Here is a 106,013-nt window from a genome sequence, read left to right as displayed (position 1 = left end):
TCGCACCTCTCCAGATGCTCCCAGCGCCGCTGGTGACCGAGTCCCCGTGGGCACCCTGCCCGCATGCCCTGCAGTGCCCGTGATGCATGCAGTGCAGCCGGGGCCAGCGCGTTGCAGCCAGCTGGCATCAGACAAGCCTGGGACTATCCCTAGTGGCTAGGGGTGCTTGCGAGGGGCCAGCAGGTTTGGAGGCAGGGGAGCAGTGGGTGTAATTGGGAGCCTCTCTCCCGGCTTCCCTATTAATGCCCCTGTCTGCAGCCCTGCTGCGCTGTGTGTCCCTCTCATGAAGGCCGGGTACAGGGATCTCTGCTGCTGGGTGAGCTGGGTCCCTGCCCGTAGCTTGGATGAGAGGGACACACAGCCCTGTGACTTGGGAGCAGGTTTCCCTGCAGGGCCTGGAGGCTGTTCTCTATGTGCCCCACCACAAGTTTTCCGGGTGATACCTCACACTGAACATCTCCACCAGCTGCATGGCCCAGGGCACACAGAGCTCCTCTCTGCGTGAGTGGGGGGTGCAGCCACAGGCATCCCTCTGATCTAGCGCAGGACACCTCCACCTGCCTTCTGCTGGCCCACTAGGCTGGCAGATGGTAAGGGAAATTCAGGATGCCCCACCAGCTCCATGGGTTACCTATGGAGACACAGCTGGCAATATTCCCTGGCTGTGCTCTGAAGTTCAGCATGGTAACAGGTGTTCACCCCTTAGACAGTAACACAGGGGCTTGCAGACATGACAGCTCTATGTGCACCTTATGAGCTACACCCTTGAAAATAAATTTGGTTTGATCAGCCCTAAGTGAGACACACCACCATCTGGCAGGAGTGGCTGAATGGGACCTCAGCTCCCATGGCCAGGAGGAACCCAGGGTTGTGCTGGGTGCAGTGAGGGGTGCCTGGTGGTATGTGCAGAGCTTTGTACAAGATCTTTCACCTACTGGGAGCCTGGGAGGGAGATTCCCACAGCACTTCATGCATGAACCCCAAGTATGTTCCACACGGGGGTTGTTGGTTTGGGAAGGACCAGCTCGGACAAAGATCCAGAACCAGTTCCCCCACCCAAACACATCCCCATTAGCAAGCACCATTCCCTTGAACTCCTTTGCTCCTGCTTCTCACCAGTGCTACTGCCCTGCCCTGTGTAACCTTCAACCTTGCCTCTGCTCCAGCCAACTCACACCCAAACTTCTCCCTATCTGCTCCGTTGTGGTGTCCTTCATGTGCCCTGACTCTGCCTGGCCATGGTGCTCCTGCCACTGTCTTTGATCTCCCTGTGAGCACCGTGGAGCACACAAGGGCCTGGGAGATTTGGTGTGTGCTAGAGAGTGTTCACGTTGCAGCATGGCTGGTGACTCCTGTTACAACATGCTCTTAGCACAATTTTTTACTGTCTCAGGACAGCAACTGCGCCCTCCTTCAGGAGCCACAGCCTGCCGGCCACTGTGAGAGAAATTTGATTAGGTTTCACACACAATGAATTATTACTTGTGAAAGCAGTAACTGAAATACAAGGCAGGCGTTAGCAATTCACCTTCAGGGCTTCCCTGAGCGAACTTGTCTCAGGGCAGAACGGAGGTGCAGGGAGTAAAGCTCTGTATCTTCTTGCACCGCCTCTGTCCTCAGCTCCGAACCAGCCCGACCCCACTCTTCCAGTCACTCTGCAACACAAACCAGCCTGGTGCCTCCCGAGCGAGCTGGTGTTTGCTGCAGCTAATACCTCCCACCTGACAAGCCCCGTTTTCCTCTCTTCCCTCTTGTAACATGCAGTTCTAGGGTCATCTCGTGGGCTGTGGTCGGGGCACAGGGCACAGGGCACAGGCGGGCCGGAGCCGCGAAAGACGCAGCCCGCCAGACTCCAGCTGTCTTGTGGCTGGGACTTGCAAAACAGGCAAATTAGCAGTGTGGGCTCAGCCAGAAAAACGGCTTTCAGGGGAAGCTTTAATGTCCCTGTGCCTGCCCTCCGGGGCTCAGAAAGGTGCTGTCCCCACATTTTCTCTGCGGCGAGCAGAGCCCAGGCCGGACGTGACTGCGACAGTCCTGCTGGATGTCTGCTGCCCCCGAACGGCCCGGCCCAGGAGAGGCTTCCTCGCCGGCGGCTCCCGTTGTGGCAGGCGGGCCAGTGCTGGGTGCTCTCTCCGCACCCTGCCCCAGCCTCTGGCCTGAGCCAACGCTCTCCTGTGGTGGGGTCCACACAAGGGTGCCGTCTTCACCCTCTTGGCTCTGTGCCCCCAGGGCATGGCCTCCTTACCCAGCTCCCTGCGGAGGTTTCCCCTCCCCGCTTTGCCTCTGCGCTCTCCAAAGCCAGAGGGCTCCTAGCGCACAGCAGCAGCGGGCTGGAACCATGTGCTCTTGCGTTGAGCCTACAGCTGCCGTGAGCCTCTTGGCAGTTCAAAAAACTGGGAGCAGTGGAAAGGAGATGGCAACTGTGTCTATCTCACTCTGTCAAACGGAGTGAGAGACAGCCCCCAGGTGGAGGGGAAATACACGGCCAGAGAAGAGGGGCAGCGACCAGCTAGTCGCTCTCAACCCAACTGCTGGACCGATCCCAGGGGCAGGAGCTGGGCGGTTTCAAATCACAGCTCTTCTCATCACGTGCACTTGAACAAGAGGCACCACAGCCCCCTGCCTCAGTTTCCTCGTCCTTGCCGTGCAGGGGGTCGTGAGGAGCAGTTGGTTAATGTCCGTGAAGTACTTTGAAAACGAAAAGCCTCTCCAAGTGTTCCATGTTGTTGCTATTGTTATTAAGATGATTATTATTATTAATGCTTCAGAAGCACTGGATCCCCCTGGCTTTATCACTGAAACTGCTGCTGGAGATGGAAGTTTCTTACAGCCCCAAACAGCTGAGCTTGATTTAGAGAGCTGTTCTTTATACGGCTGAAATCATTATAAATACAATTGCTTCATTTACTGCTGCACTAAAGTAGACAGAAGCAATTACCAGAGCAATATTACCATCCCCACTTCATTCCTCAGCTCATTCCATGCCAACAGCAAAGCTCATAGAGCTGTGGCTGCTGCTGAAAACAATCTCCTCCACGCTGCCACCAGCTTCTGCCCTGACCACCCCACAGACTAACAAAACAGGGTTCTGAGCAAGGTGCCACACAAGCACCTCTCCTGTCTCCGTTCCTGCCCTCTGTGTGATGAGCGGGGCAGTCTCAGCACTCCAGAGTGGTGGTGCTACTGGCAGGGAGGGGATGTGATCTACCTGATGTGAGATATGAGGACGGGACATTCCTAAAGAGGGCTTCAAGGAGGACCAGCACAGACAGAAGTAGAGCTGACCCATTGCATGGTGAAGGCAAATAAGATCCTCACTGTCCCCTACTCAGCTGTTGTGGAGGTGTCTTGTGGCTGGCTGGCCTGTTTGGGACAGCTCAGACCTCCAATATTCCAGCAATTTGTGCCTAACAAGCAAGTAGAAAACCAGAGCACTACAGATGACACCAAGAAAGATGTTTGTGTTGAAATAACATATCAATGAAGAGGAAAAAAACAATAAAAGAAAGAAACAAAGCACTGAACTAGGAAAACCCCAATAGTTTTCATTGGAATAAATGTCCCTGGTAAATGCCTTCATTCTTGAAAGCTGCCAGAGGGATTTGTTCTGGGACAGAAATACTAGGGATGGAGTAAATCAGAAGCAGCCCAGGAAAGGCCTAGCAAGAGTAGGCAGTGTGCAGCAGTGGGGCTGGCGTCTCTTTGCCCCTTTGCCTCATCCTGCAGTTCATGGTCACACCACTGCCACCACTGCTCAAACTCGCCACGAGAGCGCGGGCAAATAGGGCTCAGCACCACCAGCTGCCTCTTTGGAGCTGTGCAGCTCAGCATCATTGCAGCTTGTCTGCTCCCAGGCCTGTGAGCAAACCTGAAAGAAACTGCAAAACCAAGGAGGAGGCAGAGGTAAAGCTGTTCTCGATGCTTTGCTTGTTTTCCTTGAAGAAGGGCTTGGGTTTTGGGTGGCCTGAAAAGCCATCATTCCACACTTCAGGAGGAGAAACGGGCTCCTTGGCAACACCGAGTCTGCAGGGAAAGCCAGCAGCTTGCAGGGCCTGGGACTGCACTTTGGGGTTGCACACATGTCCCCATGGAGGTCCCTGCCACTGCTCCTTTCCAGGTGTGCCCCCTGCACTGGGGAGGGCAATAAACACCAGGGAGCCCATGGTGGAATCCTCTTTTTCTGCAAACATACGCAGAACATTTTCCAAACCCACAAGTAAATACATAGACCAGCTGGGTGAAGGACAAGGGGGGACAGCCCTTTCCCCTCCCCCCCCCCCCGAATTTCTGTAGCAGCCCAAAGGCAGGTTTGCAACCCCTATGCAGCTCCAAAGCATGGGGCCGTGGGAGGCTGGTGCCCCCACTGGGCTTGGTTGTCGTTGAGGTCTTTTTGGCCATTTTGTGGGGATCAGGACTGGACCCTCACCAGCCTGGGGGGGAAATGGAGGAAGTAGCCCCTGGCATAGGGCAGTCATGGCCCTGCTGTCACCCATCCCTGGGGACACAGCACTACAGCATCTCGGTCAGCAGCTATCTGAGAGTCTTGCCCCTCCTGCAGCTGAAGCATGCTTCTCGGGACAATGTTTTGGGGAAAATCCTCTCCCTTGGCATGGTACAGTAGCAGTGAGACACTAAGTGCTTAGGGCTCACATGACTTTAGCTCCTGGAAAATGCCAAGGGTTGATACAGACTCAGGATGCCCTCCCTGCAAAAGGAAAGACCTCCACCCCAGTCTCCCAAAGGGCATTTTGGGGTCGAAAGGAAAAAGAAACAGCAAAAAAAAATATATCTCTGAGACTCCAATTCACTCTCAGGGGTGCAGAGGGTGCCTCTGTCATGTCCAGCATTGAGAATCATACAGAGCTGCAATATAGAGATCTTTCTATGTATATATTTATAGGTATGTATATATTTATAGTGCACTGCATTTAAAACAGCCGGGCCTGCTTCTTCAGCTCATTCCTCTTCCACAGGGCCAGGCGGTCGAACTCGGCCATGGTCATGCCGAAGATCTGGTAGAACTCCTCCTGGGAGAGGTGGCGCTGGGGAGAGAGGAGCTGGTTGGCTGAAGATAGGTGCTTATGAGGCTAGAGTTTTTTTTTTTTTGGGGGGGGGGGGTCAGGGACTTCAGGGGCGAGGGCTGGGTGCTGGGGCCTCAGGAGGCGTGGGCCAGGAGCTGAGCCATGCAGCTACAGCGAGGTGGGAGGGTGTACGAGGGAGCTGGTGGCGTGCCATCCTGGCTGGGTGCTGGCAGGGCTGCATGGGGGTACTGCAGCCCTAAGCAGTGCTAACGACAGAGAACAGGAGCTTCCTGGCTCTCTCTTACTCCAGGTGAATGCACTCGCACTGCAGGCACTGGTAGCAGTGGCTCTGCCCCACACGCAGAGCCACAGGGCCACAGCACCAGTGCACTGGCACAAGTGTGCTCCTAGGGAGCTGCTGAGGATGCTCCTCCCACGAGGACAAGCAGCATGAGTAAGTGCCTCGCAGATCCATGGGGCTTGCTGGGGTGAGCCACAGGTGGGCAATATTCTCCCTAGTGGAAAAGGCTCCCCTCACCTCTAACCGAGTTCTGTCCACATCTTTGGGCAGCTGGTTCCTCCCCCTTGTCTTCACCAGGAGCAGCTCGTAGGGGTATATCTACATGGAGAAACAAAGACCACAGGCTAGCTCTGGAGCTAGAAAAGCACATCAGCAAGGTGCTCCAGGAAGTTCTGAGGCTACGGGGCCACCAGGGCAAAGGCTACTCCCAGAGCATTTTGTAGCGCTTGGCTGGCACAGCTGCCTACCAGGGCTTGAACAGTGCATGGCTCAGATGGGGATTAGCTTGTAGGGTGGCTATAATCCACCGCCTCTTTTGAACCACCTTGGTGGTTCTTGAATGGCAGCCTGAAGGTCTTCTGCTTACTCTGTAAAGTCAGGAATGATCCAGAGATATGCATGAGTTAGAGCTGAGCAGGGAACAGCCAGCTCAGCCACCCCTCTCTGCTTCTTCACCAGGGTGACAGTTCTGCTCTGCAAAGAGTTTGGGACCCTGGCAGGAGGGGAAGGACTCTGGTCCAAGTCTCATGGTCCCAGGATGGGGCTGTCTGGTGGGGGGCTTGGAAAAATGGAGGAGAATGAAGCTTCCCTCACAACAGAATCTGGAGACACGGGGGAGCTTCTCTGGGCCATCTTCTGGGTGGCACTTGGGTATCTTCAGATGGTAACTGCTCCTTGGAGCAGGGACTCTACCAGCAGTGGCCTCTTACCTTGTACTCTGTAGGGAGAGAGAAAAGACAAGAGAGAGAGAGAGACATGAGCCACTCTGGTGCTTCCTTTGCCAGGATCCCTTCCCTAGAGCTTCAGAGACACTGGCTTGTTCCTCTAGCCTGATCCCATTTTCTGGAGCTGCATGCTGCAGGGTAGGTGACCTCAGGGTATCTGGCTTCATGCCCTGCTGAGGCGCCATCCCCTTCGATCACGGAGCAAGATGGCCTGAGAGAGCAACAGGGTAGTGGACCTTGCCACCCTCCTTGGTACTGGCTCCGGGGAGGCCCGTGCAGTGCAGAGCGTTGGGAGGGCTTGCTTGAACAGGACCAAAATAGGCCTGGCTTAACCCATCACTGGAACAGAGCCTGAGTAGAAAACTTCACGCAACTCACTCACACCCAGGAACTGTGCCTGGCTCCACTGGCAGTGGCTGGGCAGACAGGTGGGGAATGAGGGGGGAAATGAAGCCCCCAGAGACACTGCGGGACTCAGCCAGGGTTGGCTGGGGCCTGGATCTGCTGGGGTGAGTCTTGGGAGGACCCACCACCACTGTGCCCTTTCTGTAGAAATGGATCAGACCTCAGAAATGGTTTCAACTACACTCCTAGGAAACTAGGCTGCTACAGGGCAGCAAGGCCATCTCCCTTCTGCCTTTTGAGGAGGCTGGCAGCGATTTTCCTGCTGTGGGAGACTCCCCCAAAGCCCATACTCCCAAGTCCTGGGAGCTCCCCAGCCCTCTGCTAGCTTACCTCGCATTCCCCAGTTGACGGCATTCGTGCTGTCGTAGTGGAAAAGCTCAGCGCTGGGAGGCTGCAAGGCAGATACGTGGAGGAAGGGAGTGAGTAAGAGAAGGTCCCCTCCAGACACTCAGTACATCTGCGGTGCCTGCACCTGGGCACTCCTCAGTGTCCCTGAAGAGGAAAGGCATCCACCACCCCAAAGCAAGACCTTCTCCCCAAACTTAGCAATAAGAAAAAAGGCATGAGGAGGGGAAGTGATAAGCCCAGGTCACACAGAGGCAAGACAAGGTCTCCTGACCTCCCCAGCAGTCACTGCCCCAGGGTATAAAGCAAAGCCCCCCTGTTGGAAAACAACATCAGTGCCCCTCTGAAATGTGACCTGCAGGGCAGGGGAAGAGATCTGCCATTCAAGGCAGGCACCCGTCTCTCCTGTATTGCCTGGTTCCCAGTAGGGATTATTTTGGGTTGGCACAAAACAGGAGTGAAAGTAGGGGTGCAGAGAAGATGAGGAGCAGGATACCCTGATCCTGAAAGGTGCTGGGGGGAACACAGGGAGCTTTGAGGAGCCCTAGGGAGAAGGACAACTGGAGGGATGATGTGTGCAGGAATGTCTGGTGGAAGCAGACCAAAGCACCGCTTCACGGCAGCAGCAGGGCACAGGCAGGAGGAGCTTACCCTGTGCAGCCCGTTCCTCCTGTAGGCAGGGAGGGAGGCTGACTTAGAAATGAGGGGATCTGAAAAGAAATCATCAAGGTGCATAAATGAAAACGCAGGGCCTGCCCCCCCCCCACAGGACAGCACCCACCCAGCTGACCCTCCCCCTGTGCTCACACATCCCCTCTCTTAACAGCTCTCCTCACATCCTTGCTCAGGTCCTTCCCCACATGGCAAATACATGGTCTTTTGCCCCTAAATGACCTACTCACAATCTGTTTGCCTTTCCAGCTATTGCCCTATCCCTACCCATTTCTGAACTCACCTGCTCTGTCTCATCTCCATCTTATTTCTAGCCTAGATTTCCACTCTCTTCCCCTCCTCCCCAAGCTGAAATTTCTTTCTCCAAAATCCCTCTTCCATGGCAGCCCTCCCTTCTTACCCTTCACCTAACAGGTAACCAGGCCTTTCTCAATCTCCTCCTCTCTTGGTTTCTCAGACTCTGTCCTCTCCTGGCTCTGCTCCCAGTGCTATACTGATCCCTCCCTTTCAAGGAGGTCTTTCTCTCTCCACTTCTTCCCTGCTAGTTCCAGAATCTTCTCCAACATCTGTGATGTCAAACTCTGGTCCCTGCTGCCACATGGGACCAGATGCAGAAGGGCCATGAGGGATCACGGACTCACCGCTGTCAGCCAGGTAGTGTGTCCGGGGAGCTGCAAGAAGAGCAGAGCAATGGATCAGAGGGGGAGAAGTGCCCTGCACTGCGCAGAGCTCCCCATCAGCCCAAGACCCCTGCAGATGCTTCTTAGGAGATTTGGGAGCTCAGCCCTGGTGACACAGCAGAGCATCTGCCCAGGCATCCTTGAATAGCCCCAGCTCAGTGAAGGCACATGCACCATGAGGAAGGAGAGCACAGAGGGGGCACGGACAGCTGTGCTTGCTGCCATGCTCTCAGCTTCTCCAGGCACCCCCCGCAGTCCCAATGAGAGAGGAGCTGCACGCCTGCGGTGCTGCGTGGTGACAGCATTGCAAATGAGGAAAGGGGCTGGGGCCAGCCAGTAGGTCCGGGGTGCCGGGCTCCCTGGGGTAAGGACAGAGCCCTCCAGGGAGGAAAAGAGCTGCTTGAGGCCAAGCCTGGAGTCCAACCCACCTCTCCCACCCACCCCTTCCAGTCCTGTATCTTTCCCCTCCAATTCCCACAGAGGCTCGGTCCCTGCTAAGGCGAGATGGATGGGTGCTACAGCACAGAAGTCAGGGGCTGCTGTCATCCTTACAGCCGTTCAGGGAGCCATCGTAGCCAGCCGTGTGAAGGGCTTCCCTGCTGCTGGCTGAGCTGCGAGGAGGCGTCCAGGGGTCCGTGTAAGAGTTGGACCGAGCCTTCATCTCCTCTCTCAGGATCAGCCTGCCGATGCCACTCTGGATCTGAGCACCAAGAAAAAGCTGCTTTGACCATCTCCTTTAATGGCACTGTCCCCTCCCTGCCAGCCCATGTGTCACAGGAGGGCACAGCACTTCCCAGCACAGGCTCATCAAATCCCATCTGCTTCCCCTTGCCCAGAGCCAGGATAGTGGTGGTGGCTCAGCACGGGGCCTTCGAGGTGTCCATGAGGAGAGTGTCACTCACCTTGTGCATCCCCCGCTCATATCCGTCCTCCTCGCCTCCTGATGAGAACCTCCGGGCCCGGGGCGCTGCAAAGAGACACACAGCATGCTCAGATGGAGGCAAAGGTGGTGGCAAGCGGGGAGCAGACAGTCCCCAGTTGGACAAGGACAGCAAGTTCCCAAGGGTTGCTAGGATTTTAGGGTGACTCTGGCAGGATCTCTGCAGCTCCTCCTTCTTAAGCCCACTCTTGGGTCCAGGAACAGCATGAAGGTCTCAGGGGAAGTTTCTCCCCAGATGTGGCTGCTGTGGGGGCAGGAATTGGTTTCCCAAGTTCACCACTGCTGCGGCTGGGCCATTACCTTTGGGGGACCCTTGGAAGGACCAGTACTCTGACTCCGAGTGGTAGTACGGGTCCGGGGAGTAGGCAGGGCTGTACTTGGATGACTGTGTGATGTCTTCGCTGGTTTTGCTTTTTGTGGCTGCAGGGAGGTTGTCTGCAAAAGGAGTGCGGAGAGCTGTAACAAGGACACCTTATCCCTCTGGCAGGACTAGCAAAGATCCACCGTGGGATAAAGGTTAATCCTCTTCCCTCCCCTCTCCCCACCACCTGGCAGAAATTTGTTTGGGGCAGCATGGAGCAGAGCTGGAAATAATCTATTTTCAAACTGCTGGGCAGCTCTTGGAGATAAGGAGGCAGAAGTAGCTGGTGGGGACAGTCACAAACATAGGTCTCTTGCCGGTGTGGCTGGGAAGAGACCCAAATGGCTCATAGCCCAAGGCCCACAGCACCAAGTCAAGCTCTGTGTCCTACATAGCTCTTGCCCCTACCCCAGGCACCAGTGCCCTTAGTGTCCCTATGCCTGTGACCTGTGCCCCTAGGGATGGCCTGTCACCAAGAGATGGCAATAACTGCACAGGCATCCGAGTGGGACTCCAGAGGGAAGGGAAGGAGGAAGGCACATTCCCTGTGGAGAAGGGGATCTCAACAGGTTGTTGCCAGGCGAAGGCTGAGGCGGGCTATGTAGCAGGAGGGAACGAAGGTGCCATCCCCAGCAGCTCCATCTCAGACAGGGGCTTGGCTCCCCCAGGGCAAATCCAGAGCTGTGCATGGCCGCAGGCCAGGATCCTCCGCATCCTCTGCCAAACCTCCGTGGCATGCACAGGAAACCCAGCAGTGATTCCTGCTCCTCGGGACGGTGCAGTACCCTGCCCTGTCCCTGCGGCAGCTGCCCTCGGTGGCTGCCCTGCACCCCGCTGCCAGGCAGGGGCATCCCAGGGGTGGCAGGAGTTGGGCATTTGGCAGGGGCAGGGAGGTGCAGGCAGAGAGCCACTCCGACACCTCAGGCCCTCGCTCCCAGCGCAAGGTCAGCACAGGGGAATTGGCAGCTACTTACAGCAGTGGGTGCAGCCAGCCAGCGGGACATTAGGGGAGGTGGGCAGGTGGGAAAGGAGGGCCCACAGAGAGAGAGAGAAAGGAGACAGAGTTATTGCTTCGTGCGGGGAGCTCCTCTCCCCCCCTGCACGAACACAAGCCAGGGAGAGTACAAGCCAGCCCGCTGAGAAAGGCCCAGGCCAACACCAAACAGCCCTGTGCCTGCGCCCTCCCCACCCCTCAACCTCCCCCCTTCAGGGCCTATTTCAGTCTGAAACATCTGTCCAGGAGTGGAGGTGATTTTTTCCTATGGTTCCATGTGAAACTGCAATTTACTTTCTTCATCCCATTCCTGAGGCTGCTCTGACTCCTGGCCTCATCCCTACTCCCATCGACCTCAGTGGCCTCGTGCCCTCCCGCGGCTCTCCTAGCCCTGTCCCCCATGCTTCACCTCTCTGCTCCCTGGCTGCAGCCCTCCACATCCCTCTTCTGATAACCCTGGGCAAGAGCATCCCTTGCTGTCACCTCTTTCAGCCGTTCCTCACACCAGGGATGAATTTTAAAAGTTGCCATTTTTTTGGGGGGGGGAGAGGGCTTAAGCTTGTGCTTCACTGCCTAGAGGAGAGGTAGGAGCACCCCCCCCCCACAACACGCCCCCAAACCCAGGCTCTCAGCCTTCTCCCTGCTCACATCCGCCACCACGTCCTGCTGACTCCTGCCTCCCCAAGCAATGCCACCCCCGCCCCCCTGCACGGTCTGATCTCACACCCTCACACCCCTGCTGGCCCCACTTCGGCTCGGCCAGATCAAAACCCACGCTGTTTCTCTAGCCTCACGACCAGTGCTCTGCCCAGCTTTCCCAACAAACTAGAGATCTGTGAGAAGAAGGCAGACTATACCGTGTCGTTTATAGATGGGGGGTTTCCGGTAGATGTTACTCTCCCCGGCAGCTGGTGGAAGAAAGAAAGAAAGAAAGAAAAGGAAGAAAGAAGGAAAGAAGGAAGGAAGGTGAGGTCAGTATGAGTTTGCTGAGCGCAGACAGGACAGAGGTCCTGCAGGAGATGCTCTGCCCACATCACGTTTCCACCATACTCGACTGCCTCCAGGTCCAGGTGTCCTACACCGAGCGCAGCGCTGGGCCAGGGCCAGGCTGGCTCAGAAGGTGGTGGTGAGGAACGTGGCCCCTCGGGGCTCAGAGCCTCAGCGCTGGGGGGGGAGGCAAGGAAACCCTGCGGGGCAGCGGCGTGCGCACAGAGGACATGCAGCGAGCGCCCGAGTGTCAGCATGCACCTCAGGGTGGCAGACACTTCTCCTCCTGGCCCTGCTCATGGCTCTCCTCTCGGACCAAGGGGCCAGGGAGGAGAGGGAGAGGGTGCAGCTATAAACCACTGGCTCTGCCCTGGGCAGGCACCACAGCTCTTTCTGGCATAGTTTCTTGGAGGGTGTCAGAGCCTAGAAGAACCATCCATGATCTACCTGAGGGCAAAATAAAATTAGCCAAAGCCTCTTTCTGCAGTAGAGAGAGAAAAGAGCGAGCTGGGAGGAGAAAGCAACCTGGAGCCTTGCAGTGAGGCTACTGCCCCCACGCAGATGCCAAGCAGCTGAGCTGACGGAGCAGCGAGGGGGCCATCCATAAACGATCGACTGTCAGCAGGAGGGCAGGCCAGGCTGGGCAGTGGGGCCAAGCCCTGACGGGGACGGGTGGGAGCGGGGGACTGAAATGGGGAACCTCAGGTTGTCCTCCTGGCTGGTAGTCATGATGCTATCCCAGGGTATCGGTAATATGGGGGGGTCCCACCCAACTTTGGTGCAGCAGAGTGCCTTGGAGGAGGGAAGGGGCAGTGGAAAGTGCCTATAGCAGAGCGGGGACCAGCGTGTGTGGCTTGGGGCTAGCACGTGCCTTGGGCTGCCACAGGACATGGAGGGTCCCTCCTCTGCCCCCCACCGTGCACACTGAGGGGTGGCTGCACCTGCTTCCCTCCCGCCTCTCCGCCCTTTACCCACTCCATCCCCTGTCCCCGTGGACTCTGTGTGGCCGGGAGAGGGTGGTGGCCCTTACCTGGTGGCCCCCTGCAATCCCTGCAGAAGGGGAGCAGCCATCTGGCAAGCCCAGAAGACTCTGGGGGGAGGGAGCGGCGGGCCCTAGGGGGAGTATAAAATAATCATCTGTAAAGGATGGGTGTGGAAAGGCTGCTGGCAGACAAGCTTCACCTCGTGATCCTGGGGGAGAGGCGGAGAGGGGGCAGGCTCTCCGCAGGGGACTTGTCTGTGTGGGAGTGGAGGAAGGTCAGGGAGGGGAGGAAGAGGGACATTGCAAGGATCAAGCAGACTCTGGAAGGCTCTGGGACCTCTGGGTGGTGATGGGGAGGGAGGAGAGTTCAAGCTGCAGGTCCTGTTTATGGATGGCCTCTACCAGGGGGTAGATCCTGCTGCCAGCTGGCTCTAGGCAGGCGGTGGAGCTACGCATGCGACACACGGGGAACAGCACATGCAGGCATGCGACAAACACGGTGCTTCCCCACAGGGCCGTGGTGCTCCAGAGCCTACCTGGAATGTGGAAATGCTTGGGCGCTTGGTATGAGGTTGGAGTAGATGACCTCACATCTAACTGGCTATAGTAGGGGGAGCTGCGCCCACTTTCTGTGCCTACGTGGTGCCGAGCAGAAGCAGCCATAAGTGACCGAGAGAGAGAACAAGAGGCAGAAGAAAACAGATGTTAAATGCAGCAGTGTTAGAAGAGCAGGGAACTACCCAAGTGGTGGGTGAGATGGAGATATGTGTCAGGCCATGGTCCAGGACACGGTGTGATGGAATTAGGGGAGATTTGCTGCATTCTCTAAACGAAGATGGGATGCAGAGGAAGCCCTGCGGGTGGATGCTGTTATAAGGCAGCGGGTTCCCCCACCATTCATGAGGGGAAGGCCAAACACACTGCAATTGGAGGCAAAGCGAAGGGCCCTTCGCTGAGCAACACAGGAATGTCTCCAGGGAAGCAGGACCTCCAGACTTACTGACCTCAGATATTCTTGTCTGTTCCTCCCCAGCTCTGGATGTCAGGACACGTGGAACAGACACACTCTGCTTCCTCCCCGCATGTGCTCCGGGGATATGCTCACGTGCATGTGCATAAAGACCCCTTGCAGCACTGGCTGGGCACAAGCACTCCCGTGCATCCATCCTCTCAGAGTTACCAACCCAGTTGAGGGGCCTTCTGTCCTCCAGACTTTGGTGGATCTTTAGAGTCACCTCCCTCCCTGTCCCATTGTCCACAAGCCCAAGCTCAGGTCTGGGACAGGAGAAGGCCTCCTTCGCCTCTCCTCACTGCTTGCAAGGTTAGATCAGCAGAACTGGAGGATGTACCCTGCTGTCAGCCACTGCCCACAGCTCCTGATTCTGCTGGTCTCGAGGAACCCAGTAGGCAGCCTGCGTCCTTGGCTCAGCTGGCTTAACCAGGGCACAGACTACGGTACTCCCCTGGGAGAAGTGGGGGATGGCTGGCTGAGCCCACCACCACTGGGCATCTGAGCTTGGCTCAGCCTGAGGGTGCAGCCAATATCCTTACCTGAGCGGTAGAAATGGTGTGGGGATCTTGGGATGGTGGGTGACATGCCCTGGCGACTGTAGGTGGGAGAGTCGATGTAGCCAGGGCTGGAGGCTCGCCTCTGCCGGATGTCAATGCTTTCGTAGATGTCCTAGGGGCAGGACAAGGTGTGGAATAGAAGGTTGAGGTTAGAGCAAGTGCCAGGCTGACAGGAGAGAGGGGGTGTTGGATGGAGGCTGGGAGGTGCCAGCAATGGCAAGACTAGCGCCTTGCAGGCCCTCTCCTTCAAAGGAGTGTCCCACGGCTGAGGAGCCCAGCGTTCCTAGCAGCCCAGAGGGTGCAAGGTCTCAGGTGTGACATGCTGGGCAGCATGCACATATCTATCCTTGATGGACTGCAGGAGAAATCCATGCTGCTCCTTCCACCCGCCACCTCTTCCTCCTGGGCAGCGCTCCCCCACTAGTACACTCAGCAAGCCCAGAGCCTGTGGCCAGGCGATGCATGTCTGGCTAGACTATTTCCCTCCTTTATTGCCTGGAGAGCACCCTTTCCCCACTGAGCTTGTTCCCAATTACAAGCATCCCCCTCTATGGCACAGAAACCACCCACAGGGCTGCTCTGCCACAGAGCAGTGCTGCTCTTCCCCACAGATGGGAGCAGCCCTCTTGGACGAGGGCTCCCCTGTCTCTACCACCCAACCAGTGATCAGCAGAGCCCCTGCCTCTGCATGACACACTGGTCCTGGGGCATGAGACGCCCTGCTTACAGCAAGAGGGATGCAGCAGTGCGGCTGAATTACCCTCCTTGCTGTCAGCTGCAGCCAACCCCACCGGGAGCACTGAGGGCTGTTACCTGAGAGTAAGGGGACAGGGCTCCCAGGGACTGCAGGCAGCAGGAGGCAGAGGGGAGAGAGAGAGAGAGAGAGAGAGAGACGGCATGTGATTAACAGGAGCGGTGACAGGCCAGGGTCACGGAGCAGCTCATTTTCCCCACATTACAGCCTCATTACTTAGTGAAAAATACAGCCTCATTACAGCTGTCAGGCACCGAGGGTGGCTGGTAGGACAGCAGGCTCCAGCAGTGGGTGATAAATAATAGCTTGTCCCCACCTCCACTGCTCAGGGTTTGGGCTGGGGCTCAGCCAGGCTCCGCTGCTCAGCAGGCTCTGCTCTAAGAGAAATGCCCAGCAAAGGCAACCACAGCCCCCCGCCAGCCATCGGCACTTCCAGCTCTGGATCCCACCTGCCTGCATATGCCCTTAACCTCCATCGAGGCCCAGGAAGCTGGAGGGAGCTCTCTTCTCTCCCCACCACGCAGGGCATCACCAACCATTAAACACATCAACCCTTTTAGCAGCGGCACAGTAGAGTCCAACGCCAGAAGAGGCAGCAGTGGGCCCTCCCTAGCCTGTGCCTCCTTGCAGGTGCTCCTCCACAAGCTGTGCCCATGCCCTCCAGCCTCGGTGGCACTGTCATTAGGTATGTTACAGGAAGCAGGGCTTCTGACAAGCCTTGGTACTGCAGCTGTAAGGGATGTTGCTGCTGGCCATTACAAAAGCCTTCTCCAGGACCACCTCAATGGGCCAAAATCCTGCCCTTAGGGCCCCTGATCTCTGAGAGCTGTGCAGACCCCCTGTTCTCATTGCCTTGGTGAAATCACCCAACAGCCCCCACCTGCCCTGGGAAGTGGAGCAGAGAAGCCTCATGCTTGGTGTTGCTTTGGCATCATCTCATAAAGTGCTTTGCAATAAGGCACTGACTGAGTCCATTTCCCTAGCTCCAGGGCCAGCACCCGGTATGGGCATCCATGATGGGGCCAGGCAGCCTGGGCTAGCCCTTCTTCTCCCTCCAGCTATGGAGCAGTAGGCACCTTGCATGCAGGTCACAGGATGCTGGACTTCTTGGAGCCAGGTTTTGAGCTGAGCCTTTGGGCTCGCACAAAGGCACCCTGCTGGCGATACGGCTCCTCCATCCTGGAGGGGTGTGTGCTTCTGCCGTGGTCTAGGCTGCAATGGGAAAGCCTCTCTTGCCGCACGAGTCCTGAGGGTGACTTCTTGTCCCTGAGCAGAGCCGCCTGTCTCTGGCTGTTGTGTTCATGGCACAAATTGGGCAGAGCCATGGACCAACAGATGAGGTTGCTGGTTTGTCACTTACTCTACAGCAGCAGCACCAGGGTTTCCTTCTTAACCTAGGCCTTATTCCAGCTGATGCAGAGTGCCCCAAGAGAGGTCTCACCCTCCATCCTGCCTTGCTGCAGTGTTTCCACTCAAGTGGAAGCACAGCTTCATACAGCTTGCCCTACCACCCCGAATCGGGGCCCTGTTCCCCACCCTGTCCCTGGGGCTTCTGCAGCTCTGCATTGAGCATATTGAGACTCAGTACCTCCCCATAGCTATATCTCTCCAGCGTTTCGTCCGATGTGTATCTGTGATAGGGCTCATACGAAATGAGGTCAGGACGCTGCACTTCATAGATGGCTTTAATCTTGGGAAGAGCTGCCAGGTCTTTGTAATTAAGGATCTCATTATCCACTTTAGCCTAGGGAGAGGGAGAGACAGAGACAGAGAGACGGAAAGGAAGAGAAGGCGAGAAGAAAGGAGCGCACAGTACGGAGCTGAAAGCAGAGCAAACAGAGCCCGACCGTCACCACAGCAGAGGGAAGAGGTATGGAGAGATCCTCTGAGAGGCAGCAGTGGGAAGGGGCAGAGGAGCTGGGATTTTGGGACAGTGGGACAACATCCCTTCAAGGACTCCTGGTCCATTCTAATGACAGTGCTGGCAGGATGCATCACTGGGGCAAGGGCAGCACGGCTTGTCCACTCTGCCCCCAAAAGCTGGGCTTGTCCTCTTGGAACACCTCACACTGCAGAATGGTATTGTTGCTCCCTTCTCTGAGCCTATCCCAAACCTGTATTTCATCCCGCCCCACATTAAGAGGAGCAGAGCTGTACTTACGCAGATGACTCGGTTCGGGGAGCCGATGCTGGAACCAGGGGGTGAGATAGAAGTTTCTGATGTTCTTCTGTGCTGTGGGAACAGGAAAGTGGGGAGCAGCTGAGAGCCCAGGTGGCCCCAGCCATTGCTTGAGACAGTCTGGCTGAGGCATGGTGGGGAGGGACCTGCAAGCAGGTGCAACTCTGTACACAGTGAGGAAATAGTTTATATTGCAGCTCTTGCAGGCTGCCTTGCCGTCTAGCTTTGCACAACCAGCAAGGTCCTGGCCTCTTTTGGGGCCAGATCCAGATCCAGTGGGACAACCCTGTTCTTGGCACGTAAGTGGCCTTGCAAGACTCCACAGGCAACTGTCTCTGATGCCAGCCAAAAGGCAAGAAGTAGCAGTGACATGTGGCATGCAAGGGCTCAGCAAGAAGGTTGCTGTGCCCTGTGCCACCTCCCCAGACATCATGAGGGATGCTGCCTGCGGGGATGCTGTCTAGCCAGCAGCTGCAGCCAGGACCACCCTGCTGGAATGCAGGGCTGGGGAACAGGTTCATCTGGTCGTCCTCTGCAAGCCTGACTTTGCCCCAGGCAGAGCAAGGGAGCAAGAATCCAGTCTGGCTTATCTGGGATGATGGGGAAAGGAGCAAGGACAACCAGCCTGGAGTCCCAGTCTTGGTGCACAAATCACCCACGGCTTAGACAATGCTACAGCAATTCATCTCCAGCTGGGCTGAGAGCGTTGGGGCCAGTGTCACCAGGGACGTGCCACCTTCTTGAGCAAGGCACCTCTTCTTGCCACCCTACCTTCAGCTTCTTCTCTGCTCTTGCTGCCTGCTTGCAGATTGGATGCCACACTTCAGAGCCTGAAATGCAGGGAACGGAGAGTGTTTAAGAGCCATATACAGCCCAGGACGGCTACTAGGGGACATCCAACTGTCTTTGCCATGAGCGAGCCCTGTCCTGTCCCTATCTCCCTCTGGCACTGCCCTGGAGCCCTGCTGTTCCTTCTGGGGAGAGATGGGCCTATGCTCTCCCAAGCAGCAGCTACACTGAGACACCCGGGCAGCTTTCACTCCACCTAACCAGCATCTTGCTTAGGTGTTTAGATTAGAGCTTCTGTGACAGCACGGGGAGCTCTCAGGATCAGAGAGATGGGCAAGCCCCCTGGCTCGGGCTGCACCACCCAGCCCGCATCCAAGCCTCCAGAGCTGCTGTAGCCCCATGCTCTCGCTTCTGGGAAGCGCCAGGATCCTGGGAGCTGCTGTAGCCCCATGAACTCGGTTCTGGGAAGTGCCGGGGCCCTGGGTGCTGGAGGTGCCAGGATCCTAGAGGGGTGCCAGGGCCATCCCACGACCATCTGGCCTCAAGAGGCAGATGGCACTCTGCTCACGCACCACTGAGGACCTTGCTCTGAAGAGATAGATGTTTCAAAGCCTGCCCAGACACTTCTGCTCTTACCCTGTCTGCAGGAAGGGTGTGAGGGAGGTGACAGGCGCCGAGGCCCCGCGAGGGGTGTTGATCTGCTGGGTCTCACAGCATTTCCTGGGCTCCTCCTCCATCACCGCGCTGCCACAGGAATGCCCTCGGAGGGCAGGCAGGACAGTGCCGGCACCAGTGCCGGGACTGCAGTGCTTCTCCACTGGTCGCTTGAGCCCTGACAAATCACTCACTGCAATCTTTCCGCCCCCACCCCACAGCTACCCTGGTCTGGTCACCTTCCCCAAGCCCCTGCAGCTACGTCTCCTCTGTGTGCCTGGGCCAGGGGGCCATCATTCACCTCCCCGGGAAAGAAAGGCCTGGGGAGTACCGAGTCCCCTTGCGGGCACAGAGGCGGTGGGAAAAGCAGAATCAGTGCAAAGGGCCCTTTTACCAGCTGGTCTGAGCTCAGGAACATGTCCTCTAGGAAATCAAAGTTCCTGAGCACTGGAACTTGGTGGCCAGTGCTGGTAAACGGTGATGACAGACCTCAGTGTGGTTTTGGCCGAGCCAGCCAGCTAGTTTTCAGCCAAACAGTTCCCAGTTACAGCTCAGGAGACAACATGGGCCAGGGACCCCAGGGACAGGCCGGAGCCTTTGGGAGGGCTGTACAAGTTTTACTGCATGGATAAGCGCCAGGCTGTGCCAAACTGGTTTCAGACGCTGCACCAGGGAGCAATTTGGTGCATGACTCATTTAGGGGCAGAGAGGAGATGTCCCGGGAGCCGGCCGGCAGCAGCGGCCCACGGCAGCAGCGCAGCGCAGCCGCTTCATCGCGGAGTCACACGACGCTTGGGGCACACCCTCTCGCTCGGATGTTCCCCAGACTTACACCAGCGGAGCTGAGCAGCTCCACCGGCACCGCGGGCTGCACCCCGGGGAAGAGCCGGCCGGCTGGACAGAGCCGCCGGAGCACGCCGGCCCTGCTGCCCGCCGAGGGGGCCTGGCTGGGACCCCCCGCCCCAGCCTCTCACCCAGCTCTCCAGGCGTGTCAGCCAGCCGGCCGGCCCTGCGATCGCCCCTTTCCCACCCGCACAGTAATCAGTGACTCAGGGTGCCAGGCAAGTAGAGGCTTCTGAGAGGAAACAAGCTGAAACACAAGTCTGCATTTTTCCTGCGAAACCAAACTGCCCCGCTGCACCAGCAAAGGCTTAATCCTTCCAGTGCCGCTCTCAGCGTAGCCCGGCAAGGGGAGGAGAATGAAGTGGGAAAGGGGTCCTGGACTACATCCCCTGGGGCTGGAGGAGAGGGCCTTCTGCACTGGGCATGGGCCAGGGTCACATCCAGGCATGTCCCAGCAGCACTCGAGTTATTTGGGGAGACTCTGAGTAAACTTTACAAGAAGCAAAATCTCCTCTACGGAAATGCCTGCAGGCTCCTGAAGTTGCATAGAGCTGAAAGGAGTGGCTCCAATTCTGTCTAAGCAGTAAGGACGCTGGGAGAATAGGCCTAATCCAAGGATGAACTTGGGGTAAGAAAGATGTAGAGAGGTGTCTCTGGTACCCCCAGGTCAGCCAGACCTGCAAGAACTGGCTCAGGTGCTGCCGCATGAAAAGGCCCTTCTGACGCCGACACCATGAAGACCCGAACGGCAAACATGCTGCTTCCCACCCATGGCAGAAGGCCAACCCCACCTCCCGCTGCCAGCATGTCTCCACAGAGCCATGCTGGTGGTCATCTGCCCCAACAGGGCAGCACAACCACCGTACCTGACCTGCTGGTCACCCCAGGATGGCAAGGGAGTCCCCACCCCAGTGGGATCCCTCTGTGATAGGGGTGTCCCTACCTGTAAGGTACATCTCCTCTCCTTCCGTGAACATCTGGTGGCAGCGGACACAGCGGGCACAGGTGGGGTGGTAATGCTTCCCTCCTGCCTGCAATGGTGAGCAGAGAAAAGGGGCCCCTGAGCAAGGCAGGAGATTCTGAGCTGCTCGTGTGCCCCTGGGGCGAGTGGCCCTGGTGTCCCTCTCTGCTGCAAGCAATATCCAGGTGAATGTGGCAAAACTCCTGGAGCAGCCTTTGAGACCACTACAACTTGCAGAGCAAACCAGAGCCTGCTTCATCCAACTAATGCTTCTGACCTGCTAGACTATGAAGCACACTGGCAGCCTTTCAGAGCCAGGAGGTTCCAAACCCTAAAACAAAGTACTTTGACAAATCTCACCCTTAGTAAATTGTCCTTGGACTATAGAAATAACTTTGATCCTCTGAAGTAATGCTTAGCCAAGCAACTACAGTTTGCACAAGCTCCTTCCCTCGATAACTCTAAGGTTTTGAAGAAAACCAGGAGGATTAAGGGCCCCATGTCTACAGACCATTTCCGAGAAGGGAGGAAGATAAACCTCACAACGCAAAGGAAACCACAGGCTTCATCCTAAAGCTCAGCCAAGCCAAAGGGAAGCCTGGCCCTGAGACTGGCTGTCAGAGCCTTCCTAGGTATCATTTCTAGCTCCTCTCCCACGAGCTAAAGAAACTTTTCTGGTGCCTCCCTTCTTCCATGAAGCCATGCCCAAACTCCAGTGCTAACAACATGCTATTTTCCCAGGCGAGATGGAGCTGAGCTGCTCCCTTTGCTCTTTGACAGGGATAATAGCTTTAATTGGTAGCTTGTTTCCACTCAAAGTGTCTGTTAGCATTTCAATTATAGGTTCATTTTCTGGGCTCTGGAGCTCAGAGGTAGGAGACAGCTCAGGGCTAAGAGGAACCTCAGCTGTGCTGTAAGAGCAGAACCCAAAGGGACATTTTACCCTGATGATAATCTGAGAGAGGGGGAAGGATGATTTAAGGTGGCAGAGAGAAGACAAGGCTCACACTGACAAAGTGAATAGTTATGATATATAGATCATAGAAACAGTTTGAAACTAGGAGGATCAATAAGGAAATTTGCTGCAAAGATTGCTAGGAGTCTGCCACAAGGCAAGCGTTGATTGCCCAGTAATCAAGTGGGATTCATCACACAGAGATTCTTTTTCAGGGATGCAGATGGCAGCTAGTTACTAGCCAGGGGCTTTTCCCCTGCAGTTTATGTAGGATATGAGTGCACCAGTCTTTGACCAGGCAGAGGAGAGGAGCAGGAAATTTTGCTTTTTTCAGAGATTAGCAAGGACCCTCTTTCTTACATTACAGTGAACCTTAGCACAGGGAGGTGTAAGCCTCAGCTTGCCCCCCAGGCATGACCAAGTACGCTAAGGCGGCAGAGAGGGCGTCAGCTCCCTGAAGTACTCCACAGCTGGCCCAAGGCAGCCCACAGACCAGATACCACTAATCCAGGTCCAAAAGCGGCAGGGACAAGCGGCCAGGAATAAGCAGCAACAAATGGCCTAGTCCTTCCCCAGACTGTCCGCTTGCTCCAGTGGGAAGAGGTCCCTAAAGCAACACGGGCAAGGAGCTTTCCTGAGCACAGGGCCCCGTCCACAATTTCTAAAGTCAAGATCTTTCATTTAACCCTTTGCCAGTATGAGCAAATCAGGTCAACTGATTCTGGGCCATATGGATCCTAAACCAATATTACTGCTAAAAACCACCACGACCTTGTCTGGAACCTGTTGCGTCTTTGACATCCTTCCAACAAGCTCGTGTCCTTATATACCCAGTGCTTTGGAGAGGCAACTCATCCGTACTGCCAAGGAAAGAGGTTCATTAAGAAAAGGCCAGTTCATCCCAATCTAAACTCTGTGCACATAACCCGGCTGGGGTGTCTGCTCGCTGTGACAATTGCGATGCACACTCCTCCTCGCAGCAGGCTCCAGCTAGAGAGTGCTGGAAATCAATGGCAGTCATGCTAAACTCTGTCAATCTGAAGAGACAGCTGTAAACACAAGGGAAAAAAAAAAGATTAAAAACAACCTGGCTAAATCCTAACTCCTAAACGCTATAGGCCAGTCTGCCTGCCATTCCAGTTGCTTATATTTCAAGATAGCCAGAGACACCTAAAGTTGGAAACATAAGCCTGTGATAAACTGATTTATTGCCTTCTCAAATCCTTCTCTTTGAATCCGAGATACGTTGCAGCAAGATAATTTCATGCTCTCGGACCCTCCTATAGCACCTCCCACAACTTGGTGCGCTGGTAGTATGAAAATAATATATATATATATATATATATATATATGTGTGTGTGTGTGTGTGTGTGTGTGTGTGTGTGTTTTCCTATCTAGGTCATATAGAGTATATGAGCTGCTGCCACACCATGCTGAAAGGGAAGCCTGAGATGTTCAGCAGATTGGGGAGATACAGATGTGTAACAAGGCTGGCTGCTCCCCAGGCAGTATATACCAGCTCTTCACATGACAAACCAGTTCCATTTTCTTTTAAATGCAGACCTTCTCCAAAAACACCCATTTCAAGCACCCACCCATCCTCTTCAAGGAGTAATCACTCTTCAAACTGTACAAACCTTGTTTATTTTATATTGGTTATTATTATAGCTCTTAAAAGGCTGATAGATGCTGTGAGTGAAGAAATCTGTTCATTATCACTTGGGGTCCCTTAAAGACTCATTAATCATTCAAGCCTGGCTGCACAGCTCCAAGTCATTTGGAAAGCCCAGAGGCTCACGGGATAGCACAAGAAGGCTCATTAAAGCCTAAAATTATTTAAAGGCACCCTTTCCATTTTTGTGCTCTGTCAGAGAAGACTATTAAAGCCTCCAGTTTTACAGGAAATTATTCAATATTAGCTAGCAGACATGCACCTGAAGTGGGTAAAGAGTCTCTGCTTGGCCCTGGCCACCACAGGAGGCAAGCACTGCGGCTTACAGTTGCCAGGACGGAGAAGGGCCATGGCCAAGCAGTGCTTGCAGGCTCCATAGAGCTCTTCCTGTGCAGCCCACGAGGACCCAAGCCCTATGTTCATCTCAGCTCTGTGACAGTATCTGAAGGAAGGTCACACCTAGGCTCTGTCTAGAGAGAATCTAGAGCCAAACTGAATTATTTCCAGCCCATCCAAGTCCTCTCATGCAAGGAGGGTTTACTTGCCTGGGCACTGGTGCAGCAGAAGTGCTAATGTGAGATGACTGATGTTCAGAGCATCTCGTGGGATTCAATCAGCATCTTCCCATATCCTGGCACAGGATGGGCAGAACTCACAGTCCTCTGGCAGATAGGAGAGTCAAGGCTCAGAGGAGAGCCAGGGATGGAAAACAAGAGCCCAGTGCTGTCTCCAGTTCTCAGGCAGGCTGTAACTATCCACTGGTCTTGACCCACATGCTTGTCATGCCCTGTGGAGCTGCTCTCCATCTCTCCTCTCAGATAAGCTCAGGTAGGAAAATCTCATACTCATCTGGACTCATTGCAGCTCAAGCAGGTGAGCAAAGGCCCCTAAAATCGGTGCAGTGATCATTTTTGGAGAAGCAGCGCCCACCAGTGTCTGCCAGACACAGTGTCCAAGCCCAGCCTTCTGCCCTGGCCCCAATGGAGGTCCCGCATGCCTGCGCTGGGCAGGAGTCCCAGCTCTGACTCCTCTGATCTTCCTCACATGCACTGCTCTGGAGGGGCAGAGCATCCCCCCCACACACATATCCACAGCCCTCTCTTTGCCTTGCTCTCCCTGACTATCTTTCTTGGCTGGAGGATGGGATGTGGGAGGTGGCTGAAGATGCTCCTGTCCTGGTAGGGGGTGACTGGGGACCAGACTGCCCAGGGGAAGCAGGGGCAAGGATTTGACCTCAGGGGAGTCTCTGGCTGCACTCTGCTCAGGTGCTTGCTAAGCCTTGCAGTGGGCAGCTGGTCCATGCAGCTGCTACAGTGCTGAGCTCACAGTCACCGCAGCCTGTGCTGAGATTGCTGCCGAAGCCCTAAGTCAGCAGAAAGCCTTTCTAGGCAGAGGGAGCTCCCTGAATAGGAGGATGAGGAGGAAGTGGCTGGAGGACTTTTGGGGCCAGCTCCAGCTTCAAGAGAGGTTTTCCAGGTCAGGTTTGGTGCCTTCAAGCCAGTCCAGCCAGCAGGGACCAGAAGGGGTGACTACTACTTGGCAGGCTGTAGGTGAAAGGGGCTAGAGATGTCTCAGTGGAGCTCCCAGCAGGCTAAATATCTCTGCTTCCAGGGTTTCACAAGTTTGTGACAAATTAGCTCCCAAAAGATAGCCCAGCACAGACATCATGCTGGTGCCTTTGAAGCTCAAAATGTGTTGCATCTTCCCTGACACAGTCAGCCACTCCCAAGAGCTCTCTGCTCTCCATGATGCTTCTCACACATCCCCTTGACAGCTGCTGAGACTCCCCTCCATGGCATCCACTCCCATCCAGGCAAGGCACAATGGTGGAGGATGTGCTGCTTTGCAGGGCTGGTACTAGGACTGTCCCCTGAGAGCTGGCAGCAGGCTCTATCCTAGCACGGAAACATGCACAGGTGAGCCCTGAGCGCACTGCTCTTCCACAGTGCTGAGCCCCACGTGAGCCTGCACCATTTCAGGAACAGCAAAGCTTTCTCCAGCACCTCTAGGAAGGTCAAGCTATGAGCCCAGGCAGCCATGGCAAGATCCACCAAAAAAGGAACAGGTTCCACTTTGCTTCCTGATGTATACACATTCCCTGACCATCCTCGCTGCAGCTGCTCCAACCCACTGCCCTTGCTGGTTGGCTCTCTGTAGAGCCAGTGTACCTCTGATTTTGGGATACTGCTTCTTAATCGCAGCTGTCTGGGCATGGCAGAGTGAAACAGGCGCCAGTACTGCTGGGAACACTTCCCCTCCTGCCCAGCCATGTCATTTGGGAAGATCTCAGGAGGGACTCTGCAAGCTTTCAGCATGGCTGCCTCTCTGCCTGCCACAGCCCAGCCCCACAGCATTGCCAGAGGGGCTGAAAAATCACAGCCTGCTTCACTCTGACATCTTTCTCTCCGCCCCCCTGAGCCATTAAGTTGCATTCAGACCATGTTTTCCAGATTTTTTCCCTCAAAATGTTAGGGTAGAAACAGAAAGAATGAGCTGGGAGAGTAACAGAGCATCTCCCATGTCCTAGCACCGGGAGCTCAGGAATTACCTGACCATCCAGCCGATGGGAAGGACAGCCCTTGCCCTGAAGAACCTCTCTGGCCTTCCTGGAGAGCCATCCCACTCCCCCTGGCTCTGCTCTGGCAGCACAACTCTACCATTCCCCAAAACTCTCCATAGTCACCTGTGCCAGCCCCACCCTGCCTGGTGCAGGTGTCTCCGCAGCCCCCTCCACCAGCCCTGCAAAGGGTGGCCGGCAAGTTGTAGGAATGGCCCTTTGCAGGCACTGCTGCAGCTCCTTGGCCTGGACACCTCCGCCGCCAAGTTGGATATGTTGCCAAGGCAACAGACAGGCGGCGCATGCGACGGATGCACACAGGGATGTGGTTCGGGCAAGTGTTTCTGCAAGTGAGCTGGTAGCACTGGAAGGTGTGGCAATGGCTGGCTTTTGTGGGTGCCACCACTTCTTGAGCCCCAGGCACATCGCACCCACCAAGGCCACCGTGTGCTCTGGCTCCTGCCTCTACAGAAGCCTGCAAGGAGAGGGTGGGTCCTTTCCCCACTTTCATCCTCCAGATGAGGTGACCACACTGTATCTACACCAGGCTGTAGGAACAGCCCCAGCCCCGCACGAGTAGGGATGGCACAAGGGTGCAGGAGCATGCAGCTCCCCATGGCATGCACCTCTGAGGGAGACATGCCATGTCCCTGCTGCCAACCAGGATGGGGGGCACTGGCTGCAAGACTCACCTCCAGGACCCTGCCGCTGATGTACCGGTCACAGGTCTCGCACTTGATGCCAAACTGGGCATGGTAGTCGGACTCACAGTAAGGGACGCCATCCCTGTGGGAGAGGGGTGAGATAGCTGGTGAGAGGGGACCGGGTGGCCAAGGTGCCTCTTCAGGATCCCCCCAGCGCCCAGCGCAGGGCCCTCACAAGCCGTGTGCCCGTGGCTGCTCCCCGGCTGCCTGGGGCAAGCACCAGGACCGACAACAGATCTCAGGGCAGCCCAGGTTGCGAGGTGGCAGCACTTGGCAGCACTCACTTGCTGATGTACTCTCCGGTGAGGATGATCCCACATGTTTGGCACTTGAAGCAGCTGACATGCCACTGCTTCTCCAGGGCCAGGAGAGATTGGCCTTGCTTGATCTCCTCCTTGCAGCCTGCACAGTCTGGGGAGATAGCAGGAAGGGGAGCACGTGAGACCTCCCTGAGCTCCCCACCAGGAGGGCTTGGCAATGCTGAGAGACAACCCATGAGCCTCCTGCATTTGCTGGGTAACTCAGGGTACCCTAGCCACTTAACACGTCCCCTGTGCAAGGTGGGACAGAAAGCAGAGCTGTGGATTTGAGCATGAACAGCAGAAGCTGAATTTGCACATCCACACGAAGGGGTTCACATGCTTACCCACGAGCTAATGCACTCCTCGTGGGCTCAGAGGAAAGCCCTGCACCCCCGCCCTAGTGAATCTTCTTTTCTAGGTGATGATCCTGCTGTAAAAAGGCTGGCTGTGACACTACTCCACAGGCATCCCTGGTGATGACTCCTTTCTCTCGCCATTTCCCTGGATGGGAATATACCACCTCAGCATGTTCCCTTGTCCAGAGATCTGGCAGATGAGGCATCAGGCCATGGAGTAAAGCCGTTGCTGGGAGACTGTGGAGCAACACCTGGCCACGCCAGCTGAGCACCTGCCATGGCAGCCCTGGCATGGAGCAGCATTTCCCTGCCGGGTGCAGCTTAGACTAGGGGTACTGCATGTGCTGCTGGCACTGTGCTGTCCATGACAGGTCTCCAAGTGACTCTCCTCTGGGGGTGGGAGTGGTGGGAAGCATCTGGCAGCGAGTGAAGCAAAGGAAGGGCTGTGCTCTCCAGCAGCCGCATCCGGCCCTGCTGCAGTATTTACGAGACTCCCTTCCTTTCCCTGTTTCCCCTGGCTCCTGTCAAGGCCAGGAGCAGGAAGCACATGGGCCTCAGACTCCTGACCTTGACTCCTCCTTGTCCTTTTCTCTCTCTGGCCTCTAGTGCCGAAGGGCTTCAGGCCCGCAGGGCTGGATGGAGTTTCTCCTTAACTCCCTCACTGCCATATCGCTCTGTTCCGCAATGCCTGTGGAGCAACATCACCTTGCAGGCCACCTGAACAGGCATGCTCTTCTACTCACTTCATCCTCAGGAAATGTACATCAAGTCCCTGCACAGTGGGGCAGTATTTTTGACCCCATGCTACTGGCCATTCCCTGTCTCATGCAACTGCCTCAGCCCTGGTTTTTGAGTTGCTCACAGCTCTGGGGCTGCAGGGAGAGGCACAACATCCTTTTTCTAGGGACAGCCTCCTCTTAGAGGTCACTAATGTGGGCTGCGTGCCAGCCTCCTCCAATATCCACCCCGATGGAGGTGTGCTGGCTCTGTCACCCCTTCAAGGGTGGCACTGCCAATGCCACTGATGAGAAACATGCCCATCTGGCAAGAGGGGAGATGCCAGCAGGCTCAGGTACATCTGGCTGCTGCCTGCAGCTGCCCATGAATAAACCATGGTGCCCTCAGGCAACCTTGCTCTGCTGGCTGGAGAGCAGTGTCTGAGCACATTTCCAGAGGAGGGATGACAGGCAGGGGAATGAGAAGGGAGAGAAGAGGAGGTAAGAAACATTGCATGTTGGCTGCCCATTCCCTTCCCACGGACAGGGCCCTGCAGCTCAGGCCCTGTGACAGGGCTGGGTTTCGGTCACTGTGCAGTGGCATGGCTCCTGGTTCTCCTTTCCTCCCATGCATTAGGCAATTTCCCAGTGACTTGGAGGGCAGTAAAGGTGGGCATATGGTCAGCAAAGCATGGGCCACATGCTAACCCTCTGCAGTTCTCTCACCCTGGAGATGGTCTCACGCTACTGCAAACAACAGCTCAACACCCAAGGGATGCTCTGGAGGTCACTATGTTTAATTTGGCTGTGGCCCGAGTCAGAGAGCCAGCAGCAAGGAAAGACTGTGGTACAAATGCTGTGAGATGGGTATGATATGAAGAGAAAGTATCATAAGAAACAACTTGGGGTAAAAAACAACTTGGGGTAAAAAACAAGGCCATATCCCTCCAAAAGAGCTTTTCTATTGCTCTTGCTGAGTTTTAGGTTAGGATCATCAGCATAAAGAGCTTTTCAAAGCTAGCCTGCTTGTAGAGACATTGCATAACTCAAGCCCTTGGGAAAGCCTGGTGTGTGTTCCCAGGCTGCTAGTCACATACGGAGAGATCTTGGAGCGCAGCACAGAAGGAAAGTCAGGATTCCCCCTATGGGCAGCCTGTCTTTAGCAGCTGGAAGTACAAGATCCAGCAGTTTCCTGCTGCCAGGATCTGCTCTCTGATGTGACAGCAGGAACTGGTTCATACCAAAGCACACAGCTACAGTGGGCAGGCCAAGGGATCTCCTGCCTTCTCCTGACCACACCATCTCCTGGGAATCCCAGCAATGCTGGGATGTGCAACGCCCACCAGGAAAGTGAACTCCTCCTCTGCCACTTGCTGCAAACCCACATCTGGGCACTGCTGCAAAGCAATCCCTGTCTCCAGAATTTTGTTGCTGTCTCAGACAGCAAAAGGCTTGGCGGCAGCACCTGCCCAGGTCACAAACAGGCCAAGAGAGTTTCCGAAACCAGAGGTGAATGTGCGTAGCATAAAAAAAACTTGGGTGGAGCTGAGAGGTTACCTGTTCCCCTTTCAAAGTCTCCACAAACTTTCATCTGCCTGTGCTGCACTGCATGCTGGTCCTGAAGCACTTGCAGGCACTTCCCAAAGACCTAGTCTGGCCTAGAGAGGGGAGCCGAGCCCAGGAGTACCCCAGTCTTGATCAGTACTCAGGCTGAGCAGGAATAGACTAAGCTGTCCCCTTTTAGGAAACTCAGGGGACAAGCTTTCCAATTGCTTAAAAAAAAAAAAAAAAAAAGAAAAATAAGGGATAGCAAATATAAAGCAGGCTGTACATCATAGCCAGGGTGTCTGGGTGTCTGGCTTCTCACACTGGCTGGTTTTCCTGAAGGCCCAGTCAGCCCCAGTACCACCAAGTGGGAGGGAACAGCCACCAGTAACCCTGATAACTCCAAGGATCAGGATCTGAAGAAGGCTCATGTGATAACTCTCCTTGCCAACGTATATGAGCGGTCAACTTACGGCTGGGCCCATGGATCTTGATGGGTTTGGTGCTGATCAGCGAATGGGAGCAGTTTTGGCAGACACAGTCCTTCCCGCTGAATGTGACTTTGTCTCCGATGGGGAACGGCTTCCTGCAGCCAAAGAGAAGGTGGCGACGTGAGACGCACACTCCTCTCCACACCGTGCTCTGGTTGCCCCTGCTCACTCAGCCTTTCTGCCATCACCCGTGAGGCTCTGTTCCCCCTGCCCCCCAACAGTGGGACCTGCTGCCCTGGGCCAGCCTGTGCAGGAGCAAAGCAGGCCCAGCACCCTCCTTGAGCTCAGCTGAGGGTGCAAGGTGAGGCAGCAAGCATGCACATGGGCAGGGCTGGGAGGATTATGTCAGATATTAAGGCAGGCCGCCAGGCATCAAAGAGAGGGTTTGGAGCCATTTCATTATCTGTGAAGGTTTTCCACTAAGCAAATGCCTCAGAGATGTTCACTGAGGGGCCAAGTTCTGGAGAAGAGATTTAAGAGCTGAGGGTAAGTGAACAGCCCTCTCTCCCCGTGCCTGAACAAAGGTTGCATGGGGCAGAGCAGACCTCTCTTGCTCCACTGCTATGTCCCCACGGAAAGGGGCTGGGTGCCCTGCAGCCACAGCTTCAGCTCACCTGCACGTGCTACACACAAAGCACTTGGGGTGGTAGGTCCTTCCCAGGGCAGAGATGACCTCCCCGGTGATAAAGTCCCCACAGCTGTCGCAGCGGGTCCCATATAGCTGCTGGTAGTCGTGGGTGCAGATGTACTCCTGGTTCTTAAAGAAGAAGCCTGACTGGGCCAAGTCGCAGCCACACACTGGAGAGAAGAACATGCACCCATTGGGGGATAATGTCATCCCAGTGCCCCTCCACCACCAAGCCCCTTCCTGCCTATGTCACTGATGGTGCCTACAATTGCATAGGGCAAGCGAGGCTGCAGCAACACAAGCACCCTTGGCAGGCACATCTCAAGTGCATGCTGGAGCAACCAGGGCCAGTGCCCCTCTGTGCATTCCCCATTTTGGCAGCTGGGCCACATGTTGCCCAAACAGGCAGCAGCCTTGCAGAGCCTTGGCTCCTTGCAGCCAGTGAGAATGTATCCTCTAGAGCTTGTAGAGCACCTTGCCTTTTGCAGGCATCTTGGAGGGTTTTCCCTTCCCAGCAGGCCAGCTAGGGACCTCCCCCAGCACCACAAGATGTCAGTGTTGGGCTGCAGCGGGGTGCAGGATGGGGCTGACGGGACAACAAGGGCTGGGTGCTCCCAGAGGTGCCCCAGGGCTGGGAGGGGAACTGGCTGGAGCCTGCACAACCTGGTGCAGACAGCTTAGGAGGGCCCATAGCATCCCCTCCTGGCCCTGAGAGGGCCTGCAGCATCCCCCGGACCCCATGGCACCCGGGCAAGTTTTGTCCCTCCTCAGGAGGTCAGGAAGCCAAGAACGGGACTGCACAGTGTTGGGCATGTGCTGGGGCAACTGTGGCCCAGCACGTCTCCAGGCCAAGATGCTTGCCGCATGGCTGGAGGCCTCTCTGGGGGCTTCAGCACCATGGCCGTGGAGCCAGACACGAGGCAGGGACCTCCAGGGGGCTAAGCACAAGCTGCACTGCCCACCTCCCTCCTCGGGCCTACAGGCATGTGCAGGTCCCAGGACACAGAAGTGGCTCCTGTCCCTTCCCTCCCTGCAGAGTACTCCATAGCACCACTCTGTTCCTCCCCAGAGCTGCTAGCAGTAGCCCCAGTGGGTACAGGGAACAGGACCTGCTGCCCTTGGCAAACAGGGACTCAGTGCTTCCCTTTGAGCATGGATGAACAGACAGACTGGCCACCAGCTCTGGGACAGCCTCAAGAAGCAGAAGCAAGACCACTGGAGGCAGGTTGAGGCCCTGTTTGCTCTGGGACTCAGGTCACATCTCTGCAGGCTGCACCAGCTGTGGGTCAGGCCCTCAGGGCAGCAGGACAAGGGGTGGCTGCAGCATGCAGGCAAGCCCTGGGCTGGCATGGAGCCAGGAAAGTGAGTCTGAGGTGGCAGGGGGTACGAGCTGTGAGGGAAGGTGAAACAAGAGGATTTCCGCTCATTATTTATTCCCTTTCACTTGGAAATCAGGCAGCAAGCACTGCCAAACTCTCCCTGCCGGCTCTTCGTCCCCTTTGAAGCTAAGGGCTGTCTGAGCTCTTTGTCTGGATGAGCAGTTTTCTGCTCCTTGCAGACACTTGAGCAGGGGAAGAGGGCAAAGGGCGTCTGAGCACCAGGCGGTGCACATGTCAGCCAGCCCTGAGGGCACCTGCATGCCCACGTGGAGGTCTGGGGCTGGCCATGCCACAAGAAGGGCACAGGGTGTGGAGGCACCCATGGGCCCCAGCAGGAATGCTGCTGACCCCAGAGGCAGACTCCCCTGCAGCCAAACTCTGCTGCTGCAAGGGGAACAGTGAAGTGGTGGCCAAGGGGACAGAGATTTATGCCCTACTTAGCACAAGGTGATGGGAGCTCAGGAGACCAGAGACCTTTAAAAATCCTGGTAATTTGATGCTTTGCAATCTACGAAATGGGCCACTGGCCTTCATAATACCAGTTGTTTTAACGAACATACTAAGGAGCCCTTAAGGATCAGTTCTGGGCTGTTAGCTTTACAGCTCCTCAGCTTTCCTCCTCCTGCATCCAGCTGCAGGGAGGTCTCAAGCAACCTCCATCCTCTGGGGAGGGCATCAGGAGCCTGGAGCTCACTGGGTGAGCAGCAGCATGGCTCAGTCCCCCTGCCAGGAGGGGACAACTCCCACCACCCTCCTAAGCTCAGCAACCCCCACATTCCTCTGGGCCCTGTGCACCCCTAGAACTGCCTGGGCAGGGGGGGCTCCTTCCCATGCCCAGCTCACCCTTCAAGTGCAGAGGGCCCCAGCCAAACCCTGCTGTTTGTCTCCATCTCATCCCCGCTTGCCAGCATAATGGTGGCAGTGATCAGTCATCTACCTCCAGCCCCATCACAAGCAGCTTGGCCTGTCCTCCACCAGGCTTGCAACAGCTCCTCCTCCCTTGTCAGGGGCAGGTGGCTGACGGATGTTGCTGTCCCTTGAATCACACACATGGGCCGAAGGTATATCTGGGGCTGGCATGGCACAGGTTGGTGGCATTCAGGCAGCCCATGGTAACTGTGCCCAGGTCTTGGCCATCCCAGTACATAGACTGGTCTGCTGGTTTTCATGTGGCCACAGGGGCATCACTGGCCCCAGGTCACTGCCAGCTCCTTTACCTCCCCACTTGCACAGCATCAAATTCCCTGTGGGAAACAGCCACTGCTGAGGGTGCAATTACATCTCCGCAGGCTGGGCTGGGCTCTCCCTGGCCTTTACCCTTCCAAATTGCACGCAGAGCCCATGGGGCAGCTTGAGCACTGGCTCTTTGGGCTGTGCTCTCCTACCTTGGCAGGTGAAGCATCTGATGTGGAAGTGATTGCTCTGGACGCGTACCACTTCCCCCTTGCATGTGTCTCCGCAGCGGTAGCACTGGATAACGGTGGAACTGCTTCCAGGGGTATATGGGTTTTGCTGATAGGGAACTGCTGGCAGAAAGGAGAGAGACAAAAGCAAGAGAGAGGAAAGGTCCATTAGCATTCAGGGAACACTGGCTGGGAGTCACAGCACTGACCTCAGCCCGGCTGGAAGAGACCCCTTCTGCGACCATGACAGTGCAGCCAGATGTTAGGTATTGCTAGGGAGAGGCTATGTGGCAAAGGACAGACAAAAACATGCCAATACTCCTTGACCCTGATCTGTGGGCTTTTATCTTCTCCATCTAGCACACTGGGCTCTCCTTGTCCCCATAGAAGGGGGGCCACCAGTGCTTGACTCATGGGTAACTGTCTGCAGGTTCCAGTGCTGTTTCTCACATATTCCTTTTTGGTATCCCCTAAAGGCAGGCAGAGCTCCCAAGGCACTCTATTTCCAAAGCAGGCACCACAGGGACCAGCCACCTGCATGATGCCTGGGTCTGCTCAGCCCTTGGTTGGTCCTGGGTTGCTCCTGGTACAGTCAAAAAAGCACCAGAAAGCACTAATCTGGCAGCAGCATGGGAAGAGACTGTTACTTTTTGGAGTCTCCCCTTGTTTGGTTAGGAAGTGGCTGAAGAAGTAATTTCTCAAAGAGTTCTCAAGGATTTGAGAAGTTTGGCCCAGGCTAGACTTGAAGCTTCTCAGTGATCCAGAGCATCCCAGTACCGCTGCTCTTTGAGGAACAGTGCTGGACAGCAGGCAGCCACAGCACATGAGCCTGGGGGCCACAGCAGAGGGGAGGGCAGTCCAACCCCACTGTCAGCAGGATCTGTACCCCAAGCAAATCAGCGCTAAGGGCACGAGCCAAGTTCTCCTGCTGCAGACAGAGAGGGAGAACAGCCTGGGACTCACCCCGACTCCGCAGCCCTCCTCCCACAGCTCTGCAGACCACCTTGAAGGGCTGATACACTGCAATCTCAGCCCACGCTCCAGGGGAGGAACTGCACAGAGCAGACTGCCGTTCTGCTGTCTCAGCACCATCTCCAAATACAAGCACGTACAGAAAACACTTTGAAGAGCAGCTCCTGCCTTCCCTGCTTTTAGAGTTGCTGTTGCACGTGTTGGTTGTGGGAGCTTGGGCTGCCTGTCACTGCACTCATGGGCCAAGCCATAAAGGACTTGTTTGCTGTGAGATCCCAGAGAGAGCTGCGATCCGGGCAAGACGACCTGTAAAGGGCAGGGATTTCAATAGACTTGAGACTTGACCCGGTGCTGAACTGCCCTCCCAGGAACAAGAGAAACAGCTCTGAAACCTGGTACACAAACAACCTTCCAGGGCAGGGAGGAACAGAAGAGATCACTTGTCAGAAAGGCTCTTCATTCACCATGGGGCAGATCGTATGACGGGGGAGAGAATCAGCCCATTATTGGCTTCAAAAACAAAGAAAAGTCAAAGAGACATTAGAGACTATCTCACAGTAAAATCCAATTTCACATGCCAACTGCCCAGAAGAGCCAGTTTACCAGTAGCTGAGACAAACTATGAACATAGAGCACTGCCTGCTGCGATGCTTGCTGGGTCAGAGCAATGCCAAAATAAGCCAACCCTTCCTGAGCACCACTCCATGCCTTGGATTTATGGATCTGTGGGACACAGATTAGAGGCTACCACCTCTCAGCTGCCTTGTGAACCCTGACCTGAAGGCCACAAAAGAAGTTGAGAGGCTTTTCTGTGGGCCCCTCCCTTAAGCCTTGCTGTGAAACTCAGACTCTGGACTTGGAGTAAACTTGCAAGAGCTGCTGGGATTTCTCTCCAGTGCATGCTCTTGTAGACTAAGAGCTTTCATGGGTCAGCAAAGGCACTTTAGGTACTAAAGCATACAGTATCAGAGGTACTATAAGATGAGAGTCAATCCTGGAGTTCAGGCCAGCAGAGACTTTTTATTCTGTGCCTGTCTCTAGATCTAAATTACCTTGAGGTCCCAAATATGATGAAAAACCCTCTGTAAAGGGGGAACAGGGTGCCCTTGCCCATGTGTTTGCAGGTATGTTTTGCAGGGAGGAGCAAAGCTCTAGGAACACAGGGCTCCACGACCACCTCCTGAAGCTGTGAGGAGCCTGTGAACTTTACAACATCCTTGCAGCATACTGGGGGAAGATCTGGGGCTGATCGCACCAGGATCTTTCCAAGACTGGGCCTCCTGGTTGTGCAATAGATGAGGAAATCTCTCTTGTAGGGGTCTTCAGCAGAGCAAGAGTGACAGCATTGAAACTTCCTCCCATACACCCCATGCTTGCACCCTCTCAGAGAACAAAGCAGAAGCCAAGCCTTGAGACACAGCCGCATTAATCCACAAACTTTGGCCTGTAAAGCACAAGGGAGGTGAGGAGAAAGTCCAGGAATTAATCAACATTTAAATAAACATTAATAATAATATAAATGGCAAAAAATGCAGGTATCACTTGTTCTAGGCTTCTGGTCTCTAAGGGAAACTTCTTGGTGTCCATAGCAACATGCCACAAAGCCCCCAGGCTGACAGGATTGATGGGAGAAAGGGAAGCAGGAAAAAGTTTAGGATAGAAGAGGTGCTTACAACTCTATTACACAGCTGGCAGAGATTAAATAAATACAGTTGCTCCTGATTTGCATCCATCGAGGAGGGTCAGGACCTTGCTTAGGGCACCATCACCCTTCTGCCTCCTAGCTTTGTTCAGCATTAAGCAGAAAGCGCCTTGATTTGCGATTAACCTCAGGCCCATGCTGGATTTTTTCCCTGGGAACATTAATGCATTGTTTTGCTGGGGCTCTGCTTGTTTTCGAGCAACCAGCTGCCCACCTCGTGCAGGAAGTATTACACATCACAACACCCCTGAGCAGAGGGGCAGCTGATCAGGGCAAAGCTCATTACCCCCAAAATAATCCAGTAATAATGTAAGTAGCATTAGTGGCCTTGCAAGCTGAGATACAGCAGTCAGAGTGAAGGGGTGGGAGCTGCCCAAGGAATGCCTTAATCTCACCCCACTTTGCCCCTGCTCTTGCTTATCTAGCAAGAAATTAATCTGGCTTTGCATAGTGATTAATGCATTTTTGCTCTCAAATGTAAGCACACAAAAGGCTACCCTAGGCTGGACTCTTCTGGGGCCACCTCCACGTGCCGGTTGGTGTTGTGGTGGGTTTGATCCACAGAGCGCATCACAGCAGCTCCATCCCAAGAAGCTGCTGCAGCCCAGGCCAGGCAGCAAGCTGCTGCGTGGGCACACGACAGATTTCCCACTGATCTGGATTAAGATGGCAGCTCCGGTCACAGATTGGTGCCCGGTGTGATCCTCAAGACAGGCAGCAATAGCCATATGCAAGCAAGAGAGCTCACAGCCTGAGCAGTTTGGATGGGGGCAAGATGAAGCCTCCAAAGAGCAGCCAAAGCTGTAGAGAGGAGCTCAGTCCACAGCAAGGGCAGAGGGAGAGCGTGCAAGTACTAGGCCATCACCAGCCCAGGAAGGAGGTGCGAGGTGCTTTGAGACACCCAGCTGCTGGCTACCTCTGGGTTCCTGCGCTGCATTACTGGGAGACCTCCTCCTTCCTTCCCAAAGCATCACCTTCCATCTCAAGAGGGTCAGTTTTGTTCGTCTTCCCGTCCTGCCTTCCCATCCTGGATGGCAGCATGCTGCATACACTGCAGCACGGTGCCTGGCCCTCTGCCAAAGGGCAGCAGGATGGGGAGATGAACACCTACCTTGTGAAACAGCAGCTCAAAGATGATGCAAATCCAGCCTGGAGGCCGAACGCAGGAGGGAATGGGCTGGCCCCAAGCTGCTGTCCATGGGCAGGGTGCAGCCAATCACACAGTGCTGCCACCAGCACCGTGACCTCAGCTCAGAGGGGACTCCAAGCATTGGGGACAGACCTGCCAGCCCTGCCAACCACCCCAAAGCCCAGGCACTGCTCATTTTTAAACTGCACCAGGCAGAGGAGAAGAGCTGCAGTAGGAGCTGTTGCCCATGGGGGAAGGAGAAGGGACAGCACCTGCAGCAGCTCACGTGGGGCTGAATAGCTGGCCTGCAGCAAGCACAGCAGAGCACAGGCTGCTGGGGAGCTGCTCAGCCCTACTCCGCTCCCTACCCACACCCCCGAGCCACCTACCCTACTCAGGGCAAGCCAGGATCAATTTTACAGGAGCTGCAAACAACAGGAAACCAAGGAGCATTTCTAACATCCACTTGTTATCCCAGGACCAGGATAAGGCCCTATCCTCCTGGTTTTCTTCTACTCACCCCCACTCCCTCTTTTAACCCATTAGCCCTCCAGGAAGGCCCATTAGGTAGAAACTGCTGCAGGTGAGTTTTGCATCATTAGGTATAGGTAATTTGCATCACTAGCAATAGGTAATTGCAAGCTCCCACCCAGCTTGGAGATCCTGCCTTGACGTGATGTTTGCTATCAGCGTGTTTATGAAACAGCACCTCCACAGGGGATGGGGAGGCCTGATTTAATTAATTACCAGTAATTAATATTTGCACAATACTTGGAGAACCACAGGTGAAGGGCGCTGTGGAAAAGCCGAGCATTCACCCTTCGCTCAACAGCACGAGGCGGTGCCGCCGTGGGAAGCTGAGGCGGACGCGTGCCAGCGCCGTGGGAGGGGGGCGGCAGCGGCCCCGAGCAGGGAGCCTTTCCCGGAGAGGCGGTCAGGGGCACGGCGCAGCGAGGAAGGGGCTGGGAGCAGCAGGACGAGCCGGGAGCCCCGGGGGGCCGGGGCGGCTCAGGAAGAGGAAGCACGACCCAGCGCTGGCGGAGGCGTCGAGGCCGAGGGACGGCGATGACTGGCCAGAAAGGAATTTCGCTGGAAGCGCATTATGTTGAGGGAGAGGCTGAGGTGAAGCGCCGGGGTCGGGACGTGCTGTGCCGGAGCGGGGGCAAACAGCGCGGGAGAAATCCCTGCTCGGAGAGGCAGCGGCGGCCCTCCGGGACCCCGGGAGCCTGCATCCCAAATCCCCCCGCATCGCATCGCCTCTCCGCAACTCCCGGAGAGCAGAGCCTGGGGTGGCAGCGGATGGGCTCGCGGGGCAGCTCCGAGCCCCTCCGGAGGATTTCCCCTCCGGGCCGGGCGCCTGGCTGCGCCCCGAGGGCGGCAGGGCAGGAAGGGTGGGAGCTCCCACGCGGATCCAGCCCGGCACCGCGACCTGGGCGTCTCAGCAGCAGTTGGCCTGGGGAGTCCTTCCCGCCATCCCGCAGCGCGAAGCGGCGAGGGCAGGAGGAGCTGGGCTGCGGCCATAAAAACGCTTGGGAGAGGAAGGGAAAGGACGGGCTCGGAGCCAAACAGAGATGCCCTTTCCCAAAGGCGCTTCGCATCTAGTCCAGCCGTCCCAGGCTGAGAAAGTGGACGACAAAACCACGCCAAAGGATGCTCCTGGCCCGATGCACCGGCCCCGCGTTGCTGGTATCACACGCAGACTGGCCTCGGGAAGAGGAGCGCTTCCTCCGGCCTCCCGGCTGGTCGCGGCGCGCAGCCGGGACGGGGCGATCCCGCTGCGCCCCAGCATCACCTTCAAGCAGACGGGAGGGCTCGCAGCAGCGGGTTAGCACCAGTCCCGGCCACGCAGGACCCCCGCGAGCGCAGCTCAGGCCGGAGGTGCGCGCGTGACGCTGTGCACCAGCACAGCCCCAGCCCACGCCGCTCGGCCTCGGCACGGCTCCCGGGCCGCGCAGGGCCCTGCGCTGAGCTATGCTGGGCGCCCAAAGCCGGTGCTGGGCAGGGGAGGAAGCAGGACAGCAGTCAGGGTCCTTGGCCTAGGCTGCTGGCCATGAATTTGTGGTGGCATTTTTGTGGCCATCCTGGTTTTCAGGTAGCTGGCCAGTGTTTTCCACTTAGTTCAAAGAGGCATTTGGACCAAAAGAATATTATATATTTACCTTTTTTTTACCTCTTAATTTTTTCTTTGGATCTTTCTTCTAAGTAAAATCCAGAAATGTTTCATGGTTCAGTACCAATATTCAGGTTTTTAAACAAACTCCTACACATAGAAGTTTTCATTCTAGTTTTTCATCTGAAAAGCCCATTTGCAAAAATCAGTAAGTCTCTTTTTCGAAACTGGAACCAATTACAAATTTTTCAAAATCTTGCAGCTAAGATCAAGGGACTCTTAACTGCCCTGATCAGCAGCGTACATTGCTAAGGGGTTGGAAGGTGGCTCGCCAGCCCCCCTTGCAGATAGCCTCGTGATGGGGTCACGCCAGGCTCCCCTCTCTTTGCACCCCGCAGGAGGAAGGAGTCTGGGGCAAGACTCCCTCCCGGAGCCTCATGGCACAGAGCATCATGCAGGCAGGATTACGAACTCCCAGCAAGTCCACGCTGGCTTCTTCTCTCCCTGCTTCCAGGCAGAACCATCTGTGGCTTACAGCTAAAAATCCTCTACTGTGTCACCACTCCTAATCTAGCCCTGGGCATCCCTAATTAGATCATGACCAATTATTGCTTCCACCTGCCTCCCGCTGTCCCCTTGTCCCCCACTGCTGTCACTCCTGCACCATGTCACCTCCCTCGGCGTGACGAAGGACATAAACAAGGCGTGGGTGCCAGTGAGGAAGGCAGCCAGCGGAGCTGAAGTGGCAGATGCCTGCTCAGGCGAGGGCACCTCGCTGCCAGCAGCAGGACAGGGCTGGAACAGGCAGCCGCAGCTCCGCACAGCGCCGGGCCGGCGCCGGCGTTTGCAAAGCGGGAGGGAGTCCTCTCTAGCGGGGTATCACAGGGAGGACCTGAACGAGCATGGCTGGATATCAAGGAGGATAACGCCAGCGAGATCCTTCCCGCTAAGCTCTGTGCGTGTCCTCTCCTTGCAGGGGTAGGTCGAGGATGCGCAGCCTTGCTAACGCCAGCCCCTGCGCCCCACGCAGCGCTGCACCATGAGACGCTCCCGTCTCTCAGCACCCTCCGCCAGCACCGTGGCCTCCCCTCTCCTTCCCCAAGGCTCTGCCGAGTGTCACCACCCAGCCCGTCAGCGCCTCCTCCCATCCGCTCCCTCGGGAGCACTGGCAGCTGGGCTGAGGCACTGCAACAGGCACCTAATGAGCTCAAACGCTCGCTCCGGCCTTGCTCCAGCCCCGACCCTGGGGCTCGCTGCAGACTCGAACCCAGGGACGCAGAGCCCAAAGGCGCCTATGCTGCCTGGGCAGGTGGGAGAAGAGAAGGAAGGAGGTCGGATGTTTTTGCACAGCCCGGAGAGCCAGCAGCACCTTGCTTCTCACTGGGTGAGCAACGACACCCGCACGGAGGGGCCCAAAGGGCAGGACCGGGCTCTGCTCCCAGCAGAGCAGAGGCTGCGCTAGCAAGAGAGGCAGCCAGCACAGGGGCAATTTCTTCACTGAGCTTATGTCAAGTTGTAGCAGGGAGGTGGGTAGGAGGCAGCAAACTGTCAAGTGGACTCAAATTGCGGGAGCAGCAGTGGCTGGACAGCGATGTGGGAAGGTTCCTGCGCGGTGCCAAAGCCTCATGCTAACAAGCAGAACATGCCAGGATCACGTGCTGGGGTGGGAGCTGGCCCGCGGAAAGGAAACATTGCTCCTAGGCTAAAAGGAGAGGGGGGAAGGTCAAAAAACACAGCGAGGGAAAGAAAAAGAGGGAAAGAGAGAAGCAAAAAGAGGAGAAAAAAGAAGGAAGATGGAAGGAAAAGGGTGCAATGAACAGCGAGGGCTCGCGCCTGTGCAGCAGAGTTCGCTTCTGGCTGGGTTCATGGAAATTATTCTCTAAATGCACGGGCTGAGGCAGCCGGCGATTGTCTCCCTGCACGGAGTAACCCGGCTACCTGGCAGCCGCCGTGCGGAGACGGGCCCGCGGCTGCCTGCAGGGTGTTTACGTCCTAAGGCAGGCTGGGCAGAGCCCTAAAACGCAGGGGGAAACCTGGAGACCCCACCAGCGCCCTCAACTGAGGCTGCAACAGGTTTTGCCTCCTGCCCTGCGCAGTGAAAGCCCACAACCCCCCGGAGAAGCCCCCACCACAACCCCGCAGCCTCAGCTCGCTCCAGACCGGCCCCACTACAGGAGACGTGGGGTTTCCTGGGCTAAGGCCCCCAATATATCACTGATCTGCTTAAAGCACCAGCTGCTGGAATCATGTGATTCTAACAGATTCTCAAGAAAAAGAGGAAAAAGTTGCTCTTCTAGTTTCGCAGCTGCAGAGAAATGTGAAGAGCACAGTGCTGAGCAGCAGAACAGTAGGGAGCCTTGTTCAACGCTCACGAGCTTTGTGAGCCTGACAGCTATTCCTTGGCCTTCTCGGAGCTGACGAGCCAGGGAACACCCTGTCCAAAACCCCCAGTGACTCAGCCGTGCCGTGGGGGCTCGCAAGCTCTCAGCAGCGTCCAGGGATCATGGCTGGGCCCCAGGACCGCAGGAGCAGCCTTCATCACATGGATGCAGTAGCACCCAGATGCAACAGGTAGCACCCACCACTGATACAAGACTAATTGCTCAGGGAAGGAGGTCCTTTGGCCACCCGCAAGGCAATAGCAAGAGCACGGGCAAGGCACCCTGCAGTGGCTAAACATTTCCAGGACCCTTGGCCCACGTTTGTTTGTGTGAGCTGGCCTTGCATCTGCGGAGCTGGGCTCAGCTCCCTCCCCACCCCTCCTGGCAGCATGTGCTCCTGATAGCTAGCAAACTAAACATGCTCTCAAACCAGAAGCAGCGACCGCTCAGAGGCGCTGGGGTTTTTAACAGCATTTGCTTTCCAGTGCAGAACCACCCTTTAAAGTTTAATTGCCACTCACTAATCCCAGCTACTAAATAAATGAAGAAGCAGAAGGCTTGGTGAGCATGAGGCTGAGATGAGCCTCCCACCACCTGGCAAATGCTATGGCTCTGGGACGGTGCCTCTGGAGAGATTCTGCTAATACCTTCCCTTTCGAGGAATAAGCCCTGCCGGGAACCCTGTGCTCTGGTCTGGAGGAGAACAAGCCCTGGGGAGTGCGTGGGCACGCACACGGGCATGAGCACCGTGGGCATGGAGTAAGGGAGGAGGCTGGAGCAAGGCAGGACACCTGCGGCACAGGGCTTGGACGTGTGACGGTGAAAGACGACGCATGTTAGAAGCGACAGGAGTTTAACGTGCTAACAGTGACATGAGTGCATGGCTTCTACTGTGTGTACATGCCCTCTGTGCCAGCACTGAGTTTCTCTCATCTCCAGCAAGCACTGCCAGGATCTTTTTTCCTGGGTAATACTTATACAGCTTGTCATGGCAACATGAACTGAAATTGCTGCTGGGACGCCTGGCATTAGCACATTTATCCGCAGCCATCACAGTGCCTGTTGCAGAAGAGCTTGGGGCTCTGCAAGCCACCCCTCAGCATGCCAGCCCTGAGCTGGGTGCAAGCAGGACTCGTGCAGGAGGCCAGTGGCCTGCCACCAGCACCCCCATCCCTCCAGTGCCCGTGGTGGCCATCTGATGCCCAGACAGAGACGTTATCGGGGAGCACTGGGTTTTATGCAATGACTAATGAACGACTCCAGGCTGTTTCTCCCATTTCAAGCCTGTCCGAGAAGGGTCTGTGGGACGTTCAGCCAGGTTGCCTCAGGTTGAGTGCCCACTAGTCCCCACCTCACATGCAGTCTCTGAGCCCTACAGCAGAGATTTTCAGCAGGAAAAAGGAGAAGGGGGCAGCGTGAGAGAACGAAGGTTGACCCTCTTGCAGGAGAAGCACAGGGGCTGGCATGTGCTTCGCCTCACTGTAACACTCCTGGGCAGAGCCTGGCTGTGCACAGCACTTGGAGCTGGAGGCAAACTCCTCCAGCCGCTGCCCACCTCTGCTCCCAGCGTGGCCACTTGTGCTCGGGAGATGGGCAGAGCCGATGTCTTCCCACCACGCGCTCGCCCTCGCAGGAGGAGGGAACCGAGCAGCCTGGCTGGGAGCTGCCGTCACAGCCCACGCTCTCCTAAGAGCAGCCAGACACAGAGACGCCCCTGGGATTTCGATACCACCGTGAAAACTGTTCTCCTCAAACCATACTGTTCTCATCCTCACACGCAGTATCACACCCAGAGTGCCAGGCCCATAGGGACCCCAGGCTACATCCCAGAATAGCTGTAATACTGACTGAGTGCTGCGTGCTACAGATAGGCACACAAGTCAGAGAGGAGAAATGCAGCCCCTCTAACGGCTCATGGGAAAGAGATCCCCCAGCACCTGGTGCGCAGTATCTGCATGCAGGCTGAAAGCACTGCAGCTGCCCACGTATCTTACACGGCGTGCCCAGTCCCTCGTGCAGGCACGCTCTTTTCACCGACTGTGGGTCTGGATGTGTAGTACTCAATGGGGAAATCACAGGCTCCAGGAGCTGCAATAAAACTCGAAAGGGCACAGCTCAAATTTCACAGTAACTATTTAATTCCCCTCCATATTATCTCTGAGAATATTGTAGCAGTTCTCGGCATCTAGGGGAGAGGAAGAGAGCGGATAGACTGCGTTTTAATTAATAATGGCTGAAATGCATGACCACCCAGGGCAGGAGCCGCAGTGAGCCCCAAGCAGTGAGCTACACCGAATGGGACCCAGTAGGCACAACGGGGCACAGCGGTACCTTGGCAGTGGTGGAGTCACGTTCAGTTCTGCCCCTGCCTGGATAGTCCCCTCTGCCCCTTCTCCAAGGGGAAGCAAGGATGCTCTATACCTCCACAAGCCCATCAGCCACTTTCCATGCTCCCTTCTTCATCTCAAAATCTTTGTGGAGGACGTTAGTTAGTCACAGCCCTGAAGCTCACACCCCGCTCTGACACAAGGCTGATGAAGGAGGCCCAAAATAGCCCAGTTAAGAGGGAGACGCCCTGACCATGAAGCTGGAGAGCGGCGGCTGTCCACCAGGTCAGTCACTGCGGCAGCATCCAGAGATGGCTCTGGATGGAGGTTTGTGGAGCTGCAGGAGCACGGGCTTAGCTGGGCTCAGACCAGGACTGGCAACCAGCAGGACAGACAGCGGGCATCATGGCAGTCCCAAGCTTGCTTTCGGAGGCAAGCAGGACTGCCTCCTCCTGGTATGGGTGCCTGCGGGCCAGGCTCCCATAAGCAGCTGGGGAAGAGATGTTCCCCTGCGTTTGACTGATCCAACCAGATCCACTGCAGCAGTGTAAAGCCCCCACCAACAATTTGGCACTAGTAGTGCTGAGTGCACCTGGGAAGTGAGGTGCTTCCCCAGCACATGGACTATATGTCTCTCCAGCTCCTCACAGCTGCGGTGCAACTCATCCTGCCAGCTCTGGCTGGTTTCCCAAACCTCCTGCAAGGAGCAGCCCAGCAGGAAAGGGTCCTGGCTTGTGCCTGCCTCAGGTGCAGCAGTGAATCCCTCCTTCCTGGCAGGGAGGCGGAGGACTGGATCATGGCTGCTCTGGCCTCTCAAGCAAACCTCCAAGGCCTGGGGAGATGGCTTGGGGGGGCTGCAGCAGAGCTGGACCAGATCCCCGTTTCATTTCACCTTGTCCTCTGCCTGCCTCCAGGCAGTTTTGCCTGAGCGTGGGTGCCTGATGGCTTCGGGTGCTGGAGGCTGATTGCTTTCACTCTCAGGCAGCCATCTGATCTGCTCAGCTCTAGGCTGAGCCAGCAAATGAGCTGGGGAGCAAAACTCTTCAGGGTGGACCAGAAGAAAACAGGGAACATTAGGCCAAGCCCTGGACATGATAGTTATGTTCAGCACACCACAAGACAATTATGGAGGCAAAGGAAAACTGCAGGAGCAAGTGGGAGGAGAAACAGAACAGGCCAAGAAGGGAGAAATGCACTGGGGGCCTTATCCTAGTCCAGCAGCAGTCCAAGCAAATCATCTCTTCCCAGCTTTACTCCTGGCAGCAAAGTCCTCTAGGGAAGGGTTATTTACATGCAAGGCCATGATGGAGCAAAAGGGCTAGATTCTTACACCACGAGACACCCGATGCCAGGGCCAGAAGTCCAAGGGCCACCGCAGTACAGGAGCAGACCTAGCTGTGCAGGGGCTGCCCCACGTTGGTCCTGTCATCTAGGACGAGCAGTGGCCTCACCTGCACCTCTCAGCCCTGAGCATGGAGAGGGTTCATCAGCAAGGTTGACCTGGCACATGTCCACCCGCAGAGTCGCTGGACTTGGGCTGCCATGCAGGCGAGGCTCAGCTGCAGGGCGAGACTCCCCAGGAGGCAGAACAGCTCGTACGCGCCCTCCTCTGCCTCCCACACCTCCGCCAGTCGCTCTCGGGGCAGGACGCGAGCACCAGGAACGGGTTCAGCCAGCTCCCGCTCCTCCCCGGGGCGTTCACGCTGCTGTGGTAGCGCAGAGCTGGCAGCGGAGCTCCGGCGTGCCGGGCGGCACGGGGCTGCCGGCCGAGGTCTCCCGGCCCCTCCTCGCTCTGAGCTGCAGGGCTGCCGGGGCAGTGCAGCACGCAGCCGGCGCGGTGCAGCGCCGGGGAGCCCTGCGCCGCACGAGCAACGCGCCCATGCCCAGAGCAGGCAGCGCAGACAACTTATTGATTTGCTTTGCTCTCGAGAAAAATGGAGCACAGCGCCGTGGGGGAGAGGGAGTGTGAGGTGCATGCGTGCCAGTGAGTGAGGAGAGACCAACGCGGCTGGCACAGAGGCATTCCCAAGGGTCAGATCCAAAGCACGGGCACATCCTGGGAGCTGAGCTTGTCTCGCTCCCCTTCACCCAAGTGGGAGATGACAGAGGTGCCTGTTCCCCGCGGGGGATGCAGGCTGTCAAACGCCCCCAGGCAGATGCACGCACACACGCACACTGGCGCTGCAACTCAGGAGGCTGCTAAGATGCTGGATCCCAGCCCAGAAAGCCAGAACAGGTTTCTCTTGAGGGATTAGATCGCAATGCTGAAGGGTCAGCCGCGATTTAGGAGGTGGGATGAGGCAATAATCACCCCGCAAAGGAGGAAGGCTCTGCTTGCAGGCCTGATGAAGCCTGACCCTCCCCGGTGAAGCAAGCTACAGCCCTGGCCACCCTCATCACCGGCCACCGTGGGTCAGTTCTGCTAATCTCCCAGGGCTGCCTCACCCCAGCTGAGCACTGCTGCTTGCCAGTAAAGGCTGCAGCATCAGTAGGAATTGCTGGTTTTGGTCGGGCAGACCCTCTGTGGCAAGCCTAGGGCACGGGGCTGCACGTCCAGCACAGCCACGAAGCCCAGGGTAACATGAAGACGCAGAAGCCAGCTCAGAGCTGCTGGAGACCCCTGGTCTCACCCTCCACAGCTCAGGAGGGGCTGCCATGCTCCAGGTCTAGAGACCTCTCAGCATCTGCCAAGAAAGGACTGACCTCCTACGGTGCTGTACAAACCTCCAGCTTTACAACTATGATTTGATCAGGAATAAAGTGCAAGTTGACAAATGTGCTCCTGTCCTCTCACCACTGTGTGCCTTCATCCATTGCTTTCCAGACCCGACCTACTTCAGGAGGAATTCACTGACCACTGTGCATGGCCTCAGGACCGTACCAGGGCTGTTGCGGCTGCTCCTTCCATTGGCTTTTGATGCTGTTCCCACCAGTCTCCCCCGCCTCCCTGGCAGATGTGCAGCACTTTCCGAGATCAGCATTTTGAGCTGTGTGTTTATTTGAGGCGGGCGAGAAGGGATCCCTGCTGAGAGGCTGAAGATGGAATTTCATCTTTACATCTGTTTCAAGTTAAAAATCTTGCCCAAACCACAATAGATACAAATAAATTGTATATGATGAAGGGGTGTGGGGCAGATCATTGTGTCCTGCACAGATATACAGCAACCTCTACAGCTTGCTGGGCTTGTGGTTCCCAAGCCTTAGGCCCAGGCAGACGACTATCCCAGGAGAGGGATCAGGATGAGCACAAACCCACACATGTGGTCAGGAGACAGGTGGCTCACCTTGCTGGCTCTCTGTGGAGCCCCAGGTTCAGGAGGAACACGTGAGGCCATGTCCTCTGGAGGACCTCCAGAGACCTTCCCTCTGGGAGCTAGGTGAATGTGGACCCAATAGAGTGAAAGGAGCCCTGCTGTTGAACTGGTGGCAGGAGGGGTCCCGGGGAAGGTGAAGGGATCCTCCACAGAGACTGTCACCTCCCCAGGAGGCCCAGACTCTCCTTGTGCCTCGTGACATTTGCTTAGGAGTGGGATGAGGATGTGTGGGGTGGCCTGTGAGTGGGCCAGCCAGCTCGGCAGCACGACGCTGGCCAGAGCACATCTCTCCTCCCCCGGATTTTATTCATGAGGCATGACAAGTGGGTTTGCTACAGCCAGAGAAACAACTCACTGAGCAGCTTCAGACAACTACAAAATAGGAGTGGGGAGCCTTGGCTCAGGATTTAACTCAGCCCCAAACCCATAAGGTGCTATTTTCTGTTCTGTTCTGCTGGGCTGGACAGGTTTGGGTTGCCTTTTTGAGCTCCTAGAGTCAAGGAGTGCCAAATCTGCAGAGTGGAAGACTCTGAACTTAAGGCCCTCATCAATCAGTGAAACTGTTAACTTGTAATTTTGCTTTGGCCAAATTTCTTACTAAATAGAGTCTGTATTCAGTCCTGGGAGGGAGTCTGTGCTGCATGGGAACATAGCAGGCCTCTGGTTGAGGACTTCCTCCCCTCTGCTGTAGGTGGTCTGAGCAGATCTGTGACCACCAGCGAGACAGCTTTAGCTGGAGGGATCAGTCCCAGCCAAAAAAGAAAATGGTGAGGAAGAGACTGGGCAAAGGAATGGTCAGACTGGTGGATGGTCTCTGACATGGTGGCATCTCATGCTGGGCCTTGGAGGGGACGGTGGAGTCAGTGCCAGGGTGTCAGGGACAGGAGTTGACACAACGGAAACATTCAAGCCGGTTCTTTGCACGCACACAAATGTGCTGGAGACAGCCAGGACAGAAAGGAGCTTATTCCTGGCTGATGCATTGAGGGATTTTCTGTTTGCTGCTGTGTTCCGTATTTGTGGCTTCCCGTATGGAAATGCTTTTTCCCTTTAACCTCCACCCACAAGCCCAATGGATTTTGTTACAGTTTTCAAAACATATGGTACATACATCAAAAACATAAAGGATGCTATATTTAAAATATTACAAAGCAAGTCAGGAGCCAGCATTTTCAAACTAGGGCAGTGTCTGAGAGTGAAAAATGTGGGGATTTAGGATTTTCTATAGCAGATCAGAGAAACAGCCCTGTTAGACTAGAGAGATAGATGCAGGTTGGCAATCTGCCACCTTGCAACACACTGTTGCTCACGTAGGCTGGTACCTGCCTCTCCAAGAGGATTCACCAGTTAGCTGGCGAGTCTGCACCCTCCTATTTCAGATGAACTGTAGGGCCTCTCAGTTCGACACGTCTCCTGCCCCAGTAATTCAGTTTAGCATCTTGCCAGTACTTGGCAACGTGGTCTATATACAATGCTCTAGAAAGGCAGTCTGAAACCGTAATGCACGAAGCTCATTTCTTCGTGATTTCTTCTTTGATCTGTTGATTCCCTGATGGGCTGAATACCTCCTGTATTATTCCACTAATCGCACTATGTGTAACATCACTCATCTGGCCAACACAAGCACTATGAGAAAGATAAATTTGTGCTTTCTACAGGCACAGGTTAGAAGAGCAGAGTTTCCTTTGTGTCACTTCTCCAGACTGGAGCTTGTTCTCTCATTCTGCAGAGTAAGTGCAATGCACTGATTTGTTTTATTTTAAGCCATATTCATGCTGGCATTGTAATTCCAACTTGGGAAACTACATCATAGCCAGGGAATGAGGGGACTTGGACTTGTTATTTTTAACTTCTTTTACTCCAGGGAGGGAACTGAAATCAAATCTCTATCCAGAGACACTGTATAGATATTAATGCAATGAAAGGGGAATTTAGACTGGGGGTGACAGCTGGCAAAGTGAGCCCTAGACTCACAGAGGGGACAATCACCCCATAAATAGGATTCACCAAAGGGGTATATGTTACAAGGGCAATCTCAATACCACCGGTGAATGCTGAGAGGCAGGACATTCAAGACCAGCCACCCTGCAGCCAGTCCCATTCCAGGAGATGAATTATGGCTCAGGGCTGGCAGCTAAACAGCATCGGGAGCTACCTCAGCAGGCTCTAGATTCCAGTATCCACACTTATATCCAGGATGCTGCTTTCTAAAACAACTGGGATTTCATCAGCTGTGCTCCTGGATGGGGTGTAACACAGCCCTGGTGCTGCAGTTTTGAAGTGCGCTTGTCATGTCCCTGTGGAGCCCTGCTGAAACCATCAAACCACCTACAAGCCATTGGGCCAGAACAGACAAAACAAACACCTGCAGTCAATTAATATGGACCATCCCATGCAAAACTACACAAGCCTTCTTTCAAATAAGACACAGCAGAGCCCCAGGCCTCCAAGCCCCAACACGGTCCTTCCAGCTGGGAGCACATTACACACATGATGCTTACTGCTGTCTTAAACTACTGTAATCTCTACTTTAATTCGGTGAAAGGTAGAAAATGGAGCCTTTAACTGGTCATAAAAGTATCATATCCCCCTACACAGCTTATGTGAGACCCCTCCACATGCATATGGCAGGTAGAGAGGGAACAGAATCAGGCTCCAGGGCTGGCCAGATGGCAAGCTGCCATGCGGTATGTGTGCCAGCGAGAGCCTTATGGCCACCAAGGGTCTTTGGGCACCACAAACACTGCAGGATGGTGCAAGGCATTAGATAGTTACCCATCCCTCTGGACAATGCTAGGAAACACCATGTCAGCAGTCTCTCACTGCCTGTTTGTCCATCCCATCCATGCAGTCACTACTGTCTGGGGTTGGGGTAAAAACCTCATGAGGCACAGCATCTTTTAAAAGCTTTGAACCTGGAAGAACAGAGCCTCTTGACACTGTGAGGATGAACAAGAGACACTTCAGAGGAGACATTTCCCTGCCAGCAGCACTGCAGTCATGGTGACCAGCAGACAGATATCAGTGGTGACCAGCAATTGATGGCAACATATGAGGCTTTTTTGTAAGCCAGCACCCTCACAGGGAGGTGGGTCCACAGAGTTAATAAACTCCCTCTCTGCAATACAGGGACTAAGAAAGGAGCTCCTGCCTCCATGGGACAGAGCATGCTGGAGGGTACATGAGCCATCTCCGTCATGGAGTCAGCTTGGGTCTGTTGGACATTGGCAGCAGCAAGCCCAGCTCTCAGCTGTGCATTAGCATGCCTAGGTGCATGCTCATGCACGTGTGTACAGCCAGTCATGGCCCTAGCCTGATCTCCTAGCTCAGCCGCGGGCCGCTGATCTGGGCTCGCATCCATCTTGCTGCCCAGAGAGAGGCAAATCCCTCTCTGGGTTTTGCAAGCACTCACAGAGCTCCTGAGCAGGCTGGCGGCACACTCCAGTCTCACCCAAAGCTGTTAGCGTTTATCTTCCGCCATGTGTTGGTGTCAGTTGGCCAGAAGCAGAGCTTTTAATATTAAAGACAGCAGTTTTTGTTCTTCGTGCCATCTGTATGTTTGTGTATTTCCCTTACCACCATAATTAGCAGGCTGGGCTCCAGCCAGGCTCAGGAGGAGATTTTAGAAGATATCTTCCCAGCAATTCAAATAGCTTCATCATTTTTTTTTACAGCCCCTCTAATGCGGTCCCCATCACCAAGATCATCACAGCTCAAGCTGCCACCCAGAGCGCTTCAGTGGAGACTGTGCTCCAAACAGGCGGCAGCTCACAAACCTCTGGGCCCACACCTGGAGGAGCAGCACGGAGGGCTGAAACCTCCACATCATGAAAGGCAGCAGGAGGTTTGCCATGCTGTCCACGTACCCCCTTGTCAAGTCCTTGCTACAGGGACCCATGGTACCAGTGGATCTGGGGAGGCAGCCCTGGACTTTGCCTGCCAATCCTCCAGCCCAAATGCACCCAGTTCTCTCTTCCCTTTGTGGTATCTACCACTGCAGTTAGCTGCGGATTTTTTGCAAAGCAGAAGATGAAGTAAATCAGCATGGCCCTGACAACAAACTGAGCCCAATTCATGTCTGGAATCTCCCTGCAGCTCTGAAGGAAGCCATCAGGAATGCATCCCGCTAACCCGGGGCCAGCTGCCTTCTCTCTGCATCACGCCCCTGTGCTTCCTTCCACTCTGACCAATCAACCTGCATTAAGACTTAAAAAGTCACCCAAGCTGGCCCAAGGGTGGTAAGGACTAAACGAAGCCCAAGACGACATCAGTTTCCATCAAAACCTCATTGAATGCCTGTAGAAAGGCACAACAGACCAAGAGGAGCCGGGAGCCAGAAGTTACGTTCCCAGTCATGCCACTGTGACTGTGTCACTTGGCCTGGCACCATCAAAAGTGTCCACATGGGCTTGGCACCTGCTTCTCTCTGTTCATAAGATGAGTTTATCAGTGCTCTGTGCGCCCTGGAAAACAGGCTGCTCCAGGTGCAACTTCTCATATGGTTACTCCAGCTTCCCTAACTGCAAAATGCCAGCACAAAGACAACGACGGGGAAGGGCTGTGCATGTTCATGTTTACAAAGCACTTTTCTTTGAGCAGCTCTGCCAGAAGGAAGCAGAGATTTTCTGAGTTCTCCATATAGGACCACAGGAGAGAAGCATTGCTGTTGTTCAAACCACTCCGCCTTGGCAAACCATATTCTGGTTTAGGGCTGTCTGATAAACAGACTTGAGCTAGCACATACACAGACATCTGCCTAAAGCAAACAGCAGGACAGAAATGTACAAGCAAATCTGGCAACTTTATGTGAATTAAATCTGCATTTAATTGAGATTTATGGGTGTGGGGGGGTTGCAATTGCAATTGATTATCAAAACCAGATTATTTATGGGGGTTTACCAACTACACAGGAGATTAATGTTGTTTCCAGAATAAATCCTCAGTAAATATATTTTCCCCCAGTAATCAGCTAATAACACGTCATCCTAATTATCTCATGAAAGGGGCACAGCAGTGCTGACGAATACTGAAAGGATATATTGTCTGCAAAGCAGCACCAGAGTCACAAACCACGCTCTGCCTGCTGAACCATGGCTCAGCTGCTATCCTCCAACACCAGAATACGGCTCACAGGCGATGCTCTCCCAGGCCAGGGGACACTGCCGAGTCTCTGCTGCCAGTCTCTGTCCTCCATGTATGTCCTGCCCAGAGACTGGATGTGAGCTCCAGACCTCACTTTGCCCAGAGATTTTGGGAGGGTTGTACCCAGGGACCGGAGGCTGGCCAAGGCAGGGTCAAGTCACTGCAGTCACTTGCCTGATGAGAGATGATGATATTGAGAGGAGCAGTGGCCTGGCTCCTGGGATGGGAAAAGGAAGCTTATTCCCAAGAGCAAGAGGAAAGGCACGTGCATCCCGTGAAAGCTAATGGGGTACAGCCAGGATATTTATTTATATTCCTCCCTGCTGGCAGGTGGTGGTGGGCCAATAAATCTAAAGGGACAGCCTGTACTGCAGCAGCTCCTCTATTTTCCTCAAGTAGCACTTGCTCATTAAAAACATTTATTGAAGATTAACAGCTCCAGCGATGAGAGGCTAGAAAAGTCGTGCTATGAAATCAGCCCTACCAGTGCCTTGCCATCACACAGGAGCCCATGCCAGACGGGCAAGGATTGCCGGCAGCCCCAAGCAGTAGCTGGCCAGTGGGAGAGCAACCTCTCCCCGGCACCAGGACGTGTCCCAGGCAAGCAGAGCATGGTGTCCCCAGGGATCTCCATCTCTGCCTGGCAGGAGGGGAGTCTCGGCGGTGGGTGCTGAGGGCAGCTGGTGGAGACTGCTCGTCCCTCTGAGGGGACGGAGAGGTGCCCTGCCTTTCCCCACACCCACGGCAGGCGCAGGACCAACCATCCCAGGGATTTTCATCTTTCGGCAGAGTCGCCATGGCAACCCCAGTATACAGCTAGGGTGAACAAAGCTGAAAGGAGAGAAAAGGGGAGGGAAAAAAAAGAAAAGAAGGAAGACAAAACAGCCCAAACTCATGGAGAGAAGGCTGGAGCAAGAGGGTATGATGGGGTGGGAAACCAGGCTTCTGGAGAGGGGGAGGATGAGGAGGAAGAAGAGAACCATTTCCTCTTCTGCTGCTCACCTTGGGATGACCTTGGTAAGACGACCTGGCAGCCGCTGCCTCCAGGGGTGCCAGGGCTGTGCCAGAGGGATATCCATCTGTTGGACTCGGTCTGACCTCTCCCAGCCCAGAGTGCTCCCCTGGGATTGGGTGCTTCTCCAGCATCCTGCCATTCCCTCCACATCAGGCAAGAGGGCACTGCCCTCCAGCAGGGCTGATTCCCAGGCCAGACCAGCACCATGCCAGCACCACAGGGACGACCCTTAGCTGTGGCAGGTAGCAAAAAAGAGAGACCATGGAGGCTGCAGAGGAGTCCTTGCCATGTCCTGATGCAGCTCTCCAGAGACCCTGAATGAAAGTGATCCCATAGGTGAGGGATTGAGAGGTGTCTGGGGACAAGGAAAAGTTATTCAGCACCTTTCTTCTTACTAGTGCAGATAGGCCGGGCCAACCTTTGGATGATCATATGTCATGTTAGATGCACTAGCTCAGGGCAGGTCTCAGCCCACAACAGTTGCAACAAACCATCCACACTCCATTCCCAGTGCACCCTAATTTTGGAGTCCAGGCTCCTTTCTCAGTCCATCTAGGCTTGCTGTTTGACCTGCTGGTTCCCAATGGGGCAGGGCTGCCTGCATCCCATGAACCCCCAGAGAGAAAGTGGTTCTGGGTGGGGCACAGGGCCAGGCAGCCAAGATATCCAAACGGAACAAGCACTGCCTCAGAGCAGCACCCATGCTGCTCAAAGGGTCCAAACACCACAACCACAGGCCATCTCCACAGCTGGTTGTGGAAGCAGTTTGGATGCAGAAGAGTCAGTACATTTTGTTGCATGGTTTAGGGCTTATTTGAACCCCTAATCCAAGGCCAGTGCAGGAGGTAGAGATGTAACCACAAATATATTGACATAATCCCTTGCACTGCAAAAACACAAGCTTTTGCCATTACCAAAACACAATCAGCTCTTGCCTCTCTGTCCCACTTCATTAAAGGCAAAGAATTAAAACACACACATCAGGGTTGGGTCAAAAAAGAGCAGCTACCACCTCTCTCAGCTGGAATGGAAAATAACATCCCACTTGGCTGTTTATTCTAATGAAATGACAAATCCCAAAGGGGAAGTTCCCCCTTCTGCTGAGCTGCCCTCGTGACAGCTGATCAGCAAACAGACACAGTGAGTGGACACTTCTGGAGGAGGAAGAATGTCAGAGCAGTGGGTGTCTGTAAGAGCATCCAAGAGAGCCCTGGAAGCCCAGAGCATTGGCTCTGACAAAATTCCCAGGGAAAGCATTGATGCCTGCCAGCCGCCACCGAGTAAAACAGCTCAGCCATTTTAGCAAAGAGGGAATGAGAAGCAGCAAAAGTAATCAGTGTGGATGCTACAGAAGCAGCCAGAGATGGGCAGCAGGCACTGGAGCACCAGGAGAGCTTGTACTGGCAATGGCACATCTGCACCAGTGCTCATGTGACCCCCACCAGCCTGGCGGTGGCGCAGGCCCTTTCTCACCAAGCACGATAGCCTTAGAGGGGGCTTTAGTACCCCCCAGCCTGTCCTTGCAGGTGGGAGAGCCACAACCCCCTGGCCCCCACTCACAGGGTGACCCAGCCGCTGGGCTGCGATGCACTGAGCGGGGCAGGAATGGGGCTCAGTGCCAGGGGATGGCCGGCCTGGAGCAGCAGGGTGGACATGGCAGAGTGAGGGACAGAGGGCAAGAGGCACGTCTGAAACAATAAACTCCCTCGGATGCAATGCAGGGGTTTCAGCACAGACGTAATCCTCTTCCCTCCTCCTTCCCACACTTTGCTCTCCTTGGCTTCTGCATACGCCCAGAAACCCAACTTCAAAAGGAGCATGGAGGAGGGGGGCTGTCAGCACGAGAAGCGGCAGGCAGGCAGACAGACGTGGCTGTCTCCTGCTAAAAGCCCTCAGTGCCTTTCATCAGAGCCTGGAGCGGGGGAAGAAAACATGAACAGGCTGGGCCCAGAGGTGGGCAGCCAAGCACGGGCTTCAGGTCCTGCTGCCAGGCAGCACCATGCTCCCTGCGGCACGGGCAGCTGCAGGGCTTAACCCTCCCTCCCAGACAGGGCAAGGTGAGCCCTCCCCATCCCCACCTCCCGGGAATGTACACGTAAATAAATCCATCTGTGTACAATAAGCACCGGAGATCCTCTTAATGCTCCATGCCCTGCACATGAGCTGCAGCAAAGCACTGCCTCCCCGCGCTGCGCGGACGGCACGAGAAGAGCGGCATCCTCCCGTAACAAACCGGGCTCCCATCCCCTCCCTGCGCCAGCCACCACCCGCTGCGACGGCCTTCCCGAGCTGAGGCAGCAGTTTGTCCCCAGAGGGCCCTGCTCCTCATTAGTGACAATTAACGGGTGGTCAATGGACCCATCAGAGCCAGTGTTCTCCAGGGAACAAGTCCTCTTTCAGGGGTCGAAATCAACAGGTGCTTTGTTGTGCTTGTTTTTGGCTTAAATGAGCCAAAAACTGCCTGCCAGAGAACAGAATTATTTTCTCAATCATATGCTTTATGGCATCTAACCAACCAAGCGGGGAGAATTTTGGGACAGCCATAAATGACCCACACTGGCACAGCCAGCACATTGCCTTCTGTGGAGTAGTGAGAGATCATCAAGGAGGTCTGGGCTGCTGCCTCAAAAAGCACCCATGCTCCTGCAAAAGTTGTTTCTTCGTAGCTGATGCTGAGTTCTTGCAGTGCTGCAGGACCAGACTTTGCAGCTGGTCACATCCAACATGAGGAGCTCTAGAACCCCCAGCCAGGACAGCTGGTCACCATCCCCAAGCACAGGGCATGGGAGAACCCATGCAGCTGCACATCCTCTACCAAGGGTCTGCATGGACACCATCTGAGCAAAGAGCCCTTCTCGCAGCAGCCCAGGAGGTTAATCACGAGAAACCTCCAGGGAAGCCACCACTCTCAGCCAGGGCAGGAAGGCACTTTTCCCTTCCCCAGGCTCCATCTGGCACCTGGGGTTGGCAAAGGCAGCAGGGTAAAGACCTTGATATTACACCTCTGTATCCCAGAGGTAAAAAGCAGTGAGTTGGAGAAAAGCTGTGGGAACCAGCGCACAGTCCAATAGCCTCCTTCCATGAGCGAGGCCAGTGCAAGGACCCAAGAGAACGCACACTCACTGGCATCCCCACTCCTCAGTGCAGAGCTGAGCAGGCCTAGCCCATTTCCAGGCCAGCCTTTGCTTCTTTGCTTTCCCAATTATTTGCCTAACTGATGAGAAAGATGAAAAAACAAAAACAAACAAAAAAAAGAGTGCAAGAGGGAGAGCACGTCACTTCCTTGCAAGAGAGCAGGGGGTGATGGCCTGGATGTGAGAGGCTGGCGAGTTTGACAGAGGAGGCTTGTTTGTGGAGTCTTCACTGCACTTCAAGCAGGGAGAAAGCCAAGGAATGCTTCCCAACAGCCGGCACCAAACGTGGCTCCGCCAGCCTGGCTTCAAAGACTTAATTACTAGCAGCACAAGCACAGCAGGGGAGGGTGGTGGTGGCAGAGAGGTCTGGGGAGGACACAAGGCAGAAAAATGCTGAAGGCTTCTGCTGTAGTATGAGATCTGTTGTGCTCAGGCCTTTCCCCCCCAGGAAGGGGAACTCCTGTCATCTCTCCAGCCACCCTTGCTCCAACAGCAGAGATTCATTTGACCTCGTGCTCTGCCTGCCAGGGGTTGAGCTTGTGGTACTTCACCCGAGGCCATAACACCACAGGCTCCACTGAAACCGCACCATGCTCTAACTCAGGGGCATTTGAGACTGCCAGCACCCTGAAGGCTGGGCCAATCCTGTATGCAGGCCCGCAACTCAGCTGAGGTCCAAGCAGGTGGTGACAAGCAACAGTATGTTTTGGACCTCTACTAGTTTTCCAGGGGAAGGAGAGGAAGGTTCTGGCAGATCTGAGCTAAGAGCTCTGAATGCCCAGTGGCTCTACTGCGCAAGCCAAAGCAATTAGCATTTCTTGGAGATGCTCCGTATAATCTTCCCTGAGTGATGGGGGAGGACTGCCACAAGTGCTAGGAGGGCCCAGGCTACACAGCAGCACTGGAACCACTTCCTGGCACTGGGGATGTGGTGCTGACAGTGACGCAAGGCCCAGTTGAACCTCTCCTGCTGAACGGAACCTCCTGCCAAGGGCCCTGGGACCACTGTGCCAGCTCAGCGCTCAAAAACTGGGCCTTTGCAGGAGCCACCATAGCTCTGCCATGGTCCCAGGTCAACCAAACCCTGCCTTTGGATGCCACAAGCTGTCAGATCATAGAAACTCAGAAGACAGTGCAGAGACCTAGCTCTTAGCATGCCTCTTTCTCATCAAATCACTTCAGCTCAGCCCAGGTGTGAAGGGCCAGGACCAGCTTTATCTGTCAGGTCTCTGGCTAGCCTGATGACTCAAGGCAGGGAAGAAGCACAGATCAACCTGGAGATGTTCAGGGAATCATGCAAAAGCAGCAGCAGAAGCAATCCCAGACCAGCTATCTAAAGTCAGGGATTACTTTTAATGGTTACTTGTAGAATGAAGTGAGTGTGTGCCACAGAGACAGCTGAGCTGATGCTGACCCCATCCATCTCACAAGCACGTGCAAGGAGCATATCTCACATCCAGGCTTTTTATAGGGTTTCCAGTTCCCGCTGGGCACACAGCGCAGCGGCACAGTATGACCACACCACTCCCTGCCCCCAGTAATCACTCACATGCCGTTCACTGAAGTCTTTCCATTCCCTCTCTGGCTGTGTTTCCTCTTCTCTCCTTATTAGGGATCCACCTACCCATCCATCTTCTCATTCTCTCCTGATCTGTGGCTATTTTTAAAATGCCATAAAAGCTTTCAACTGGTAGCATCCTCAGGATGCAAGGGATTTTATATGTAACCCATCATGAGCCATCATCACCACATCACTCACCGTGGAGGCAGTGACTTAAAAAAAGCAGGGGAGAGAAGAAATTCCCCATTCCCCACACATGCTGCCTCGCTGGTCCAGGAAGTGCCCTACGCTGCCTCCAGCGAGGTGCTGGTACCTCCACTTGTCCATGACCCCCCTCCCACCAGGGAGGAGAATCAGAACTAATCCATACCCCTCCAAGAGGAGGCAGCAGCACAAGTTCCCTGAAGCAGGCTATATGAAGAGATGAAGAGAACTTTTTTCACTTAGTAGAGGTCTGTGAGCTGGGGAATCACCTGGCTTTGTTCCTTTAGTGCCCGCTGTCTGCGGCTAGATGAAAGGAGGCTTCTTCTCTAAGATGGCTGTGTTTCTCTGCTTATCCCCATGCACACATAAGCTAGAAAGCTGCCTGTAGTGCTTAGTTCCAATGCGGGAGATGAAGTGGTATGAGATATTTGGGAAGTAGCAGATATTTTGTTGTCGTAGTAAGCAAAACTCTCTCCTGAAGGCATCGGACAGCCCCAAGATCTGAATTTCCCTGGAGACAGCCTGGAGGAATAGGGAGCACCAAGGGTTTTTGACAAACCCTAACAGCTACAGCCCAGCATAGAAGCATGGAATGAAGGAGCATTCAGGGACCAGGGAGGTGCCAGGGAAACTACTTCTCTCTCCCTGAGCTGATTATTCCCTATAGAAAAGCCATCTTCCCCATCCTTCTCAAGGGAAGACCTGACATGCATGCCAAAGAAACCTCAATGCCTCTGTGGTCTAGACCCTGCCATACCACCTGCGCCCAGGTGCTGCCTGGTACAAGCCAAAAGCAGACTGCTCAACCTTCGCTGCAGGCTAGAGGCTCCCTGTTGCAAGCTGCGTGGCTGCCTCTGCCAGCGAGGTGCACGCACGCCAGCCTAGCTGCAAGATGCTGGCCTCAGCTGTTGCTAGATGGGATTACGCTGTGCATAACCTGAGAGGTGTCCCACAGCGCGCTAATGCGATGACATGCTCTGTGTCACAGGCGGGACCTGCAGGAGCCCTTTTCCATCAGCTCAAACGGCCAAGTGTTGGGTGTGTCTAAGGAATGCGGCGCATTGCCCAGTGCCCAGACTCCGTCACATCGCTCTCAGACGATACTTGGGAGACGCGGCTATTTATAGAACATAAGCCGTTAAAAGGAACTCATCTTACCTTGCCCCACATTCTTCATCCTCTGAGGACACCGAGATGATGCAGACAGTGCCAAGGCAGACAGGAGAGCAGTGAGGTGAGGAGGGTCACCCCCTGTCCCTCCAGCCCCATGGAACAGGACTGCACAGGGCAGAGCTGTCTAAAGCAGAGAGGGAGGAGTTTGCAGGGACTAGCGCTTTGCTGTGATCTGTGCAGAGACGAGAGAGGCTGTGCGAGCGCAGGCAAGATCCCCGGGAAGCCTGCACTCTATCACACTCTGAGGACTGCTGTGATACAAGCAGAGAGAGGGAAAACCTGGAGCAGAGCAGCCTGCTCAGATAGCAGGAGAAGCTGACATCAAGCTGCACAGCACGCCTCCGAGCGCTGCCTGGCCCCAGTGCCCGTGGCATGGAGCAGCCATTCGTGCGGCATGGGCTGTGTTTGCATTCAGTGGTAAGAGCAAGCGGGGTCTGCTCCATCCACCAGGGTCTCCAGGTATGAGCTGGAAGCCCGTAGACACAGAGAAGAGGACCTTGCCGGCCCCAGCCCCCATTTCATTGTGCCAAGCAAGGAGAGTTTTCCATGCCTTTGCTGTACTCAGTACCAGACTACTAAATTGCAGCTAGCAGGGCAAGCATGAACCATGGAGACCTGCTGCAGGCCTGAGACTTGTCTGTGAGTCTATTCATACCTAAGTATCCTCAAGTCCCTGGATGAAGCAGACTATGCAGCCACTGGCAGACATAATCAGCATGGTGACAAAACCTCTCAATGTTCCCAGCTATGTCTCAGAGCTCTTAGACCACCAAAATCTTCTGTCCTGAATGCTTTTTGTCCCAGTTGGAATTGAGATGGGGCAACCAAGCTCTGCAAGGGCTGCCCAATGGAAGACTGTCTCCCCCCCCAGTTATGAGTGACTTTTCACATCCAGCATCACCTGAGCAACATCACAGACTTCCATCTGCCCTATCCCCAGCCAGCCTTTGCCTCCCATCCTAGCTCTTTGCCAACTCTGAGCTGTCCACTCTTCTGATATCCTCAGCTCCTCAAGATTTATCAACCTGCTAGCTCCTTAATGGCCAAGACAAGGGAAAACAGAGTAACTTTAGAGAAAGAACAACCCCGAACCTACTCCTAGTTAGGTGCCATTGTGGCTGAGCTGGCTGGGGGATTATTTTGTGCAGGAAGAGCCTTCAGCGATTTATCACAGCAGGTGACAGACTGGGCAGCAGCAACAGACATGTGAGTCTCGATCTACCCCTGCCTGGTGGGCAAGGCCACAAGGTCTGGTCATTCGTAAAGATTCTGCCAGCATGAAGGCAGCCACCCTCCTCGCAGGCCAGCCTGCACAGCACCGTGCTCCTGAGAGGCTTGGATGGGCTGCAGCTTCCAGACACACAGGGAAAATGAGTTTCACACAGTTTCCTTCCCTCCTCCTCCTCTTTTATAGCTTTCAGGAGGGGAAAGCTCTTGATCAGGGGGCAAAACAGGCCCCCGGTCTCTCCCTGCCTCTGCCAGGAATCCAGGCTGTGCAAGAGCAGCTGCAGCACCAGGAGATTCCAGCCGCGACGCCTGACATGTCCCAGCAAGTGCTGCTGAGCGAGGAGAACAAACCACCACCGACCCTGCCATTCAGCTCCTCAGCCACTTTAAAAATAGCTCCCCCTTCACAAGTGCCCCTGGGCAGGGCAGTTCTCCCAGAGACATCTCTGCCCATGAGTGTCCCCAAGTTGGCAGGAGGATGGTAAAAAAGAAGAAAGGGACAAAATCTTCAGAGTCAACCAATGCAAATTACAGGTGGTGGGAAGGAAACGTGGGGCCTTAAAATATACTTTTGCAAATGAGAGATGCTACAAGCATATTTGTGAGGGGTATTACCCCCTACACTCGCACTTTGAGTTCTGGTCTGGGTCCAGCTGCAGACTACAGCCTGACTGTGCATATCTGAGGAAGCTTCCTACAATCTCTTACTGTCATAACAGTCAAACTCTGAAACATACACTCAGGGAGATCTGCCACAGGCTCCGGTTGGGCTAAGGAAAGGCTCTGGGTTTAGCATCACATTAAAAAAGCCTTTCATGTCCGAACAGCAGTGTGAGGTTGCCCAAAGAGCGTCACTGCTTGCAAGAAGGAACAGACCCCACCAGGATGGCTTCAAACCCACAAGGCACGTATTCCCTTCTCACACAGCCTTCTCACAGAGACTACTGTTCTCCTGAGGATTTTTCCAGTTGTCCCAGTCTCCAACACAACGGTTCAAAATAAAAAAAAAAAAGGAGTAAAATGTGCATGAACAGAAAAACAAGTGATTCTTAGGGCTCAGAGAAGGACTTTGCAAGAGTGAAAAGGAAGGTCAGACAGGCTGCATAAAGAAACCATAGCACTGACTCCTTTTTCTTTCAGGTTTCAGCAGGCAGCAGATCAATTCTCAGTCCAGGGCTTATGGCTGATATTAATAAAGGATTCAGTGGACCATATCTGAAACTGAAAAATGCATGTATAAACTACGGCCTACCAAAAGCCATACCTGAGCCACAAATGAATATATGGGAACCCTGTGCCTGAGATTGCTGCCACACCTGATCAGTTTGGCAATGTTAAACTTCACGTAACCCTTTTCTAGTTAGTAATGCATGTCCACCAAGGTTGTGCATCACAGCACTCTCAAGCTCTTCTGCTTCCCCAGTAATTTAGAGTGAGCCAGTGGACACAAAAGACAGAGGCTGGACAGAGGAGGATTCAGGACAGTGTACCTGTCTCCTAGCAGAAACTACCTTCTCCAGTGCAAGCTCCTACCATCCAGCTGTTCCTGCCCTGAGCTGCTCACAAGTAGACTTTCTGGGGCTGAAACATCGGGACTTGGGCTCTGCCTTTCATCAGGCTGTTGAGATCACTTTCAGTACCCCTTGCTTCTGTGAAGTTCCCTTCTTGCCCTGTCACTCCTCCTGAGACCTCGCTATCACCAGCCTACTCCAGGACACTTTCTGGAGATGCGGCAGTGCTCACAGCTGAGAGGCACTGATGTATTTCATCTAAAAATATCTAATTAGATGTTCCAACCACTTCATTATGGCACCATCATGATAGCACTACAGGGCCTGGCAGCAACTGGGTGGGTTTGCTTCCACTCTTTTGCAGAGAGCAAAGGCAGCACCACTACCCTTGCTGACAGCAAGACAGTCTGTCATTAGTCCAGCCTGCTGGCATCACAAATACAATCATCTAGCTAAACTGATCATCACTCTGTCATTAGGAAACTTGCTATTTATTTTATAAGAGCATGGCAGGCCCTTGAAATAATTCAATTGCTTCGATTGACTTTACAGCACACACTCCATTGGCCTGCGGGGCCACTTTCCATGGCTGCTGCTCTTTGAGGGGCAAACTGCCAAGAAAGACAGTTTGCAGGGAAGCCTGAACATAGCTTGGTGAGAGGAGAAAGTCCTTCCACCAGCCTGAGGACAGAGAGAAGCTGCCTAGGCTCTGTATTTTCAGGGTTTGCACCACAGTAAATACAACAGACAATTGCCCCTTTCCTAGGCTGCCCTAGGAGAACAGAGAGGATAACTTGCAGAAGGTTGTTTGTAGCAGTGAAGTCAGGGTTCAGTGTTAACAGAGGGGAACAGGATATGCATGGAGAGCCTAGAGCTCCCCTCAGCACCCCAGTTTTGCAAAATTCAGTGTTGCAGCCCTCCAAGGGGAAGCATGAACACTAGGCAGTGTTTGTGATTAATTCTAGAGACGCATACAAGGGAAGTAGTTTTTCATCTCTTGCAATGCTCTGTATAAGTCTCTCATGCACCTGCATCTTTCCTCTTCATTCCATCTCCACAAATGCTTTGAACTCCTAGTCTACTTCAGCCTTCTTTAATGCTCTCTCACCCTTTTACAAGCCTTCTCCATATTAATCTGCATAGGAAAGACAACCTCTGCTTGGAGGCCAGCCTCCTCCCTGTCATGCCGCTGCATGTGAAGAGGCTGCCCACCTTCCCAGCAGCTGCTGAAAGAGCAGGGGGTGAGGAACATGAGGTGATGAGTGTGAGAGCTCACTCAGTGACATAGCCCATCTCACCAAGTCTGCAGGGGCTAGGCAGTGACACCATTGCATTGAGCAGCACCTCACCCTGCTTGGTCCCCCTCATTGCATCCATGCCTTGCCCCTTGTTTGTTGCTCGCATGTGGTAACCTCAAGCATTGCAGAAGCTCCTGAAACAGGGAGCGTGGGTGGGTATTGTGGCACAGCTAAATGAAGTAGGAACCAATGATGAACAGGAGACATTAGTGCTAAGGCAGGAGAGGCTCATCAGAAGGCTCACGTGTACCAGACCTGGCACCATCCCCCCCCCCCAAAAAAAAAAAAAAAAAGCCTCCTCAAGGGGGAAGAGACTAACACTGCTCAACACAGTTGGGTTGAACCCTTTGGGTTCACTGCACTTCTAAATACCAGAGCAATAACATGTCCTTAGCAAGTCCTACCCCACTGGGTGGGGAGACAAGACAGTGAATCACCATGGCCAACGAGCTGGAAGGGGTAGTGCTAGAGCTCCTAGAGACATGCAGTACCATGTGATTCCTCTTTAATTACACAGGGACTTAATAGACTTTGCTGATAAACACCTTGTAACCACACGTGCCTAGAGATTACTGGGTAATTATACTTAGTGGATCACCATGTAACAGGGAGTATGATTTAGAAGACAAAAATAACCAAGCAAACATGCTGCACATCAGTATCTGTCATGAAGCCTTCCTGCTCAAATACTCAACCAACCAGCTTTTCCTTATGTCTCCTTTCTTAGCTTTCTGAGATTAGTGGAGCAGGATGGTCTGAAGGAGCTTTATCTACTACACCAAACCCTCTGCAAGACCTTCCCCTGCTCTAACAGAGCATCAGCTGCTTGAAGGAACAGGACAGGGGATAGGTCATGCTTGTTTTTTTTCTTCTGATTAACTTGGCAGAAAGGTAGCTTCTAATTTTCTTCAGGGCACTTGCTGGAGACAAAAAGGAGGGTGGAAGATCTTTAACTTCTGAGCTAATTTCTATCTTCCATTGCAGCCCTGGTCCAGAGCCCACCAAACCATATTTGACCCACGAGTTTGCCAGGGCTTAGCCTCCTGTGGGAGTTTTGCTGTGTCTTCACTTACACAGGAGAGGCCCATAATGGCAAAGGGCATCTTGCTCCCTTTGAGACCAGTGCCAAGATTTCCAGCAGCTTCTACCCCACCCTGACAGAGGTGGGGTGCAAATGACAGCTCCCGTAGTCCCACTGGCATGGCCCATGATCTGCTGTCTTCACAGGCTGTACTCATTCACTGCACAGACCTGCGGCACCCAAACACGGTCACTACCTTCAAAGTGGCCAAAGGGATTAGTCACATTCGTTTCAGTGGTCTTAAATTCCCAGGGCAGTTGACAGCTTCAGTCCTTAGCTTTCTAGTGAATGCAAACCTAGTTTGCCACATCAGGCCCCCTGCACAGGGCCAGTTTCTCAGGGAGATGTTGAAGCCCAGAAACTGGGGGATTTTAAAAGGCAATTTTAAGGCACCTCCTCTTTGTCAGTGGTTTGTACACAGGATCCAGCCTCAATGGAAGTGTAGCACGGCACTGATAGACCTATTTATAACCTTATGAATCCATTTGCAACCAATTAGCAGTGCTAACTGGAGTGGGAGGTATAAATAGTGTAGCTAATGTAAATATCAACACTGCACCCTCCAAATGTGCTGCACGCCTGGTGCGCTGGGGAGGAGGGGCTGCTTTCCCAGCCACACCGTCCTTGCACCCTCAGGCCTGCTTGATCTGCTCTGCAGCCTCAGGACACGAGTTCACACTCAGGATCAAGGGCCTTTTCCACTCCCTCAGAAGCAGCATTTCCATATGGCTTTGCCTTCCTGGCATCACAGAAGAGGATGACGCAGAGCATCCAACTCTGGGACACGTCTGGAAGTGGAAAGCAGCCTTTCTCCTGCAGCAAGGGTATCGGGACTGCCTGCACGCTGTGCCAGAAGCGGAGTTGGAGACACACCTGTGCTGCCTGGCCTGAGGATGGCAAATCCTGCAGAGAGCTCCCCAGAGGCCTCACCAGAAGCTATGCAAAGCAGCATGGCTTGAGGCCAGCACAGTGGCCCACAGCCCCAAGTCTCCTGCCTTACATCAGCTTCAGACAGGATAGAGGCGTTATCAAAATCCAGCGATAAAAATAGAAAGAAGGGGTGGGAATTCACAGATCTGATGTGCATCTGGGGACAAAAGGCCACTGTATCATTGAGTCCCAAAACACCAGTACTGCAACCACAGAGGTGCACGGGGCTATGACCTAGAGGCTCACTCCTCACAGTATGGATTCATCATCCTCACAACCCCATAGCTAGAGTCTCAAGTACCAGACTAGATCAGATTTGGGAGGCTGGAATATAGCTGAGTACGCAGGCTGGGCCCTGTTGCTCCTGAGCCCTCAATCATAAGCAGCACAAGTGCCTGGAAATAAATGCAGAGAACAACAGACGCTGGTCAGGCCTGGGAGGCAACGCCATGCCCAACAGCTTTAAAAGCAGCTCGCCTCTCTGACCAACAAGTGGCCCCATGCACCTCTCTGCAGCTAGCTGCCAGCAAAGGGCTGCGAATCGGAGCCATCGCAGTCCGCAGCCAGACAGCATCAGCAGGGCAAAATCAAAACGGCACAGAGGACACCAGCACGAGGCTCCTGCGCTGCCCTTCCACTCGCTGGCATGCACGGCCCCAGGGGATGCAGGCTGGGCAGGGCAGCGCAGGGCTGGGCAGCAAGAGAAACAGCTTTTGGCAGCTCTCTCCAGCTGCAGAAAACGCTTACAAAAGGGGTGACCTCGTTCCCTGTGCCTTGCTCACACTACCAGCTAGGAGAGGAGGAGAGGAACATGCTATTGCTAAGAACGGATGTAAGCCAATGCTTGGGTGTGGAACCCCCCCCCCAGCTAGCTGGAAGGCTGGGAGAAATCTGGGAGTCTCACAGGGCAGAGCCCAGTATTCCCCTGTATTTGCACTACTCTTATTCAACAAGGTGGTTCCCTAAGGCTGCCCACTGTAAATAATCAACCTACAGCACTAGAGGAGAAGAAGAAGAAGAAAAAAAAGAAGAAGAAACACAGAGAACCAAAAAAACCCACAGCAACAGTTACAAACTTCCCAAAGCCTAACTAAAACACATGGCTATGTAGAGAAAGGTAATGGTAATATTTATGCAAAAATTGCAAAGCCCTACCAGGCAAAAGCCATGGCACCAGCCTGCTGCTGGGAAAACAGAGTAGCCAAAGCACAGCAAAGCGATACGCCTAAGGTCGCAGAGCAAGTCAGTGGCAGAAGCAGGAGTACGTCCCAGGAGACTCCTGGCTCCCTGCTCTTGCCACTGCCTGGTGGCCTCCTGCTCATGAATCATGTCAGAGCAACAGGCAGGCAGCACACCTGGCTTTGGCTGACACCTCTGCCCACATAGAGGACAACCCAAGAAAGGAATCCTGTGGTGCAATCAAATAATTATGATATGCCAGCTCAATTAACAGTCTTTTTATTATCAACATCCAAGCTGGCTGTTAAGAGCAGGAAAGGAATTCCCAGAAGGAACTATACATTTGTCAAAATTTGCTTAGAAACCCTTTCACATCCCTTTGTGTCCCACCCAACCACACCGGTTGCTGAAGCCAGCGAGCACCATGTGCCATCCCACCCTACCACATCATCTCTACATCAGACCAGGAGTTCATCACCCAAAGAGACAGAGAGGGAGGAACCTTTTGTTATCATGCATCCAGCAGGGTAGGAAGGAAATGGTCCCTATTGTTTCCTATCCAAGCACTGCTGGCCTGGAGGCTCTCTCCAGAAAGGACACCAGCCTGTGGCCAGGTGTAGCTTGTGTGGAAGGCACCTGGAAAGTTTTCTCACCTCTGACGCAGTCCAACAGATCTGGAATCACCTGTTCTGTTGCCTGTAGCATGCCAAGGAATTTTTGATGCTGTTCTGCTTGGGATCCACCCCAAATCCTCAGACTGAGAAACCTCAACATGCAGATGGGATGGAGAAATCATTGCTCTGCCACTTTCTGCCTGGGGAAGCTCTCCTCACATCACATAACCTGTAGGACCCAAAGAATTGAGGGCACCTACCCTAGAAGAAAGACACTCAGGTGGCCATCAGCAATGACTGTTTTGGCCAGCGGCTCATTGGGGTGTGTTTTTTAGAGGAAGGGACCAAAGTTCTGCTAGCAAGATGAATACAACTGTCACAGATAATAACAGGGAGGAAAAAGAAATTGATTGTGACTTGATCAGGCCTGATCAATCTCCAGTTTTCAGCAAGGACAATGAAAAAAGTAACCAGACTGTTAATAGGTGCCAATTATGCTCTTATGCAGTGCATTTCTAAGCTCTGCTTCTCCAGCAGATAATACAGAGTGCATGAGTCTCTGTCTCACACACACACACAATAGAAACACCCACATCACCAGCTGCAGGAAACGATACAGGTTTTTCTATATTACACCTGTGCTTTGCTCAGGTCCTTGGTTTCTGGGTCTCTCTTTGCTCTAATCCTGCTCCTCCTTCCCATTGACTGTTCCCCCAATGTCTACTTATACATAGGCAGTGGCATCAGCAAGTGAGCCTACTGCCTGTCAGAGTGCTCTTGGCTCCCCCTCATCATGTTGCATATCAACATTTTAGTCCATGATCTGCCCTCCAAACCCCAGAAATGCAACCTAAGTAGTACTCAGTGGAGACAAGCACCATGGCTCAGACCATAAGAACAAGAAGAGCCAGCAAAGCCATACACTATCAGAAAGTAAGAAGCAAGGAACAAAAAAATACCCATCCCATTAGGCTTGCCAAGCCTGGTGTGACATTTTCTTTCTGATTCCTCCCAGCCAGATCTGTGCAAAATCAGCCCTGTTCCCATAGCAAAGGCAAGAGAAAACTGTACTTACTGCTAGTGCTCATCTTGCTGGTCCTCTTCTGTCCTTCTCATTCAACAAAGGGGGTAAAGATGCTCTTTAAATCCTCTTTTTCTTTCTGCTCTCCCCCTCTCCAGTAAGTGGGAGGGGGCTTCCTCTCTCCTTCCTAGGAGAAATATTTCTCCGTGATTCCCTGGCTAATTCATCCCAAGGTAGCTTCCCAGTCCAGCACTGTTGCCTCCCCAGGCTGCCTTTGCTCTTACTCTGGAGCTGCCGGATGGCAAGGTCACGGGCGGGTAGGGCTGGGGAGGGAGCAAGGTGAGGAGGAGGAGAGGAAGGCGGCCTGGGAGCAAGCTGGGGAGGGGGCGTCTGTGCCCCGGTAAGGGCTGCTCGGGCGGCGGGGGCTGCGCACCCGGGCGAGGAGCTGTCATGCAATGCGGAGCAGCGCCCGCCGGCGCGCTCCTTATAGCCGGGGGTGGGAGCCGGGGCGGGGAGGGGGCGCGCACGCAGCTCCCGCTCCCCGCCCTCCCCACCCGCGCCGCGCCGCTCCGCTCCACTCCGCGCCGGCCGGCGGTGCCGCGGCGGCGGGCGGAACGCGGGCGCGGGGCAGCGCGGGGCTGGCGCGGGGCAGCGCGCGGGGCGGCGGCGGCGGCGGCGGCTCGGCGCCGGGGCGGGCTGGCGGCGGCGCCCCGCGGCCACGGCAGCGCCGCCACCTGCTGGGCAGCGCGGCCCGGCCCGCGGCCCTGCCCGGCCTGCGCGCAGCTCTCTGCCCTGCCTGCAGCCCGGCCATCAGCCCTGCCCGCAGCTCGACCCGCTGCCCTGCCCGCTGCCCTGCCCGCTGCCCTGCCTGCAGCCCGGCCATCAGCCCTGCCCGCAGCTCGACCCGCTGCCCTGCCCGCTGCCCTGCCTGCAGCCCGGCCATCAGTCCTGCCTGCTGCCGTGCCTTTAGTTGTCTGCTGCTCTGCCCACTGCCCAGCCTGCAGCTCAGCTCCCTTGCTCTGTCTTCAGCCCTGCCTGCATCTTTACTTTCATCTCCTGGGGCCCCCAGCCCCTCCCTGCCATGAGGATTCCCCGTGTGCACAGAGTGTGTGGCACCTGCTCACCCCAATCCTGCCAGGGAGCTCCTTTTGTCCAGCACCTGGGCCTGTCCCTTCTCCCAGGGCAAATGTGATTTATGTTGAAGAAATGTTTGTCCTCTTGCACCAAGGTTCCCCTCAGGTAGCTCCCTAGGTTGTCCACCCCCTAGGTCTCATGGCTGGCCCATGCAAGGCACCATGGGTATGTGTCCTGCACAGGGAGCAGAGAAGGGGCTAGCGGTGTCTGTACTGTACCTGGCTGAAGGATGGAAAGGAGGTTTTTCCCTCGCAAACAGCAAGGAGCCTTCTTTGCCGGCATCACAGGATTCCTGGAAGGACTTCAAAGCCACTAGCTCTTTGTTTTGTTTGTAAGACGCTATCTATCAGAATAAAGCATTACCCAGCAGAGCTGCTCCCAGGGTGCAGCCGGCTGCGAAGTGTGAGCAGAGATGGGGGCTGTGCCAGCCCTGCCTGAGGAGCCACCGAGAAGCTTTGCTGCAATTCAAAGAGCTGAGCTCTGATCTTGCCTCTAATGAAAGAGGTTTCTTTATGCAGCGTGACAAGCACTGCATCTCTCCTGCTCCTCGGGCTGGAGTGCCTCCCAGAGAGGGGCTTTTGCTTTTCCTTTCTTTCGCTGTTTTGTAGAAGCAGCTGTTTGTGGTGATATGACAAGGCAGGTAGCAGGTCATGTGAATTATGTCTGTGCTGTCGGTGATGCAGGCAGCTCACTGGCAAAACCTGCTGCCAGTCCCCTTCAGCTCTGTGCCCTCAAGAGAGGGCTGCTTGCTTGGGTGGGAATGGCAGAACCAGCACTAGGAGGGAGAGGAGCTCAGGAGGCTGAGATGGCCCTGGGAGGATGAGGGACAAACCAGGAAAGGAGAAGCCATGCTGCTGATACAGCATGGTGGAATTGCTTGGCCCATCCCATGGCACTGCTTTGGTGTCCATCTGTAAAGTTTCCCTATGTTTGACAAGCACCCGGAACACTGCTTCCTCATGGGAAAGCACGTGACACCGTTGCAGCGAGGCTCCACATCTGTGGTATCAATAACGTCCATTTATGGAGTCAATAAAGCAGACACAATGTGAGCTGGTCCCCACGGTTCAGCGAGCTAATTAAGCTTCTTCCGCTGACCTGATTTCCAAATCTTGTTAACTTGCTGCCTTCAGAAGAACTTGAAATTTCCAACAGAGACAAACTGGGATTTTAGGGAGGGCTACAGGGGAGGGCAGAGGAGCTTTGGCAGAGCTCAAGGTGGACCACCTTGGTGGGCCTTCTTCCCATTTCACCTCCTCCTGGCTAGCAGTCCAGGCGTCATTGGGCTATGCTATAAGGAAGGTGCTGCAGCTGCGGGCCAGAAGAGACAGCACATCCAGAGCCCAGCACCCCAGAGCACTGCCAGTTCTGGAGGTGTATGCCGTGGAGAGGTGCTGTGTGTGAATATAATGCACCACGCATGAGACTACAGAGTTGTAGATTGAGGTCCTGAAGCTATTTTCCTTGAGACTGAAGAGTTTCCAGTGGAAGGGACTTGGCAGGACCCTACAAGCAAGAGCTGCAGCAAGCCAACAACAGAATTCATTGACAATAATGTATTTGGTAGGAGGGCCTCAGCACAATACTGAGCACAATCTGATCACACAGGTTATAGAGAAAGAAAATGTTGTATATGTACAAAGTATTAATTTTTCATCTTCATTTTACCTAGAGGAAAGATAGTGCGCTGGGGCCTGGACTGGTCCCACTTGTGACTGATACCCAAAGGAAGGTGTAAACAGGCTGAGTAGAAGCAAGAGGAAGAGGTGCTGTCTGATGAGGCTGGACCACAAGCATTTCTTCTCCAGTCCCTGTAAATGCTTTGGGACTTCTAGGTTTTGGCACTTATGAGCTGATAGCAGGGAGCTCATAGCAGGGGCTGTGGCAAAGGCCTGTGACACAGTGGTCTGAGCCCCTGGTGGTCAACATTGTGCCAGGATTTTGGGGAAATCCCATTTCTTTGATTAAGGAACTTGGCTGTAAGAGCTGTCTCAAAGGGTGTTAGGGATGCATGAGACGCACTCAAAAATGAGAAAATGCCGAGATGTGAATGCAGCTCCTTTCATCCCTCTGTGACTGGGCATTACAGCAGTCTTTCACAGTAATTATTACATTTGTATTTTTCCCGTAAGATGCCTCCCTCATTCAGTACATAGCATGTACAGAAAAACACAGATTGTGCAGTGGGAGCTGTTGCCTGCATCATTCAGTGAAGAGAGACATAGTGGTGATGGAGATAGGAGAATGGAGAAAAAGCAGCGCTAATTCCATTTAATTTTACTGACTGCTGCCCTGGACTCCAGGTTTCTTATCCCTGCCTCTGCCCTCTTGTCCTTGTGAGAAACCAAGGGAATCACCTGAACCAAACTTTTCACGTGTGGCTGATACCTCTCTGATTGTTGTTTCCTGGATGCCTGACTTCAACACTGGCTGCCTGATTATTGGGAGAACCGCACGTGAAATCAGTGGGAGCTGAGGTCAAAATCATGCTATAGCAACACTGGAAACTTAGAAAAATCCAGCACACGGCATCTCAGGCCGATGGTCCAGGAGGCCAACACCTGAGTATTTCCATTTTGGCTGTGTTTGTCCGCTCTCCCGAGGAAGGGGGTCCTGTCACCACGTGTCGCAGACTGGCAGGCCCCATCCCATTCCTGCAGTGTGGGGTGCCATAGCAAAGCCTTCAGGGAAGGAAATCATTCCTAATTCCATGTGCGACTCGGGAACTGGGGAGGAAGTAATGGAGAAGCTATAAGGCAAAAGTCAAATCGCAATTCCCAAGGCTAGGGGAGGAGGGACCAGAGAGTTAAAAGATCTATGCTCAAAGTGTATGGGGATGGTTCATTAGCAGCCTTAACTCTGGCATTTCCAGTGCTTTATTTGACACCATAACATCTCTGCACACCTAGACACAGACATGCATATATTTATGTTTGCAAACGTATACACATACAGACATGTGGAGTAGCTTTCAGAGGTCAGTCTGTAGAAGTCATAGGCTTTGAACCCTTTCCTTTTGCCTTCTGATCCATGGTGATCTTGGTGAACAACCTTCTCTGCTAGGTCCTATGAATCATAGTTATGAGAGGAGTGGAAATGCCTTGGCCAGAGATCCCAGCTGTAGCCCTTGCTTGAGGGTGTCATAGCACAAATGTGTCTGTTCGTTCCAGAGGCACCGGCTGCCTGAATGTGTCTATCCTGGCCTGAGCTCCTGGCAGACCTGGTTACATAGGCACTGGCAGCACTAGGTTCTCCTTCCTGAAGAAGATTTAAGCCCAAACAGTGGTGATGTGATGCCTGCAGGGATGCTGGCACAGCACAGCCTGATGCCTTGCACGAAGCACTGGGCAAAATTGCGGAGAAGCAGGACTATGACTCACAGAAGCTGGTGACATTTAACAAATAAAGCCTGCGAGTCCAGGGCTGTAAAGTTTCTAGTTGGCAGCAGACAGGGCTAAAGGGTCTGGAGCCCCCCTTACTCTGCAGTGCACAGACTGTATGATGGGATGGAGCAAATTCTGCAGCACTGGGTGGTTCCCTCTCCCAATTTTGTCTTGTCTCCTGCCTCCTCCATGAGATGGGATCTGCCACGGGTAAAGGAGCGGCCAGATGCTGCTGTCCACTGTCCCAGTGCAAAGCCAGGCTTACTCTTCTGATCAAGACAGAATTAATTTCCAGGTGATGGAGAGAGCATTTGGCTTTAGGACTCCCTGGAAAACCTAGCAACTAGGACTAGCGGCAATAAATCAGGCAGTGGATGTTTTAATAGAGCAGCTGGGCCTGGGAACTTATGGTGAGACCTGACAGCTCATTCAGCACTTTTTCCAGCACAGGTCCCTGCTCCTGTTCCTCAGACACAGTCACTACCAAGTCATTCACCAGTGGTTTGGCTTTCTTCCAGTTTACACAGCAACACAACAGCTCTTCCCAGCAATTTCCAGTGTCGGCAGGAGGAGACACAGACAGAGGCAGATGTTCCCCAGGCTGCCTGCATTAAAGCGATAATCAAATGATAGATTATTTTCAAGCAAACTCACATTTTCAGACATTAATTTTAGTGCTGTGCAAATGGTTTCAGGGAAAAAGAACTGATACTACTTAGACTATGGAGAATGGTGGTGTGAGCCAGACCTGCTGCAGGCAATGTTGGAGTGTGGTTTTGGGTGGCACTGCTACGCTCCACACCCTGGAAGCCACCTGTAACCTCCACAGCCAGGAAGGGATGCACACGCGATGCATGGGAGGAGCTACAGGTCCTCTGGCATTATCCATTTGAGCATGCACGTGGACAGAGTCTCTAAGTCAAGTCTCATGAATATTCCCTTATTGAAAGCAGATCAGTGAAAAGAGAAGTGCTGTGGAAGCTGAGGTATCTGGAGTGACTTGTCCTGCATGTCAGGACTGCAGGGCCTTCATCTCACCTCCTGAAAAGTGAGAAAGCAGGAAGGAGGTGCTGCAAGATGTGCCTAAGGGAAGGGTGACAGCAGAGTCTGGCATTACCTAAGGCATTAAAGATGAGCTTTTGTCCTAAAACCAGTAAGAGTCTTCAACCTCTAGCCTTCTGGGTGAGATAATGTCCCCGGCCAGCCCACTGCTGCTTCTGCATTTTGGAGGAGCCAAGGGGCACGCAGCGAGGCCAGGGCTCCCCAGCAGTGTCAGGGCATGTTGCCTGAGGTTGGGACTTTCGAGGCTGCTGTGTTTCCTCCTCTCTGCATGTGCAACGATCTTTGTGTGCATCCTGCTCATGCAGCCTCGGCTTTGGCCCCTGTTCCTCGGAGGTGGTGGCTGTGAAGCCGAGCGCTGCTGGCCACGTCAGCAGCTCCAGCGAAGCAGCATCAGCAGAATGATGCAAAGGGAGATTTATACCAGCTGAGGTTCTGGCCCCCGAGGTATCTGACCTGCTTTCCCATTGCCAACTATGCTTCAACCCGTTAAAGGTCATAGGAAGTTGGGTTTATTTTTAGTTTTCCTTTTTAAGTTGCCCTGGAGCTGTGAGGACTGATGGAAGGAAGAAGCATCCTCCTTCCCATCAGCCATTAGGTCAAGATCCCAAGATGTTGCTAATGGATGGCCTTGCCCCATCATGAGGTCCCTGCAAAAAGCTCAGCCCTCGGACCTTTCCGCCTCCGAGGAAGCCCGCTGGCACATCTCCCGGTCTTCCCGGAGCTCCGCAGGGAGCAGCGCCGACCCATACTTATCAGCAGGAGCAATTTAGCCTTGGCAAATGCTGCTGCTTTCTCATTGCGGTAGTGGCATTACCCCAAGCACTTGTTTTCCTTTTGCTTCTTGTGTTGTTTCGTGGGGAAACTTGGAATCAGGGTGATTCCTGCAGATTTTGGAGTGCTTCAGGTGGGAATGGTGAACTCCTTGCAGGGTGCAGCCTGGCCTGGCAAATCAGCAGGACTTTTCCTCCCTGTCCTCTGGCTTGGCCAGCCTTGGCAGGGCCCGCCTGACCCCTGCTCAGGACCCCTTTCCCAGTGGGGCCAACTCTGGAGCCCCCCGTGCACGCAGCGGAGCGCGGTCGTGTCGCCCATTGCTGCACGTCTGAGCTGAGCGGGATCGCTAGGCCTGGATACGCAGCAGGTTCTCTCTTTTGGAGGAAATCTCATGTTTTTCTTTTTTTTTTTTCTCTGTTCTATAAATGGAATGAAGACGCTTAAAATAAATTTGCAGAGAACACCACTGAGACAACACAATGGGATCAAATCAGAGTGTTTGGATTAATTAGCTTACACTGAAACCTTTCATTCTGATTTTAACCTCAGCTTTATGTACAAAAAATTAAAGCAACAAAGCTTTGTGAGTTGAAGAATCTAAATGTTCCACCCTGAAAATATCAAAATGAGACATTTTGGCCTCACTAATATGCTTTGTTTCTCTTTAAAAATGAAATGACATCAAGATCAACACCTTTTCATGTTGTCTGGATCATTAAAAGAGCTTCAAAGCAAAATGCAAATCAGCATGAACAAGTAATTTCTTAATTAGTTTTTCTCTTTTTCTGCCAAAGTCTACAAATACTGATTTCTTTTTCCACCCCCAAACTATGAGCTAGCCAAAATTATCAAAAGCTTTCTTTAAATATTTCCCCTTGCTTTATGGTTGATACATGGAGCTTGAGCCGAGTGAAACAGATGATGTGATTTATATCAGTCATGTCACTGCTCAGGCGTCTTGGTGGGTGCTGCTCTTATCAGGAGATTTCTGGTGCTATTGGCTGTGGGGAGAGCGACACTAAATTTGCTTTCTGGGGCTATTTGTGTGGGAGACGTATTTACTCAGCCCCTTACAGCTCATATCATGTGAATATTGAAAGGAAAAGTAATACGAAGGAGGCTGGGATTTTATAAATGCTTTTGTGGTCTCAAGGTGAACAAAAAAGAAGTTTTAGTGAGTGTTTTCCTACTGGATGAAATTGAAAAATGAAAAATTGGAGATCTGGGAGGGGCCGTGCTCGGTTTGTCATTTTTCATTTGCTTTCCTTGTCCTTTTTATTTTTATTTCAATGGTAAAATAGAAAAAGGGTAAAAATGGAGGAAGAGAAAAATAATGAAGGAAAAGAGAAGCTAGAAGGAAGAAAAATAGGTCAATAGCGAAGTTAAAATGAAATATTTTGAAAATACGATTTTCAAGACATATTTTCAAATGACACATAGTTGCTTCGAAACCTCTCCGGCGAGAACAACTTTGACATTTTGACCAATTTTCCCTTCTCCTTTTCCAGTGGCTCTATTCAGTGCAGCATGTGAACCGCCCTTTGCTGCACGTCTCAGACAGGGGTTGCCTGGCACGTTAGCTGACCTGCAGCGCCTTTAAAGCAGAGACGATAAAACCACCGCTGGAAAGAAGTGTGCCTTTCCCCGGCTGCTCGTCACTGCAGCGCACAGAGGGCACAGAGGGTTTGTGCAAATCAGCAGCCGGCGGCTCCTGGCCCCTCTGCTCCCAGCAGGGGCGGGAGCCCAGAGGGTGTCGATGGATCCGGCCGGCTGCGCACATGTCGGCGCTGGGCGCAGCGTCAGTGCCGTGCTGTGCTGGGCACGGCATGGCATGGCATAGTGCAGCACGGCATAGCACAGCACTGCGTGGCATGCCATGGCATTTCACAGCACAGCATGGCACTGCAGGGCATGGCACGGTATGGCATGGCATGGCATCGCATAGCACAGCACAGCATGATATGGCATGGCACGGCACAGCATGGCATGGCAGGGCTCCCACGCTGCCTAGGAGCCCTTGCTGGGCCCGTGCTGAGGAAGTACAGCTCTCCAGGCTGACAGCCACAGCTGGCTGTCACGTCCCTATGCCATCAGCAGAGAGCTGCAGCCCTCTTGGGCCCTGTGATGGGCACTGCGCACTGAGCTGCAGCCCGTGGCCCCATGGCAGCGTGCGGGCTGCTGGTGTTGGTGGGCTCTGGGCAGCCAGACTGTGGCCCAGCTCCAAAACAGTTTTTGCAAGGCTTGGTTGGGACCAGGATGCTGATGGCACGGTAGTTGCTGCCATCTATTGGCACTGGCAATTAATATCCTGCAGGGAGAAAGCCTTGCTGCTTGGCATTTTGCACCTCCATGGGTCTTGTGGCTATTAGCTAATGAATTCTCCTACGGGGCTGCAGCTGGGAAGCAGAGATGGAGAAGCAAGGTGACCCCCATGAGACCACAGTGAGCACAGCAGGCGAGGCAGAGCTCAGACGTTCCTGTTTTGAAGCCCGTGCTAAGGTCACTTGAAGATATGTGTGCCTGTCCCTGCAGGTCCCAAATTCTGCCCTCAGCAGGAGCAGTCAAACCCAGCAGCACCCCCCACCCCACCCTGCACCCACACGAGCCCGCTGGCAATGCCAGAGGCTCCTGCTGAAACAGTAGGATCTGCATGCCGAGGGGCTGCATCCCAAACTTGCCCTGGGAAATGGGATGGGAGCATCCCATTCTGCACCAGTTTGCAGAAGCTGATGCCCCTCTGCACCCTGCTCAACCAGGCTGTATGGACCATGGCCAAGGCTCAGACCTGTCTCTGCACCAAAGTGCCCTGTTGCTGCTGTGAATTCATGACTCCCTGTTCCCGGCCCCTTCACTGGGCATGGTGACCCCAGTGGCACTGCAAGCCCAAGGCAGCGCTGTGGGTCACGATGCCGGTGCTGGTCACTGCGTGTCCATGCACGGCAGGTCCAGGAGCTGGAATTTGACAGCCCCTACCACGCTGCTTGGGTCTGGAGATAAGGGCAGCAAATGCAGGATGTGATGCTCTGTACAGCCCGGCGCAGACCCTGCCTGCGCTCCCCCGGGGGAAATGCCGCTGGCTTGTTTTTGTCCTACGGCCCGATCAACACGACGCTTTTGGTTGCCTGCCAGGAGCCGGGCACAGGCGCTGAGCAGGGGCCTTATCAGCCGCGTTTAATAAGGTCTGCGAGCGTCTCTTATCGGAGTTCCTGCCAAGGTGTCCACAGGGCGCTGCCCGCCGCGGAGGCAGCAAAGAGCCTGCCGGTTCCTGTTCCCCTTGGCCCGGTTCGTCGCCTCCCAGCCGGGCAGCCCCTTCCCACGCTGTGGCCGCCCTCCCTCGAGCGTTCCCACGCCTGGCCGGGGCAAGCGGCGCTCGGCCGCCGTGCTGCCAGTGCTGCGCCCCGGAGCACTGGGCTGGGACCGGAGCAGGAGGGACTCGTGGCCTTCGGGATGTGCTGTCACACAAGGTTGGCACCCGGAGCTGACGGCAGGACACTGTAGGTAAGTGGAGGAGCTGATTTTCAGTGATTTTTCCCTTTGCTACAAGCCTGCACAGCCCCCTGCTTTCCCCTGCAGCTGCTGAACAGCCCCGTGATCAGTGCCGCAGCCACATCCAGGAGCAAGCAGCACGGTGGGGGGGGGGGCTCTGTATTCTTAGCCACCTCCAGCAGAATGAATGTTTTTATAAAGCTCCACTTTTCAGTATCCCTCTGTCCTTCGGTTTGAGCCCTGCTTTCCCCCCCCCCCGGCTCTGCTCACTTTAGCAAGCAGAACTGACCTTTGGCATCAACCAGTTTCTGCAGAGCACAAGTGGCTCCCAGACCAGTCTGCAGCTTGCGAGAAATCAGCACATAGTCTCAGGCACATAGTCCCGATGAAGTGGCTTTCCAAGCCTCTGTCAAAGAAAGGCACAGGGTTTCTCCCCCCCCCCCCCCCCCCCGCCATTTATTGGATTTCCCAGTGTTTCTGGGCTTGGCAATGGCCAGCTGTGCTCCCCAGAGGACACATCAGCTCAAGCCTTCTCTACTGTCCCCAGCAGAGTCTGGCAGCAAAGGGCTCCCGGGGCCTAGGGGAACCTGCCCAGCACACACGACCATAGTGCAAAGGCTAAAGTGGCCACTTGCCCACAGTCCTTGTCCAGCCACTGCTCTTCTTTTTCCTTCCAGCGCTGTGGCCAGTGAGCAGTCAGCTCATGCAAGTCAGTAAAAAGGATCTCCTTCAGCTCGCTCCTGGTATGGAGAGGTGAGCCAAGCCAGGAGGGCTCCCACTCCAGCTCCTGCCGGACCTCCCCAGCCTTGATCTGGGAAGCAGGCATTTATCTGCACCGCAGACCCCTCCTGGTGATGTTCAGGGAGGCCTGGGTGTCCCTCAGGGGCAGCAGGCTGTCTCTAAGGTACCTGCCATCAATTCTCCTGCATTATTTATAAGGTTAAGGCCATTTAATGTTCTGGCCAGTGAAGGGCAGAGATATTTCCAGCCTGGGAGAACAACAGGGATGAGGGGCCAAGGAGAGAAGCCATAACTGGATGGGGACAGAGGAGGGTGGAGCTCATGGACCTCTTTGCAGCCTCTCTTCCATTTTCAAAGAGAAATCAGGCAGCCAAGGGAAGCTTTCCATCAGCTGGGGATCGTCTTTTGCTCCTGTAAATGCCAGAAGTATCCCATCCCAGCAGCCCCGTTGCCAGCCAAACATCAGGTTCTCAAGGGAGAAGGAGGAATCAGAGGGGATTTCCTTGCTGGCTCCCAGCACAAGCAAGGCTACAAGGTACTTCTGGATAGATGTTCCTCGTGTGGCCCTGTGGAGCAGCATGTTAGCTTGCAGGTTGTGGGGCTGATTGCTGAGGTGAGGACCATTTTGCTAAGGCAGGGACTGGGCTTAATGGTAGAGGAAGGACCTAGAAAGGGGTATCTGGAGTGAGAAAGGGGCATGAAGGCTGCACAAGGGGCTTCAATTAGAGAAGGGCAGCAGAAAGGGCAATATCTTGTTCTGCGTTTGTGGGGGGGAAAAGGTCACGTGAAGAGCAGCCCCATCTCAGAAGAGTCAGGGGGTCTGTGACTGCACTGCATGGGGACCTGGGACGAGCTTGGAAATGTCAAAAGCTCATGGCACATATTGTCATGTCCCTTTGTGCCCTCTGCTGGGGCTGAGAGGTCCTTGTGCAGGATGGAGTGAAGTTGCTCCATAGTAAAAAGCCTGGAATAACACTTCTCATCCCTATAACCTTGTCTTAGTGCAGGCAGAGAGAATCATGACAGGAGACAGAAAGAGTTGGGTAAGTGTCTTGAGGGTATGCTATGCCTGCATGAGCTATTCACCAAGATCTCGCAGAGGACATGATGTCCAGGCCACCTCTCTGCCAGTGTGACTGTGACCTTGGAAGAAGCTGCTCTAGAGGCAGAAAGGTTTTCCCTGAGAGTCCTATGCCTAAAAACTGCTGTGGGGCCTGAGGCTATGGCTGTCCCCCTCAGCTGTCTCCAAAGCAGCGCTGGCACCAGCCGGGGCTATAGCTCTGCCATCGCCTGGCCTGGGGGGGCCCAGCAAAGCAATGCACTGGAGCAGAGGCCAGTGGCATGGCCCCAGTGATGCTGGAGTGGGACGTCTAAGTAAGTGGGTAGTAACTGAGAGTGCTGGAATCGCTCAGTGTCGGGGAGACACTGAGAGACAGAGTCGGTGGGACGTGCGCTTACTGCTGCCATTTCTGGCTGCTTCTCATTCCTTATCGTTAAGCAAAGCCAGTCTCTGCGAGGCACCTGCACATGGTGTAACACAGCGAGGCTTTCCCTGAGGCCCCCAAGTCCTCCTGCAAGCTGAGCAGGAAAAACAAACAAACAAACAAACTAAAAAACCCAAAACTTTTTCACAAAGGCATAAGCTAAAAGAAGGATACTTTCAGCAACACAGAGTGCCAGGCAGGGGTTGTAATGATCTTCAAACCTGTGAGCTCAGCTGACTGACTCTGGTCCTTCCTTCTTCCTTCCCGTGCCTTATCTGTGGCCTCCACTTCCTTGCTCTGTCTCCGAGAAGTCTGGAGGTGACGGTGCACGCTGCACGCTGCTGCCTTTGAAGGCACGGTTGGAGAGTGGTCTGCAGGAACAGAGAGGATGCTTGGGGGTTCATAGCCAAATACTGAGATCTCAAAGCAGCAGCCCAGACTGCTCCCCATATGCTGCCAAATCCCAGACGTTATCAGCCTGACAAATTAGTCTGGGAGCAGGTGCCCGCTGCAGTATTTGTTGCAGCAGGAATCGAAGCTGTCCTGACCCGCAGAAGCCCAGCCACTACACACAGTCTGTTTTTCAAGAGCACTTATTTCCTCTGCTTCTGGCTGAAAACAATGCGAGCCGGAGGAGAGGAGCAAGCCTCAGCATTCCTGAAATTTAAGTGCTGGAGTTCAGCTTAGTTCAGCCCTAGAGCCTGCTTAACCCTTTAGTTACTGGATGAATCCAATTCGCCTGTGCAGACAGCAGCTTCGGGTTGCCACGTGCTGCACAGAACAGAGAAGACTAAAAGGGATCTTGGAGGAGAAAAAATTCTTAAAGGACAGCCATAAGTGTAAAGAAATGTCTTTTGAATTAGGCTTGTCTGCGTGCATTTCAGTGACTTGCCATGTAGATTTTGCTGTAGAACAGCTGCATTTCCCCTCTGGACTGCATCTGTGCAAACCCCCCCCCTCCTTCTTGAGCCCCCTGCAGCCGGCCACGTGCCAAGAAAGACGCTGTCCTGAGGCTGCCCGGTGCCAGGCACATGCCAGGGCTCCCTTAGCGCGCTGCAGGCGAGGTGCCTTGGGGAAGGCCCCACTGCCCCACGCACCCGTAGCTGGCAGCAGCTGGGTCCTGGGGGCAGCCCGAAGGGCCAGGTTTGCAGGAGGGGGGCTGCTTGTTGGGGGTCTCTCAGCATATGGGTGTCTCTGCACCCATTTTACAGAGGGTGAAAGCAAAAGCAGAGCGTCAGTGTGAGAAGGAGAAAACGACCCTGCTGGTCCTGCTCGCTTCTGCCATGGCAAGCTCGGGACTCTGCCTTCCCTGCGCGGCAGCCTGCAGCGCGGGCTCAGCAGCGCCCAGCCGCAGCCCTTGGGTGAGTTTGCAGAGAATGAAGGAGGGAAACCACTGCCCCAGCTAACACCAAAACAGGTCTCCCCACAACAGTATCAGAGAGAAAAAAAAAAAACAAACCCAAAAACATGAAACAGAATTTCATTTGATCCAAAACAAAACGTTTCATTTTGTTTGGTTGTTTTTTTCCCCCAATTGAAGTCAGGTTTAGGCTGACTTCCTTTTTCTTTCAGGTTCATTTTTAAATAGCAAAATGAAAAGCAATGAGCGTTTGTTTTGAACCTGCCAAGGAATGGTCAGCTCTTGAGCACTCCCGGAAGGAAAAAAGCCTATCAGAAGAGGTTGATATTAATGCTTTCATCGTTTTCAAAGCAAACAACCCCCCCCCTCCATTCTTCTGTGCAGACTGTGTGCAGAGCACAGCCTGGGTGCACAAATAGTCCTGGGTCCACAGGTCTCATTCTGTTGATCTGAATTTACGATGTGTCAAAAAAGAAGGAAGTTTTGGTGATGAGCATCTCCCCGCTACCTCCCCAGGATGCCCAAATCCTGACGCAGGTAGAGCTTTTCCTCTGGCGCTTTGCTGCAGCAGGGGGAGGTGGAGTGTGACGAGGACAGAAAGTCCCGAGGCTCAAGGACGCGGGGACAGGACGGGAGGAGGACATGGGTGCGTGCCAGCACAGCCAGCTCACGCAGAACGGCCACCTGGAGCAAGCTGGACCCACGGCTGGTCCAGCCACACGGGCGCGGGTCGGGTTGAAAACCACCCCAACCTGTTCCCTGGCTTTCCGCCCGCATTTACGGTGCTTGTTTATGGCAAACCCAGCGTGCAGGTAGCGCCCTGGGGCTTGTGCTTCCCCTCGGGGGGGGGGGGGGGAGGCAGCGATCCCCTCGCCGGCGTGCTGGGCTGTTTAGAGCATAACTCCCGGGTAACTCATTGACCTCCGTGTTCGGCGGCTCTGCTGGGAAACGGAGGTTCCCAACATGATAAGCCGCTCTCGGAAGAAATTCCTTTCCTTGTGCGAGGGAGTGGTGGCGCTGGGCTTGCTCGCCTGCCCTGCAAACACGTACACACCCCTGCGTGCACGCACACGCACACGCACGCACACACACGGGCTCACTGTGCGCCTCCGAGTCCGGCAGCGCTCCCTCTGGGGACCCTGCTTTGAAAAATTGGAGTTTTGTGGCCAAGACTTTTCTGAGAGGAAGAAGATGCTTAGGAACAACGCTGGGGAGCGGAGCGAACCTGCGCAGCTGAGTGCTGAGGAGCAGGTCAGTACGGCCCCTCGCACCGCTTCGCCCTTGCGGCTGTCTCGGTCGTGCCTGGTTGCTTCCTGCATGCCTGTTGCATGCCTGCGTGGCTTGTCCCCAGATGGATAAACACAGGCAGCAAGGGGAGTTTGCAGGTGTTTCTAGCAGCCCACAGCAGGGCCATGGCTACATAAATCCAGGCTGGGGAGGAGAGCTTGGGTTTTTGGTCCCAGCTGAATCTGAGGGTCAGATACGGTGGTGAGGAGCAGACTGGGGAAGAGTAGGCTTGTTTCAGATCCTTTGAACACAGGAACTGCTCTGATAGGAGAATGAAAGGAGAAATCACAGTTGCAGACATGCTAGATTTAATGAAGCAAATTCAGCTTGAATTAAAGGTCGTGTGTGACAACCCTGGAGACGGGCAGTGTTTGCAGCGGTTGTATCCCCCGGGCAAAGATTGCCTGGACAGTAGACGGGCAGGTGCCTCTCTCTTGCTTCACACCCTGGGGAGGGAAGGGGGGTATGCTGGTGGTCGGCCTCGCGCTGGAGCTGCCAAGCTGGTGCTGGCTATGCCGAGTTTGCAAAAGGAGGAGACCCCTGAGAGCTGACCTCGGCAGCAGTCCCTGCCGGCTCGGGGGCCAGCCAGGGTGAGAGCCCTCACAAGCTGCTAGTGCACTTATTAAGATAGGACTTTTGCAAGGTGCCAGGCTGAGACCTTCAACAGGAGCAATGGGGGATTTCCAGAGGAGATGAAGGGCATGGAGTGGTAATCAACAGGATAAGCAGCAGAACTGGAACTTTTTGTTGCTGCTCAAAAGGAAAATTACATGACAGGTCAACAGGAGGCTGATATCTTTGCTTTTAGAGAGGTGGTCACTGAATTACTTAGGTAAATTTAAAAGCAAAAAAATTTCAATACCACAAATGATGACATCTTTGCTTAGAAGATGAAACCTAATCTTCTGTTGATTTTTTTTTAAAAAAATGGTATTTTCCTAGGTAAAAGTCTTTAATGCAAATTGGTGAACAGCTGTTGCTAAAAGAAGTAGCATTCTGAGTGACACAAAACATAATAACACGGGTCCAAAACAAAACATCTTTCAGGTAGAAATGTGCCTGAACTCCTCACAGAAACTTGCTCTGTGTGCTCTGAATGCAGGTAGGCATGCCAAAATCCACACCTGCATGTGAATTTCCCTGGTTCCTCACAATATCCCCAGGTCGACTTGGGGATTTTTCTAAATATGGAGCTTTTCAAGGTCTCTGTGCAACAGAAGCAGACAGTTTCCTTGCCAAAGGGAGAGCCAGTGCAGCCGTTTCCCAACAGCTCACCTTCTTGCAGGTCCTCTCAGCTGCACTACTTTGCAGGACTTCATGGGAAAGAAGATTAGCTTGACAGCAGCATACCGAGAGATAGCAAGGGCACTTTGCACCCTGATGTCTGGAGGTCAGGGTGAGCTCTAGTGAGATGTGAGCAAGGCATCAAGCTTGAGGCAGGGAGAGACAGCCTGAATAGAAGGCAGAGCAGAGGTACTGAGGTGGCTGAGGAGGACTGGCCCTTCTCCCGGCAACCCCAACATTTTGATATCCAGTTCGTTCTGACAAGTAGAAATCCCCACTCTTTCAGCTTTTTCCTGGACAGACAGATAGTGAGTCAGGCTGGTGCCTGGCTAGAATTGCACCACCACATCATTGAGTGCAATCCTCCCTGCAAAGTCTTTTGGTTTGATTTAACTTCTGTAGGAAGTTTTCCAGCCAGCTCCGTGTTTAGCTCAGTTGATTAGAGGGTTAGAGCATAGTGCTAATAAAACAAGGTTGTGGGTTCAATCCCCGTATGGGCCAGTTGTTTCCCTGCTGAGCAGGGGGGTTGGACTAGATGACCTCCAGAGGTCCCTTCCAACCTTGCTGATTCTGTGATCCATGAAGGTGAACTCCCTTCTGGAAGAACATCTGGGCTAGTGGGCAGAAGTACTCCTGCTAGAATGCAGGTACCATAGCTTATCCCACAGCCAAATGTTCCCCATGGATTCCTCAGGGGTATGCAACAGGGCCTGGCAGCCACCATCATGGCCCAGGAGTCTGGTGAGCATTAGGGTTGTAGTTTGGGCCTCTAAGAGAGCCAGCAGTGTTTGTGAAGCACACCACAGCAAACAGATCACTGCTGCGGAGGTTCTAGGATCAGTTGATTGCTGAAGGCCTAATCCCTAAAAAAGCCCTGTCCATTGCTTCTCTCCCTAGACTTTTTTTTTTGCAGAGGCTATGTTGACTTTCCCAGGAGATCATCTTCAGGCATCTGCCACCAGTAGCACACTGAGGCCTAAGAAGCTGTTCAGGAGTCCCAGTCCTGGAGGCTGAGAAGGCCACAGAACATGTAAGCAAAGAGGGAATGAGAGATCACCATGGCCACTCAAGGGATGCAGCTCAGCAGCCAGATAGGCCCTTCCTGGTGTTCACATCTGGGATTTGAATCTGGGATTTTTGATCTGCTGTTCTTCAGGGATGAGATGAGCCTTTCTAGCTTTGTATGTGCCAACAGTATTTGTGCTTATGGGGAATTTGTTTTTGGCTTGTTTGGGTGTAGCTCTGCTCCAGTGATACCTGCATGGTGTGGGCAAACCTGCCCTCGTTGTGAAACGGGAAGCGTACTGCCGTGCTGGCTCTGCTGGGCAGTGGGAAGGCTGGTCCAGGAATAGCCACAGAGCAAGGCCTGGATGGAGGATGCTGGACAAGCCACAGCAGGGTTTCCCTACAGGTGAGACAGATGCTTGCAGCAGCGTCAGGACCAAAGCTGCCTTCGGTGGAGAGCTCAGGGTCTGCATGGGGATGAAGTTCTCCAGAGGCATCTGCTTGAAGCTCGGGCAGGCTCTGCAGGCCACGGGACTCCCCGTGCAGTGACTTTGCAGTGGCAGGCGGGAGGAATGAGAGGAATGTGCCACGTGGGCCTGGTGACAAACTCCCAGAGGCGAGGGCGAGAGCAGAGCCTGGGGGAGCAGCGGGGCTGGCACCGGGCGGCCACGCCAGCTGGCAGGATGGGTCCAGCCCCCCGCCGCCTCGCCTGCTGGTGCTGCCCCATCAAAAGGCTCATTGTGCATTGTGAGAGGGGCCGGGGCCGAGCCGCGGTGCCGACCGGGCCGGAGTGCTCGCCGGCTGCGAGAGGCTTGCTGACCCCGTGCCAGAGGCAGCAACAACCGCCGGCTTGGAGCTGCTGGTGGTGGTGGACACATGGGCTGCTGCTGGGGCGCCCCTTGGCACCAGGACCTGTCCCTGGGGTGCACAGGTAAGCTGCCCCAGGGGTCCCATGGCTCTGCTCATCCAAGCAGGGCTGCACGACCTGTGGCTGCAGAACCACTGGGGGAGACCCTGGCATTGCGCGCTGGCTCCCTCCAGCTGCTTGCTTGCTTGCTTCTCCAGAGAGGTTCCCTGCCTTTGCTGGGCAGCTTGCATGTTCCACTGGATTTAGGTGTGTGGGGCAGGAGATTGGACATTTTGGCCAAGGAGGGGAGAGGGTGACACAGAGGGCTGGTTTATTCCTGTGCTGTGGGTTTTCAGGAGCTTCTTTGTTACCCCTGTCCTGCTGTCACCGCTGCCAGGAGCACCCTGGGCTGCTGCAACGCTAGCAGAGGCCCCGCGGGTACTGCAGCTCCCCAGGGCCAGCAGGCAGAGATGACAGTGCCCTGTGAGGTGATTCCCATGGTGGCATGAAGGCAGCCCAGATGATCTAACGAGGCTGTGTTAACGAGATGGAGAAAGGAGGCAGTTCAGGGCCAGCTGTGCCAGCTGCCTGTCCTCCAGGAAAGCCGGCGCTGGCGCCGGCGGGTGCTCTGTGTCGCTCAGCCCAGGCTGCCAGGAGCACAGCCCTTTGCTCCAGGGACCTGTTGCTTGGCTCTATGTTAGGGTTGGCCTGGGAAATATAAAATATTTCAGCACCAGGCTGGTATATGAGTCACTGGCACAACTGGCAATGACTCCCCTGCCAGCAGTTTCAGTTTGACTTTTGAAAAATCTCTCAGTTCTCTTTCTGAGCCTGGCCCAAACAAGAATAAATGCTGAAGTCGTGAATGCGATGAGGATCAAACCCATTTGTCCTCTCAGCTGAGCTGTGGCCTAGTGCTTACCCAGGCAGCCAGCTCTGCACAGACCCACCAGTGTGCCTTGTCACAGCACGCCCACCCTGCACCCACAGCCCCTCGATCGTTACCGCTGCTCTTGAATCATATGGAGACCCCTCGGGCCAAGAGCATCCTGCCGGGGTGCCTGAATGCTTCTCCCCACCACCCATGTTCCCCAGGCGAAGAGTGTGACTGCTGCTGTCCCAGCTCACCCTTGCTCCTGTCCAGGTGGGATCATCTGCAGCACGCCGCAGCTGAGCATCGGGGAAAATGGTGGCAGGAGAAGACCATGGCATCAGGTACCTGGCCCCGAGGAAGGGAGGGACACCTCAGCTGCGCTGACCCTGCCGTGAGGAACGGCGTCTGCTTGGGGCTTACCAGATACGGAGAGGAAAGGAGGGACATGTTAAATGCAGTCAGACTCAGCCTAGGTGGGAGTCAGGCTCTGTTTTAACTCTGCCTCTGGCTCATTTCACTTCCCTGTCTCAGTTTCCCACCTCTGTGGAAGGGGACAGAGTTCTTGAATGAAGTCCTTTATGTGTGTTAAAACCGTCTGTTCAGAAGTGAAAGGTAGAGGCTTTTCTTTCAAAGAAAAGCCCATTCATTACATGTCCAGCCTTGGGTGATTCTTTTGTACTGCTAACTATAAATAATGTTTATAATTCTGTGTGCAAATCACAACTTATTTTACTGACTAGCAAAGCTGACTAAGTAAAATGAACTGTGAAGTACACTTATGGTCAAAAAAGTGTCTGAAGCCACTGGACTGTTCCAGCTCTAGATCTCTAGGTACAGAGGGACTTGCCTTACAAGCCCTATTTGATTACTAACAAAACTTGTTTTCAATCGTATTATCCCTCCACAGACAATACAGCTGTGGAGGAGCAAGCTGGATTTTTATGTGCCTCAGCCATTATTAATATAATTACCAACTAAAGTTTCACTTCCAGAATCTTTTCTGGCAAGAGTTGATGATGTGTGAAGCAGAGAGAATCTGGTTTGGATTTCAGATCCATGCCAGCACAGGAGTAGATTTGAAAAACTTATTTCAACTACCAAGTTAATAAGCAAAGCATTTTATAAATCCTTGGCTCTCCTATGCTGGAGAATTGTTCTTTTTCTGAGATCCCCTCCAAAAAATGTCCCTGTTATAGAGCCACCTTGCTAACAGATCTGCTCCAGGAGGGTCTGTCCCTAGAGCAAGAAGGGAGTCTCCTCACTTCAAGGTTACTCCAGCACTGAGAGGAAGCCAATCATCAAGGATATAGTGAGGACACGTTAATCTTAGGGTTCTTGTTTCCATTTTTGAGCATGATTTTAAGGTGATACCAGATTCATACAGTTCTCCAGCTAGATCTGCAATGTGACTTATGGACTTTATTTTCAGGTGACATGGTTAGGCAGAATGTCCTACACCTCTATCATAAAATTTGACAGCAGCTCTTCTGTGTCCCACTTCCCTGCCAGGTAATGCTGGGGAGCCAGAGCCAAGTGATCCTGCTACAGAGGCAACAGAAGGTTTGCGAGATACCTCTTCAGTGCTGCTGGCTGTCGAGGAGGGTTTTCCACCAGGTAAAATGCTGCCTTCTGGATCACACAATTTTCTAGAGGTTGTATGTAGCAAGGACTGGCACCGCAGCTGAAGATCCCTGGCATTCCTTTTGTTTCTCACCTTTGTTGCTAGTATCTAGAGAGAGAGGATGGTATCTGTTTATGCTGATTGAGCACTGTAACCAAGTGAGGGCTGGCTTTAGTGGGACTGACTGCAGGGAAAGCTGTGCGATGGAGGGGGCTCTGCATGGAGCTCCTTCTCCCCTTAACCCTGCACATTTCCTTTTCAAGAGATTTCACTCTTCTTCTCTATTGAGAGTCGCTCCTCCCAGTGCCTCAATTCCCAGCTCCAAGAAGCAGTCAGAAAGAAGCTGTGGGCTCTGGAGAATGACGACAGAGAAGTCTGTGCTCTGTTCAAGGTAGGAGCCCCAGCCCCTAGCAGATAAAAGCATAACACTGGAAGGCACCTAGTCTGCATGGGATGTGTGATGGGCACCAAACCAAGAAGAAAAAGAGCAGTTCCTCCAAGGCCGTTGTAGGTGTGTGTTCCTGGACACGGGCACTATGCGCAGGGGATGGGAACAATAGGGAAAGAAAACAATAATGGAGAGGTAGATCCAAAGATGAACTTCATATCAGGAACATGACTTTGGAGGCACTGAGATGCCTGAGAAATCATGCCTGAAATGATATGGTCAGTGCTAAATTACAAGCACTGCATAGGGCTAGGTTCATCAAAGCTGTGCAACAGCATTAGGTCCCTAGTGGAACTGCCTATGTCCTGCTGGAAATCAGCCTAGATGAAAAGAAGACAGGCAAAGTGTGTAGGGTCTGCACGATTTCCCCTCAGGCAGCAGCCCTAGAGATTCACAGAGATTCTTGGAGTATTGTGGTTTCATAAAGGAAATCACTGCAGGTATAGAGACATTCCCTGGCATGAATTTTCCTTTTCTGTAGATCTTTAAGGCCCTGGCAGCTCAGGGCTCCCTGCAGATCTGTCCAGAAGATCTGGAACAATCCAGAAGTATTAATGCCAGCAACAGTGAAAGAAGAACTTCTATCTCAAGGCACAGTCACTGGTCTCAGCCTCAGACACCTTGTGGTTGTAGTCTCAGGAGGACTGGATTTCTTCTTAACTCTGCTGGAGTTGCCATCTGGAAGTTGTCCTTGTCCTGGTTGAACATTAACCCATGCACAGAATGATGCTGGACCCTGGATTTCGAAAGCACAGTAGTTCTGGTGTGTGAGATAGAAGAAATGATCAGGAGGAGGAAATTCAGTTTCTTTGCCTTCCCATGGCTGCATCATAGGGAGCTGTCACTGTACTTACTCCATCCCTCTTGGCTGACAGACTCAGCTGGTTGGAACACCTTTAACTTTAAGACCAGACAAAGGGACCAACTCAAACAGCTTTGTCTTCGAATATGCTAATAAAAGATTCCCTAGTCTCATTACAGACTCTAGTATTATTATTGGCTCCACACTGCCAAGAATTCCCATCAGGCTCCCCAGACTTCCCCTTATTCTTTCTTTGTCTTCTCTGTGTAGGAGCTCTCAGCCAGGCTGGTCTGTGTACAAGCACAGGAGGATCGGTTCCTCCTCACCTTTAAAACCCTGGAAGAAATCTGGAAATTTTCAACGTACCTGACGTTAGGTAAAGTATTCAAGACATGAAGCAGGGTGTGGGAGATAAAAAGAGAGAGTGAGAGAAGAATTTTGGGAGAAGGTGTTCTGTCATGTCAAAGATACATTAATATATACCAGTTTAGAAAGCCTAAAGAGCAAGGAAAATAGATTGAAAGACCTTGGTGACCATGTACAGATCTAGGAAGCCATTGTCCAGCTCAGCGAAGAAGACACGAGCGGGTGCCTTTTGTATAATCCCTTTACTGCACCTGGTGGGAATGGGGGCAGAATTAGAGGCTGTTGCCTCACAATGTGGTTGCAAATGACAGATTGGGAGATATTCAAAGAGCATGCCAGCCATTCCAGCAAAGGAGGATGTTAACACTGCTTTCCCCCTTTGGTCTTTTAGGCTATGTGGCCAGCTGCTTGGAGCAGCTTCTCTTTGACCAGGTATACTGGCTAAATGGTGCTCTCATGGAGGACACTGAGATCAAAGTTACTGTAAATGAAGATCGCCTGGCCTGCATATATCTGGGGCTGCTACTCCAGGAAGGTGAGAAGTAGCACACATGTAGGGACTTCCTCAAAAGCATCTCAGCAGAACTGTGTTGTGGCTCCACTGTGGGCTCCATCTTGCACTGATGCAATTGACCTAGGCATGACTTTCTATCTGCAGGTAACTTTTTTTCCAGGGCAGTGCCCAGTGTCTGCCAGCCACAGCAGGAGGGAGAGGATGGCCTGAGGCTCTACAGGAATGAGCTGATCCATGTGAAGAACATTGGAGAAGAGTCTAAGTGGGAAGGGATGTCCTTATTGACGGGTCAACGAGGCCTTGTACCTGTGACAGCTCTAGAGCCAATACCTCATCCATTTTACCAGTAAGTAGATTGTTCTGTTATAGTGCTTAAGCCAAGATTAATTCCTGATCCCAGGGCACCAAGCCTGGGATGAGAAACTGCTCTTACCTCTGACAGTGGGGCAAGGGCTGCATAATTTTTTGAGGACAAACACAGTATATACAGCCACTGGAACCAGTTCAGGTTCTGTTCACAGGATGGACAAAGGACTTAATTCTGATCATGTTCTGATATGATATTGATTTAGGTCATACATGCAGTTATTTGAAGTTTAGAGATGAATAGTTGGAGGAAAAACATAGCCCAAGGCTTAGGTAATGCCAGTCAACACTAGGCCTCATGCTAAACACCTGTCTGAGCCTCAAAGATACCTGCAGCACCTTTTGTACTTGTATAGTGAAATTCTTCCATGGGCTGGCAAAATTACCCTGTTCTGCAAGATGCATGAGGCTCTGCAGGATGCAGAAGGCATACACAAGGCTGCAGTCATGAGGTGTAGATGGCTCTCCATGCCCAGGAGCACCAAGGCATTACTGGAGTAGCTGTGCCAGGCACGCTCCACATGAGCTCGGGCACTCACAGGGGACAGAGCATTTTTCCTGCTCATGAAGTCCTCTTCATGGACTGATGACAGGACTGCTCAGGGAGGACCTTCTAGTAACCCTCTGGTTACCCTTTGCCTTACAGATGGTTCCTGAAGAATCATGCTGTGAGTTTTGGCATTTCCCAGGAGATAAGTGGGACAACTTCTCAGCCAATTGGTGAGTGACACCTGTGTAACTTGTCTGCCTTTCCCAGGCAAAGGCACAGCTTTTGCAAACCTGGGTTCAGCTACAAATGCAAAGGGCAGATCTATTGTTCTGACAACGATACTTCATTGCAAAGTGCTCTTGGGAGAACTATGTCTTTAGTTTCTCTTGAATGGGGAATAGACACCAGGAATTGCATATACTTGGAGGGCTGACCTGAAAAGCACGGAATACAAAAAATTGCTAATGACATCCTTTTGCTAGCTTTGCTTTTTCTCTTCTCCTACTGTAATTTTGTCTCTCTCCTTTAATCCTTTCGGGATTTTTAAATACCCCCTGACTCCCACCAGTGTGCACACAAAACCCATGCCAACTATTCTGCTATTAGCCCCATGCAAGTCCTGATCAGTCACCATTCAGAGCACACTGGACATGGGAAGTCACTGCAGGTGTGAATCTGATACATAGTGTGATGGACATTTGCACTGTTAAAGATTTTCTTCTGACAGAAAGCTGAGACAAGCCAGCTTCTGTTAAGCTCCAGCAGTTTCATTTTCCCACCTGCCTTCCAAACTACTACTCTCAGAGGTTTTGCTCTTCAGCTTTGCAGGGTTTTATCCATGCCTATTGTATCTTTTATCAAAATACTCTTCTCAAAAAGAAACCGCAGAGGTCTGAGTCTGGGGGGAATAAATAAATCTTAGAGGACAAAAAGGTAGCCTTCTCAAGCTAAGCTTGTGGTCTGTCCTTGCCTAGTATTTTTCTAGCAAGGAAGTTCAAGCAGCAAGCCTCACACACTGAAACGCAGTTGTTTTCTTTGTTTCTCAGTCAAAGGCAGGTGCACAGCCATAGAGGACCACAGAGGAGGAGCCTGGGATGAACTGAGTTTCTCCAAGGAAGACAGCATAGAAGTCATTGGCTTCCTTATTCCAGGACTGCCGTGGTTTGTGGGAAAATCCCTAAACAGTGGGAATATCGGCTTTGTCCCAACCAGATGCATAAATGCTGAGGCCTGTGAACCTCTGTAAGTTTACTGCTACTTTCTAGATGAATTTATGGTTAGGAGAAGGGGAAGGGTGGACTCTGTATCCCAACTCAAGTTTGTCTGAGAAGCCAGGACAGATTATTTGACTTGCAAGGCCTCCACATAGGATTCATTTGAGGTTTGCCCAGGAGCCCAGACCAGGCTTTTCGGTCAACAGGTTGCAGGAATCTCTGCCCAGACAGAGCTATCATCACTTGTCTTCAGTGATTCTTAGATGGAACAAATCTGGCATTGGACTAGCGCTCACTTTAAACAGAGACGGCCCAGTACAGCTATGTCACTGACCAGCTGGCTTCACTGTTTTGGCTAGAAATGTTCCTGACTTTGTAGCTTTGTCTGAGGGGCTGTGAGTCTGGCAGGGACGGAGGACAGTGAGCACTGCCATGAAAAATGAGGCTTACTTTGCTTCCTTCTGCCCTTTTGTTTTCTGTGGGATGATGAGGTAGAACAACATAATTCCTCATGAAGTAGAGCTATACTCCCTCTAAGGACGTGATAGGAGTTACTAGGGAAGGAAAGTGACAGAATCTCACTCTGAAGACCCTGGTAGTTGTCTCTGTGTTGTTCTAACGACATAGTTCTGGTTTGATACCCTCTTGGAGACTAAGAAGACCAATGGGTTCCTTGCTCTGGCATCCATCATTTCCTCCATGGAGGAGCTGGATTTGAGATCCTTCATGGGGAAGGTGTTCAGACTCTGGCATTCATCTACAGAACAGCTTTCCCAGTGGGAGGAGGCAGAAGAGGCAGAGGAATAGGAAAGTCCATCTGCACCCCTCAGGACAGCAGTAATGTCAGAGGAGGGGAAGACACTGACCCTTTTCTCCTGATGTATGTCTTGACCTAGGGGAAAGAGCTTAGTGTTTCTGAGTGAAGAAGAAAAAATCTCCCTCCTGTGCATCCCCTGCAATGGCAGTGAGCAGCACTTTGCCACCCTGCTCAGTGACCTGGCACACACTGACATCACCTCTGTGTACCGGCTTGGTGAGTTTCCCCTCTCTGAGGTGCCCAGCCCCATTGGTGCCCTTGGAGAGCAGCTTTGGGCTGTATCTAGAGAGCTCCTTGCTCCAAGCTGCTCAGGTGAGAGAATTGCTGCAGCTGGAAGAACTTTTGAGCCCCCTGCTCAGCCTGGTTATGGGAGCTGTAGATACCCTTAAGAGCTGGGCCCTGCCATACTGCAGTTTGGAGGAGTTTTCTCTGCCTCGAGGGCTGTGGTTCATCCCTGGCAGATGCTGCTCTGGACTGATGCTGGCTGTAGGTGGTGGCTGTTGACCACCTGCAGTAAGAGGTGATCCTACTGAGCTCCTCAGAGAGACTGGAGGGTTAGGAAAGGCTTTGGAAAAGGATGAAATATGAGGCAGGGAGAAATCAAACTCTTTCCTGTACAATAGAAAAAAAAAATGACTATCTGGCTTCTCCTGAGAGGTTCATGCAGAGCCTAGTCTCCTGCTGTTGTCTGACCTTTGGGTGTATATTGAAGAGCATCGCACAACTAAAGTAACAATGATACTGTCTCTGTGCCCAGAGCAGGAGCCAAGAGGCCAGGGTTCCTGGGTGTAGTTCTCAGGAAACACTGTATTTGCACTGTATTTCACTGTATTTGTGGTGTGGCTTTTGCACTACAGCTAATCACTCTGCCTCAGTTTTCTGCCTTTTCACTGCCTAGAAGAGCAATGTGGTCATCCAGGGCTGAACCTTGGGAACCTGTGGGGTTTCGGTCAACTTCAGACCAGCCAGTTCAGCATCCAGATGCTCCAGTGAAGGTACAATAAGCCTAGGGGTAGAACCTGTCAGAAATACATGTATATTTGAAATCTCTGAATAGTCACAACAAAGCTCTAAAGAGAGACAGAGCTCACCCTACTTGTGAAAAATAAAATCTACTTTTTCCTGAGTAACTATAATGTTGCCAGTGTTCACCCAACCATCACCTAATAGCTATTCCCAGTCTTCTTACATGCGGACCTCCAGGAGGAGGGGTTGCAATTACAGCTGCATGTGCTGTCCAGCGCCAGAAGTGAGCCTAATCTTCCAAATACAGGTTCTGCTTTAGTAGAGCAGCAGATCTCTGTAATATTTGAGTGCTGTCTGTGCATGCTAACATTGACCAAGGCTTTAGGCTTCTTGTTTTCTGTTTGTCTCCTTGTCTGTGTAGATGGTTTTGAACCCACAGCCACATTCTCAAAAATACCATCAGGTGAGTATGTAGAGGGGACTGAATAGGATGTTTTTATGATGACTTCAGAGAGTGGATTTTGACATAGGGAAACATCCCACTGTGATCTGCCTGTCCCTTCCAGAGGCTGTTCTCCAGAGCTACAAGGATATCCAGCTGCTCCAGTCCTGGGAGGAAATAAATGGCTTGGCAACACCTAGCACCTCTGAGAAGTCTAGCCCAGGGAGTGAAGCAGCCCCTGCTACGCTGCAAGATATTTTCCTGGACAAGCCAGATGATTTTGATGATCCCAAGTTCTTTGTAAATCTGAATGTTGGACACATGGAGGATGCTGATGTCTTTGACCCCATACTGACCTTCCTTAACCAAGGCAGTTATGTGTCCAATTTTCAAAGCCTCTATGATCTCAGTTTTTCCTTTCTCAGCTCCACTTTTTATGGTTTTTCTGATGAGGATGAACTGATCTTGTACCTTGAGACCTCCAGGAACTGGGCCAAGAGGACTCATTCAGTTTGGGCTCATGTCCGGCTCTGTTTCCTCTTGGGTAAGCTCTGCATCAAAAAGGTCAAGTTCTCCCAGGCTCGAGTCTACTTTGAGGAAGCCCTGAGCATCCTGGACAGGGGGTTTGGGGATCTGCCCCTGCTGACTGCGTTGCATGTGAACCTTGCCTCCATCTACTTGAAACAGAACATGAAGCACAAGTTCTCTTCCTTGCTGGGGAAAACAGTGACTTTGCTTGTCTGCCTGCCTGGCCACTCTTTCAGCTCAGAGAATGAGCTGGAGGTCATGAAGTACGTCCTCAGAGAAGCCATTGCTGTGGGTAATACTCCCTTGGAAGCCCGAGTCTGCTTCCTTATTGTCAAACTCTTCCTACAATTGGGCAAAAATGATGAAGTTCTTCCCTTTACTGAGCGTCTTCAATGCCTCGCCACCACTTTACTCAGACCAGACACTAGTGCTGTGCCACTGGATGCCACTCCTATTTTGAGCTATTTGTATGACAAGAAGTATTTGCCAAACATTGCACTGGCCTCTGCCAGGTTGTTTGTTCCTAGTGGTGTCAAAGGGGCACCAACACCCATTTGGAGAGCTGGCTTCATCCTCCAAAATACTTCCAAGCTCCTGGGAAGTCAACTAGAAAGGAGAAGCATCCCAGCAGTGGCTTGCTTCTATCTCAAACAGGCGCTGAATTTCTCCTGTGACAACAGAGCTGTGCCCACTCAGAGGACACTGTGTGCCATTTTGTCTCAAATGTATCTCCAGCATGGTGTGTTGGATGGGGCAGTTTGTTATGCAGCCACAGCTGTAGCTCTTAGCAGGCTGATGAGTGAGGAGGAGGCTTTTGAGTCTTCTCTCTGTTTGGGGTGGATGTATCTCTTGGACAGCCAGCCGGGCCCAGCTGCAGAGATCATGTGGCAGCTCTTAGATTCTCTGCATGGGACAGACAGTGTGACTCAGGGTGGAGCTGTTCACAATCTGCTTGCCATTGCCCTGAAGGGAGAAGGGCAGCTGCAAAAAGCTGCAGAGAATTACCTCCAGGCCCTACACAAAGCCAAAGAGACTGGGAACAAGAGGAACCAGGCTATTACCCTGGCTAACTTGGGGCAGCTGACCCTTTCACATGGGGCAAGCCAGCTGTCTGAGATCTACCTGCTCCAGTCTGCTGAACTCTATGCTGAACTCCAGGGCGCTGAAGACCTGGAGATGGAGATGGGCCAGGTGCTGCTGTGGCTTGCACAGGCCATGATAAACAGGCAGAGGATAGAAGATGGTAGACTCTGTTACGAACTGGCACTGCTTTTTGCCCTGAAGTGGCATAATGTGAGGAGTGAGTATAGCTTTACTGGTGGGAACCAGGGCAGTGCCCACCTCTGTGCAGCACCCTGTTAGATCCCTAACTCAGCTGTTTGATTTGTACTTTTCTCTTCCCTGTACCATGCAGGTCAGCTTCACATCACTGAATCTCTCTGCCATTTCTACAGCAAAGTATCTCCTAATCTCCAGGCCCGCATTACCTACCATGAGCACTGGGTATCTTTGGCACAACAGCTCCGGGACAGAGAGATGGAAGGCAATGTCCAGCAGGCCCTCAGCCAGCTCTACCAGGCTCTGGACACATCCAAGTAAGTTCAGCTTACGACATTTTCCAGTCTAGAAGCTCATAAAACTCATCTCTGCTCACCCAAAGCATTAACAGCAGCTTTTCTGAGGTGTTTGGAGCAAGGGTCTCTATTGAGAAGGGGTGGAAGGTGTGTGGTTGCTCTAACTGCACCTCCTGCATGCTGATGAAGTTAGTGAAATGCTGAGATTGGCCAGCTGTCACTGTGCAGTGAAGATGGGAAAGTTTAATGTCAACCAGAACTCTGTGATAGCTCGGCAAACACTGGGCCAGTAGCTGGGATGTGACTTAGGTTTGGCCAAACACGGTTTTCCAGAAACACATCCATCTTTGATCTGAAGCAACAGAGAGGCAGAGAATTCATCACTTCCTTTGGTGGCTTATTCCAATGATTAATCACCACTCACTAGTAAAAATAGATTCCTTATCTATCATTTGATAGAGTCTGCCCTTCCTAGCTCTGCTGGAGTATTTTCCCCAGGGATGTACTTAAAACCCCATATCAGCTCACCTTTCAATCTCCAGTTTGACACAGGCAGGTGACTGATTAGATTAGGCAGAAGAGGAGTGAAAGAGACTTGGATAGACAACAGACTTTCTCTGTTTTTTAAAAGCAAATACGTCAAATAATGGAGAGTTAGTTCCCATGTCCCCAGAAGGACAAATGGGCAGGAGTTGTCATTAATTTGGATGTTAGGTCACAGTGAGTTCAGAGGGAAGGAATTTAAGAAGCAGATGCCTGTCATGTGAATGATGCTATTTAAGACCACAAAGCACTACACTCACTGAATTCAAAGGACAGCTGGAGCCCAGTTGCTAGCAGGCAGGACACCAAGCAAACAAACATACCTTGGGCACTCTCTCCTTTCACCATGGTTGCCTTCTGGAGGCAGTGTCCAATCTCTGGTAACCCTGTCCTGCTGCTTGTTCCTTTGGCCTCTGGTGACCAGTGGCTTGCAAAGGGTCTGCAAGGCCTTGCACATTTGGCCGCCACAGATCTGTCTCTTTGGCTGTACCGTGGGACAAACAATAGACAGAGATGTGGTTTTGGGTGCCAGATGCTGACTGAAAAATGAAGACATGCAAGCATACATGGTCTGTGCTCCCATGTGTAACTAGAAGTGCTATGCATTGATGTTACCTTCGGGCTTAGTGCAGGGGTAGCAAATGCGGTTTGCAGATGACCCAGACAAAACTCTCTTTATCAGCTGAAATGAGCAGAGACGGGGAGCAGCCTCTTTGGGAGCAGGCTGCCACAGGGCTGTGCTGAGCACTGGAGGGTGGGCAGCCATGCTAGGCTGGCCTAAGGCTGTCAGATGACACACACACATGTACTAAAGCAAGGATACTTTTACCGTTTTGCCAGGACACATTGATAAGATCTATGACTGTTCATTTGTCTCTAACCACGGCTACTGTAGGAGAAGATGGGATTGCCAAAGGGGAGTTGTTGGGGTAGGTTTGCAGCCAGTTACTGGAGGTGTCCTGTGATTTCTCTGTAATGCCTTTTTGCCTGTTACCATCACAGAGCTTTGAAACAGTCCCTGGACTGCACGAAGCAGAGTCTAAGGATCTTCATTGATCTTGGGGAGACAGTCAAAGCAGCAGAGGCCTGGTTGCAGGCAGGCAGGCTTTACTATCTCATGCAGGAAGACGAGCTGGTGGAAATGTATTTTCAGGTATGGAGGAGGTTGCTGGACTGGTCCCCATTCCCATCCCGGCTAACTGCATTTGCATCACAACTAGGTGTGGGTTGGTAGGAGCCATTTTGTGCTGAGAATCTTGGAAGGAAAAGAGAATCTTCTCATGAGCAGTGGAAACTTACTACTGGAAGTAAGAGCATGCATGTTCTGACTGGAAGATGACACCAAGGCCAAGTGCATAATTGGCACAAATATCTGTTCTTCACAGAAACTGATGTACTTACTCTCACTCCTGCTGGCCCTGCCTTTCTCTGTCTAGGCTATCTGTTCTCCTCGTTAATCTTCATGTAGGCTCTATCATACCATAATGAAAGCCCAGGGCCAGGGCAGGTGCTGGCTGTATTGTCCCAGCTCAGATCTTGATGCCTTTAATATTCCAGCACAGTGATGTGTTATCTGGCTCCCAGCTCCATCCTTGCACACATCACTTGCAAATGCATCATGACAGTCCCTCATACCTGCTTGACAGCATGTATACATGCTGTTTGAAGTGCTGAGACTCACATCTATGATGATTTAGTTCTCTGTTTTCAAATGAGTTTCTTTACAGGTCTCACTCCAGTTGCTTTTCCTTCCAGGCAGCCATTCAGACTGCTGTGAAATCTGGGGACTTCTCCGTGGCCATGGACCTTTATGAAAAAGCGGGTGATACCTTTTTTAATGGTAGCCGAAACAGAGATCGAGCAGTGGAATATTATAGGGTATTGACTCCTTTGAGCATTTCTGTCCTTGTGTTCCCATAGGTGATAGCCATAGAGAGCTCTCTGCCAGGGCTGACTGCAACATCTCATGGCCAGGCTGAAAAGACAGAGGGTGGAGAGAGATGGGGTAATTCAGAGTGTGCCAGAGTTTGGAATTTTTGGTAGGAAATACTGAGGATGGATGTATCTTAAAAACTTTTGCGTTCTTCTAGAGCCTAGCACCTAGCTAAAGCTTTCAGAGGGGGTACCTGCCAGGCTCTGGGGAACTGTACCTTATTCTTCCAGTGTAGACCCTCAGCTGGGACAAGCAGGTAGTAGCAAGCACTGCAGTTTCTACACAGCCTGGCTCCAGTCATGGTCTAAGCAGGTTTAAAGGCAGCGGCCTTACATTGTAAAACCTGGCAGCTTTAGATGTGAGCTGGTCACTCCTGAGGACATGTTCAGAGTTGGAATTTCAGGTGCCTAGGGAATGGCAGAAATGTGAGGTTCTGAGGACCACACTCCGGGATATGCAACTCAGTTTTAAGGGGAAGGAGAGGCTAGAATCAGGATATCCAGCACCCTGCTGTAGCACTAAACCACCCCATAGACTGACTTCCTTGTCAAGTGCTGGGTCCATCTCTTGCAGTTCTATCACCCCTCCAAGGGAAGTGCAGTACCAGTACCTCTAGGAACAGGATGGACTCACTGTTTTCTCTCTTCAGGGAGGTGCTGTGCCCTTGGCCAGGAAACTGAAGGCCATTAAGACAGAGCTACGGCTGTTCAATAAGCTAGCAGAGCTGCAGATTGGACTGCAGGGCTACGAGAAGGCACTGGAGTTTGCCACACTGGCAGCCAGGCTGAGCACCAGGGTGGGTGAGTGATGCAAACCTGTGGGGTACATGGAGTTACCTGTCCCTGGGGAAGGGGCTGCCTTTCCGGATGAGAACAGTGTGCATGTGAAAGGAGGATATTCCTGCTTTCATAAGATCTTTGGACCTATTCTTATCCTAAAGAGGAACATCTTTATAAGGCCACTTCCCTTTTTAAGCTTCATGATAGCCACATGGAAGTGCTCTTCTATGGTGTGGTGGAACTGGGCTGAGCAAAGGATTGTTGCTACACCAGAGCACAGGAAGTATGATGAAGGCATAGTAGTCAACTGTTCCTCTCTGCATTGATTCTTCTGATAAACCCATGCCTTCCCATTACGAGAATAGTTTAAACAGGCAAAATACCAGCATAAGTTTTTGACATAGAGCCAGTCTTGTAGTGGCCCTTTCTAACACCCCAGAAATGCTCTGGTTGAATGATATTCCCTGGGCAATCTGTCCTGGCTTGATATCAGCAACTGTGCCCATGGTTCTGTCTTCTCTGGGCCATCTTCAACCCTGCTGTCTCCTTATGAAGATATCTGCACACCTGGGCTGTTGAACAAACACATCCCCAAATGGCTCAGAGTGCAGGGCTGGCAATGATTTGGGAGCATGCCGCAGGCTGACTCTATCAGCAATTCTTTTTCCAGGAGATCAATTGCAAGAGCTGGTTGCCTTCCATCGCCTGGCTACAGTCTACTATTTTCTACAGATGTATGAGATGGCTGAAGATTGCTACCTGAAGACACTTGCCTTACATTCTCCCTTGCTACAGTGCACTGGAGAAGCCCTGTACTACTCCAAGGTGTACTGCCACCTTGGCAATCTGACCCTGCACAAACTAAAGGTAGGAAATCTCTTTCCATTGAACAGACTGGTCTTGACAGAGAACTGAAGGTGGAGCATCACATTTGCTGACAGAGCAGCCACACATGTAGATGGCTGCATCCTATGACCCTTCGTCCTTCAGCAGCTTTAAAATAAATATGCACAATGCTGGCACACCAGGTTTTGAAAGACAATTTGGAAAGAAGTGCTGGCATTTAGCTGTGACAATACAGAGCCCATTTCATTTAAGTCAAGTGTCACAGGGTTCTGCCTGGAACCGCTGGGCGCTGCTCCAGTTCCCTCACACTGTGTGACCTTCATTTAAACCACTTCCTAATGCTTTCCCCTGTCCTTTATGGTTAGGATGAACAGGATGCAGCAGGCTACTTCCTCTTGGCCCTTGCAGCAGCGACTGAAGTGGGAGACCAGGAGCTGGAAGGCATCATTCGTGCCAAGCTGGGTCACATCTACAGTGCCCCACTCTGTCATGGGGACACACCAGGATGTACAATGTATCGGGCCAGGTGGCTGAGCGAAGGAAGGCATGTTGTCTGAATGTCCACCAAGGTAGACTTGAGTGTAGCCAGCAAATACAACTTTCTGCCTCATTGCTGGCACAGGTCCATGTGCTTTCCAGAACAAATGCCTACAGAAGGTCCTGTGCAGCATCCTGAAAAGGTCAGCAATATTTTATCTTCTCAACTCCAACAGACATGGGACCAAGCTTGGCACAATGTCCTCCTAGTTTTCTCCAAGCCAGAGCACTGCTGTGAATCTAGCTGTCCATCCATGCCAGCAGCCTGCACAGAGAGGACAATGATGTGGGCTATTACTATGAAGCAGGGCAGGAGGAGGACTCATTCACCAGCCTGGACCAGGAGTCTGATGCCGGAGAAGTTTGGTGAAGTGGAACTGGGCACTAGATGGCACTGCAGGAATGTGGCTGTCTGCCTGGGACAGCAGGACAGGGGAAAGTGCTGCCCCTGTGCTAGTGTCCTGTCCTACCTGCCTCCCACTGCCTCCTGGGTCTCATGAGGCAGCACAGCCTGCAAGGGAATGCCTCCAACCCCAAATGTATTTTAAATTAAATAGCAACTCTTTTATTTGTTTATATTTGTTTTCTGTCCATTCTGCTCTGAAAAGGCCTGTGACCCACACTTCGGCAGAACCACTGGCCTTTTCCAAGTCCTCTTTTGTACAAAGCATGGCCAAAACTTTTGGCAGTGAGAGGCAGAAGTAGGAAAGGGAAGAAGAGTGAAAGTGGCCAGACAAGCTTTCCCTGGGTAATGCAGATAGCAGACTGCTCAGCAAGGAAGGAAAACCCACCATCACCAAAGGACGGAGACAGGACTGGGCTAGCTAATCCGGGGCCTCCATCAGCAGCAGGCCATGAGAGCATGTAAGAGAGCACAGAAGATCAGAATGGGTCATCCATGTATCCAGGCATCTTGTCCCAGCAGTGGACAAAACTGGGTGCACAGGAAAGAGTGAAAACAAGCCAAGAATAAACAATAATCTGGTTGTCTCTTTACTACTGAGAACATTTTCTGATCTAGATGTGCTTTTTCTGAGTTTAGTAGCACTCCCTGGATTTCCATTCTGTAAGCCTGGCCAGGCTCCCCTGAACCCCATGTAAATTTTTGACATCTAAAAGCTCCTTTGGCAAGGAGCTGTACAGGCCCACTACTGTGTTGTGAGCACTGCATGGTTCCTGTACAGGAAAAGGGGCTGAGTCATTGGTCCCGCTTTGCAGTGCCCTGTCACCTCCCTCCCAAGCCATCTCTTTTCCAACCTGCACAGTCCAGTATGGTTTCCTGCACCCCAGGAGATGGAGGAGCATTAGGGAAGCTGATGCTTAAGCTCATCATACTAGCTTGCTTTTTGCCAAATGATGAATCCCTTGGGTTGGGATGGGAGGTCCTGATTCGAAGCAGGTGGGAGTTCAGCAGGGAGAAGCATGTGCTTTGTCTTTGCAAAGGCTGTTGGCAAGCGCAGACAGAACCCAGCCCTCCAGGCAGACAGCAAGCTGTGTTCAGATGCTCTGAGTTACAACGACTGGAGGAAAAAGACAAACTTCCCTCTAGAAAGAATGTGTGGGAGTGGGAGGCACCAAGGAGGCTGGTCCTGAGAGCTGCTGGGGCTTAGCGCTGCAAAGAGACTGTCAGCTTTCCTCTGCAGCCCTTCTCACCACCAGAGAGCAATAAACACCAACAGTTGCAGCCTCACTCAGGCAAATCCCAATTCTAGGTTGGTAATAATCCTCAGTTTTCAATCTGGACTGATGCAGAGTGAGGAACGATAGTTCTTCAAGCTCATCTGTAACAGGCTTTTTTCTTGGAGAGTCAAAGAGTTTGACACGCAGATGGGGCCTTATAGAAAGACCTTCTTGCAAGTCCTTCTATGTCATTTATATGGTCCACTACTTACAAATATTAAACACAGAACATGTATTCCCTCAATTCTCATTGCAAATGCTGAGTCCATTTTGCCTCCCCAATCCTTACAAGACATCCATCATCTGGACAAGGAATTATTCACTGCTTGTTTACCAAGCATCCCTGCAGTGCTCTTACAGGAGCCTCAGCCCTATACCTAGAAGAGGTAAAGCTCTGTCCTGCTTGAAATACAGCAAGCTCTTGGGAGAGATGATCCAAGAAAATCCCCTGCCTTGCTCCAGAGGTTTTCCCTGAGCGCCACACAGAGATGTCTGCCCCCAGTGCCCCATGGCTTCCTGGTGATGGAAGCTCAGCGTGCCAACTGCCAGGCCCCAGCATCTGGCCCGGCACCTGGGAAAGCTCTTCTGGCTCTGGCAGCAGCTTGGCTGCTGCAGCTGTTTCACCTGGAGTCTCCCTGTGGCAGCCTGGCTCTGGGCTCAGGACTTTGCATGCAGAAAAGTCCTGTCCTTCTTTCCGGGACATGGCTAGAGACTCCCCCAGCCCTCAGCCCTCCTACATGTGCACTGAAGGAACCACATCTCTGGCTTATTTTCAGTGATGTACTGCTGCATCCCAGCCTGTGTGTGCACAGATCTGGTCCTCACCATGGTATCCCATGGCTTGCCTTCTCAGTTGACGCACCTGAGAATGAAGACAGCCTTGGCCAGCTGAATATCTAATGAAATGAGACTCAAAGAGGATGCTGTCACCTAGCTTCCCTACAAAGCACAAGACTCTTCTCTTCCCCAACAGCTAGTGTTCATCTCCATGCTGGTGAAGAGCAGGCACTCACCAGGACTGCAGGAGAGATCTTGGGGGGGCAGCATCACTCATGCAGCAGAGAGGTCAGTCCTTTGGGTTTTCCCCTGAACTGAGGCCATAAGGCCATAAGGTCACCATAAGGCAGCTGCCCAGCCATCCCAGAAGGACATGCTTAGTCTTCTCAGATTGTGTGGGAGTTGTATTATCAGTGTTTATAGTGACTGATATTGCACTGCTATGCAGGCTCTGCAGTTTGGGGTCCAGCTGTGTGTGGCCATACCCATATTTACAGGAAGAGTCCCCAGACCCACACTAATGGCCAGTGGCTGTTGCACTTCTTGTCAAAATTAAGCTTAGTGGATGATGAATCATGCTGAGAACATTCCCACTAAAATATCCCTTCCAGAGCCAAAATTCAAGACATTTTTCCCTAACATCAATGAGAAAAAATGGTCTTTGTTTAAACATAGAGGGTCAGTGTCTCAGCTGAACTAAATCAGCTAAGCTCCGTGAAGTCAAACAGAGATGTTCTGATTTGCAGGGACTGTAGATCTGGCCCTGGTTTTTAACTAAAAGTGTCCTCTTTAAACCACAGCAAACAACTTTGTGATGCCTGGAAAAAAAAAAAAAAAAAAAAAAAAAAAAAAAAAACATTCACTTCTTGGGAACATCCCATATAATATCCTTTCCCTTCTGTCTCATCCACCTGCCCCTCTTCCACATGCTCTGACGGAGCTGGGCTGTTTTCTTAGGGGTATGAGAGATAAGAGTAGCCAAGGATAATTAAACACCATAATAATACTTGGAAATAAAGTGAAACTTGGAATGGGCAGTCAGGAAGGCTCCTGGGCCTTCACTGTGAGGATACAGCGTTCCTTCATCTGTTGGCACAGCTCCCTGAACAAAGACAAACAGACTGTTTGGAATTTTGTGCCAGAAGAAGGTGAAGAGCACCAGGCAATAGGACAGGAGATCAGGGCTGGTTCTGGGGCAACCAAGTGCCCTATGGGGTACTCCACTCCCACTGGTAGAGACCTGTGCCTATTGCAAGGGAAGTATGGGAGAGGCAGCCAGGGAAAGGGGGAGATGATGGCACCCTCGCTCTCATCCCTAGGAGAGCACAGTGGTCCAGGGTGGTGGTATCACTCACCACAGTGGGTGCTGCTCAGGAGGAAAGCAGGCTCTGTATCTGTCATTTCCCCTCTAGTTCTTTGTGATCACCCAGTTTGACCTCCTTCTGGGACATCTCCTTGCACAGCTAATTAAAGGCAGTGGGCTGTCCTTCTGGGTTATCTTCCTCCACATTATCTCCTCAGCCCCAACGCAGGGTGTAACTGTGCCCCCCTTGATGCCAGAGCCCCCTCAGGCAAACTTGCCCTACAGTAGGCATTGGTCACCCAACACACAGGCTTTTCTCACCAGCACTAATTCCAGTCTAGACAGAGGAAAAAAATAGGAGAAAGGAGAAGGATGGATCAAGGCTCTTCTTATCACAGGTGTTGTTATCTTGCTACAGGCTTGTAACTTAATTCTGAACCACATGTGACTGTCTGCTCCATGCCAAATCCCAGGAGTTACCCTTCCTTCAATCTTCAGCCAATGGAGTTGAAAATAGTGCCAGAAGGGACCCTACACATCACCATGCGCCTTCGTGTGACAGCTGTAAGCAGTATCTTCCTTTCCACGACTTTCAAAAGGTGAAGGGTGCTGTAGGAACCTCCTTGCCCTGGCTT

The 106,013-nt window shown here is 53.3% G+C and overlaps 2 protein-coding genes across 18 annotated transcripts; one reads left to right on the top strand and one right to left on the bottom strand.

Moving 5' to 3' along the window:
- Nucleotides 1-4,871: 4,871 nt before the first annotated feature.
- Nucleotides 4,872-68,683, bottom strand: ABLIM3 (actin binding LIM protein family member 3). 10 transcript variants are annotated; one of them, XM_062587612.1, is made up of 23 exons: nt 59,239-59,440; nt 33,072-33,212; nt 30,294-30,477; nt 29,662-29,774; nt 26,554-26,680; nt 26,258-26,351; nt 20,364-20,451; nt 17,906-17,964; nt 17,117-17,188; nt 16,544-16,699; nt 15,015-15,044; nt 14,184-14,313; nt 13,169-13,267; nt 11,521-11,571; nt 9,609-9,743; nt 9,271-9,335; nt 8,921-9,068; nt 8,330-8,359; nt 7,668-7,726; nt 7,002-7,062; nt 6,252-6,259; nt 5,560-5,640; nt 4,872-5,042 (listed from the first exon to the last, which is right to left on the bottom strand). In XM_062587612.1, the coding sequence occupies exons 1-23, from the start codon at nt 59,255-59,257 to the stop codon at nt 4,929-4,931; spliced, it is 2,064 nt and encodes a 687-aa protein (XP_062443596.1). In that variant the 5' UTR covers nt 59,258-59,440; the 3' UTR covers nt 4,872-4,928. The 10 variants fall into 10 exon arrangements, 3 of the variants coding, with proteins under 3 accessions (XP_062443596.1, XP_062443594.1, XP_062443595.1); XR_009959914.1 differs by lacking the exon at nt 59,239-59,440 and adding an exon at nt 68,169-68,683 and having other exon boundaries at nt 5,560-6,259; XR_009959915.1 differs by lacking the exon at nt 59,239-59,440 and adding an exon at nt 68,169-68,683 and having other exon boundaries at nt 5,560-6,259; nt 33,072-33,209.
- A 13,831-nt stretch (nt 68,684-82,514) lies between these two features.
- On the top strand, nt 82,515-102,624 carry SH3TC2 (SH3 domain and tetratricopeptide repeats 2). Of its 8 annotated transcripts, none has more exons than XM_062586992.1 (19): nt 82,518-82,786; nt 85,347-85,517; nt 87,103-87,173; nt 88,342-88,446; nt 88,717-88,844; nt 89,974-90,079; nt 90,461-90,604; nt 90,728-90,929; nt 91,596-91,669; nt 92,486-92,681; nt 93,550-93,686; nt 94,858-94,899; nt 95,003-96,706; nt 96,821-97,001; nt 98,526-98,676; nt 99,279-99,401; nt 100,106-100,256; nt 100,906-101,102; nt 101,447-102,624. In XM_062586992.1, the coding sequence occupies exons 2-19, from the start codon at nt 85,477-85,479 to the stop codon at nt 101,636-101,638; spliced, it is 3,945 nt and encodes a 1,314-aa protein (XP_062442976.1). In that variant the 5' UTR covers nt 82,518-82,786; nt 85,347-85,476; the 3' UTR covers nt 101,639-102,624. The 8 variants fall into 8 exon arrangements, with proteins under 8 accessions (XP_062442979.1, XP_062442976.1, XP_062442973.1 ...); XM_062586989.1 differs by having other exon boundaries at nt 87,054-87,173; XM_062586991.1 differs by having other exon boundaries at nt 85,004-85,517; nt 87,054-87,173.
- The last annotated feature ends 3,389 nt before the right edge of the window (nt 102,625-106,013 follow it).

This window comes from Rhea pennata, chromosome 14 (assembly GCF_028389875.1).
Source record: "Rhea pennata isolate bPtePen1 chromosome 14, bPtePen1.pri, whole genome shotgun sequence".
Classification (NCBI taxonomy): Eukaryota; Metazoa; Chordata; class Aves; order Rheiformes; family Rheidae; genus Rhea; species Rhea pennata.
The sequence above is the reverse complement of the archived record's forward strand: the minus strand, read 5'-3'. Positions and strand labels throughout refer to the sequence as shown.

What these genes read in the sequence shown, in the direction of transcription:
- SH3TC2 (XM_062586989.1), top strand. Translation starts at nt 85,484, where the DNA reads ATGCTGGACAAGCCACAGCAGGGTTTCCCTACAG. An exon ending in TTCAACGTACCTGACGTTAG is followed by an intron (nt 90,080 to 90,460) that starts GTAAAGTATTCA and finishes TTGGTCTTTTAG; the next exon opens with GCTATGTGGCCAGCTGCTTG. An exon ending in CACCTCTGTGTACCGGCTTG is followed by an intron (nt 93,687 to 94,857) that starts GTGAGTTTCCCC and finishes TTGTCTGTGTAG; the next exon opens with ATGGTTTTGAACCCACAGCC.
- ABLIM3 (XM_062587612.1), bottom strand. An exon ending in AGAGGAGATGTACCTTACAG is followed by an intron (nt 17,965 to 20,363) that starts GTAGGGACACCC and finishes CCTGCATTTCAG; the next exon opens with GCTCTGAAGTGTGGCATCCA. An exon ending in CCCCGAACCGAGTCATCTGC is followed by an intron (nt 16,700 to 17,116) that starts GTAAGTACAGCT and finishes CCCTCTCCCTAG; the next exon opens with GCTAAAGTGGATAATGAGAT.